Here is a 129417-nt window from a genome sequence, read left to right on the forward strand (position 1 = left end):
CTGGTAAAAGACTACTCAGTCTTTACTTGAAATGTTAACAGTGGCACTAATTTACATAGCTGCCACCCTAACCAAATTTCTCTCTCCAAGGTTGGGCAGAATGGCTCCTCAGTCTCATCGGCCATTCTACAGCGAAGGCCAGTGGAAGGAGCACTATCATATCAAATGATGAGCAGAGCTTCAGCGTCAGCATAACTACAGCTAGGTATTAACTTTTGCCATCATCAGCTTGTGCTAAAACTTGGGATTTGTTTAGATTGGTTTTACATATTACCAGATTTTTTTATCCCAATTATTTGAATATGCTTTCTTAGGAAAACGCATATAAAAATGCTTACCTGCATTTTTTGGAAGAATTTTGGTGGTTTTATTGATTTTTTTCCCCCAATGCATTTCATTTGTGTCAATCATGGATACGAATTTTCTCTATTAACAGGCCGCCCCGGTCACTCACCGCTCAGAATAGCAAGCGTCCGCTGTATACGTATTTGGTGACGTCATCATATGACACACTCATTAAAAATGTAGTTATTTAAATAGAATGTATGAATAAAGTTGCCAAGTATAATCCTGGACAGAAGGCTGTATGCTGTGGCTCTTTTTTCCTAGGGCATGCAATGAAACAAGCATACTCAGTGTTGCCAACATTTATTTTACGTTTCCGTTCACATTTGGGGTTTTTTTTAACAATAAGAAAATCAATTTTTGTGATTTCATTGGTGACTTCTGGAGAATCGAGACTCCTTCCAGAGCTGGAAATGTTCACCCCCTTACATCCAGACCACATATGATTGCCACATGTACAAAGCTGCTAATTTAACTATTTAAACAAACCTATCACTACTCTGTATCAGGTAAAAAAATAAAAAATAAAATTACAAACAACAATAAGGATGGTGCACTGCCACTCATGCAGTGTTAACACATAGGTTTGATATTTTAACCAGCCTCTACAAACTGTTTACATCCATGTTTAGTCAATAAAATTTACAGATCAAAATAGTTTAGATAACAATAAAGAAATACACGTAAAATCGCTTAAGATTCAGGTAGCTTCTCAGAGTAACAAATAAGATCTCTGCGAATTGTTGCCCTCTATATCAACACCTGTTCAACCCTGCTTGTACGCCCAAACCAAAATTGTGTTCTTTCATCGGTGCAGCTGCAATGAAAGACACAGGGGTATTCAATCATGTCCTTGATCAAAACAGAACATGGTTTAAAAAAAATTTAAAAACATCATCTCTAAGTGCAGTCGTCAGTCCTCAACTTTCAAGCAACCGTGAGGTGGCCCCCTTCATACAGCTAAGGTGCTCTTGAGCAAGGCTTTTAAATCCAGTATCTTCTCATGCCACTGGAAAGTTGGAGTCTGCTTCAGTGTGTGATTAATTCTGAATGTTGTGCTCATTACAGTTAAATGTGGTAGGTAAGGTGAAAGTACCAGCCTATCAATAAAATATATGTCTGAAAATAATAATATTCGCAAGATGAATCATTGACGGTATCCGCATTATTTAGACCCCTTAAATCTTTATATTTTATATTTATGTAGATACTTTCTGTCTTCCACTTGCTCCCTTTGATAATTTTGCTGCTGTAAATTGGGAATTTCTCCATTGTGAGACAAATAAAGGTTTTCTTATTCTTATTCTACTTAGCATGATTAAAATTGTGTTGTTTTATTTCAGAAAAATATGCCGTAGAACAAGAATCTGACATGCTGAGACAACACTCCAAGATGTAGTGTTGTTTAATAAATAAATACAGCCACAGAAACAGAATCTTGATCATTTGCAACCACAGAACAGGGAGAGCGAGAGAACAGAGATGTCTTGGAAAGCTACATTTGCATGTCTTGCACATAGCACTTTGACTGATAGGATTGCGTGACGAGGTCCAATTTAAACACTGCAGTCCTGGTGTAATCTCACTCTTCATATAAATCAGACCAATCTTGGCTCTGTCAGCAGTTTATGATTGTTGTGTCCAGTGATCTTTATGAATCCCAAGATAATGCTTCCTTCCAAATGGTTTGATGGCAGGTGAGCAGCAACCACGGCGTGCTGCTTATGCACATATTAAATCAGACCAGTGCTGAGAAGGAAAATATACACACAGTATGAACAAAACTATTGGGACTACACATGTAAGTGAAATACTGTAACTATGGGAGGTGGTCCCCCTTTTACAGCTACAGCAACTTTATAAAAAATTTGGAGTACATGTGTGGGAATTATTGTGCATTTACCCAGAGCGGAGGTCGGCAACCTGCGGCTCCGGGAGCCACATGTGGCTCTTTAGCGCCGCCCTAGTGGCTCCCTGGAGCTTTTCAAAAAAGTTTGAAAATGGAAAAAGATGGGAGAAGGAAATATATCTTAATATGGTTTCTGTAGGAGGACAAACATGACACAAACATTCTTAACGTTTTACAATGCTGTAAAAATTGTGTAGAATAAATATTAAATTTCAACATTTCTGTCAACGAAGATTTGCATCACAGCCTGCGACACGTTTCTATTAGCAGGGTGGGGTACCAGACAGGTGGCTGTTATTTTAAAAAAAAAATGGCGTTTCATGTTCATTTCACAGAGGGTACTGGCAGACAATGGGAATCTGGAGGGCAGAGAGTTACGTGAGCTACGATAGTTAACACTCTGCAAAAGTGTGCCCTATGCCTCGGCATACGTGTGTATGTGCGTGCGTGTGTGCGGTAACGGGTCGATCTCGGGAGGCTGGTTGATCGAAAAGTAGATCTTCGGTCAAAAAAGGTTGGGACACCCTGCACAGAGAAAAAAACATTTACCGGTAATCATGAAGGCTCTTTTGTGCATTTGTAGCCAACGTAGTCATTTTGATTGTAGGCTAATGTAGATACACACAGCATGTGTTTCCTTCATGATAAGGCTTTTAATTTTTTGCGGCTGCAGACATATTTGTTTTTTGGGTCCAATATGGCTCTTTCAACAATTTGGGTTGCCGACCCCTGACCCAGAGGAACATTTGTGATGTGTTAGGTCATTGATATTGGCCATGAGGGCCATCTAGGTCAGTGGGGTCAGGGCTTCAGTGTATTTTTTTCCCCACAAAACTGGTAGCACACAATTGGTAGAATGAAGGAGCACAGTCGTCCAAGACCTGACTGATTGATTTCTCCTCTCCAACGCCTTTTGGTTACAACCGTTAAACAGTGGAGCTTTCTGTACCGTCCACTTGCTGACTGACTGTCGCGTGATGTTGTGGCAGCACCTCCATCGCTGGATGGTTCCGCTAAGACTTCAATCACACAAAGTTGTGCTGCTCATCCCACAAAGGTCTGAAATAAAAAGGATTTACTTCTTCATTCTCGCCAGTGAACTGAATACCCCTGCCAAGGATTTTTCAATCAGAAATAGCGAGATCGACCAAAGACAAAGTGCAGAACATTTTGCTTTGTTTATTCATGTGTCAGTCAGGACACTCCTTCCTAAACATGGTTTTCTTCTATCAATGCTTTTGTTTCTGTTTCCAGCAGGTTATCTTCGAGACAGTCTGAGAGAGGGTCCGTTGCTAAGAAAACCACTGCAACACCTGGATGGAACCCAGGGTTGTAAAAGTGAAGAGAAGAGCCTGCGCTGAGCGCAAGAGACAGTGATCATTGGGAGGAGGCATTTGAAATGAGCGATGTCAGGATTGTTTTTATAGGATGCACGTTGCAGTTGATCCCCTCCAAGCTCTGGACCAGCTTAGCGAAAGACTTTAAAAGGGGAGTACCGGTAAATGGGGTGTAACACTCGAGCAGGAAGAGAGTGAGAGTTGCATAGCAGCGCAGTTATATAAGAGAGGGAGTGAGGGAAACGGACAAGATGAAGTGGCCGCGTCGAGAGGTCAGAGACAGCAACAACACACTGAGGGAGAAACAAGAGGAAGCAGTCAAGACTTCAGACATGGATGTTGTTTTATCAAGTTCACTTTGTCGCCTGCGTCTTTCTCCTATTCCAAAATACACGATGACATCACACTAAGCATGGGAAACTTCCCCAAAAGCCATACACACAGCCTCAACAATATCTCACCGATATCTTCTTTGCGCGCTGCCTTTCAAAGAAATTCATCTTCTGAGAATCAGCCGCCCGACCCGTAACACACGAGCACAAAGTGGATGGAAGAAACTTGCCGGGCTGGCTGACAACATACTGTAGAAGCCTTGTAACCACGATAAATATTTACCAAAAAGGCAAATGAATCAATTAAAAAAAATTGGTATTCCAGCTTAAGCATTTCTGGCTCCTTTTGGAGATGTTGACAATGTTGGCATACTGCAAGTCTGGAAACACAAGGAAGCCATTTTGTTAACCTCAATTTATGGAAATGAATGAAAATGAAAACTAAGCAAAGTCAAAACACATTTTTACAACCACCACCAACATGGTTTATTCGCATGGATGTATATTTCCAAAGACAAAGCTGGGGACATTAACACCTTCAGGCTTTCCTTGGTATTCTGCAAGCCACTTACACTGGCACCAGCTCTTGCATTTCACGGTCTACCTCTTTCCAAACTAAAGCATTTCTCCCAGCAAGCAACAAATAGATAAATCAAACAACAGATCAGAACAATATGGGAACATGATGAGGCAAGTGAAGGGAGGAGCTCACAGCCGAGAGACAAAATATGGACTCAATTATGAAGACCGATAAAACAAACTCATCCCGAGAGGAATCATTCTCAGCAAATTTTCAAGTTCCACTTTAATGTTCATTCAGGGGGTTGCACACCATCATAGGGGACCCGGCTTCTCAACACTCCAATGTTGCTGTTTTTCATCATCGTAAACAAGTATGTGTATGTGCCGACACGCTGCATTAACAGCAACTGCCCTCGGTGGACAATAATCCCGGTGTGGATTTCAGGGCGGGATGATTCCTTCTTCAGATGAACACACCACAATGACAGCAGCTGATTTTGAAGAATCGTGGTCAAGTTCGTGAGGAACATCTGCTTTGCAAGGGACAACATCAACAACAACAAAAAAAAAAATGGCTTGTTCACACCGGTGTGATTGACGTTGGGGATTTTTTTTGAAACAGGGTTTCTGACATCAATGTCTGTCAGTCTCTCTGCATGTGCCGCATAAGCGGTAAAAGTTTTGCTTGTCCAAAAAGCAGAAGCCTCTCTCAGGTAGCCACAGAAGAGACGATTTGGACGACCTCGCCGTTCTCTCCCTGGATGGTATCTTTCACTTCCATGTCTGCTTGCAGGGCAGGCGCGAGCTCAGCACCCTGGGACAGGCAAAAGATGGAAGGAAAGAAGATGTCTGAAATCTCATACATGATTTTGTACAAAATACTGTATTTTCATGGGGAATCGTAGTCGCCGTGTAGATGGGTGCTTTATGGATACAATCTGTCTTTATTTGGCTGTTTTTTTAACATCGGGGCTTTCCAACCTTTTTAGGCGCAATTTCATTTCAGGTTCCAAAATGACCATGGCCTTGCTCTACCCGGGCCTCACTTGGCCTGGTCTGGCCTCTGTTGTTTCTCCACTACAACAGCCACCAATTATTTTGGGGGGGGGGGGGGGGGGGGGGGCACAAATTTCATGGATCGGCCACTGGTTTTGTGGTGATTCAAAATATAAATCGCAATTGCATGATGTGGTCAGGTTGCAAATTATAGCATCAAATGCACCGCTCTCACACAAACAATAAATCTATTCCAGGGTTCAAGCGAGAGAGATACAGCTACCCACCACCAAGACACAAATCTTAACCATATTTATAATTTCATATGTACCTGTAGATGAAATAAGCAAAGCTTATGTGAGAAGTCCCGTCTTTAAATATATCTGCAGTTTTGTCTTGATTGGAGCCTGTCTGTTCCTTGACTAACATTGATTTAATAATATTGAATTGAATGGACCCAGCAAAGCGTGCACCGCTTGCTAAAAGTGTCACCACAACTTTGTTTACTGTATATTCTGTATTTTTATGACGCGGTGGCAGACTGTCTGTCTCTCGCTCGCTCAGAACCAGGAAGTGTGCATGCGCAGTGGAGTTCCTTGCTGCATCGCTTAAAGTAATGTCTACATCTGTCAGCCAATGACCATGACATCACGGCCCTCCTCAACCTGCATTCTAGAACCAGGTTGGAAGAGGTTTTGAGGAATGGTTCCAGTGTAACAGCACGGCCTCGAAAAAGTCTCATGTAAAAGCGACTGTTTCAAGCTGTTTCAGGGTAGAACCGGTGCAATGCAAAAGGGGCATCTGACTACAGTCCGGTGTGTAGCTCGTGTCTTGCCTAAAGTCAGCCGGGACAGGCTCTACCTCACCCATGACCCAAATGTGCACAGGTGGTATAGAAAAACAATTGATGAATGTTTAGATCTCCCTGTGCTTGTGTGTGTTTTTTTTTTTTTTTGGGCTACTTCCTCTGACATTTTTCAAAAACATGCCTGTAAAGTCAATGGGATCAGGTCCCACTGATCCAAGTGAGGACAAGAGGTAAAGACAAGTATGGTTGGGTGATTAGTTTAGTGAGCAGTTTTGATTTAATTTACGTGAATTTAAATGTAATTTATGATGACAGAACAATGTTCAAAAACGCCTTTATAAAACACAATGCACCCAAACAAAACTGGCAGACCACAGCGCTGTTTTTGTACATTGTGCACAGATTACATCGTACAGGCCGCACACTGCTATTGTTTTCCGCAGTTGGCGTGCCTGCAGCCAGTATTTCTTTACATAGCAACAAATCACAAACTCCAGGCCTGGCGTAGATATGACAGAATGTCATTTTTGAGGTGGATCACTTTGACAATGCCGATGACGCAATCAGCATTTCAATGCCCTCTGACTCTGGTGTATGCGTGAAAACCGCGATGACTGTCAGGAATGAGTCACTGCCAGGGGTTCCATCAAACACACCTGCAGGGTTTTCTCACTGTAGCCCAGCACACTCAACACAGCTGCATCACAGCATGTCACATATTTGAAACATTGCTTATTAAAGAGGCCAAGTAAAACTCACATGGATGATTTTCATTGAAAATCTCAGATTCTGGCCATGATGAAGTCTCACAGCAAGGGCCTCGCTCTCCATTTGGAAGGATAACAATCTCATGGTTATACTTTTCAAAGACTGTCATGACATGATTTAATAATTATGCGAATTTAGCCAGTGTGTTGGCACTCTGTGGTAGCTGGGATGGACTGAGCAGGGGGTAAGTTGAAGAACATTTTCTACAGCTTATCGCCACCTTGAGGAAATTGTACCGCATGTTGTGTACGAGAGGGAAATTATCCCAAGTACTGTAACGAAATGCTAACGCGGAGATAAATAAATCAAAACGTGAGAGTAATTTTGCAAGAACTTGTTTAAATGCTACCATGTGTTTGGAAACACATGACAGTCATTCTCTCAATTCCACACGGTTCAAAGCGATATACATACCATCGCTAACCTTTGGCTGAACTTTCAATGGTAAATCAACAGTGTTTACAGTTTTGGACACAAAAACCAAACTGTCATACCACACTTGGTACCACTCGGCTCCTTTTGTGGTTCATCGCATCGATGCATGTTTGAAGCTTCGTAAGCACTGTTGCAGTTATTATTCCCAGTTAAACTGCTAAAATGCTTTAGAAGTGTTATATTGCTCATGTCAAGGATTTATTGGTTGGTTAGATCTAAAGATGCGCTGACTATGAACGCACAGTTTTTAAAAACAAAACAAAACATTATGACATCCGAATAAAACCATTGAACAAAATCTAATCAAAAGACATCAAGTAGTGAACAAGTGGTTTCCTTGACGGCATCCATACCTAACTAGAATCAAGCCCAAATGAAAGCAGGCTGTTGAATGATCCGACAGCCTGATGGACTTGCAAAAGAACAACTAAAAATGACATCAATCATTTGAGAAAAACAGTCGGATTGCTTTCTGTGTTGGAGTTTTTGAAATACAGTGCATGTGGTGGCAATCATTGTGGGAACTATTTGCAATTTTGTGTCCGAAACCTGAGGGTCACTTGAAAACTGCACCAGCAAACTGTCTGTTTACTTCTTTCATATCCTGGTGGCAGTCATGCTTGAAGTACATCGCAGAACTGCACATCAACGTATGTATGACTATTTAAAATGCAAAAAAAATACCAGATGTGACACACAATGAAAAAATTGCTGCAATCCCTCTGTTAATGAAAGAACAACCCACGGTGGCCACAGAAATGAGTTTCTGAGAAAAGTAACATAAAATGTAATGAAAATTAATCAATTAATGAAAATCACAGAACTCCTATGTCACAATGAGTTAGATGTCATATTTTTCACAAATGTATACTGCTGGTCAGTCCATGCGTGCATTAAAAAAAAAAAAATTATTGACCAATATAAGTATTTCAAATGGTTTCCTCTCTTTAATGATGATGATGATGATGCACGAACATGCAATTTTGTGGGGACCTGAAAAGTGAGGACTGCAGAGGTGCACCAGCGTTTCGGATTGTTTTCAAAAACAAACTTATGAAACAGGCCTGGACAAAAACAATGGCCCCCTTATCTTAATATTTTGGTGCACAACCGATTGAAATGATTTTTGTGACTTTCAATGAGAGTTCTCCACCTCTCAGTTAGTATTTTGGCCCATTCTGCATGAGCAAACTGCTCCAATTGTGTCAGGTTTGAAGGGTGCCTTGTCCAGGTGACATGTTTCAGCTCTTCCACAGACGTTCAATTGGTTTTCGATCAGGGCTCATAGATGGCCACTTCAGATTCATCCAATGCTGTGCTCTTTACCATTACTAGGTGATTTTCGTTGTCTTTGGGGTCATTATCCTGTTGTCTGATATACCTTGAGGAACAATGTGACAGAATTTCCTTATAAAGAAAATGTCTGAAGGTTTGCAAAGGCCACTTCAACTTGAGTATTGCACACCAAGAATTTTGAAAATCGGACAAAAGGCCACAGGGATCCTGTAGTGAGCTTTTTATGCTGGAAACATGTGTCTGTTTTGGGGAACACTTTAGTGTTACATTACGTGGGAGACACGCTATCATATGAGGTCATCCCATGGCGCTGGCAGTCTCCTCTCCTCTCCTCTCAATATTGGCAAAATAATAACAAATGGAAACGGCCATAAGTCACATGGTCATTTTGGGCATTTTCACTACATTCTCTTAAAAATGTATAAAACATTTGGATGGAAACCCCATTATTACATCTCAAAAATCTGGTATTAAAAAAAAGCACCTTCAAATTAAGATATCCTTTATTTGTCCCGCAATGGGGAAATTAAAATTTTTATTTTTTTTTTAAGATTAAGATAGTGATGCAAAAACAGTATCACCTCCTTATTTATCAACTTGCGTATGCACCAATTACCCGTATGAATACCATACTATGAATTTTAGATTTTAGAAAAATCATGTAATACCATAATTTCCAAGTAAAAACCGTAATGTCACCTCACCTGTTTACTGGGTTTGGTCATGTAATTTGTACTTTGAAATCAAGATGGCGCCCGAGTAGGCAGCCGTCGGCAAGTGCTCTCATGAGCCTTGCTTTTTTTGTTGTTTTTGTGTTTGTTTTGTCACTTTGTGTTTGTTGTTACGTCGTGTGGACCTGATGTGGACTTTTTTAAGCATTTTTTTGGCTACGACATTCATCAAGGAGGAGTCTCTGTGCTTGCGCCCTCTCGGCAGCATGGGTATACCAGCACTGTTTTTGACTGGGAGGAATGTCAGCGCCATTTGACTGTCGTTGCTGGACAGTCCCGGGGCGCTTGTGTCTTGCGCCTGTAATGGGCAGCATTTCTCACAGCCCCGCTTTGTTCAGCGGAGAGATCGGTGCTGTTGAACGGTCTGTGGCTGGATGGATGTAAGGCTTGAGGAGCCGACGATGAGAAGAAAGGAGCGTTAGGGCGGAGCGCCGATGCGGATTTGGAACTGGGAGTCGCGGCTTGGAGTTTGAAGCGGATTACGTGGGACAGGAGAAGTGAACTCATCTCTTTTCGTCAATGGACGCTACAGCTTCATGTTTGCTTTCAAAACTTAGCTTGTAGCAGACGTGTGCACATTTTCAGCATGACGTCTCTGATCCACTGGTGAAAGGACACTTTGATCCTCTCCTCTTTCATCTAGAACTGCTTCAGACAACAAAGTGTATGCAGAAAAGTGGTGAAGATTGCACGACTGTCTGTGTCCTATGTGTTGTGTTGTGTTGTGTTATTTTTGTTATTTTGACTTCAAAATGGCGCCGCGAGAGTGGCTGCCTTTCCAGCAGCTCCTATATTTTGTTGTTCTACTTCTTCCTTTTATAACTTTGCTGCTGTGAATTGGGAATTTCTCCATTGCGAGACTAATAAAGGTTTTCTTATCTTATCTTATGTAATATTATTGTCAGGTGACAAGTAGTCTGTAAATTTCCCCATTGTGGGACTAATAAAGGATATCTTAATCTTAATTTTGCTACTCAATTCATATTCCACAAATACAATATTAAGCAGAATACCGTGTTTAGACTAGTGACGGTGCATAGGACATATCGTAGAGCACATTTTTAACTTGACTTCCTCTTTAAAAATAAATAAAAGAATCTTAAAATGAACTAAAATGTGCAAGGAGTCATTGAAGGGAGGCCATAATTGGAGTTATGTGCTCCTTCATACAAGCAGCAGCATTTTGGAGCAACTGGAGGCGCTTGAGGGAGGACTGACTGACTCCAAAATAAAGTGCACTTCAGTAATCCAGTCTAGATGTAATGCAGGCATGCATTTCTGTTTCTATGTGCTGTTCTGAAAGGAGAGGCTTTACATAAGCATACTGCCTAAGATTAAAAAAAAAAAGATGGATTTCACAACAGCACGAATTTACCAGTCCAATTTAAAATCACTGTCCAATGTAAAACCCAAATTCCAGGCTTGTGGTTTTAGAAAAGACGCCCGGGGGCCCAAATCAACAGAGTAAGATGTACTAGCAGTGGCGCAAAAAGCGGGTATGCACCATTTGCAGTGTACAGGCGCTGCGCCAGAAGGGGCACCAAAGTGATGGGAGGAAAATTATTTTGAGTAGGTATTTTATATAGTTAGCAGCTGTTTGTTCACACGTAATTATATGAAAAAAAGCAGAGGCCTGTCATCTCTTCTCTTCTCTCCTCTACTCACACCCCAACGCACACACACGTCGGGCACGTGCCGGAGCATGAGTGTTTCCATTTGAAATGTCTGATGACAGGGAGCTCAAGATGGAGAGGCAAAAAAGAAAGCTGCCAGCGGCAGAAAATCGCAAAAGAGGGAGAAGAAATGGTAAATTATGTCAGCACATCAACAGAAGACTTATAAATATTCAGGTTGGCTGAAAAGCTGCAAATAAAATGAGATGTTACTGCTGGCTTGCAACTGTGTACTGTACAGTATTTACAATCAAGCAGATCATGAGGAGAACATAATCTAGGTGGTGAATCATAAAATTGGATGAAATAGATAAATTACAAAGCAAGATTTTTTTTCACGGCATCAGCAGAAGTCCAGTACTGTATATTCTGGAGTCTGCAGGCAAATTGTGTCAAATATTGCATAAAGGGATGCATTTATGGATGTAAATACAAAAGGTTCACAACATGGTGCAAACCGCTGGTAACATTCAACCATGTCATGCAAAAAGCCCTAAACGGTCGAGAACCAGACAAAGGTGACAAAACAGGAACAGGATGAAACAAGCGTGGGAAAAGAAAGGACAACTTAAATAAGAATTAAAGCATATTTCAAACACCATGAGCCAAACATGGTGCAAGCAAGGCCTTGGTATGGTATGTTAAGGTACCATATGCAAGCAGCAAATTAAGCACTTTTGGCAAAAAAAATCAGACGGCATAACAGGTGACGCTGTTGAAATGTTGCAAGCCACAGGCACATACAGTTCAGTCATAAATAGATTGCAAAAAAAATCGGTGTAAGTACTTTTGGAGGTCAAAATGGTATACTAGGGCAGTGTTTTTCAAACTTTTTTGAGCCAAGGCACACTTCTTTCATTGGAAAAATCTCGCGGCACACCACTAGCTGAAAATGTGAAAAAAAAAACGCTTATTTGAAGAATTAATGTGTTACCGGGTATATTGTTACTATAACCATTTTTAGCATTGAAGAATGACATTATAACAGCTTGAATTGGAATCAAATGAACACAAAGAAAAAAGTATTTTCTCATCTTTCATATTTATTGTTTCACCGCCGTCCTGCATTCATGCGTCACAAATTCGCTTGTCTCTCGTCTAAACATAGGGCAATTGGCTAGCTGTTGCTGCTCCCTAGCGGTATGAGAGGGTCCTACACGATTACTTTCTGTGCGATAGACCACACAGGCATACGAATTGGATATTTTCCGGAGGCACACCTGACAATGTCTTGCGGCACACTGGTGTGCCGCGGCACAGGGGATGAAAAACACTGTACTGGGGCATATTTTTTTGCTATTTTCTCATCAGGGATGAGAGTGGCTAGTGATGAAAAAAATCTGAAAATCAGCCGGGGGTCTGGAGGATCAAGGGGCAACGTCCCGGATAGGGGCCCAGGGGGCAAAGCCCCTGGAGGCTAATGGGTTTTAGAGATTTTAAAGCCTTAAAACCATTAATCTTATCAACAAAATTTTACATTTTTTGTTGAAATACCACCCTCTAGTTCAGGGGTGGCCAACCCGCGGCTCGCAAGCCGCATGCGGCTCTTTGGCTGGTTCAATGCGGCTCCCAATTGTCGAAAACGCCTCGGCGACGGCGCTGCCATTAAAACAACATGCTTAAGACATAGAACGTACTACATTAGTCTATCGCCAATCCCGTTACTTGATTGACATAGAGGGCAATCAATCAGATGACTGAATCACCGCTCATGCGCAGACAACGGCGCTCAGTGCTAAGTGCTAAGCGAGTCAGCGAATTACCTCTGTTTTAAGGCGGGGGTGCCCAATACGTCGATCGCAATTGACCAAGAGCCAGCATACTGGTCCCAAGTCAACCCCGAGCGGTGGGAGGAGGAAATGGGAGATTTGTGTGTTTGTGTCTTTAGGTTTCATTTATGTTCGGGCGTCAGGCTGTTGCTCATCGTGGCATGTATGCATATGTGTGTGAGTGCATGGACGTTTGTGTGTGTCTGTGTGTGTATGAGCACATGTGCGTGTGTGTGGCTCTTTGCAGTAACACAGTTAAAAAATTGGCTCTTAGTCTCTGACTGGTTGGCCACCCCTGCTCTAGTTGCATATAAAATTGACACTTCATACTAAAGTAGAAGTTTATTTGGAGTACATACATTAGTTTATGGATTTTTGAGATTTCAAAGCCTTAAAACCATTAATTATTACAATTGATGGATAACTTGTTTTGGAATCAGAAGTCAAGAACAAGGACTGTTATTGTGGATTACATACTGTATGACAATTTGAAATTTTGGTTCGGATTTTAGTAAGCATCATGGAACTTGACATGCTTTCGCAGGCCACATAAAATAATATGGCGGGCCAGATCTGGCCCCCGGGCCTTGACTTCGACACCTGTGGACAATTTGAGGTAGGCCTCAGCCCCACTAAAATGGGTCAAGTCACTAACAATGGAGTCACCAACCGTTTTAAAAACAGAGCTATTTGTCAGGTGCTGATTATTGTGGAGGCCTCCCAGTTTGATAAGGATTTATATTTCTGGAAAATTGCTCAAATTATCTATACATCCATGTCTGTTACACACTAGATGATAAATGCCATTATTTGTGAAACCCATAAATTAAAACTCAGTCAATTCAGACTTCATTCTCATGCTGATTGATTGATTTCATAACTTGGTCACAGTCCAAATACTTCTTGACCTATCTGTGTTTTCTGAGAGAGTTGAATAAAAACTGAACATATATCTAGGCAGATTTTTTTTAACTGCTATTGTAGTTTATTCTGAAGTCTATAAAACAAAGTGGATTGGAGTTCACTCGAGTCCTGGCAATGTTACCCAGTGTCTGTGTTACCGCCAGTAACTGTTTAATATGGGTGCGAGAGCCTCAGAGTTTGTGTCATTTCTATTTACCTGTACCGTCGCTGTGTGATCTGTGACAGGGGCAAGTTGAACATACTGCACTTGAATGTCAGGGGGTAGAGCGGTGCCCTCGACCGCTGCTGCCGCCCCTTCAGCTGACGCCACCGCGATGAGCTGAGCTCCCCGAAGTACCTACAAAAGATGGGGAGGGAGGGCCGAGAAACACGAAGGATGTGTCATTTGGCTTCGACTTTGACAGAAAAGTGTAACTGATCTGAGGAAAACCTGACAATACCCCTCATCGAAACGTGCAAAGCAGCAGACTCACTTGTTATGATCGACAGTGCAGCGCGCACCAGTGGACGTAATAAGAGCCCAATGAAAGCAAATAGCCGAATGCCTCATTTATGTTCACTCTGAAGTGTTTATATCTTTTAAGTGATCGCAGGTGTCAGACTGGAAGTACTGGGTGTCACACAAACATACAAACTAAATTTGTGGCAACCGAAAGGATCACACAGTTCCACGGGAAAGAAAGATACTTTCACCTCAGCAGCTCCCGGGCATCTTAACCCCCGTTTGTTCTCACACTTGTGGAGACAATTCAGTTATGTTTAGTAATAACTAGAGCTGTCAAACGGTTAAAATATTTAATCTAATTAAAAATGCAACTGTCACAATTAAATTAAATTCACTAAAATTTAATCGTGATTACTCACGCTTTTTTTATCGTTTCTGAATTTCCTTTTATATTTTTTGTCCTATTTTTCCCCATTTTAATGCTCTAATTAACATGGAATCATGAATTGGTTTTCTATGTGCCAAATCCAAATATTTACTAACAATTTGGATTTTCAATTTTACATGAACATTTTTCACTTGGAGCAGTTATTCACACATAATCTCTCACACAATATTACTGTCCATTAACAACAGTGAAAATAATATTTTGTCACGCAACAGCTGCTTTAACAGCTCTTTTTATGGAATCAAAACAGAGCAATATAACATTATAAAGTGCACATCTAAGTAAGTAAACTAGTACTCAGCCTATAGTGGATTTAAGCCATGGTTGCATACTTCGTTTTTCTCAAGTTTGCTTTGAACACAGCAGTCAGACTATGTTGATTCTGTTGGTCCTTCCTGTGCGGAAGTCTCTCTACAGTTTTGTGTAGACATCATTTCGGATGACTACACTTGGTTCGATGACAACATTGGAGACGTTTTATTTTCGCGAGGTCGCTACCACTGCACCGCTGAACACCGTCACTGTCAGACGAACACAGAGAAGCTCCACCCGCTCTATTTATATGGATACAGAACATTGTAACCTTCCACACAAAATAGTTCCAAACAATCGGGTCAGTGGCATACATCGTATACCTGTATGATACAGGTAACTTTGGTCTTGCCAGTGGAGCAATCTGGCAACTTTTTAAAAGTAAACTTTCCATTCATAAACTCTTTAAGTATCCGTTTTCGGTGTCTCGCGCTGCCGTGGCTGGCAAAACAAATGTGCGTGGACCTATGCAGCGCACTTGTTGTTTTGTTTCTGGTTTACTTATAGAGCAACGTAACATCCGCTGTGACGTGTGCCACGTTAATCTCGCGAGAAAAAATTTTATCCCGTTAAAATTCATTTAAATTAATGCCAATAAAAATGCGCTAAACTGACAGCTCTAGTAATAACTGGTAGCTGGTGTTCCCTTTTGTTTGTAGTTTGAAAAGTTCGTAAAGCAAGATTCAAGCTGTGTGTGTTCAGGGGCCTAATTACAGAGCATGGGTGCGGTTAGGTTTCCTGTTGTTGCGATCTTTTGCATTTCAATAGTACTGTTGTGTCTATAAAATAAGGCCACGTATGCCCTTGGGCTTACATTGCCCATGTCCAGTGACCAAACCTAGAAAATGGGTGAGCGGTGACGTACTCATTGCGAGCCTGAGGGCACTTTGACTTTTAACGAATTTCAGAGGACATCAGAGAGCGGTTGATTGTCAAAATGGCTTCCCCAGAGACGGATGAAAATTGATGGATTAATCTACTTAATTCTTATTACACTAATGCAATATTAATCAAAATACCATATTTTGATGAGTGGGGGAACATTTAGCATCTTGAATGCCTTTTTATCCACTACTTTTAGTTTTTTAAGATTTGACAGAGCCAATATCAGAATCAGATTTATAAGCAAAGTATGCAAAACACACAAGCAATCTACTTTCCCAGTTACAACCTGTCCAGAGGAACATAAACAAAGAACTAACCAACAGAGGCAGCCAGAACGGGAAGCCTGGCGGTTCGCTGTTTAGCGACCCAAATGGGGGCGTGTATTTCTCAGATCAATGACAACATTAGTTCATATTTTTATTTATTCCATTGTTCAAAGTCTTGTGTTTAAAAAGAGAGAGCCCTCGCAGTGCGCAATTGTTGAGTGAAGTTACGGGAGGTCTTCTTCAAAGTAGCTTTCCAGCTGCACTTATTGCTGAGGCTGGCTGGGACTTCTCCAATCGGCATTACAAATGGCAGAAAACCCAAACTTCCACACAATCTCCCCGGTCGGCGGTTCGGGTTTAGTTAATCGTCCCGACAACCGCCAACTTGCTATGTCTTCAACAAGGTTGCAAGTTTCACCACAATTTCTGCTGTGTCATCACCACCACACACCAAATCCAGCCAGCCTGATGGAAGACATTAGTGTGGAAGTCTGCCTGACTAAGCCAGTCAAACAAGGGGCTTGACTCAGGTTGAAGCAGTCACACTGAATAAAAAAGAAAACTGTTCGACCTCAGTCAAATGAATCATGTTTGATTGCCAATAAATGAATACTGATCAAAGAAAACTGATTGAAAGGTTGATGTCTGAGAGGTTCTGGTTGGCTACATGGTCAGGACAGAGGACAACTGGTTGGCACATGCGCCTCACAGTGCCGAGGTGCAGGGTTTGATTCTGGTTCCAGCCTTCTGGTGTGGAGTTTGCATGTTCTCCACGTGCCTGCAAGGGTTTTTTCCGGGTTCTCCGGTTTCCTCCCACATTCCAAAAACATGCACAACAAGTGAATGTACCACTCTAAATTGTACGGCGGTGTGATTGTGAGCATGGATGGTTGTTCGTCTGTGTGTGCCCTGTGATTGTCGGGCAACCGGTTCGGGGTGTCCCCCGCCTACTGCTCAAAGACGGCTGGGATAGGACAGTGCGGATAAGCAGATTAGAAAATGGATGGAGTTGTTACATTGAGGCGGAGTGACATGCTTTATGATTCTATTCTAAGGTAAGCGAAGCTAAGCTTCTTGTAGCTTCAAAATATTCAAAGCAAGAGTCAGTATGTTCAACGTGTCATTTAAACAGCTCAGTTAGGCCATTTAATTCATCATGTGGGAACAATAAAATGCAGATTCAGTTGAGTCAGTACTTCTTCATCCACAAAGATATAAAGAAATGCTCACCTCTCTTCTGCCAAGTTCTCTGTTTTGAGTCTATGGTTGTGTGGTGTTAACAACATGACCTGAGTATTATATTTGATTTTATTCTAATTATTGTTTTATCTTAAAACAACACTATTACTTATTATTTATAATTTAATGTGTATTCAAGTTTCACTCTGCTGTAAACAATCAGGTCAGAGCACTCACGCAACTAAAACTGAACAAGAATTATTCTTTCTTAAGGGAAAATTATTGATACAGCTCTTAAAGTGGATGGATATCTTTAGGAGGTCAAGGTGGTCATAATTGGTTTGTGGCGGTTTATTTATATATTGCGTTCACAGTCATCCCAATCTGGCCATGCAGACCTATCATCAATACCGAACATCCATTTTTAATTGATGTACACCGAAATGTAATCAACATCGCGGATTGTGTTGCATGTTTTACACAAGGCAGAGAACAAGACAACACACAGTATAGGCCGCACATCTGAGCCAAAATTGTTTTGTGCCTAGCTTGAGGGCACCTCGACTAGATTCAACAAATAGACTGATAGTTTATTTATGTATGTATGTATTTCTTTTCCAGGGCCGATACGATAATGATTTTAGTAGTCAAGGAGGCTGATAACCAATATCTGGACCCGATATTCATTTTCAGTAAATGTACATTTTCGACAATAGACATCTTGGTCATAAAATTTTAACACAAAGTTCAGGGAGCTCCCAGGGTCATCAGCATGTTTTACAAGCTTAAATGGAAACTGAACCAAAATAAATAGCTCCCTATAAATGTCTACAGTCAAAGTTTTCCAAAATGTGAAAATAACTGAAATGTTCCACTTCAACAAAAGGGTCAATACAGTGAAACTCCTCTTCATGTCATGTTTGCAGCAAGAAATTTTTCACGACAGGGGACTTTTCACTGTAGCACATTTTATCTCAGACGTAAACACGAACACGCGCAAAAAACATGTAATTTTTTTTATTCCAATAGTGCATAAGCGTAGAAAGAAAAAAAGGGAAAGAAATTGTGAAATTTACACTCAGCATTTATTTTCACTTACTTCAATTTCTTGCATGTCTTTTATTTTGATTCCTCCATCTTTCATTTTTATTACCTTTATCCTGTCTTCAAGCATTAAAGCTTTTCTTAACTCCTTGGTATGCATAGGTCAGTTTTGTCGCCATTTTAGCAATGCAACGTTCTTGCTGCGTCTGAAACAAATACTTCCTGTACTACTGCGCATGTGTAAACCAGTGTGGTGGTTGCTGTTGCCGTTTCCGAACGAAGCAGTAGATGTCGCTGTGAATGCTGAGGTTGGATTAGACTTTTGCAGAAGGCTTGTTTTCGTTGTAGTGAATCTCGTTGCGAGGCAAGAGAAGAGAAAAAGATTCCGTATAATGGAACACGGGGACTTTTCGTTGAAGGGGTAGCAGAAAAGTGGAAATGGATAACATGCGTGAAAAAATGTTCACACTTGGGGGTATTTTCGCTCATTTAGGTTTCGTTGTAGAGGAGTTTCACTGTAGCATCTCATAAAGATAAGTGAAAATGTATGTAAATGATTCACTGAATTTAAGTTAAGTTTTAAATTGATCTCTTATCGGCTGACAGAAGCCAATATACAGTAAATATTCTCTAGTACGGACTCGTGTTTGCGCTGTCCAATTTGTCCTGATAACAGAAATTCCTCATTTGGGAAATGAGCATGGTACATGTCCTTTATGAACCTGCAAGTATGTTGACAAAATGCACGTGTAACAACACAATCAATAAAATACAAAAATATACTGTCCAAAAACTGTTTATATAACAAAAACTGCAATACAGGTGTATCCCAAAAAATCACAACAGTAAAATACGTACGTATTTTAATGTTTATTTTTTTCTGTCTTGGGAAAAAAATGTGTATTTTGGATTGTTTTGTTGGATGCATTCTTTGGTTTATGACAATGTTTGCCTGCGTGTCATACAGTTTTCTTGCTAGTTGCAAGTAACTGTCCCGTTGATCACCGATGTCTGGTAATTCTTGTGCATACTGAAGGATTTTTGTTGCCATTTGCATTGCTTCCTTGCTGGATGGTGGCTTGTCATCAGGAGTTGAATCGATGCCTTGTTTTTTAAAGTTTCGTAGATTTGCGTCTTTCCGACTCCAAGTGTCTGCTGGATCTTTTTAACTTTGTGTCCAGCCTCGCTCAAACGGATGCATTTCACTCGCTCCGCTCCAGTCGTTACAGTTCTTCTACGTTTCGATGCGATGATCTACACGACGTAAGTGAATAAAGTTAAAATCTTTCGCAATTACAGTAAAACGCATGCCAATAAAAAGTCGCTTACACGTCTTCGTTTCGAATCTGATGAATGAAAACGGCGAAGCGAACACGTTTCTTCGGTCATGTCGAGTGGGTGCTGCTTTTAAGCTAGTGCCGCGTTCTCCAGGACGTAAGTGAATAAAGTTAAAATCATTCACAATTACAGTAAAACGCACGGCAATAAAAACTCGTCGTCGTTTAGAATCTGATGATCGAAAAACGCGAAGTGAAAACTTGTTTCAGCGTTGTGTATTTTCCGTCGCATCGGGTGGGCGTTGCGTGTATTTAAGCTCCCGCGGCATTACACCTCCATCCGGGTTACGGGTAGTGGAATTTCCGCTTACGCAAGTTCCGGTAACACGTAATATCGTAGTCAAAATGTTAATGCATAGGTTTTTATTCCGGGTGAAGGATATTCCTTTCCATAGAATTCCGGGGATGGGAATATTTACTGTATACAGTATACTAAGATATTACGTGTTACCGGAACTTGCGTAAGCGGAAATTCCACTACCCGTAACCCGGATGGAAGTGTAATGCCGCGGCAGCTTAAATACATGCAACGCCCACCCGATGCGACGGAAAAGACACAATGCTGAAACAAGTTTTCGCTTCGCGTTTTTCGATCATCAGATTCTAAACGACGACGTGTAAGTGAGTTTTTATTGCCGTGCGTTTTACTGTAATTGTGAATGATTTTAACTTTATTCACTTACGTCCTGGAGAACGCGGCACTAGCTTAAAAGCAGCACCCACTCAACATGACCGAAGAAACGTGTTCGCTTCGCCGTTTTCATTCATCAGATTCGAAACGAAGACGTGTAAGCGACTTTTTATTGGCGTGCGTTTTACTGTAATTGCGAAAGATTTTAACTTTATTCACTTACGTCGTGTAGATCATCGCATCGAAACAGAAGAACTGTAACGACTGGAGCGGAGCGAGTGAAATGCGTCCGTTTGAGCGAGGCTGGACACAAAGTTAAAAAGATCCAGCAGACACTAGGAGTCGGAAAGACGCAAATCTACGAAACTTTAAAAAACAAGGCATCGATTCAACTCCTGATGACAAGCCACCATCCAGCAAGGAAGCAATGCAAATGGCAACAAAAATCCTTCAGTATGCACAAGAATTACCAGACATCGGTGATCAACGGGACAGTTGCTTGCAACTAGCAAGAAAACTGTATGACACGCAGGCAAACATTGTCATAAACCAAAGAATGCATCCAACAAAACAATCTAAAATACACATTTTTTTCCCAAGACAGAAAAAAATAAACATTAAAATACTGTATGTATTTTACTGTTGTGATTTTTTTGGGATACACCTGTATTGCAGTTTTTGTTATATAAACAGTTTTTGGACAGTATATTTTTGTATTTTATTGATTGTGTTGTTACACGTGCATTTTGTCAACATACTTGCAGGTTCATAAAGGACATGTACCATGCTCATTTCCAAAATGAGGAATTTCTGTTATCAGGACAAATTGGACAGCGCAAACACGAGTCCGTACTAGAGAATATTTACTGTATATAGATATTTTTAAACAGACTGACATATGTCAAATTGCTGAAAATTCATGCTATCACTACCGGATTGGCGAAGCCAGCTAGTTTCGGTTCCAAAGCCAAGCCTCTCGAGACTAAGCCTCCCCAACTGGTCCAACTGATGGACATATGTGGTCAAATACTGCAGCTCAGCGGACCTGAAAATTGGCGCCAGTTGTAAAACGCTTGTTTTACTCCGCTCCCTACTTCCATCTGAGAGTAGTTTGCATTCTCAGCTGTGAAGATGCACATAAAGGCTGAGAAAAGCGGATAGATTTGGAAGACGAGGATCTTTGCCGGAACTTCTCGGCATCGTATCCTGTCCCATGACTCACTATGTAAGAACACGGGTCACACTGGGTTCAATACATGATGGCTTGCAAACCAAATTCTAAAGTGAGGAAACACAAATATACAGTGGAACCTCAAACCAGACGACAGCTTACAGTCCTGCGTAAAAATGAAGGTGACTTCCTACAGCCCTGATTTGCAGACACTGTGCGCAGAGGTTCAGGAAAAGAAGTTGCATGAACCACGTCAAAGAAATATTCAGGCAGTTATTTTGCAAATATACTGTATATGTATATTTTTATTGTTCAGTGAAATTGTGCTCTTTTTTCCACTGTATTTTTAAATTCAGGTCAAGGCTCTGCTAAAGCCGACTTCCAAGTCATTCTAAAATAAATTCATGCAGTATACATTTATTGCTTTGGCATTTTATTGGCAGGTCTTTTTTTAACACTTGTGTGAGTTAAAGATGACAGAAAGCAAAACACCTTATCTGAAAAAGGTGGTGGTATCTTGCAGACAGACCAAACATGGGCATCTTTCCCCGTTCTCATTCCTCAAGGTGAAATCAGCCAATCAGAAAGTCCCTCAGATAGGAAGATTTGCATTTTGACCCGATTACTTGAAACACTGCTGGTACAGTTAAGGGTTTAATGCAGACCGTGAGAGCCATAAGGAAAATTTGGTTTAATTGTATATTCAGCTATTTGTTCACCATTGAATACCGGTAATTTGAATTGACCAGGTGTATATGTGTAATTTAATATTAATGTTACACTACCTAGTTACATTTGTCATTTTTTTAAAGCCTTAATTTGTGTTCAAGAGGAATTAAAGCGAATCTTTTTGTTGGATCAAGTGCATGGGCTTGGTGCTTTTGTTGTCGTTGTTGCTGAACGGAAAGGCCCGTCGACGAAAGGCACAAGTCGAGTACCTTCATGCCCTGCTGACAAAAGGACCGTAAATTGCCGCTACACCGGCCACGGTTTGACTCTGGAACAGATTATTTCAATTTCAATTATATTCTTTGGGGAAACATTTTGGGAAAATGAAAAGAAAAATGCAGGTTGACTCAGGTCCTGCAACAAATTGTGGTTGACCTTTTTCCTTCATACGGCTGTGTCAGATAATGAATATACCTTGATGCAGTAGACATGTTACAGATTATATTTATTCATATATCATTTGTGATTGAACTTCTTCACAGTGAACTATTTTACATCAATTCTAATGATTGGACGGAATCAACAACAGAGTGAGCTGGACAAAGAGGAGAGAAGAAGGTGGAAACTCTCAAACTTAATGGAACAATGAAACATGATTGCTTCGTCTTCATCCATTTCCAGATAAGAACTAAAATGTCTCACTTAAAACGCAGCCTAACGAAAGGAATTTGGCTCACGAGGCTCCATTTGTCAGATACAAGAGCTATCATCGGGGTCTTAAGTGTATTAGTTAGGGCTGACCTCAGATTTCACGAGGAGTCTCAAATAACCTGAGCTGGCTGGTGGGCCTCAATGCTGTCTACCACTGTCTACCACTTAACCGTATTGACGCAAAAGGCAACAAACTGTATCACGGGTAGTTTTAATTGTCTGGAGGATTTGCAAGATTCTGACCAAGCGAAAAAGTGAAGAAACAAAATGCTGTGTTTGTCATGCTCCCAGCAACGATGAATAAAACATATCATGGCAGTACAAGGAGAAACACAAAAAAAATGCATCACTCAAAAGGAAGAACGTGGAAAACTGTCAAGACTCATGAATCAAACACTTGAAGGCACTTCTCTCTTTAAAAAGAGAATGTGACCACTACAAAAATGACTGACCCTAACAGAAGACATGATGTTCAAAATGATCCATCTCGTCCGCCAAACTATGTAAATCCCATTCTACTGATGCATCAAAAAGGTGACTGGTAACTAGACTTCTACCAGGAACGACATGTATGATGCAGACTGGCATCCCCAAAGGGGCTCACTCAGTAAGAGCAATCTGTGCATCAGATGGTACCATGAGTCATCCGCTTGATGTCTGTGTGAGTGTTTGTGTTTCTGTTTAGTTTGCTGGAATGAGATTAGAAAGGAAACTCCCATTTCACAAGAGCAACCAAATCTATACACAAACGATACGATTCTGTGTTTAAAGAAAAGGGACACACTAATCTGGTTCTTTTCATCCCCAGAGAAATATCTCAAAGGCAAAACACGGAAATGAAAAAAAGAAACATTTGGACTTGAGAGTGACTGGAACTTCCTTTCAGCTTCACAGCTGTCAACATCTGTATCTGCCAACTCTGGACAGATGTCTCGGCAGTAACACTATCTCCAGTTAGATAGGTGGGGTGGGAAGGCTTTTGGACGTTGTTTTGGCTGCAACTCTGCTGTAAAGATGCCCAAACATAGTCGTGTTCTGGGTGCTCGTTTCGTGCCGACCTACAAAATGAACATGCTGGCCTGAAATGTCTCTCTGACTGAACTCATTGGCCTTTATGACAGACTGGCGGAAATAAAACATACCATAATTACAGCTCGATGAACTGTGCATTCTTTCAATTTTGCACAGAATGCTATAAATGTATGTCCTGGCCTGACTCTAACCTTGTAACCTGACCCACAGCTTCCCATCTCCTCCCATACAAGGTCTTCACACCTGCATCTAATTAAGGTCTCTCTACCATATTCCCACCATTAAACTAAGAATCGTATCAAGACACGGGTTACAGAGGCTTTGTGACAAACCCGGCATGACCCACATTCTGACCCTGATCCAGAACCAGAAAATCAAAAGGGGACCGATGACAAAAATAAAAGCTGTAATTAAGTCAAGCCCCTCAAACCAAAAGGATGGAAATTCCAGTTCATCTTATTCTCTCAATCCTCTTGTGCAAATTCAAACTTGGTCTGTCTAACTAATGAAGGCATCTTTATAGTTATGGTACACTTCTTGATTTAAGATGATGGCCCTTTTATGATTCGAACCACCCCATTTAATGGAGCCGAAGAATTTGACATTTTCTGGCTGTCTATTACTCTATTTCAACATCAAAGTATTAGACTGAAAAATAAATAAAATATCCATTTGCAACAAGCTCCACATCTTCACAGTTCAGTTATTGACATTTCCTTTTAAACACCTAAACACAAGGGGACCACATTTCTACTCGAGCTCAAACACCAGATGACCATTTCTTATTTGACATCACTTAGTTATTTGGTGAACTTCACGATGCTTTCTCCCTTCTTAGTTTGCTACGCAAGCTGTTGTTTGTCGGTTAGTCACACAAAAGTTTTACAGCTCCCCTTGTAGCGCTTCATTTTTTTTCCCACACATAATTCTAAGCCTGAACAGCAGGGCCACACTAAATCAAATTTTGGCTCCGGTTGTTGATGTGTTTTCTAATCTGGTCACAATTTGCAAGTATAAGCTAAGAAGACATCCTCAGTTTCAAAGCTCTGATACAGTTTAGGCGTGTCAAAAATATCCCCATTAAAGAAAAACAAAAGTTGGCATGACAAAAAACATAAAGACCACTACAGGCATGCACAGCAACTGCTTATCATTCTGGGTGTAACTTTTGTATAACCTTCGAATGATGGAATTAATGCACTTCTACTGCAAGGCAGTAAAAGACCTATTTGGATCCATCCACACGTCCTACATTTTCAAAGTTGACCATATTCAGTGTTTCACTGTGACTATCAAAAATTTCCACTTCAACATTTTCAAATGCAAGCATTTTTAGACTCCAAAATGAGGTTGCCAGCCAGGCAGGTCTGCACCCAGTTTGTGCTGATCTTGAGTCACATTGAAATAAGTCGGAAACATCTGGTCCCTCTTACTCACACGGCCTGTAACCCTGGGTCCTGCCCAAATAGACAGAAGAAAACAGCCAGAAGCGTACTGGCCAATTAATGATACACACACAAACAGCATTTCGGATTGCCGAGTTCTGTATCGCCACGCTGAGATGCCACGAGGACACAAAACAGACATTGAAACGGTATCCGGACTTTGGCCTCCCTGCTTATGTACATTCCCCTTACACTAAAATGCGTCATAGAGCGTGGTCTTTGTAGCTTTTGATCTCATTTTACTTTTGCTGCATGTATGAGTGACTGGAATCTCAACACACTATGAGTCGAACCGCAAAAGCACCCCTGAGCAGAGAAGGAAGAGACACTGAACAACAAGAAAAATTAGCATGAGCTTGCGGTTTCATTCAAGCACTAATTAAACTCCAAGTCTGGAGGGTCATTCAGTTTTGAAGCAAGTGTGATGAGGGGAAAGATGCCGGTGGCCAATAAAAATCAACTCACACCAATGTACAGGTACTGGTAGGGGGCTGCCAAGAACAAGTGCAGGGGCAAAGCTGTCTTTTTCTCCATTTAATCTCACACTGACCCAATCAGTGATTTTTGAGAGAATCTAGCAGATGCACAGCAACATCTGCCCTTAAGCATGGGCGTGCAACATATTGGCCTATTTATTTTTAATTATTTCTAGTACTTATCGTCCCACGTCACTTACACTCACACTGCTGAGCAATGTGTTGACAACAGACATGTCTCAAACTACGCTAAACTAAATTGAACACAAATTAGTTTCCATTTCCAGCTGTCACTCATCTCAACATGATGTGTATTCTACAAACGCCTTGCAGTACATTCCAACTAGCACTTCTGGGGTAACTATATTTTAACTTGTGATGGTAGATTTAAAAACACGTTACCTTGCAGCTGAGCACTGTGGTGGATTGAGGTCTTTAGCAGGGGACCATGATTCAAATCACAGTCATGAACACTAACACCCTAATGGGTATGATAGACTCTAATCGCAACCCTTTGTGTTAAAATGAGCAGGACGCATCAGGAAGCGCATCCTGTAAAAACTACGGCAAACATACAATCACGGTGGTGACACCTGACGAGACGTGCCCTGCATATGGAAAATCTCACAAACTGTGGTGTCAACTTTCCACCAAGAGAGGGTACGCATAAATTATTAGAAGGTTCTAAGTGGTTTGGATAGAATACAATGGATGTATGTGGCATTTCTGTGTGGATGGCGTAAAATGGAGGCGGCAATGCCTCGGTGCAAAAACAAATTTCCGTCGACCATTTTTGGTGGCCGACTTTCTTCACAGTCTTAGACTAGAACTATGTCAAACCTTTCATTGAGATTTATTTTGCGTCTCTTCACGGTAAGCTTAGTGATTGTCTTCATACCTTGCATTAGTTTGTGTTCTGTTTTACTTCCTGACATCACAGATTGGCAGAGGAAGAAGAATTCAAGAACATACGGAAACATGAAAATAAAATGGGTGAATGTGAAAACTTCCTTGGCCAATTCAGATGGCATAGACCTCTTTCAATTTCAGGTGTCATCTGGTACAGTGATGGGTTTTTTGTCTTCTGTTCAAAGCTCAACTGTCTCAGTATTTTATCGTGAATGGCACAAGGCATCTCCAACACCATTTCTCTTCTTGGCTTCCTTTCCACACATTTGCAACACTTTCCTCCTTCCTCTTTATTAGTCTCTCTTTTCTTTAACAAAAGCCCCCATTTGGTCTGCATCAATGCAATATAATAGCAAAGGAGACGGGTATTCAGGAAGCAGAGTAAAAGACGTTAGTAGAGTTTCATTGGTCTGCCGTCTGTTCCCATCTCTTCCACTGAGAGGGGGGATTTAAAATTTGAGCTAATTGGAATCAATTGAGCAGTTACAACGAAGGGTACATTGTCATTTGGGGTGTCCCCATACAACTTTTTCACTTCCGATATGATACCGATGTTGCTACCTAGAGTACTGTCCAATACCAATCTGATAAGATACCAGCAGGAATTACACATGCTTGTATTTTTTTAGTAGGAAATGTTCGAAGAGTCTTGATCAAGTGATACTATTCAAACAAAGAACAACAGAAGGTATGAGAATGTGAATTTGATGTATCTTCAATGAAGACACATCTAATTCGTAGATTCTACATAGAGAACACAAGATTAAATAAAGAATATGTCAGTCGCGAAGCAAGATACTGTTGCACTGCGTGTGCCCTGTTTATTTTCTTGGTAAATTCAGATCTGGCTGTTATGGTTATGTCACATCTATCGATGTCCTACCTACGTTCTGCGATGGAAATGTAGGCCTGATTCATGACTCAATGAATTAATGATTGTACAGTACACTCACGCAATGACTCAGCAACAGAACAAAACACAATGGAGGTTGGAGTGACCTCGAAAGAAAATAAGCAATTACCAAAAAGTCTTTCGTTTCTTTTCTCAGTAGGTGGATCATTTTGACCCATTATCTTTCCTGAAATGGTTTTGTTTATAGCGTACATAAATGGTCAATAAGGGAGGATTACTGTGAACAGAACCCCAAGCAAAATCTTTTATATACAGAAAACGTGAGATTGCCTGTTTGAATCCTAATGTAAATTTGTGATGGTGAAAGTCAAGCAATGTTATGAAATGGATCCAGATGCACAACTGTAACTTGTGACCCAAAGTGTCAGATGGTGGCAGGTGTCATTTAGGACATGTGTTTCATTCAGTAGGAACAGATGAACAAGGCACACTGACACACAGTAGGCTGGAGAAGAATACAGACCCAGGGAGAGAGGCAGTGGAAGTGAGCTCAATGTGATTAACTGTTTGGGATAGGTTACAGAAACATAGGACCCAAACACTTTTTTTTGTGTGTGTGTGTGAGATAACAAAAAAGTGACATAATACGGAGAATGTTTCGTGAAGACCCCCCTGTAAACAAGCAAAGGGGGCATTCATCCATCCAAGGTTTTTTATTAGATTCCAGTAGTCATACTTTCTCCAAAATATTTGACCGGGCATTTTGATGTTGATACACAGTCAAAATAAAATGTAAAATATGCATGGTATTTTTATTTTTAAAGTTTCTCTCTGACCATCAACATAGACAGTAATATAAGGATTGGGGTTTTTTGGGGGTTTGTGCTCGTCTGTGGATAGTAAGTAGCAACATGACAAGATTTCCTAAAAATTACTATATGTGAGAATGCAGTCCGTAAAGTCTGATTGGAATGGCCACTTTAACCTGAACGTACAAAGAATGTTGAAAATCAGACGATGGATTATGGACGAATTTAGTTTTTTGTTTGGCCCCCCAAAAAAAACAACAACAAAAAAAAATTCAGGGAACATTTTTGTTAGTGCTGTCAAGTGATTAATGAGGGTGATTAATTAATTAGGATCTGTAATTAATTAATTAATCTATATTTTAAGATCATCTAAAAATTACTGAGAAAACCCCTATTTTCATTTTAAATTCGTTACACTATTGAGGCAGATCAAAAGATAAAGAAAAAGTGGCATTATAAAGTATTTTATTGTTTTTTAGCAGACTTGGACAGATGCAGTCCTAGCCATTTCTTTCTTTCTGCTGTATTTGAGACAAGTCAAAGTCCTACCTGCAACCTTTAGTTTCGACCACGAGGGGGAATACTGTATCACTGTTTTGTTTGTTTTTGTAAATCTCCAAAGAATTACAAAATAAAAATAAAATAGAACATCAGGTCCTTAAAAAGTGCTTAGGTTAACATATCAAAAACAGTAAGAACAATTTTCTGAGCAATACAAGTACTCAACAATGAACTTGCTTCAGATAATAAACAATAAATAAAACAGACCCTTAAATCACAGTGCTGTAAGTGAGCACTTCAGAAATAACACTGTTCATCATGACAAACAAAAAGTGCAGAAATAAACATCAATCACTTCTAGTAGTCTACAGAGGACACATCAACTGTGCCTCGTATGTGAGGTGTTCTCGAGTTTAGTTTGCCAAAGAGCTTTGCTATGTATGGCTCGCTCGCAATATTGCTAACGCTTTCGGTGCTAACGTTAGCTGTGGCTGCACTCACGACTGGGTCCTTTGCATTGATGTGGGAGGCTAAATTTGAGCTGCTTCGGTGGTAAGCAAACTCCTTACAAATTAGGCACAACACTCTACCTTTCTCAATTGTGTCATCAGGGCGTTTTTGGAATGTAAATTTTCCATTCATTTTGCCGAGAACTCTCACACACTCCTCCATTTTCACCTCTCCACTCCTCAGCGCTGCTTACTAAGCCCGCCCAACTCCAATGGGAGCCTATCAGCTACGGCTAAACAAGAAAGGCAGAGACTAAAATGTAGATTAACGCGATAAAAAAAATAATGTGTTAAATGTGATATAATTAATTAATCACAATTAATGTGATAATTTGATACCCTTAGTTTTTGTTGTATCAGCAATAGAAAAACAGTTAAAAAAAGTCTTTAAATAAGAATAAAACAGTCTAACTTCATCAATTGTCAACATACAGTGATGTGAAAAGGTGTGTGGACCCTTCCTGATTTTTCTTTTTGCAGGTTTGTCACACTGTATATGTTTTCCCATATTATACTGTATATGCACGCACGCACGCACGCACACATTCACACACATATATATTATATATATATATATGAATGAAAAGCTCAATGTGTAACATGAAAGATGGGGGCGGAACCCCTTTCGATTTGTTTTGGAACAGCCTATCATTTTACAAAAACAATCTGCATGTCAGTTTCAAAAGGAAGCGAGAATAGCTTTTTATTGGACCGCGCTCACTCACGCACACAAGGGAATTAAATGCTTTTTGCACTTTCTAGTTCTCATATCCTCGAATCTGCATATATTATACCTGTACATGCAGAAGGTTCAAACAGTGCATCTAATTAATGCATGTTTCTCAAGGCAGTCATGACAGAAGCTAAACTTGATCAAGATGGACTCTAGAGCAAATGTGAATGGTACAGGACATGTGTCTCAGAGCACTTCACACTGGACAAACCACAGAGCTGCAGAGGAATGCGTGCAGTCTGGCTATAAGACCCATTCGAGGAAATCACCATAGTGTTTATGAATCATAGATGAAGAGCAACAATCATTGGCGAGACCCTCAACAGTTGAAAACCCACAAATAAAACCTTAACAAAAGCTCTCGAAACCAATGTATGCACAAATGAACTATATGGATGATTGAGATCTTCATCAACAGAAAAAGGAACTGAGCAGCTGAGAGAGCATATTTCCAGATGCAGATCCAGGAGGCGGCTTAAGATCCTAAAGCATGACATCATTTTAAATATTTTGACATATTATGTCTCGTGGAGGATGATTATTTGTTTTCATGGACAGAGTTTGGTGCCATTCCTTCTCTGCAAATTATGTCCATACAATAACATCAGCTGCTTAATTGCAAGAAAGCAAGTCTCGACTGTCTAAATCAGGGGTGCCCGTTACGTCGATCGCGATCGACCAGTAGATCAAGGACTGGCCCCAAGTCGATCCAAGGTGTGTAGAGGAAAAAACAAAAACAAAAAACATTTGTCTCTGTGCATGTTTGTAATATATTTTTTGTGTTAATGCACACTGCACCCTAATCATTCTATCAGTCTCACTTTCACAAAAAGTATTTTAAAAAGAAAAGAAAAGAAAGCAGGTAATCTTTAACCTAATGTGACGTGTGACTGCGTCACCGGAAGTTGTTTGCGCTCAGCAGTCTGCAGTTGCAGCGGGTGATCAGACTTCTGGCGCTATATCTTTTGTCATTATCATTATTGTCATTCAGAGTTCGTTTTGTACAATTCACAGAGGGGACGGGCAAAGAATGGGAATCTGGAGGGCCGAGAAAACATTTTAAAATGGTACGAGTTAGCTACGATCATTAACAGTCTGCCTAAGTGTGTCGCATGCCTTGGCGTCAGGCTATTGCTCATCAAGGCATGTGTGTGTAGGTGTGTGTGTGCGTACGCGCGCGCGTGGTAAAGGGTTGATCGCGGGAGGTTGGTTGATCGAAAAGTAGATCTTCGGTCAAAAAAGTTTGGGCTCCCTGGTCTAAATAAATATAGTCATATATGTCTTGCTTTTTACAGCCCTGGTCTTAAAGGTTTGTAATATGTCGGTGAGAGGTGGTATTACTGTAAAATCCTGATTCTCACATAAGCATCTATCAAACTTTTGCTTTGTAGTCAGAAAAAAGCTCACAACTGCTGAATAAAAAAAAAGACAACAGTCCATAGAGCAAAACACATTTCACGACCAGACAGCTAGTGAAAGAATGTCCTCCCTGTTTATCAGAGATGTGTTCCTCGAGCCGGTCCTTGGCCTCGAGGACCGGCTCGAGGACCGAGGGGCGGTCCTTGGTCCTCGGCCTTGGCCTCGGAGTCAAGTCCTTGGTCCTTGGCCTTGGCCTCGGGAGTCAAGTCCTTGGCCTTGGCCTCGGATTGCCGGTCCTCGGACACAATGAGGGATTAGAGTCACGAAGGAATCTGATAAATTCCACCCAAGGAAACCCATATTGATGGATTAACTCTGGCACTTTAAGAGGGGCGGGTCTGCCACTGACACGTAACAGGTAGCGCAACGTATAAAGAGCGGCATCACAGTTAGTTTCAATCACGGGTTGTTGCGTTCGCGATTGGCAGTTTAAATAGCGTGTAAAGCCTTTCTGTAACAGTGGTGTCTTTTATTTAGTTATTTTTGCACAGTCGTCACGTTTGTGCGGTCGCACTAGAATGTTTGTTTGAACCAAGTAATTTGCGTTACAGCTGGAGTCAATAATGTCGGCAGTTCACTTCCGGGTTTGGCCGTTGGGATTTGGAGTCCTTTTGCTCGATTCCAGTTATGTTTGCTGAATGCTTTCTCATGTTTGGAATAATGAATATTGATAATACATAGTTTAAAATCATGGTTGATTTGATATTATTATTATTATTGTGAAGCTGAAGGTATTAATTAATGTAGTATTAGTGGTAGTGGTAATAATAGTAGTACTCGGAGAATGGTTCAGCCATCTCGTTACCTCTGCGTCCCGCGTCCTAGACGCATAATTTTCCCACGGGACGCACAGTTCCAAACAATGTGCGTTTTTGGGACGCAAGGAAATTTCTCAGTCAAAACAAACAAACAAACAAACAAACAAAAAAACTACGGCAAGCCTGGGGATTTCACAGTAACCATCGTTACCGGTAGCGTGTCGTTTCCGTGGCGTCATTTTCACGGTACCGAAAAATAGTTTAATTATAAAAGTCACCGCACTTGAATTGACTGTGATCCACGCGATTTCACGGCGCCTGTATGCGTGTTTGTGATGTGGTGTGGTGTGTGAGTGTGTTTCTTCTAATTTACTTTCGTTTTGTTTTGTTTTCAGTGTTGGGGGGGGACACAACAGATGACGTTATGTGCGCATGCGGGTTGTTATTTTAGTCCGCAAACTGAGGAATCGCACGGATGAAAGTTTGAGATGGCGGCGAAAAAAACTCACCAAGGTCTACTAATTACGATATTTAAGAAATGGGAATGCTTGTCTGATTTTTCATATGAATCGTCCAAAGGGCGTATCACTAAACTCACCTGTGACGTATGCACAGAACGCGAGAGCGAAATACGACGCGAGGCACGATTACGAGGCAAATTGGTCATTAGATTTGTAGGCTAATCGCTGTGAAAAATATTATGAAACAGTCTTGGTTATTCTATAATTTACTGGTTGTAGCATGGTAACTTTATGAATAAAACATTCGTCACAAGGTGTAGTAATGCTCATGTTAACTGTTGGTAGAACTAATGATGACGTGTGTTAAATTCTTTCGTCAAATTGATCGTAGATTACACATGCATCGTCTTGGGAAGAGGATGTCAAGCCACATCAATACTTACCTGTATTAATGATTACCAGTCAATTAATCTTTGCAGTGTGAGATTGGAAAAAATACTCTGATGATGCCACATGAGTACACCAGTTTTTGATCCATTTATTTTTTGGAATAAACCTGGAGTACACAGCTGCTGATGTAATGTTCATTGTTAATGCATAGTTTTCAAACATTGACCCTTGAAACATTATACTTTTGAGTTTCGGAATTCTTGATTATCAAGATCAGTCAAAACAGAAAAATGGGTTCCCATGATGAACGTTTACGGAACCCAACATTTGTTATCGTGGTTCATTGGGTAATCCGACGGAACCGAAAAACGGTTACCATGAATTTCCGAAATCCTCAGGCCTGCTCTTGAATTATTTAAATTTTTGCAGCATTTGTTTATCATTGTACGTATATGTTGTTGTTTGTGTTATTATCATATGCAATTGAATAAGTAGACCCTTTCAGAATTCGAAATTTGGGACTCTCTCAATGCATAATGGGACTCATACTTTTCTGATCAGCGAGTCCCTGGGACTCGCTGCCGGTAAACTGTAAAATTATCACTGAGAGATTACTGCTTTTTCTGCAGTCAGTGATTGACTTCTATGCAAAGTCATTTCTCAACTTGTGTTCTGTGCCACGTCATGGCTGTTGAGTGTTGATTTACTTCATATTAAGAAACTACTGCACTAAAATATTAATTCATAAATATATACCATATGATTTTTTTACTCTTTGAATAAAAACACTTCATTCAAGCCTTAGGGAGTGCAAAGGGTTATGATAGAGGGGTGTTGCAAATCATGAGGATCTGCCAAGTGGTATGATAGCATTGTTTTATACATGTCCTCGGCTCGGCCTCAGTTTCAAAATCAGTCCTTGGCCTCGGCCTCGGAGTCAAGTCCTTGGCCTTGGCCTTGGCCTCGGGTTGCCGGTCCTTGGACACAACACTGCTGTTTATGGTTAGAAAAGGAACAAAAAATGGTGCAAACTGTAAAAGTTTGGGCCTTTTTGTTTACTTATAAGGGTACAGGAAAAAATAAAAATAACAGGTCTATCTGCAAAGGTGCATGTAAAAATGTCGGTGTGGTTCTCAAATCAGCCTCAAAGTTTGTTGTTTGGCACTCGTTTTTTTTCTCATCTCATGGGTGAACTTAAAGATCTGTAGCACATCTAAAATGCTATGTATGTGCTAATTTCATTTTGATGTGTCAGCCATGCAAGCAAAGAACAAAAGGAGCGACTTTGCTTTAGTGTTGCCAACTTAAATATATTGTTGCTATCTTCAGTGACTTTTCAAATCATTCTAGCAACTACAAAATATGTATATATCAATATTGTCAACGCCAAATGTGGTCCTCATGTTAGCAACAATATTATTTCCTGCACAGTGGGAGGATTGGGAACAAAGGAGCGTACCTTGGTAATGATTTGGAAATCCTAACAACAGCTAATGGTGGTTTGTGCTCATTATGTGAGCACACGATAAAAAGATAAAACCATATGGATACTGTAGATGTTTTTTGTGAATATTGATTCAATAGTGATTCAAGTTAATATGTGGAGATATGTCATGTCGATGCATAGGTCCTGGAAGGCCGCTGTCCTGCATGTTTTCCAAGTCTCCCTGTTGCAACACACCTGATTCAAATGAACAGGTTCAATATCAGGCTTCCGCAGAGCTTGCTGATGATCTGATCATTTGAATCAGGTGTGTTGCAAAAGGGAGACTTGGAAAACATGCAGGACAGCGGCCCTCCAGGACCGGAGTTTGACACCTGGGTGATGTAACAGATTTCTTTTTCACCAGTTTTTAATTTCAATTTTATCACAAGCTACAGTGTACCTGAGCTACAAATGGTAATGCACTCTACTGATTGATACAAAATAAGACATTGAATTCATATTTAACACAACTGAGTTAGTTTCCTCGTGTGGCCCTTTGGCAACCATTTTCCACATGGCACCTTCAAAAAATGTATTGCCCAGCTCTGACTTGTAAAATGAGACCATATGAGACCACTAACTGATTTAGCACAGTCCTCTTAGGGGAGTGGCCCGGTGCCCAATCTTTTTTGTCCCACAGACCACTTTCACATGATGACGTATTTTGACGGACCGTCGAAGCCGTGGTGCAACGAGAGGAGATGACCCTCCTTTGTTGGTGTCCCCGTATTCGGCCAGTGCTGCCACCCCTCGAGTCTAGCTGCGGTTCCCGTGAGAGCCCGCAGAGTCAAGTGATGCCAACTTCAAGTAAAAGCCTCAGAAGTAATGCTGTACATGGACATAATTATGAATATTTTATTCTGAAATTAACTCTAGGAAGCAATTATTGTGGCTCCAAACTTGACTTAGACTTTTGACTGTGGGCTGCCATGCCCAAAGTCACTGAGCTGCAATCACTGACACATGTGGCTGCAATATGTTTGAAATGCAAATGCACTCTGAGGCAATCGAATCTGGCGCACACATGACTATTTCCAGTATGCATATGCATATGTGCACATGCACCCCACTTTTAGGCACCCCTGCCTATGTGAATACTTTTGAAAAGAGCCCACTGTTATACACAAAACAGAAGAAATAGTAGTAGTAATTTAAATCTTTATACACACATACGCACTTTTATACATGCAAACACACTTTAAATGAACTGTCAACAGTTCTAATGGGGAAAAAAATACTGTTGTGTACTTTTCGGATGTACTTTGGTTCCCAGGATGCACTGGTGCATGTAATGCTGGCGTTTTTCCATCAGATCATGATTAATTATTATCATTTAAGTGTGTTTATGTTACCCCTCGTTCATTGAATGTATGGTTATCACATCAGGTCCAGGGTTGGCATTGTCGCGCCCCCCTTTTTAATAAAAAGCCGAAGAACCTCTGTACTGTGAGGCGGATGTGATAAACACAGCAGCAACCCCAACAATCTATCTCACTCTCTCGACACAACACAGAAGAGCAGTATAAAACTTATCCTCCGAGAACTTACAGTGTTTCATTACTCTGACCCGAATATAATTCAAGATTCTTACCTGCCCATCTTGGCCAACATGCACCTGATGGATCTGGAGGTTCCCCTGAAAGACAGAAATGACATGCCATGAAAAAAAAAAGACAGACCTCCTCCAAGGGAACACACCCTGAACAAGATGCCAAATATGCACAGCCCATTAAATTTGAAAGGGACAGAAAGGCCTGAACATGATTGAACTGCTAACAAGAAAAAATCTTTAAAAAAGGACTTGACTTGAGATTTGTAGCTTGTTTACATTTAAACATCTACATCAATTCACAATCCACTATGTCGGTCAGTAGCAGGACAGTACAACTGCTGTATGAATTCTCAGCATGCAGTTGCCATGAGTGTTAGCTCATAAACATTGATACAAATGTCTACATCAACTATTCTGTCAAGTCTGGTTACAACATGACTCCTGGAAAAGAAATTGCAATTGCAATGCCCACCATAAAAACTTTGAACAGCCACATCCACAATGACAAACAGAAGTGCACGAACTGGATCATACTGAATGTGTCATATTTAAAAAATGTCACAATTTTCTGTGGTTTTCAGTCGCAAATTGCATTTTATTTGCTTGCAGCATAGTCTGAGATGTCATACGGCCAGAGAACAGTGTAAACTCTCAAACAGCTCATTTCCTCTTCGGGCATGCTAAACCCAATGTCTTGATGGAAAGGGGTCTGTTCCTAATGAAAACATATTCTGTGTGAGTGGCAGTTGGGAGAAGTGGGATTCCGTTGCTAAGCTTTGAACTCTAAAAAAGAAACATAATCATGAAATAGGACAGAAAGCGGAGAAAAGAAAATCGGAGTTCAGCCACAAAGAGCAGGGAAGACTTTAAAGCTTTTCTGCCTTCAATACTCCCGGTTTCTCTCACTCAATCGTGCATTTCATCCTCTCAGTGCAAAACGCAGTGAGAAATGTGAAAACCACGTGGTTGAAGTGTCAATATCTGCTGCATAAATGTCAAGCTGTAATGAATGTGCAGAACATAGCATGCGGTATGCGATTACAAGCACGTATATTTACATTTACTGGCGTCTTAAAATAAATTCCTGCCCAACTACCTGACAAAGTCATCTAGAATGATGTGAATGCAGAAATTACTCAACTGTCACTGGTCTTTAAATTTTAATTTCAACTGGCAAGTCTGTGCTGTGAGCACATGCAGTGATGCCTGGTGAAGGACATGAGACATCTGGGATTTACATGGAGACAAAAGTCCTAAGTCCATGACTAAGTAGGCGGGTATATAAACATGAAGGCCTATAACAGGCCACATCTGTTTTTATTCAAATCACTAATGACTTTACTTTAATCGTCAGCTATTACTGAAGTGCTTTGCTCATGATGTTGGATTCTAGCAGAAGACACAATTGTAGTTGATGCAATATCATAAATCTTAATGGACTGGAATTTGTGTCAGTCAAACTGAGGGTATCTACTCTCAAAGTACAGAAGAGAATTGTAAACTCACTGAACAATAATACATTACGAGGAACACGTTTATAGTATGCATATAGTCATAGTAATCAGTTAATATAATTAAATATTGGATAAAAACGTGTCTGATGACTTCATTCTGTGCTGTTCTTTCTTGCAAGCACACAAAATCACAAAAACTTTTCATACGAATGATGGTGGTCAAGTGTTACTTTATCATCATCAGTCCTACATTTTTCATTATAGATGTATGTCTTTCCTTGCAAAATTACAACTTTATTTCATTGTACCCCCCCTCCCCCTGTGACCCTAACAGTGCTTTATTTTGTACATCCATTACTTAAATCTGAAGTTGTATTCTTTTTTGTAAACCAAATTAAGATACAGTTTCAAAGGTAATTTTTTTTAAAAATCCATATTTTCGGACTACACATAGCTTCAGGGTCATACCGGTCAAAAATGCACCAGAAAGAAGAAAAAATAAGTAATTGCAGAGAGTAAAATCAATTTTTGAGGGGAAATTTTAAAAACGAGACCAAGAACAGTCAAGCTCATTGCCCCCGAAATCACCGTTTCCTCATCGTGGGTGCGTCCAGAAATACATACCAAGCATGCATTGTTTCACTCCGACTGTTCAGAAACTCAAGAACATTGTTCAAATGTGCCATTTAGTTATTTAGAGTGCCCCAAAAAAGGAGTGCCGAAGCCCGCAGGACCAGCCAAACGATTTAAAAAAAAAAACTATGACTTTCAGTCCAAAAAATATGGTACAGTCATACCTCGGTTTTTGACCATAGTCCGTTCCAGAAGGCTGTTCTAAAACCGATTTGTTCGAAAACCGAAACCACGCTCTTTAAAAAAAAAAAATCTTTAGTGAACACGTCTGCTCACAATGGAACGCTATACGAGGAAGCGTCACTTCCTCGTCTACCCAAGGAAGTGTCACTTCCTCGTGTAAGGAAGGCGAGAGGAGTCAAGTGGCGCATTCATGTGCGCTCAGTTTGGTTGAGAACCGATTTTTGGTCGTAATCCGAGGCATAAAAAAAAAAATCTAAATTTTTGGTCGAAAACCGAGGTTTGACTATATTTCTTTGAGTAGTTTTTTGTTGTTGTTGTTATTTCTACTCTACTTGTACTGTACTTTTCAAGTTTGGTGTGTGATACTGTGGGAAAAAAAACACTAGAGAAAGGGGTTATTATCCTCTTACACCAAAAACCAATGCAAACTTGCCTCACTATCCTGGGTGATCTGCACCTCCTCTCCTTGAGGAACCTGGGCAATGTGCAGTTGGCCTTGTGGAATCTGAGAAAGACACATGGAGAACATTTTTCTTAAAATGTCAAAAATACTGTGCATCCTGCACAGCCATGACCCTAGTGAGGATAGGCCTTTCAGAAAATGGAATTATATATATACACACACACATACATACATTCCATACATATACCGTACTTTAACCCTTCCTTGAACAATGTGTAGTCACAATTTTTTAAAAATCCATTCCATAACGTTGAATTTCAATTTTTAAACGTGTGTATGTGATTGTGTGTAAATCTAGGGGAGTGCAATGTATTTATATACTGTACGTTTTTATATTTCACGATACACTTGGGGGTGGAGGCTCCTGCAAAATCTCGTTGTAACAAGTGTGCAATGACAAAGTATTCATTCATTTATATATACATATGCAGTATAGACACACATATACATATCTACATACACACACACATATATATATATATCATCATAACTGCAGGGTGTAAGACGCTGGCAGGGAAAGCCTACATGGAACGCCGTAACCAGGTGGCTGGCATAGTCTACCGAAACATCTGTGTGGAGTATGGACTGACTGGAAACCCCAAGGTCAAAATGGGAAAACACCTCCAAAGGTGGTGGAGAATGACAGAGCGAAGATCCTGTGGGACTTCCAGATCCCAACTGACAAGATGGTAATGGCGAACCAACCAGATATCGTGATCATAGATAAAGGGCAGAGGAAAGCCGTTGTAGTGGATGTAGCGGTCCCAAGTGATGGAAACATCAGAAAGAAGGAACACGAGAAACTCGAGAAATACCAAGGGCTCAGAGAGGAGCTGGAGAGCGCCTGGAAGGTAAAGGTGACAGTCGTGCCTGTGGTGGTCGGAGCACTCGGGGCAGTGACCCCCAAACTAGATGAGTGGTTGCAACAGATCCCGGGAACAACATCGGACATCTCAGTCCAGAAATGTGCAGTGCTGGGAACAGCAAGGATACTGCGCAGAAGAAGCTTCCTGGCCTCTGGTAGAGGACCCGAGCTGAATGAGGGACGGACACCACCCGAGGGGTGAGACGAGGATTTTATTTATATATATCCAGTATATACACACACACACATACATATACACACATATATATATATATATGTATATATATATTTATATATACTGTATATATACACATACACACACACACATAATTCGTTTTCACATACCTCCCTAATCACTCTTACCATCAATGTATTTGTGAAAGAGAATGAACAAAGAAGGGCAGAACAAAGTGTGGTGTTGCACTTTCTTGAAATCATAAATCCAAGATTTAGTTTAAAGGACATGTGAATGGCAAGCAACCACAAAAAAGTGTCTTGTCTTTCAGTAACGGCATTGTTGTGGTGTAAACCATCTTAGCAAAACATATGCAACTATAATTGGACAGCCAATGCAAATGATCAAATATCTTGTATGGATTCCTCAATGTTGCAGAGTCGAGGAAAAGTACAGATGGGAAAGTAAGGGCAGATGTAAGGGAGTGGGGGGGACTACATAAACACTGCATGCCGCATGTCTCGTCAAGGGTTTTTGGTGGATATTAGGGAGCTTGACAGGAATACCAAGTAGAAACATTGAATTTCCATATGTAACTTAATACAGTGCACAAAAGTTATCTGTCACTGAACAGAATCGAAATGAAAAACAATGTGAACTTCCAAACGTCCAACATTGTGAAACAAAGAAAGCTTTCATCAGTAACCAAAATGCAATGCACAAAATATTTTTTTTTCTTTGTGGACAAGGTTTGCCAATCAATGACTTCATTTGATGAGCGACTTTCTAACTTTGTGGAGCATTGGCCCCCCCCCCACGCCCCCCTGCATGTTAATCCCAGGGAAGTGAAGCCAGGGTTTTATTAAACCATAAAAATATGACAATATAATCAATGAACAACTGGTTTTCTTTTTTAATAGAATCAACAGATTTTATTTCTTAAATTCACATTGTGTACAGACTAGAAGCAAAGCAATTTTTTTTTTTTTTTACAAAAAGCTCTGCTGTAATGTAATTTTGAGAACATTTATTGTGCAGACCTCAGAAGTCAGGGTCAGAACCCAGGTCCGTATTGTTAAAAATAACAAATAATATTACTCAAAATTATAAATATTTCATACTATATTAACTTCATGCAGGGATCCTAGCGTAAAACACGCACTGATAACAGTGTTTTCAGAGAAAAAAGCAATACAGACTCACACCCTCACTCACTCACACCGAATAAGCACCACACATTACCTAGCACGCTGTGAAGTGCAACTAAGACTCGTAATTGTTTAGAGATGGTCCACTTCAGTTGCGTTCACTCGCAGTGCTCATAGTATGGCAGACCTTCGACCATGTTAGAACTAATACTTATGCAAGACTATGAACCATATTTAACATTTCCATAAAGATGACCAATTCAGAGAATGATCAAGGGAGGACAAATTACTGACACTCACCACTTGAACTTGTCCATCCTCTCCAATGTGATGGAACTGGACTTGCTGATTGGCCAGTGTGTAGTGCAGGGTCTGTTGGGTGGCTGCTTCTATGTGGGTGGCTTCTTCTGAGAGGCATCCCTCTGTTCCAAAGTAGAAACACTGAAATTACAATGCTGCTTATGTGCTTATGTGAATGGGTTAGAAATTAAGACGAGCTGAGTTCCCACTGCGCTCAGAAATGCGCAAAATGTAAATTGTTCAATAGCAAACTAGTAATGTGAACACAGAAAAAAAAAATTCTCAAATATTGCATATATGTTTTCCATTCATGCATGAGGTGGTTTGGGAAGATGACGGGGTCGGGAGGCCCAAGGGCCTCGGTCTCTGCTGCACCCCGTCTCTTCTATTGTTTTCCTTTCCCATCTAAGATATCAGGGCACTTAACAGCGAAACTGAATCTGAATCTGAATCTGAATCTGAAAACCACCCGCTCTGTCTCCCTCTGTTGGTCATTGTTGTGTTTATGTTCCTCTGGACGAATTGTAACTTCTAACTAACAAGTAAATTCCTTGTGTGTTTTACATACTTGGCCAGTAAATATGATTCTGATTCAGACCTTTGAGACATGTCGATGTCAAAGTATATTGCAAAAGTATAATAGAAACACATTTCCACTTTTCATGTGACCTCGCCTGGTCGCATTCAAAGGGTGAAACCCAGTATTCCAGCCTCTCCAGCAGCAACATGCTGTCCAGCAACGCCTCCGGCAGCCATCGCAACGAGTGCTGGTTCGACAGAGGACCGGCGGGAGACAGAGGGAATGGGGGTTTCCTGGGCGACTCCGCCAAGCCTTATTTAGACAATCTCAACGAGGGCAGATCCAACAACGCCGGCATCGCTGCAGACCCCTGACGCCCGCTTGTGGGCCGGTCCCCGCCAAGGCAGCACAACATGGCCAGTGCCCTATGAGCAGTCCACGCCAGTTGGCAGCTGTGCCAAGAGTGGGGGACACTGTCCGTGTGTAGGGAACAGCGAGTACTGTCCCGGGGCCCCAGGGGAAGCGGCATGGTCCAGGCAGGGAAGTTCTGTAGAGCGCATGGGTGCAACAGAGACTGAGGCCCTTGAGCTGATCCGGAGCCAGTGAGGGAAGTGCGCCCAGCCCGAACACGCTAAATTGAATCTGCCGCACAGGCTGTTCAGGCCCCACTCTTTTCGAAATTGTAGAAATATTGTTTTTATTTTGCAAAAAATTGTAATGGAAACCCCAGCTCGTGATTCAAGCAAACATTAAAGATTGCTCCTCATAATCCATTCTTGTATTCATGTATGGGGTATATTACTGTAGAAGTACTGTAAAAGCTTGATGTTTTTAGCCATTATCCAGTGCTGCGTCCAGAAATGGACTGGCAAAAATAAATGTTGACATTTTGTTGCCTCATTGTTTTTGCTTATCATACAATTGAAAATATGAATCGTTTGAGTTTTTGTAAAAAGCCTAGCCATCTCTTATTTATATTTTACCTGTATGCCAGACATTAAAATACACAAACAGGGATTCTTGAGCTAGTAATCAAAACGATAGACTTCAAAATATAAACACTTCACCAGAAACCTGACATTCCTGAATTGATAAGTCATATGACTCCAGAGGCACTTAAAGGAAAAAAAATAAAAATAACAATAACAATAAGAAGAAGAAGAAGAAGAAAAATAATTCACACCAATGAAATGCTATAAATGCTGAAAAGAAATAGTCTCAGAAAATGTTTAGTGGTTTAAAGATCATTTCTTGTAGTAATAAAATCAACCACTGAGTGTCTGAACCAAGAGTGAATAAGAGTGAATGAGGTTATCACTCCAAAAGACGAGGCGTGACCCATGTATTATAATTAGAGATTTAAAAAAATAAAATAAAAAATAAAAATAAATAAATGAATAAATAATTTTTAAAAAGGTACGCTGATGTGATAGAACATATTTTTCTGCATATTATTGAAATTAATAGTGGATTTTTAAAACGAATACACATTGACAAGTTTTTTAAAAATCTACACACAGACGCTTTATGTAAAAAATTTGTGAACACGTGTTTTGTTTTGTTTTATAATGATTATTTCCATTATACTTGGGTTCTGGTTTCAAAACTAGCTATCCATCAAATTTTTCTTTGTTGTGTATGTAATATGTGGAAGTCGTTAAACATTTATACGGTTTCACAAAATTCACAGTAATAATGGCTCTCCAAGGGTAACTGTAACTACAATGTGGCCCGCAACAAAAATGAGTCTGACACCACTGGTTTAGTGTGAAATTAAATATGTAAGCACAGCGTTACTTTTAACCACTATTAAAATCAAACGTATTAACTTGAATTTTTTTAGTTATCTGTTTTTTTTAACTTGCACGAGAGACCTTTATTTTTGAAAACCTTATGAAAATAAATTCACGAGTGTAAATGCGTATACACCGAGCTCCCACTGATGGGATAACCTGCTGTGTTTACAAAAGCAGAGCAATTTGGCAACCAAGTTCAGATTAGCAGCAGTTAAGATACAGTGTGTATTGACAATGTGCCTGTTGCGGACACGGTCGTGTGTCTTACTGCAGATGAAAACACACACTTGTTTTGTATAGAAAGTACAAATGCTAATATTAGCTGTTTATTTGCATTTGAGTTGACACACCATGTAGTTGTTAGATGTGTCACTGTTGGCAATAGAATTAATGAGTTAAAAACAGGTACCGGTACATGTATTGTGTCCTCGGCAATTATGCATATAGATGAGGTATGAAAAAATATTGGCCCTTAGAGACCATTTGCTACAATGACACAGCAAAAGTCAAAGGATTTTGTGCCAATTCATTTTGGTGTGAGGTGTCATTTAACAATGACATCTTTACGTCACCATCACTCACAAATTCCTGTTTTCATGCAGGACAAAACCAATGTGGTGTATACACATTACCTGAGCCTGAACCACGAGGCGTGCGTTTGGAGAAGCTCTTGACAGCCAAACTCTGACCACGCTGCTTGCGTCTCCAGGCAGTGCGACACTTTGAGTCGATGCTTTGCTTGATGCGATACCAGTCTGACTCTGAGATGCCAAATTTGTGGAATAAGTGACCTATGGAAAAGCAGAGGGGGGGGGGGGGGGGGGAGATATATAAATAAAAGGAAAATAAATCATTCTTGACAGTAGTGTTGCACCAAGTACCAGTCCCAGTTTCATCATCATCAAGGTGCTTCAACTCTTTGTCCAGCTACTCGATGGGGCCAGCATACAGCGCGTCAGCCGTGCACAGAAGGCGGAAGCCCATCTCTGACACGCATCAGGCACTATCTTAAAGCAATAGCGTGCTGATCACTTTGATCACTCATGCCATATACCAGGAAGATGCGTGCAAGTCAATACAGTATTTGTCTCATCGTCACTCGCGTTCCGCACAAGGTGCATTTCAAAGCAGTCAGAAATTGGAAAGTCATAAAAAGTCCACCAACGCATTAAATGTTAATAAGTACCAATATCTAAACTCGTAGAGCTTTCTATCAAGCTATACAAGCTGACAAGAATGATGGAGTGAAATCACGTTCCTATTTGACTTGACTACAATCAATGATCCATCTGGTCACATATGTTCCAGTACCCAATCAAATCGCTTGGCTTCCATCTGCCATTCCAGTGGTTGGGATGTCAAAAGTTAAATATTCAATGAGGTTTTATCCCTCCCGAAGGCTAAAATAAACAAGACATTTTTTGGCGCCCTAAGACTTTTGTACAGTTCTGGATATATATGTATAAAAAGGTTACAAGTTTTCTCTTCAATTGCTGTGTTTAAAAATATTCTACATATATTTGTAATTCATCCATCCATTTTCCGAACCGCTTGATCCTCACTAGGGTCGCGGGGGGTGCTGGAGCCTATCCCAGCCATCTCCGGGCAGTAGGCGGGGGACACCCTGAATCAGTTGCCAGCCAATCGCAGGGCACACAGAGACGAACAACCATCCACGCCCACACCCACACCTAGGGAAAATTTAGAGCGTCCAATCAGCCTGACATGCATGTTTTTGGAATGTGGGAGGAAACCGGAGCACCCGGAGAAAACCCACGCAGGCCCGGGGAGAACATGCAAACTCCACACAGGGAGGCCGGAGCTGGAATCGAACCCGGTACCTCTGCACTGTGAAGCCGACGTGCTAACCACTGGACTACCGGGCCGCCCTATATTTGTAATTTTTTCAGAAAAATTCTGATTAATAGCCTTGATGTAATTGTTAGAATTTTTTTTTAATGAAGTTATTTAGCTGTCAGCTATTATTTAATGTCTTTTTACTCATGTTTTAAGTTTTTGCTATACCGGTTTTGAAGTATTTTATGTAAGTATAGTATATCACGGTCAAAATGTTGGTATCATGACGTAACTTTACACAGATATTCACAAATATAACAATCAGAAGACCGCAGATGCCAACTTTGATACAGCATCACAAACAAAGTGCATTAGAATGGGCAAGCTTTTAAAGTTTCCTAAAAGTGTTCAATAATCCAAAGGAGCAATTTAATTAAAACGGAAGGAATTACTGATTTTGCCGACTACTTTACCTTCAAGTGTTACTGCAGTCCTATGAAACATCCTTCCCTCAGGACAACAAGTAAATATGAAACTGCCGCTGCTGGTGGCTGACCTAATGAGCTGTCCATGACAGGATTTACATCTCAAATCTACATAAATGCATACCCCAGTCAAACTGAAGGTTATCTGCATAAATGTCATGTGTGTGTGTATGTGGGGGGAGGGGCTTTCACATCCGGTGGCACCAGTTCAGACAGGAGGAGCAGGTGCTCTTTCATTCCTTCCCCTATTTTTTTTAAGGAAGGCCGAGTGAGTCACTCAATTGGCTCTGCTCTCGATCCTGCATACCATTGTACCCTCGCACTAATCTGATATGCACTCCATACACATGTGCAAAATACAGTATGGAGCTACAGGATTCCAACAGGAATAAAAGAGCTCAGTGACTTGAACGTGACTCTTTTCAGATCATTCTTCCAGACATGTGCTTGTCATTTAGAGTCTGGTATGTTATAAATGTGTTGCACATTAACGCTTGTGTGCAATGATGAGTGCATGTTGTTGTAACTCACCATGGGAATAGAGAGTGCAGCCTGTTTCTGTGTTCATTTCAATGCTGCTTTGTAATGGCGGGAGGGTGAAATTTGGGAAGTTCTCATAGACTTCATTTACTGATTCAAGGGGGTAAGGATCTAATAATCCTTGGCTGAGTGAAGATTTATGTGCATTACTTTGATATACAATAAGCTCTACACAAATCATGCACTGGTGGTGTATGGAAAAACACTGCACTGACTCATGGGTCAGAGTGAAGTCATTGAATAGTAGCACCAGGACATCTTCCAAAAATGCACAAAAATCAAGCAAGTGGCAAGACTCACAGCGAATGCCATAAATCATGAGCGGATCCAGCTGCTTCTTGCCATGTTTGCCCTGTCCAGAGAGGTTGGACATGGCCTGGACCTCCCGATGGAAAAGGTAGTCCAACAGCGTGAGAGCCATTTTTTCTGCCGTGCGGCAGTTGGACGATATATGGAGCATGTCGGCTGGCGAGACTGGACAACGAACACGCATCTCTGGGTTACTGTCATCACCTAACCATGTGCCCCCTGGGTAGTCTTCTGAAAAGCACAAATAAAAAAAATCAGAGCTCTCCACAAGCACCCCTGAGATCATTATTCATTGTGGAAAATGGTTATCAACCCACTTTAACATTAACATTGAAAAACTGCTTCGCTGATCCCACACTCCTACAAGCATGTGACATAAATTATGTAATCCAACAGCTCCCCCATATGGCGTAAAAAGAGAAGTGAAATTTCAGCCGCGTGCGTCTTGAAAAGTATGAAACTCACAGTAAAAACAAGCAAGCAATTACAGAATAAAAGAGCCAAGGCAAACTAAGAATGACATTTTCAAAAATGATACTTTTCTGTAATACAAAAGCAAATTACTAATAAAGAGAAATGAACATCTGTGATAGCCACTCTCTAAGATGATGCTGTGTCAAAAACACATCATTCATCCCCAGCTGATATAACGACATGGGCTCATGGTTACTTTGGCAAAATGTTGACTCTAACTCCAATAAGTAGTTACATCCACAAATGCCAGGTAAAACACAACTGAGCCCAGACATCCTGTCGACTACTTCCCAGCCTGTGAGACATCTGGTCATCTCACAGTGGAAACTTGTTTGGTCGTGAAACTAATTCATAACTCAGGCCTTTTTTTTGGAAGAAATGGAAGCAACGTAGTCCAAAATAAAAATGAAAAAGTTCATCTTGGCTGTTGCCAACCACCCCAAAGGCCAAGGACTGTGATTGAATGGAGCCTCCGTTGGTCAGTGGCAATGCCTTTGGCAAAGATAACTTATACCTCAATAAAATAAAACAATACAGAGTTGACATGGATTTTTATTCAATAAACCACCTGACCCTTTTCTGGTTTGGTATTATGATGCTCTTAATAAGACTTGACACGGACGGCATTACAAGTACACGCTGTAATGAAATGTAGCCCAGTGTGATATAGTTTGTCGGTTGTATCTTTTGCCAACCATCTGTCACTATTACCTGAGAGCAAAAACAGAACATAGTATAACAAAAGCTGCTCCAGTGTTGATTTGTGACGACTGAAACCAGCACATTTCTAAGATTAAGAGTATCACACAAAGTTTATTAATGACTGTGTGAAAATGATCATACTGCTTAATACTGTGCAGGATTTTACATGTATGTGTCCTTGGCGAAGCTGCGACATCTTACCCTCTGAGTTGAGTGTGATGAGTGTGACATTTTGGCCGTTTTGCGCATTGTTGGGATGGCCACCATTGGAAACCGTGTCACTCGCCTCAGAGCCACTCTCCACTTCCTCCTGACTCTCCTCAGGGCCTGGCACCTTCACCAAGATTGTGTTTTGGCGCCTCTTAGCCACCGTGCTACATATACACATTTTTCGTGAGGTAGGTCAGACACGTGGGAATACAAAATATAACTGTACAAAGCCCACTGTAACTATTCATCCATCCATGTTACTATACAATTTATCCACACTTGGGTAGGGCAACGTTTAGATTTAAATGATTCCGGTTCTTTGTTTCGATTCTGGAATTATTGATTTGAATTCTTCAAGGGAAGGCGGCCAGGTGGTCCAGTGGTTAGCGCGTCGACCTCACAGTGCAGAGGTGCCGACTTCAATTCCAGCTCGGGCCTCCCGGTGTGGAGTTTGCTTGTTCTCCCCTGGCCTGCGTGGGTTTTCTCCGGGTACTCAGGTTTCCTCCCACATTCCAAAAACATGCATGGCAGGCTGATCGAACACTCTAAATTGTCCCTAGGTGTGAGTGTGAGCGTGGATGGTTGTTCGACTCTGTGTGCCCCGTGATTGTCTGGCAACCGGTTCAGGGTGTCCCCTGTCTACTGCCCGAAGACGGCTGGGATAGGCTCGAGCACCCACCGGCGACCCTTGTGAGGATAAAGCGGATCGGAAAATGGATGGATGGATGAATTCTTCAAGGGGCAGGGTCAAAAAAGTGTGCATGGTTTAAATCAGGGGTGTCCCAAGTCTAAACCACGACCACCCGTTTTAAACGACTTTATAACAGACTAAAATAACATTTGACAGGGCCTGTATCATTTGTCTTCATCGTACTAGGGCATTTCCTTCAACGCTGTGAGGCAAGGCAATAGAAGAGAAAAAGTTTATTCTCATTTCCCACTTCCTTGTTCTCAACCAATCAGACATCACTCTATAGGGAGACTGGCCACCCCATAATCTTGAAAAATCATTGGTGTTTTGCTTTATCAGTTAAGTGTTTTTGTTTTTTTTCTTTTAACTATACAGTTAAGCTTCACATATCTTTACTTGCACTGATGGATTGGTTTAGTGTTAAATGAAAGCTGTGAAGGCAGCTCTTGCCTCTTTTCCTTACATGTACCTTGGAAAAAAAACTTTGGACAATCCTGGTTGAAATAGAGAAGCTGACTGGTGATTTTTGCATGAACTCATCTAAACGTGTCGACAAATTGCATTTCAATTAACGTTTTTTTTCCCCTTTAATACTGTTATTCTCACACATTATTTTTAAGCAATAATAATACTTCAGACCTCTGAAAATTTAATTTCCAAGTTCATAATTTTTCACTTTCACTAAAGAGCTTTATTTTTGAAAATCTGATGAAAATAATTTCACACTTGAGTGTAAATAAGTATTAATTAATGTTCCTGAGCTCCAACTGATAGGTAAACCTGCCGTTTGATACACAAAAGCACAACTATTTAACAACCCAATTCAAATTAGCAGCAGTTACTGTGCGTGTTCACAAGGTGGCTGTTGTGGGCCCAATTCTGTCCAATATAGCTGAGCAGAGCACTCACTCACTGCTTGCTTTGGAAAATACTGACACTAATCTTAGCTGTTTATTTGCATTTAAGATAACCCCCTGTTTGTTGTTAGATGTGCCAGTGGACATATTTTATTGTTTAACTCACCCGGTTATGACACTGAAATTCAGCATGCTATAGTCTGATGCTCAGAGGGAGCACCGAGCTCGTCAAACATGGCACTTTGTTAACCTCTACACGTCAATATCATCTTACTCTAAGTGTTGCACAGAGGCTACTCTTCATTCTGTTTCACAAAGTTAAGCCAGGCTTTCGGTAAGTGTCGTGGTGTCCATACCCGCGTTATTCTCGTGAAATTATGGTACTTCCAGCGTAGGACGACAAGCTACTCACTTGCTCAGCAGGTTTTCTAGCGAGGGATCTTCCTGCTTCATGGACTCACTGCTCACAATGACATTTGTTTGTGGAACAACACTATAAGCAAAGTGGAGAAACCAGAGTTAAGTTGATACATTGGAAATCTCCAACTAATATGAAGAGGTCCTAACTCAAATTATATAAGTGTGCGTTCCGCGAACCCATGATGCTTACCATCGCACTTTGTTCCAAGTCTGAGTGGCACCCTGGGGTGACCCAGCAACCATAGGAACTTGGATGGAATTCTTGGCACAAGGCACCATGCTGTCCAGCTTTTGTGCAAGAGCCTTACATGTGGTGTCCAGAGCCTGCAGCTTAGATTCAATGCCTTCCAATCTTTGGCTGACTGATGCAGTGAAGGAGACCATCAGGTTCTGAGAAGAAGGTTGTTCCAACACAAATGTAGCAGCGGTTCCCAAATGTAAAAAAATAAATAAAGTCGGCAGTAAAAAGAGGGTTTGGAACTGTGTCCTTTGTACAACAGCTTAAATACCTTAATATAGCCTATGTCCTGGTTGTTGCTGCTGTTCTCTTGACTGTTGCTGAATTTCCTCTTTTTCTTCTGAGGACTCGCCTCATTTTGGCCTTGATTGTCCAGCATGTTTTCTATGATGTTAAAGACACATTTGACTGACAAGCACAGGTCAAAGGAACGTCAACGTCTTTTCGCATCGCATTCAATAACTCTTACCTGTTTGGCCCGCTAAGTTAAAGTCCTCCACTGTTATTTGTACAATTTCTTCCAATTCCTCTTCGGACATAGCTCGGAGCTAAAGTAAGATGAAATAAGCTTTTTAACAGACAACTTGGACTACCCTTTGAAAATCACCCTTTACTATACTTAAATAACAGCATGACATTTAAGATAAAATGACTGATTCGATTTCAAAGTTCCATACTCTATGTGCATGGTGGCTAAATTTCAGAAATCAAGTTAGATATTAGATGTTAGATGAAAGTGTCCACGGAGGTGGATGACAATTAAAGGAAATAAACTGGATAAATGTTTCCAATATTGTTGCAGATAAGTCGACAATTCTGCAAGCATTTCATACTGCATGACAACCAATGTTGAGGTTTTCGTGCATCTAAATTAGGGTTATCTGACTGGTTGACAACCAGTTAAGGGCGTACCCCGCCTACTGCCTCAAGACAGCTGGGATAGTTTGCAGCCCGCCCACGACCCTCGTGAGGATAAGCGGATTAGAAAATGGATGGATGATTGATGCGGTGTCTCTGTGTGAAAGCAGATGCAGCTGCATCCCTAACCCGGTTTGCTGAATTCTGTATGTATTAACAATAAAAAAAATTTTTTTTTTGAGCATTTCTCTATTACGAGACAAATAAAGGTTTTCTTAGTCTTTCTTATTAAGGGCCCATGTGGATGAATGATTCCATTATGGCTCTCCTCCTGCAATTTTGCAAGATCTCTGTGTAAAAGAGGTGTCTGATTATCATATTCGGTGCTGTTGTCAACTGGCGGCTGCAATTATGCTCAAGTCATCAAAGGAACGTTCTTTTTTAGCAAATGTTATTTGCTGTGCTTCTGCAATGTGCAACAATCATTTTGATGCATCAAGCTTGTATTTGAAATATGCAATTTGGACCTTGGAATAAGGTTTGATACAAATGATCTCCATTGACCATCAAAAGTATCTCCTCCATTTCTTTTTCCAAACACAGAAAAATATACTTTTGAATAACTCACTAATTGTGAAGACCCATGCTTTTCATTAGACAGCATGAAATTAAGACACGGTGTCTTGAGCTACAAATTTAATTTGTTACATGACCACAGTCGTACACTCATAACCCAAAACACTGTAATCTCAAACCTTTTTTTAAATTTGTACGAATGGAAATTATATTAATCTGTACCGCCCTGTGCCCCCCCCCCATTTTTTTTAAATAAGGAAAATCACTCTGTATGCACATTTTCAGCATGACGTCTCTGATCCACTGGTGAAAGGACACTTTGATCCTCTCCTCTTTCATCTACAACTGCTTCAGACAACAAAGTGTATGCAGAAAAGTGGTGAAGATTGCGCGACTGTCTGTGTCCTATGTGTTGTGTTGTGTTATTTTTGTTATTTTGACTTCAAAATGGCGCCACGTGAGTGGCTGCCTTTCCAGCAGCTCCTATATTTTGTTGTTCTACTTCTTCCTTTCATTACTTTGCTGCTGTGAATCGGGAATTTCTCCATTGCGAGACGAATAAAGGTTTTCTTATCTTAGTATTGTGCTTTATTTTTTAAAAAAGTATAGCTCTGTAATAGTATGCTTTATTTTAAAAAATGTGTAATAACGCAACTAAATGGGGTCTAAACAACAGTTTCTGTAGCAGGATTTACCGTAATGCTGCAATTTAATTTATTGAGCTGCTCCGTCTCATGGGACCACTTTGGCCACCAGGAGACAGTATTATAGAATTATGCAGACAGGTGGCTTTTTCCAGGTACTCTGCCTTCTTGCTACATTCCAAAACCATGCATGTTAAGTTCATTGATGCCCTCAGGTGTAAATCACTTAATGGTGTGCGTCAACATGTAACCTGTAATTGAATGGTGACCAGTCCAGTGTTCTTTCACTTCAAATATCACAATCAGTTTGTAAAAGCTCCTGCTCACTCACCTTTGGACCAAATGAAAATGGCTTCAGAAAACCGAGGGATTGACAATTACAGTGCCAGAAAAAAATCTGCGCTTCCAAACATTTGGACTACAATATAGTGAATCGTTGAACATTTCGACATATTTTTATGTGATAGTGCACATGAACTATGGTCATGCGGACATCTTCCTACTGAGAGAATAAAGATCCACCTAAGAAATGCAGGGTAAAAAAAAATAATTAAAAATCATACTTTCATTGTCTTTTATGACTGTAGCAGCTCATTTATAAGAACTTAAGTGTTTGAAACAAAGCAGGTCACAGGGCTAGTCCCGCTGCCGACAAATTAAAGAAACTACTGTACTGTAGTTGTTGGCGATGCTGATGTCAAAGTGCCTTTAAGAGATGCAGTGACCTTCCTCCCACTAACTGAATGGCCTTTTTACTCAACATGACTCCCTGCATGTGTGTGTGATCTGCTTCTCTATGTGGTGTGCAACCAAAGACCATAGCTTGAGTGGAATTTCCCAGTAAGGAATCATAGGAAGTATGAGTTGCATGAGAAAACTTCCAGGAGTCCAAACTGGTGTCACAAAAGATGCATTACAAATCCAAAATACAAGTTTTCCCTTACAAAGTGACCTGCTTGGAACCGAATGCACTTTCCCATCCTTCTCTACCGCACCTTCACGCACTCATGGGAAGATTCTTGCAGGCTCATCTGCAGCTACATCATCAGGGCCATCATGATGTCATCCATTTCTTCGAACCAGGATCCTTTAATGACCCCTTTGAGCCTGGGGAAGAGGGAGGGAAATCACACGAACCAGGTCGCAGTGAGCCGGGAGGTTACGCCAGCATAGCGATGCTCATCTCTCCCAGGAAATCTACTGATACTTTGGGCAAGCCCATTGTACGGTGAAGCAGCTATCAATTCTCCTGGCACATCTCTCACGCACTCAAAGGATATGACGCAGCAACTCTTTGATGTGCTGGTTTATTGTCTGCCCCTCACTCACATTTTGAAGTTTGGGGTCTGCAATCCATCTTTTATTGACACCTCGTACAATAATTGTTTTAATATAAAGGCTAGACACACATGAACATTTACATCACTGTGGTAACATTCATCAACCCATGCAATGTTTGGACCGCTTATCCTCATCAGTGTTATGGGCGTGCCAGAGCCTACCCCAACTGACTTCGGGCAGTTGGCATAGGCTCCATAACACCCTAAACTGGTTGCCACCCAACCGCAGGGCACACATTGACTACCAACCAACAACACTCACAATCACACCTAAGACCAATTGAGGTTGCTCAATTTACCTACCATGTGTGTATTTTGGAATGTGGGAGGAAACAACTACCCGGGGAGAACGTGTAAATGTCACATAGGAAAGCTGGATTCAAACACACAAACTCCCCACTGTGTGGCAGATGTGTAAACAAGTCATCCACCGTGACACCCTGTAATATTTATACATCCATTATCTGATCCGCTTATCCTCACAAGGGTCGTGGACTGGAGTCTATCCCAGCTGTCTTTGGGCAGTCGGCAGGGTACAACCTGAACTGGTTGCCAGCCAATGGCAGGGCACACATAGACAAACAACAATTCGTACTCACAATCACACTTAGGGATAATTTAGTTCCATTAACTTGCCATGCGTTTTTGGAACGTGGGAGGGAACCAAAGTACCCGGAGAAAACTCATGCAGACACGGTGAGAACATGTATACTCCACACAGGAAGGAAATATAATGCACTACTGCAACATGACTAACGGGTTTAATTTGTTTGCACACAAAAGTACCTCGTGATATGCGCACGTGTTGATCGTGGAACATGGCAAATTCCACAAACACCCAAAGGATAAATGATGCATTTTCCGTTTATTTTATCTGAACTTCGTACCTTTATCTAGTGTTAAATCTGAATTTTGTATTCAGTTACTACGGACTCTGTCAATGCATCTTTTTTGACGCCCCTGACCCAACGATGACATGAGCATTTTTTAGCTTTCACTGCACGTCGCAGTCTTGAAATACCAACGATAATTTTGTTGTTTTCACATTTGAAGGATGCTATTCTGATGCAGTCTCTTTTGCTTTGATCAAAACCAAGCTTGTTTTTTTTAGAACGATGCATCACTTGTGAAAGAATTTCCGCATCTAGATATTTAAATACATGAGAATAGACTAAGTAAGAGCGAACTACGAAACGATTACTTTTTTATACGAAACCGCTAGCTAACATTAGCTGGCGCGAAGTCGTCTGCTAATGTCAAAGCAGATGCAAACTGTCCCAAAAGCTAACCTGGTGGTTAGCATGCTAGTTGGGCCTAAAGGCCAGGAAAACGTTGTACTATCGTCGTAACCCTTCGGGATGAAATGTCAGTGAAATGTTGTTTAAAACCCATTAATTCCCTCACCGCTGGCAAACAAGGTATTCACAGTCAAGGATCGGCTTATATTACCGTGTGAATGATGAATTCTCGTGTTATTTGTCGAGGTTCCGATAACGGCGTCGTTCCTCGCGAGAGATGAGCGAGTGAGGTAGCGCGCCTGCTCACTGGTGCCAAGCGGAAACACCGTGGTGCGTTCAAGGGCCCCGCATTCGCTTTACTGCCGACAGCATAGCAAAACACCTTCAGGTTTCACATATGTCTACGGAACAGGCAGTCACTTAAACGGTTCAAATGAGTCATGAAAAAATATCTGCACAAAAAATTTAAGCATAAAAGCGAAAATGCGAGGGAAAAAATCTACCTTATGCTTTATTTCATGAACACTATACAAACATAATATGTAAAACGGACTCATGTATGTTCAGTCCAAGTAGTGTATATTATACGCTAGCCTGTTGTTTTCCATCCATAATCAGTTTGGATTCGATGTGCTATTAATTTAATTTATATATTTTAACACTAGGTAGTCCATAAGCGATCGTTTTTTGATTGTGTAGCAAATGATATAAATATGTACATAATACATATATTTGTATTTTTATATTTGGATTTAGGAATGTACAGTATGTGTTGTGTTCATGTTCATCTCAGTCTTCCTGGTCAGCAGAATTTATGCTCCAGCTATTTTAACTTTTTGCATTTTGTGATCATTTTAGTACATAATTTTCCCCAAGAATAGATATTCACAGCAAAAAAATAGCTATTCACAACACCAGATTTCCAGTTTTATAATGAAGAAAGAATGTGTATTACATTGATTTATAATGTAAATCAATCATAAAATGGAGTAGTGGGATTTGTTTCAAAAACATGTAAATGAATGACACAATTAAAAAGACGCATCTAATATTTTCAACTGTGAATATAACAGATCTTCAAAGTTAACCCAATGGTTACACAAATAATTGCTCTGCTCAAACTTGTTTCAGGTCTGTCGGGTTGCAGCAGGCCTAGGACCTCCTTTTTTGCTGCAGGAAAAAAATAAAACAAGTTAAAAAAAATGCCCCACATGTTCATTACTTATTCCCCCACCTTGCATCCTGTTTCTTGACAGGAATAACCAGTTTGAACTCAGGTGGGAGCTCATCCTCTGTGTATTGTTTATCGGTGAAATATACCCTCCTAATACGACAATTAGCATGAATCTGAAAGAAAAACAGATCATGATAAAACAGACATGGAGTTTTTTAGATGACTTGCACAGGTTAAAGTTTACTCCTATCATGTGTTTCTTGCAAGCATACATTACAGTAAATTTCTCATTTTGACCCATCCCATTGAACACAGAGCTATTAACAGATTCAGGTGCCTTTCTCAGGGGCACATCAGCTGTGGGGAAAAAAGGAACTGTTCATGGACAGGGAGTCTAAGGTGAGGGAAACTGAAACCAGGGCAGAAATGTTTCACATTTTCTGCTTACGCACCTGCCACACACAACAAACACTTCGGTTGTAGCTTAAAATTGTTATTTACCATTAAAGTAGAGTTGCCTCACAATGTTAATCAAATTATTTTCATTTATAACAGACTTTGTTGAGTTCTGAGACTTCCCATACAGCATGCTGGACTGCAGGGCTCGGCAACTCATGGCCCGGAAGCCAATTACTATATCTGACCTGACAGTGTAGTGCTGTACCTGTAAAAAAATGAGCTCTTCGACTTAAAATGTAATACAGTGATCCCTCGCTCTAACGCGGTTCAAGTTCCGCGGCTTCGCTATTTCACGGATTTTTTTTTGTGCATTTTTTTTAATGCTTTTAAACTGTGAATTGCATTCTGCATCCTGATTGGCTAAGGCACTGACCGACGTGAACAGTCCAACATTGTACTGACTATTAAAAATATCATTTTACAGTACAGTATTTCCAAAAACTATTATAGTTATTTGTTGAAAACGTTTGGGGGTTTTTTGTGCTTGGGCCTGAAAATAGGTTTTGGTCTTTGGTTTCATTGTATACATAGTTCAGTATTGTATAATAACTGTAAAAAATAAAGCTCACGACTTCACGGATTTCACCTATCACTGGATCTTTTTGGAACATAACCACTGCGATAAACGAGGGATTACTGTACATAATAATGTGTGTCTGTATTATAGACAGGTACTCGATTGACCGTGTCACCCATGTGACCACGTGCGGCACTTTAATGAGGAAGTAATGCACAGGAAATATTTCTGGTAGTGCTGTTACGTAATTGTCTGATTTAAAAAAAGAAAGGCCAAATTTAAATTGCAGGACATTTTGATTATGGACACCTCAAACACACAATTGTGGCCCCACATCCCTCCCGGGGCTATCCCTGTCCAAGTATGCCTTTGCAATGAATCGGCAGGAGGGATCCCTCATGCTTGCATTGGTGTCCAGGAATTATTGTCGATGGACTTCGCATGACTTCCACCTCGCCCTCACCTCAGATCAGACGAGACAACTCACTGAATTTAAGCATATTAGTGCATAAAAACGCACTTAACAAGGTTAGTTGTTTATTTTATTTGTTATTTGGATGTTTCAATGCATGCGTTGCCTTATAGGAAGAGTGTTGTTGTGTTTCTGACTTGATTTGAAATTTTGGACTAACATTTTGCATACTGTATACATTTTGCATAATTTTGGAATCACTAGGCAGTATCCATCACATTGCTCAGTGTGCAGCAGCCTTCTGATGAATATTAGATTTGAATTTATGAAAAATCCAGGGAATTCCACGAGGTTCACATACTTTTTCTTGTAACTGTAATTGCCCACACTTGTTCGCAAAGAAGCAGCAACGTCAACCAAGTGTGTGAGAGCGTGATAAGAATAGAGACCCCAGAAGTCATGTAAACAAGCTCACACTCTAAGGAGTAAAACCTGGTATCAGCATTTGTGATGTATTTACTTTTTATGTTTTGTGATGAACTTATTTTTATACGTTAGGCAATCAAGAATGTAAAAACAAAACAAAAAAAAGGACCTTTTGGGGGGGGGGCTGAAATGCAAAAATCACCTTTGCATTTCAGCCCTCTTTCTTTATTTAAGTTGCAGTGTTTTTTCATTTTAATATTGCCACCGGTTAACTGGTTTATACACTTGTATAACAGTTAAAATATTAGCAAGATGGCAACAGTTGGATGCTACTTGGACTGTGTCTTGGATCCTTTCGATTTCTATTAGTTTCGGTGGGTTCTTGAGCAATTTTGTGACCATTTTCCTCTGCTGTCCGTACACACACACATACCTGCACACGCTGCGTCTCTACATAACTGGTTCCATAAGCCCTCCTGGTGATGTCTGCCAAGTTGAACTGAAACTGGTTCCAGCGGTCATCAACACTAATTGGCATAGTGCACATAAATGAATTCACTTGCGTCTTGCTGTGGTGATTACTTGCCCGAAATCGCCGGCGTAAATTCTGATCATCTAACACCTGAAAGTGGAAGGGGAGTAGACCAAGAGTATGGCTCACCATGAATGGCAATAGTTACTGTGTATAATCAACACGTGTTAAGTGCATGTTTCAGTGCCTGGACTTCAAAGCTGAAATATTTCCTGGTTTTCTTGACGATCATCACAAGAAAAGGCATTTTGATGCCAAGAGTCTGCCTGGGGTCAGCGGGACATGTGATGTAGTTGGTACTGTAGAAGCACAGGGAGATGATGACACAAAGATGACAATTGTTTAGCAGTGATGCAGTGCTTCTAAACATTTTGAATTAAAACATCACACTCACCTGACGTTTGAACCCTCCACCTCCAACACGAGCGAGTTGATGTCATTGTCTGTAACTCGTTTGATATGACCATTCTTCACCTGTGAAACACAAAATGCAGTACAGTAGTATGTTTTTGTGCACGAGCGAGGCTGCGCTCATGCTCAACTATCGAGAGGAATGACAATATCCACTTTATTTAGGAAAATATGTTCATAACTTTTCATTGTCGTAAAGGTACAGATGTCTTGCTTTTGGAAAGTAATGATAGTCGGATACAGTATTTTGTGTACCTGCATTACATATTACACAAATACAAGGATAAATGATTTCATGATCCTCAACTAAATTATGAAGAGGGTTAATTTTACTGACTGCACATATTTGGTATACAGTATTACAAATGTTTCTAACACAGTCGCAGTCAAGATCAAACTTGCCACTTTGAACTCATTGTGTAATGCAGTATTACTATGGCATGTAAATTTCCCCAGTGTGGGACAAATAAAGGATATCTTATCTTATCTTATCATAACTATACTGTCAATTTTACGACTTTTTTAGTTTAGATTCACATTTATGTTAAACCCGCTGCCGGTTTGTGTTTGTTGGTTGAATCTTATAAATACAAGTGTATGTGAATACTCCATCAATTTTGAAAATAACGTTTTTATTAATATTAAATATTGTCATGTTATATGATAAATTCAACAGTGAGTGCTCCAAAATTGAATAACACGAGAGTCATAAAACGTGTTGCAAGGAGTTTAAAAAATGCAACCTGGAGGACAGAACCTGGAGGACAGAGGCACAGCCCAGGGAGACGACCAACCGGTTCACTCGCGAGTGACCTACCTTTATATCCCATATCTGAAGAGGTTTGCTGCCGATGCTATATAATATAGACAGAAATCCACCTTGAAACGTACTTCTAAACATGTTGTGCGTGTTCGGTACAATTTACCGACCCGATTGGGGCCGACATCCAGAAGCACGCTTCTTGTGTTGTGTATGCTCGAAGCTCCGCATGCTTTGCAAAAGCACTCAATCAAAGGCAGTCAAACACACGTAAACAAAACAAGCACACCTCATATCTTTCAGTCACACGCTGCGCGTCTTGATGGCATATTCGTCATTATATTTCCTCAGTTAATCCATTTATCTTCGTACATTTTAATAACTGACGACAGGCAACATTTTTTTAAAATATTTTTACTTCCAAAGCTTTGCTTTTAATGGACGACCACATATAATACATCCAGCAACAACGAGATGACAGCCTTGTTGATTTTTCATCCATTTTCTGAATTAATAAAAGCAAATGTCAAACTGTTAAGATGCAGGGACTTCCTGTCCAAGACGGCGAAACGACGTGCCTAAATAGCGGCCATGTTGGAGAGGTCAACGTTCTCTCAAATGCAATTCATGGACATTGAAATTATTCAATCGTAACGTGCTTACTTCTGAACAATTGTAATGGGGTTCACTTTTTTGCCAACTCCTTAGCGTGAACTATGATTACATAACGTTGAGTGGGAGCTCATTTTTGTCATCCATCTGACGAAAAATTGTAGGACTTTACAGTGTTTGATCTTGACCATCCTTGCACTGGGCAAGATCCGGTTTCTAATGTGATAATTAAAACAAAATATCTGTGATTTGCAAATCAACTGAAGATTTTTTTTATTTGCTGCGAAGGCAAAGAAAAATAAGTGGTAGGCTCCCACTAATTGCTGTACAACTAGATTCTGTCAGCGTCTGGTAGGTGCGGGACAGAAGTGGACTCAAAAAACAGACTCAGATAATAGTACACAATAAAATTGTAGTTACAGAAAAAAGTGGCGCGAAGCCGACAAAGTACAAATAAAGACACTGGTAAACACATTAGGATAAAACGAGAGAAACAAAAGGCGCTAGGTTTGCAAAAGGCAAGGAAAATATAAATGAAAGCAACTCGTCTCAAAATGACAAGAGAACCAATTCAAAACAATTAAAAACCAAGAATAACTCACCAAAACCAAAATAATAAATACTACAAAACAGACAGCAAAAAAACAGGAACGAAAATTGCACATGCACAATGGCTTGCACAACGGCAATTATCCGACAATCCATTGGCGGCAGGGGAGTCCTAAAATAGTGGCTTGATTGCGATGCAAGACAGGTGAGCAAGCATTTCCACCGCTCGGCTAGAACAGAAAACAAAGATTTTATTTTTCAGTCCATATAGCTTTTAGTGAAAGAGATCCGTGGTGCAATAAACATCGGGGACCGCTGGTTTAGACGCTGCTGGTTTAGAAGCCGTCAGGCATTAATTCGCTAAATTTTTATGCTGTCAAATCCATGTGTTCCTACAGCTTTGCTAAAGTTTTAAACGAAGCAATATCAATATTTTCTCATCCGCTTTATCCTCACAACGGTCACGAGGCGTGCTGGAGCCTATCCCAGCCGTCTGCGGACAGTAAGCGGGGGAACACCCTGAACCGGTTGTCAGCCAATCGCAGGGCACACAGAGACGAACAACCATCCACGCTCATACTCACACCTGGAAGCACAATACAGTGGTTGAAAATACAGTACATTCACCATGAGTGGGTGAAAACAGCTCGTGGGTGTTTAGGTTGGACATCTGCATCAAATACCATTTCATAAATTAAGCAGCCTACCTTTCGATATGCATGGTACTGTTAAATATGGTGCTCCAAAACAAAAAATTAAGCTCTAATTAATTATGTACAGTATGCTATTTTGTTATGGGCCATCAACCTAAAGTAGACCACAAGCATCATATATGATGGAAATGGACATACTTTGAAGGATGAAAGTACAGTACTTCATGTTGAGTGAGGAAGTTGAGGCCAGGAAGGAATAATGTAGTCAGTTGAATAGGGGGCGGGTATATCTCAATACCCCGGACGACTGAGCTGGTTGTACTCTCCTTTTAGCCAGATATAACAGCACCACAAGTCAAAGTGCAAACAGAGAGCAGAGGGCAGCTGATTTTGGCACACCTCTTCACAACGCCTCAAGCCCAGCGTCAACATTCACATAACCAGCTGCACCATGAAGTTCCATGGAGAGGAAACGCTTTCCTTTCTTTTGGCTGTCTTATATTTCTGTGTTGCAGCAGAACCTGACGGTGAGTGCCATTCAAGATAGTCATTCAATGATGTGAGATTTCATTGTCTTTGCCTTTCAGTACATAACTTTGACATCATCAAACATAATCGACTGCAGCTCGTCTTCCTGTGTCCCAAGGCAATTTTCCGACCTAGCAGCAACTACCGGTAGTTAAGATGATTGTTTTTTTTCCTTCTCATGCAGAAACACTAATAGAGAGATTATCTGATTTATAGTTTTTTTTCCTTTAGTATCTACAGTATGTGTGATGAAAGATGTGATCACCACATCATAATATACAGGATTAACATAGACTAAACCACTCTTTCCATGTCAGTGTTTTTGAATCACAGTCATGAAGTCATTGCATCACTAAAGGGTGCAAACCAGGGCTCTGAGTCACCTGTGTTCCACTAACCTGACTTGCGCAACATGCAGTTATGGGACTTTCCATGACTCTCCACATAAATCTTATATTGATTGAATAAAGTTAAAAACTGACTGGACTTCAGATTCACGTTTTTATATCTCAACATGAAACAATGAACAGTATTAAAAAGATGGTACCGGCAAATAATGTGTTGTCATCATTAAAATATCTTGGTTGGTTTCCGTTCTAGTAATCACTAAATTACTACTTTTAGACTAGTATTCCTGTTCACATCTACATTGTGGCTGGGTGTCAGAATATATGGCAACTTGTAGCATGACCTGTAGGCAAAGTTGGTGTTTTGTGTCACTTGATATGCCCGTTACCACCAGTCACCATATTAAATGCGATGATGTAATATATTAATGATTGAAGCCTTGAGTTCGCTTCAAGTTTGTGTTGGCTGTTTATGATCAACGTAAATCATATTTAATTTGGTAATGATTCTACCTTTGCACTATGACCTTGACAGCGTCTCTCGTCCACACGGAGCTTGGCAGCCTGAAAGGGGAGTATGTGAGTGTAAAAGGGAAGGAGACGGGCGTCTATGCCTACCTAGGTGTCCCATTTGCCAAGTCACCTGTTGGTCCTGGTCTGAGACTGGCTCCACCCCAGAAAGTGGAGGGATGGCAAGGAGTGAGAGATGCCAGCAGGCAGCCACCAATGTAAACACATCTGTGCTCCAGTTGTGTGACACGGCACATGTCATTGCTAAAACAATGTGTTTCTTCAGGTGCATTCAACACCGACAGTTCCTTTTAGATCTGCTGGAGATGATTGATGGCATAGCAGAAGAACTCCCGGATATTTCAGAGGACTGTCTTTACCTCAATATATATACTCCTGCAAACAGAGCTCATGATGGAAAGCTCCCAGTAAGAAACATTTACTGCTTCATTGAACTGATACTCTTGACTGTAATTCACTGCCAGTTCTACCTCAATAGTTGTTCAATTTCTTACTTGTACGCAACATTCAGTTTGAATGATTACATTATGGTCGGTTTGGCAGTCCATAACTTGACCTCGGCCTGTTCAAAATGTGTTTTGATCAAATGTTTGTCTGACCAGGTCATGGCATGGATCCATGGTGGAGGCTTTACTTTGGGATCGGTTTCAGTCTATGATGGATCCGCCCTGGCTGCTTACCAGGATGTGGTTGTGGTGCTCATTCAATATCGCTTGGGAGTTTTGGGCTTCCTCTCGTAAATATCACTCACATTCTGTAAAGTAGAAAATACATGCAATGAATCCATCTGTCTTCTTAACCGCTCATCCTGGTCAGGAACGTAGGGAGGAGCTTATCCCAACTTACTTCAACTAAGAGGCAGTGTGCACGCTTGACTGACCGCTCAGGTTGCCAGGTCGCCAAATATCCATTCATACAGTGGCCACATTCACACCTATGTGTTCAAGTTATGCATGGTTGAGAACCCAAGTGCAGGGAAGCAGGGAGGAAAGGCACAAGTGCAGTCCAAAAATAATTGAATTTCAAAAGAACAAAGACCCCACCTACTGCCCGAAGACGGCTGGGATAGGCTTCAGCACCCCCCGCGACCCTTGTGTGGATAAAGCGGATCGTAAAATGGATGAATGAATGAAAGAACAAAGAGAAAAGCAAAGTGCAGGGAGGAATAAAAAAACTAAATAAAAAAAGTCCAAAAACAAGATTCATAGCAACAAACAAGCACCATGAAAAGACCCAACATGAAATGACAAGTAGACGTGACAACTGACAGTGATCAAGGCCATGTCCACACGTAAATTGAGGCGGGATTGTTTGCACAACAAAAAAAAAAAAAATCTCAGAAGCACAGAATTGTTCAAGAAATGTGTGAAAAAAATATAATGAATATTTTTGAAAGTAATCGTCTGATTAATCAGTAATCACAAATTTTTCTGCCAAGAATCTGAATCGGCCTCAAAAAATCCATATCGGTTGAGCCATGAAAAGGACACATGCCAGGGATGTAGTTTTCATTCAAAAATAATCATTTCTCCACAAGAGAGTGTTTTAGATGGCTCCTCTTCACACTCACTATTTGATTTTCAAATATGCGTCATTCACATGGTACTGATGAAGCTGGACGACATGTGTATTTGCAAGCCACTTCCCACAACCCTTATTTGACGGTACAATATCGACCAATGATCCACTTTGGAACGTTGCTTTACACTGGTCAGTGGTCACCATTACTAACTGACACACGCACACACACACACACAAAGCACATTCACGTTCAATAGCTTGGTGGTAATTACACAAGTTCAGTTGTGCTTTGTTTCCAGCCAATCGCATACATCATAAATATATTTGTACGAATAATTTTGACAAATCTCTTGCCATATCTGTCAGCTGAGGTGCCATGGATGCAAGCTCAATTGAAGTGTGGAAAAAACTGCGCAAAATTGGCGTGGTGACAGAGCACTTCTCGAACTGGGACACTACAGTCTACAGTCTACACACTTGGACCCTCAATGGGAATGCAAAATTGCATGTCAATGGACTGTGGGAGGAACCCACAGAGTACCCAAAGAAAATATATGCAAGCGCAGGAGGACCATGAACACTCCACAAACAAAGGGGTTAATTACTCATATACAATTTGTCAAAGATAAAGATGGCGGGTCCAGATTAGAATGCCTACAAACCAGAGTCTGGACTTTGAAAACGGGTGTTGTTTGCTATAAACACATCCAAGAGATATGAAGAAGACAAGGGGGCAATAAATAAATAAAAGTTGTGCAGTATTAGAAAAAGCATGCAAGTATGACAACTGGCTTTGGATGAAGTTACAGTGAACCGTTAACAGTCAAACATGTTCTGAAATGCAAATTTTACAGTTGCAAATAATGGAATCTTTTCCAATTTATGACAACATAAAACCTTTGTTCATGCTACAGGTAAGTTTTTTTTTTTGCGTTACATAAAAACGTTACAAAGCTCAATTGTATTGCAATCCCCCACCCCCACCATATGTTATCCCTTTTCTAAATTCTTCTTTTCTTAAAACCTTGTTGAGGTTGTTGCTTCTTTAGCTTTGCAACAAGCTAAAGAAAAAGCAAAAGCTAGCCCTTTGCTGCTCACAGCACGAAGTTGTTGCAAGATTTCCTGACCTCGCATAAAATGTGTCATTCTGTTTAAATTAAAAAGAAAGTTGTGTGGACTTTGCAGTATTGTTTCTCACCCCAAATATTGTCTGACCTTAGAAGTATTTGACGTGTATGTGAGCAACAGTCATAACCTGTGATCATGTATGTCTGATATAGCACAGGCGACGAGCATTTGTCTGGTAACTATGGCCTGCTGGACCAGGTTGAAGCACTCCGCTGGATCCAAAAGCACATTCACAACTTTGGGGGAGACCCAGCCTCAGTCACCGTATTCGGAGAGTCTGCTGGTGGAGTGAGCGTCTCCATGTTGGTAAGAATCACTCCGCTGATGCCTCATCTTTCTGAAATTTTTTATTCATGTTGACAGTGAATTTGATGCGCTGACTTTGGGTTAATAAACAGCTTCTGTCACCATTAACTGATGGCCTGATCCATCGAGCCATTGCTGAAAGTGGCACTGCCGCCATGGATGCATTGGTGTCAAATGATCCACTACCAGTAGCACAGGTTGAATCAAATTTTAAAATCGAAAATAGTTTTGGTTTTAATAGAACCGTTGTAACTGATGAATTCTTGTTATGCCTCTTCAGGGCGTTGCTAATACATCTGGATGTAGCATTGAAAGCACACAGGCGATTGCTGCCTGCATGAGAAACCTGGATATTGACGCTTTTGTGACTTTTGCACAGGTACCTTATGCAAAACTGATTTAGACTCTGAAGCTATCATGCAAAAGACAAATTGGCATCAACATTCATGAGTGTGCCCTACTTTTGTAACTGTTGTCCCTGATCAAAACTGTCTTTTCTCAGGATCCTACACTCAGAATTACTATGCACACAGATGGACATTTCCTGACAAAACCAGTATATGAGCTCTTCAAGCAGCATGAAATTCAGAATGTCCCATTCATGACTGGTGTTAATGATGATGAAGGGGGCTGGTTACTTCCTACCGTAAGTGTGACTAAAGTCTTTCTGCAGTCTCTCAACTCCACTCGTGAAAATCCCATTCTCTTCCCTTTTTTCCCCCTAGTTCATCGCTCCTCCAAACTGGACTGAAGGAATAGACCGGGAGCAGGCTGCAAACATAATGTTGACCTTCAACCCCACTGTAAGACTCCTGATGCTCCTATTGTAATATCACCGTTCCATTTTTTTTCCTAAAGTGTCATTTGTTTACTTCAGCCCAAAGACTCCATTGTCACAGATTTGATGGTGGAGGAATATATCGGAGATGATAAAGATCATGAGAAAACTAGAGATGGTTTTACTGAGTTCTTTGGGGATATATTGTTCACCATTCCTGCCATTAAGACTGCAAATGCTCACAGAGGTACAGTGAGTAAACAAACATTTGCCATCAATTATTTGTCGATGCCTACATACTGTCGACTCTTCCGTCCTTAGATGCAGGTGCCCGCGTGTACTTGTATGAGTACCAACATCCGCCTCAGTTCTTGAGGGCAAAAAGGCCAAGCTTTGTTCGATGTGACCATGGAGACGAAATCGTGACAGTTTTGGGGCTTTGCTTTACCACAAAGCACATTCGACTAAACGGTGAGACCTTCTTTGACATCTTAAGTCAAGTCAAGTCAAGTCTTAAGAAATATGGAATGTTAACTTGGGAGTGCAAAGTGTTTCACTTAGGCTCTTTGTTTTAGCCACATGCCTCGAGGAGGAAGAGCAACTTAGTCGAACGATGATGGCCTACTGGGGCAACTTTGCTCGGACAGGGTAATTGCCCAAAAGTCCTCCTCGTTTATTGCAGATACGATCACAGTGAAACAACTACTAAGGCAAACTCGTCTGCACTGTACGCATTCATGTAGGTCGCCCAATGGTGATGGCCTTGCTCATTGGCCGACATATGGAAAAGAAGAAAAGTACCTGGCAATAAGTGCAAAGGAGCAAGTCATTTCCCAGCACCTGAAGAAGGATCGCTTCGTCTTTTGGACTCAGATCCTCCCCGAGAAGGTTCGACTACATCAGGAGAAGATGGAGCACTTGGAGCACAGCACTGAACTTTAAGTGACTTGCATTTTTTTAAAACCTTTTTTTTTAACCTGCTCCCATCATTTTGCGCTGTTCTTTAAGTTTCATGCGGGGATTCGTCGGTTACATACAGAAGTTGATGAACTGATTTTGAATTTCTTTAAACAAGCATGATGCGTTCTGAGAACCGTGTACTAGTGGTCAGCTTCTCAAAAATATAACATTTTAATTAAATCAATTAAACAGTGTGTGGCATGTTTTATTGTTTATTTATTACATTTCTTTATGTAAATACAAAATGTACTTCGACAAGTGACTGGAGAAACCCAACGTGTACGATTAACTGATGCTAATGCTATAGCGTTAATTACTACGGGTGCAGTTTAATCCAACATAATCATGGCGCTTGTGATAAAAATGTACCTGTAGTAGCACATCGACTGCAAATGTCTTGGCAATAAACACAAAAGTAAAACACAGTATCCCTAATTAAAGGAAAAACGACTCATTTCAATTCGTACAACTTTAGCGTTAGTAATTACATCAAATAAGCCCTGCCGGGTGAGTACAAAGCAATGCTCAGGTAAGCAAATTAAATAGCCAGAAACAAATAACTTGCAGATAGGAAAATTTATTGAACCGTTTATTGTGGTTCAGATGAACAAGACAAAAGCTCTTTTTTGTTTGTTTGGGGTTTTTTTTGGCAAATGTTAGTATAGCTGCAGTCTACTACAAACACGCTGCCCATTGTGTCCTTCCTTTACATATGAATTACTATACGGCCCAGAAAAGTGCACTTGTAGTAGAAAAGCTACTGGGCAACTCCATCAAGCCATAATAAGACATACAGTACATACATATAATATACACATCGGTGATATAGAATGAGAGGATGTTGGAGGTCTGGAATATCCGGCGAAACAGTGTCATGAAATACAACAGAAAAAGTGCGAACCTTGTGGATGGGTAAAACATTTCAACAGCAATGGTACACATACCAGATGTTGTAATGTTGTATCTAATTAAAAAAAAAAAAAAAAAACGTACCAATAATACATTGAATGACTCCAGTGGTATGTATAGCTTATATTATACTTTTTCTTATACTTTTCATCTGACATTATCAAGTAAGGTGTAGTGAAATAATGTGTAAGAGCCAAAGCATATCACAGAAAATATTATCACTCGAGCTCAAAGCAAAAAACAAAAAAAAACAAACAAACATCGGAGCTACAGTTTGATAAGAGAGCAATTCCTTTGCCAAATGTTGCAAAGATGCCCCGCGGTTGTGAGGACCACTTTATTCATTGGGCTAGCTGGAAAACTGGCTTACTGTAACTAACTTTGACAACAAAGACACAAGGAGTGTCCTGTAATTGACAATTTGATGACAAAAAATACCTGAGAAGGTGTCTATTCAAGATCATGTAATTTATAAATCAAAGTGAAAGGCATACAGCACTTCTTCCTAAAAATAATTTGCTCCAAAGCCAAATGCACATCAAATGGAACATGCCGTTGAACCGAACAAAAACAGTGAATGGCAATACCATTCACTGCCCATTATGTTAGGATCACACCATTACCTTCTCAAGGATGACGAAGTACAGACATGGTTTCAGAATCAGAGGCACATAAAGTTCGATCCACCATAAGCGGTATCCAATATCCTATCTTGGTTTCACCTGGAAGAAATAAATAAATAAAAACACAGCTGTGACCCGTTTTTTTTTTCTGCACTGGAACAACTTCATTATGACTCAAGACGGGTCAAAGTAATAAATCTGCCCTTTTAGACAGTAAAACCAAATGTTTGAGAAACAGAGAGGTGGGAAAAGGTCATGTCACAATCTAACATGTGTACTGCTGTGGGGATGTGGGCGAGGTATCATGTACTCTTATATTATTATTTATTTGTATGGTTATTCCTATGATACATCATATTGCCAGGAAGGGAATTGAAGCTTGGGGCCTCATGATGTCCAAGACTGCATATTGCGCAGCATGGCTTCGAATCGCTCCAAGTTCGGAGCATGTGCATGCGCCAGGTGGTCCGTCAAACGAATGTAGAGACTGAACGACTTCAACTCCAGCCAGATGAAGCCAAAACGATCCTGATCGAACAGCACAAATAGCCCTGGGGTGCGCTCTGGACTTGTGAAGCCATGCCCAGCGATCAGACCTGTCCCATAGAAGCTGCGATGGACACACATAAATTCTTCAGTCAATATATGGATGTTTTTGTTTGTTTGTTTTTTTAAACAAAATGTAAATCACACTTAACCGAACAGTCTTCTTAACCACTTATCATTGAGCAGGAGCCTATCCAAGCTGTTTGTGAGCAAGAGGTGCGATACATGCTGGACTTGTGGACAGCCAATTACAAAGCGCATACAGTAAAGACCTGCAATTCTCGACTGGTGTGTCCTAGTGGAGTGTTTCCCAACATTTATTGGGGGAAAGCACCAGACAAACAAAAATACTGAAATAATGATGAACTTAATTAAACAAAAGGCTGATGTACTCGCACAAAGCTCTGACTGTTTCGGTTGTATGACTGGCAACACGTGGATCGATACGTTAAGTGTACCTTCTTTGAGGAAAAAGAACTGCTGAAAGGAGCTCTCAAACATGTCTCACTTACCTCGCCGAGACAATGAGATTTGTGTGATACCAAACTGAGACCAATGTATATTGTAAACATGATTCGATTAATCGACAACTAATCAATGACCAAATTCATCAGCAACTCTTTCGAAAATCAACTAATCGTTTATCGCCATTGTTTATCTGACACCTGTCCAAATCCTGAACTCTGAAAGCAGACTTGTAGTCTTTTGTGTTCAGTCAAAATAAGACATTTACAAACGTCTGCTTTTACTTTCGAAAACGATGAGCTAACCAGTAACTGAATCAGCTCCAATAAGATTGCTAAGTCCAATATCAACCCCTCTGGTGTAATATCGCTTAATTGTTTGTTTCATTGTTGTTTTCTCCTAAACAACACCAAAACAACAACAATAATTGGTAAGTTAACAGTAATTCAGAAAAAAATGGCTTTGTAATACTTTCTTGCAAAATAAAATTTTCTCTGATTATTCGACGGAATAATCGATAGAATAAATTCTAAAAATATGCGATAGTGACGGCCCTACTATCCAAAAGTCAGTCTCCTTTTGCGCTTGACAAGAGACCTGAAGAAGTTCTCATAGATTTCTCTGTTTCTAGAGTTTCCGTCTGTGATCTCAGGCAGAGAAATTTCCATCTGAGCTCTATATGCTCTCATCTGACATTCAGTTCATGCTTCTCAAACGAAGCTCAGACAGAGCAAATGATGAGTGAACTTTTCCTCTGGGTTCTGCCATCTAATGGAAGAGCATGTTTATGTTCTGCCTGTCACCATGCTTCACTCCAACCGTGATGTTCCGCCCGTTGCGATGAGCTACAGCCATGGCCCAAGTACAAAAATGTGTTTTCAGGTAATAACTCCTGTACACAACTGTAAAAGTTATTACCATACAATATGTATTTCAGATGTTCTTACCATTTTCTGCAAGTGCGTGGGTACACTTCATTGCGAGCCATGACTCCTAAGGGCAGGACGAACGGTTGGCTCTCAGAAGGACAAGTGTCTGCACTTGGACCTGGCTGGCAGCCATTGGAACCAACGCCATGGTCGGCCTCCGCCACGTTTGCATCGCCAGGAGCACCTTCTGCAGGGGCTCTCACTGTGGCAGGGGTACCTTCCCTCACCTGTCTCTGTACTTGTTCATGTACACCCAATACGAGACGTGACAGCTCCTCTATATTGCGCTGATGTTCCAAGTCTGGAAGGACGAGCGGCTGACTCAGGTCGATATCCAATGTCAGTTGCCCAGCAGGAACATTGGGGTCTCCCTGCACATATAATACAGCACGTTTCTTCTTGACATCTCAGCTGGTAAAAATAGCATGGTATAAACACTGATCACGCCGCATTATTGTGTTTGGAAGTCCGATTTTTGACTGAAGGCAGAAATCCCCAGAAACAAACAAGAACGGAAAGAGACTGCATTAAAGGCCTGGAAAATAATTTCAAATGTAGAGAGGCATTTCCAGTTAAGGGATATGCCAACAAATATTCAATGATTTTCACTTTGTTCATTCATTCATATTCTGAACCGCTTTATCCTCACTAGGGTCGCGGGGGGGTGGGGGGGGGGGCTTGAGCCTATCCCAGCGGTCTTCGGGTAGTAGGCGGGGGACACCCTGAATAAGTTGCCAGCCAATCGCAGGGCACACAGAGACGAACAACCATCCACGCCCACACTCACTGCTAGGGACAATTTGGAGTGTTCAATCAGCCTGCCATGCATGTTTTTGGAGTGTGGGAGGAAACCGGAGTACCCGGAGAAAACCCACACAGGCCCAGGGAGAACATGCAAACTCCACACAGGGAGGCCGGAGCTGAAATACCTCTGCACTGAGAAGTCGATGTGCTAACCACTGGACTACCGGCCCACTCGATTTTCACTTTAAGTTCATTTAATAAAGTGTGTCCAAAATCTTTTGCACTTTTGTACAGGTATATATAATTTATATATACAGTATATATATATTATCACTGATATTTGGATCACCTAAGAGCCTTCGTTGCGAACTCGATGAGGATGTGGAAAACCACACTTGAAGCCAATGGCAAGCCACTTACCCAAGTGTCCATCAAATGTGGGTATACCAAGGTGATGCACTCTCCCCACTGCTGTTCTGCATAGGACTGAACCCCCTAAGCCAAGTAATCACCAAGACAGGATATGGATACCGCCTCAGAAATGGAGCTACGATCAGTCACCTCCTCTACATGGATGACATAAAGCTGTATGCTAAGAGCGAAAGGGACATAGACTCCCTGATCCACACAACCAGGATCTACAGCAGCGACATCGGGATGTCATTCGGGCTTGAGAAATGTAGTCGGATGGTGACTAAGAGAGGAAAGGTAGTCCGCACTGAAGGGGTCTCACTCCCTGAAGGAACAATAGCAGACATTGAGGACAGCTACAAGTACCTTGGTATACCACAAGCCAATGGCAACCTCGAACTGGCAACAAGGAAAGCGGCTACGGCCAAATACCTCCAGGGAGTGAGGCAAGTCCTAAGAAGCCAGCTCAATGGCAAGAATAAGACCAGGGCAATAAACAGCTATGCCCTGCCAGTGATCAGATACCCTGCAGGAATAATGAGGTGGCCAAAGGAAGAGATTCAGACCACGGACGTTAAGACCCGAAAGCTCCTCACCATGCACGGAGGGTTCCATCCCAAATCCAGCACCCTGAGACTGTACGCAAGCCGAAAGGAAGGAGGCCGGGGACTAGTGAGTGTGAGAGCCACTGTCCAGGATGAAACATCCAAGCCCCATGAATACATCAAGGAGAAGGCTCCAACGGATGACGTACTCAGAGAATGCCTCAGACAATGGGGAACAGAAGATGAGGCGCTGGAAGAGGGACCATCATGGGAGGACAAGCCCCTACACGGGATGTACCACCGGACCATAACTGAAGTGGCCGATCTCAAGAAGTCCTATCAGTGGCTAGAGAGGGCTGGCCTGAAGGACAGCACAGAGGCACTCATCCTGGCTGCACAGGAGCAGGCCCTGAGCACCAGAGCCATTGAGGCCCAGATATACCACACCAGACAAGACCCAAGGTGTAGGTTGTGCAAAGAGGCACCTGAGACGATCCAACACATAACTGCAGGGTGTAAGATGCTGGCAGGGAAAGCCTACATGGAACGCCATAACCAGGTGGCTGGCATAGTCTACCGAAACATCTGTGCGGAGTATGGACTGGAAACCCCAAGGTCAAAATGGGAAACACCTCCGAAGGTGGTGGAGAATGACAGAGCGAAGATCCTGTGGGACTTCCAGATCCAGACTGACAAGATGGTAATGGCGAACCAACCAGATATCGTGATCATAGATAAAGGGCAGAGGAAAGCCGTTGTAGTGGATGTAGCGGTCCCAAGTGATGGAAACATCAGAAAGAAGGAACACGAGAAACTCGAGAAATACCAAGGGCTCAGAGAGGAGCTGGAGAGAGCCTGGAAGGTAAAGGTGACAGTCGTGCCTGTGGTGGTCGGAGCACTCGGGGCAGTGACCCCCAAACTATATGAGTGGTTGCAACAGATCCTGGGAACAACATCGGACATCTCAGTCCAGAAATGTGCAGTGCTGGGAACAGCAAGGATACCGCGCAGAACCCTCAAGCTTCCTGGCCTCTGGTAGAGGACCCGAGCTGAATGAGGGACGGACACCACCCGAGGGGTGAGACGAGGATTTATTTATTTTTTTAATGATTTTAACTGACTTACTAGGTTTGTCAACCTTTCTAATGTAGTCGGACAAAAAAATCTGCGTTCCAAGTCCTTTTGCTCAAGCCATAACCACTTGAACTTGTTCCGAACACTCGCGTTTATTGCACGTATGTCAGCTTGCCTGTCTACCTGTTTGAACATTGTGCTGGGGCCGTACCTGGCCGATCATCACTCTAATTGCCCCACGGGGATAAATAAAGTTTTCTGTAGTCCAGTGGTTAGCACGTCGGCTTCACAGTGCAGAGGTACCGGGTTCGATTCCAGCTCTGGCCTCCCTGTGTGGAGTTTGCATGTTCTCCCCGGGCCTGCGTGGGTTTTCTCCGGGTGCTCCGGTTTCCTCCCACATTCCAAAAACATGCATGTCAGGCTGATTGGACGCTCTAAATTGTCCCTAGGTGTGAGTGTGGGCGTGGATGGTTGTTCGTCTCTGTGTGCCCTGCGATTGGCTGGCAACTGATTCAGGGTGTCCCCCGCCTACTGCCCGGAGATGGCTGGGATAGGCTCCAGCACCCCCCGCGACCCTAGTGAGGATCAAGCGGTTCGGAAAATGGATGGATGGATGGATTTTAGGCAATTTTTCCTCAATTTTCCGGAAGAATTTTCATGCAAATTTGAAAATCCGGAATTCCGGGAAAATCCGGAGGACTTTCATCACTGTAGATGTAAATACCATGAAATAAAAGCTGGACTTCTCAACTTTTGTCTCATTCAGTATTCACCAAATGTCTTCAGCATACAACAAAGGAACTGACCATGCTGTTCCAATACATTTGGAGGAGACCGAAAATTATTATTTTTTGCTTATTTTAAATACACGCGTGTGAACTCTTAAAGCTCTGTTCACACCTGTACTTCGGTACGCCGGACTGCACCAAAGACATATAGTCTGCACAATTGATTTATAGAATTCACATTGGCATTTGTATCATCAGACCAAAGTTGCCCCACAAAAAGAATGCATAATATCACAATCTGATTAAATCGCCTTTGTTATGTATTATGCAGACAAAACAAAACAAGTGACACAGTGAACCCATACTAACTGTGTCATGCAAGATGCAACATGTGTTACGTTCTGCTTAGGTCTACCTAAAATGGACTTTATTCTTTTTCTTTTTTTATTACTAGTGCACTCAGCAATGCATGAACTGTGAAATACACGTTTGTATCTATATGTGCCCTGCAATTGATCGACAACCAGCACAGGGTTCACTGGGGTTGTGCGATTATATATTCGAGATTAGCGATTGCGATAAATTCCAGCCCATTTACAATGATCAGCTGTGAGGTTATTTCCTCAATCAGGCGCAGCACAAATGTGTGTGACAACTGCAAACCACAGTCTGCATAGTGCATACTAATTGACTCAGGTTTATTTTGCCTCAAGTTAAATTGATCCCTTTTTTTTTGCTTTTTAAAAATGTTACTCAGAGCTAAGTTTGAGGAGAACTTGCAAAGTAGGAAATTCAATGCTCAGGATAACCACTGTGTTTGGGTGCGCACAAGAGTTAAGTGGCCAAGAGAGCATTTATTAATGATTGACAACAGAGATGTCTGGCGGTGGGAAGTCAAAGGGTCATAAACCCAATCAGTCAGGGAATAAAGGCAAATAGCCTCAGACAGTTGAGTGATGGGTGAAATACTCTATTAGAGCTGTGACTTACAGTGAGTTTGGTGGCCCTTGCCGAAGTCCTGTGAAAACTGAGCATGACAATCTCCAAACCGTGACTGCCATAGGTGCCTTTAAAGAGGCCTGGCTGAATCAAGTCAGAGGGCATTGCGGGAGGCAAGTAGATCCGCCGGTATGTCAGGCAGTTGCTGACAAGGGAAAACAACAGAGATTGTTGACAGTCTATTAAATGATTCACTTCTTCTTAAACTTTCATCAGGTCAGAATGTCTAACCCTAAATTTAGAACAACACATGCATACTATAGGCAGGATTTTGTAAGTAGTGTATAGCGCTGACCTGTAATGTATGGTTGGCATATACAATGACCAACCACCACATTAAGATCACTTTTACAACATAACAACTTCCATCACACGACAAGCTTCATCAAATATTCTGCCTTTGCAAAGGTAATAATGTTCAGTTTGGATCAATACTGTGAGACAAGTATTCATTCAACAACATGTGTTATACTGGGTGTACTTTGCAGTGGTGTAGAACTGTGCCGCAATCATGTTTGTTTTTTTATCACCTAATCTAGAATTTTGAATGACCGTAAAGTACAATGCGTGTCCTGAGAGCAATTTGAGAATTTCAAGTCCAAAAATCATCAGTCAGAAAGTATTTGATGTCAAAACCTGTGCATGCAAATGGTGCATACTCATATTGGCTGGTGTAAATGAACTTCATCAGGATGAGCTCCTGCATATGCTCATGGAAGATTTCTTCTAGCGTCCGGCCCCATTCTTCCTCCAGCCATGTCCTGAACTCCTACACAAACACATAAAGATCAACTGAATGCCAAAGTAAGAGTTTTGAGTTGAAGCAACTAAAAATTTAGCAAAAAATAATAATAAAAAATTCACAAATCAGAGAAAGTACTGTAACTTTGCCCTACTTCCTGTCTGCCCCCTGGCATTCGGTGATGATCCGTCTGGTTGCATTTGGTTGAGAATTCATCCTTCCTGACGGTCTACAAATAACAACATAACACAAACACGAACTACTTTTCACACATACACTCACATTTAGGAATTTAATACATTCCAGTGGCATAGTTTCGCTCAGAGAGGTGTGTGTGACTCCTCACCTGGATGTCTCCTTTGTGGGGACCCTTGTGTCCATACATGCACTCCACAGTAGCCTTTTTGGTCTCCCACATGTGGATACGAAAGAGAGGCCGTCTTCTCATGGGATCCTCTACACGAGGGTCATGTGGTGGCAAATACATCCAGCCGATGATGAACAGCCCATCAACCTTGGAATAATGTAGTTGTCAAACATTTACGGCTGAATTTTGCATTTCAGAAAGTTTTCCATTTCATATTCATGCTTACCACTACGTTTAATAATCCCCCATAAGGGCCGATGTCAGGCTGCCATAATCCCAAAATGTGTCTGTACGGATGAAGCACTGCAACGCAAGAACACAAAGCTCCCGATAGTGCTGTGCACACGCTTGACGCAAGGCCACACACCACACACTTTTTTTTTTGTATCTCTATTAGCACAGAGTTCAATTTGTTGGAAACCTCAAAGGAATATGTGAGCGGATTGAGTTTCCCTCTACCAGCTGGCTAAATAAAACACTATGCATCGACTGTACGTCTCTATTTCTGGCCACTAAAAGCATTTGCAATCCACACAGAAAGCAAAACACTGCCAACAGAATTACACCAAGAGTAGCATCCCCCCACAAACACACAAAGGCCCTCGTGCTGTGGCCATTAATTCAGGGCCCGTGTACATACGGTGCGTGTACACGTCTTTATAGTCCATATACTCGTAGTCCGGAAGGAGCTTCATAAAGCGCCCAGACTTCACTCGTGGGTTAACACCTGGACAGGCACAACACTGGCATGTTGAGGAGCCACAGATCCAGGTGCGCTCTGACCGACGAGGCACTCAAGTGAATGCAAAGACAAAATCCCCCAAAAATGCAGTGGAAAAGACTATGCTCCAGTAATCACAAATTTAAAAGACAAATGTTGTGGCTTTCACCAGGAATGATTTCTACTCATTCAACAAAATATACCCGGCATAGGATACGACTTATAAGGACCTATTCGACAGAGAATTAAAATGATTACGTGAGACTGTATGTTACATTCCATAAGAGCCACATTAATATAATACTAGTATGACAGTATTACATTCAGAGTTGACATTTCGGTGTTAAATAAGATCACTCACGTTTCACATACAGGTCTCGGCTCGAAACTCCGCCCACTTCCATCTTTCTCAGATCCTCCTTCATGTGGAACTCTGCAGAAAAAAAATAAGGTTCGAAAGATACAACCAGAAAGGATGGGCATGCCCATTACTCACATTGGGAGATCTTAGACGCATTTTGACAGTTATATTAAAAGCAACAGCTTAATCAAGTGTGATGGCAGGGCGAAATTTCATGGCAGCAAATCAACTCAACCTTATTTATAGACCACTTTAAAACAACCACTATCAGAAGATGTGACCCATATAGAAGATAGTTGACACACTGTTACAATGTATTCAATCTTCAGACTGGACAATCTGGTACAGTGAGGACAAGAGATCTCACAATTTTTTGGCCTCCATTCCCCTGAATTTGGAATCCTGACATTACTAGGAAATGTTACGCTATTCTAGGTCACCGATTTTGTGGAAGGTCAGTTTGGAGAAGCCCTCTTGTGTGCAAGCTGCACAAAGAAAGGTCTATAAAGACATACTTGGATGAGTGTTGTTTACTATCAAACACCTTTGGGTTAAACTGGAACACAGCTGATGGGTCATCAGGTCAACTCGATTTCAAATTTCTCTGAATAGCGCAATCTGTTCTTGTAGCAATTCCATGTTCGTGTCGTTTTCACCTTTTACACGTGTAATAATACTTTTGGTCATTTAGTGTATTTTGCTGCTGCAAGAGGAGCTTCACTGCATCTTAACTAGATCTTAATCTTAGATCCCAGAGTGTCTGAGATCAAGACATTCCTTTTCTAATTCTGAATCACGAGACAGTTACTCAGTGAGTGGTTGCAATTTTGATGGTATCGTGTGCAAACTAATTCTCAGTAACCCAGTTGGCAGCTGGCACTTGCTGGGCAGCGGTGTCTCTAGGGGCTATGGCCTCGTCTTTGAAATGTAACGTTTAATGCCATTTGCACCTAGAAAAGTACTAGGACCGACCTATTGAAAACACTGTCGCAATTACACAACCCAGAGTTAATTTAACAACAGAGGTTATTTTTCAGTCGGCGAGTGTACAAGTAACTTGCAACATGTTGACAGTGTAAACTGTTCTGCTATTTGACCTTTCGTCAGGAAATACTTAATGAGTTTCCATGCTTGTAAATCGTCCATTCGCCCCAAAATTATTATTAGTTACAAATACTACATATCTTTGTTCTTCTATCCATGACAGATGGGCAATAAAATTCTGTTCTATGTGATGGCCAAAGCTCCAATTTTATACGACAAAAGAACTGCTTTTTTGTTCAGCTAAACATGGGGCACATTGCACACTGAGGATTTGGGAGGACATTTTAAATGCAATCCATTGTTCCAGTACGCATCCAGGATGCCAATTTTGGGGATGCTTTTTTTGGAGGTATGCCGTGAAATTTGGCTCATGCAAAATATGTGCCTTCCCTAAATAACTGCTTGGGAATCACCTGTGTACACGTTCAAAGGTCCCTTGTAACAAGAAAAACATATATACATGTATATAAAACTTGGTGAAAGTCTGGCGAACATTTGCGACCTAGAATGAAACCTGACGAGAGGGCAACATTCGCTGCTGTAGTTTTGATATATCGACAGCTGCCTTCGAAAACGCGTGCAATTGTTCGCCGGTCAGTGGCTGGGGGGCATGGAAAAAAACAAAGATCCCTTCCACAGACCAGCTGTTTGCTGCGAGATTGCTGAGCTGAGGGCCTGTAAACAAAGTCAGCCGGTCCGCCTTTGCTTTGCTACGCGTTGCTTTGACAGCGGCGTGTGAGTGCTTCTCGTTTCCGATCAATAGGCAGGCCTCACGCGGCCAACATATAGTTACGTCGCAGCGGCTCATCTAATTAACAGCACGGAGGAATGTCACGCCGTGTGACGTCTACGCGACGTAGCAAATAGAGGTTAGCAGCAGGCCGTTTAAAAGATAGCGACGACAGCTGTCTATGTACCTTCCATGCACCGCCTTCTCCAGATGGTTTCTGTGTTGAGGATTTGTCTAAATGTCTTGCAGACGAGGGCGACGTTGGGTAGCGCGGTTCCGGGAAGCAAAGAGAAGATCTCCACTAAAAGCTCTGGCGGTAGTTCCGACAAAGCCTGCGGGTGCGGGTGTCCCGTGCCGCCCACAACACCGCGGTGCACCCGGCTCGGCCCTGCGGTGTTGACGCCGCTTTCCGGGCCCCCGCAGCAGGCGTCGCCTCGCCTCTGGCCCACGATCCGCTCTTCTTCCTCCTCGTCCATGTCCGAATCGCTCGCCTGCACCTGCTGATTCTGCCGCGGTCGCCTCCGGCACCTCCGCGACTGACCCACTCCGCAGAGCCTGGCACAAACAGCCATCCGTGGTCAGCAGACGGGCGACATTACATCACTCCCACACGTGTTTCCGCTGCAGTGTGCTTAATCTCGTCCTCTAGTGTGACGTGAACGAGGGCCTCGACTCGAGCGAGTGAAGCAAGGGAAAGGAAGGAGTCACCTGTCACATCAGCCAAGGATTTGCCCAGTGCTGCTTTTGTGGTTTTAAAAAATAATCGCTGGCGTTTTTATAACGATGTGCCATATAAAAATAATATGCAATTATGAATTCTTGCTTTGAGTGATCTACAGAATTTAATGGATTATATGTACAGTACTTCACGTTTGCCTGTTGCTAGGCAGAGTTCATTGGACTTAACCCAGAGGCGGTCCTGGCTAGATTTGCTAAACGTCCGAACTACTGTATACTCCTGTGCAGGGGTGTCAAACTCATTTTCGTCACGAGCCACTTCAAAGTTAAGTCTTCCCTCGGATGGGCCGTTAAGACTGTGAAAACAAATAAATGTCTAATCGTCTCATTGTATCATTACGTCGTTACAACAAATTGGTGGTTTACTAGTTTTGAACTCACTCAAATCAACGACACAGTCGTTTGTTCAAGTAAGTGTAAACAGGGTAACAAAATTACCGCCAGATCTCAATGTTATTTATTACTCTGACAAGTTGACATTTCGATACAGATTTTAGCAAAGATCATGGAAGTTGACATACATGATTTGCTTTCACGGGCCATATAAAATAATGTGGCAGGCCGGATCTTGCCCCCGGGCCTTGAGTTTGACGTCTGCTCTTGTGCAAGCATCTCCAGTCCTCCACCCATGCCGGCCCCACAAAGTATGGACTTACCCACAGAATTCCACCACCGACACAACAATATATTATATTATTTGTATTCTTTTATTACATAGAACCCTGAATCAAAAACCTCAACCATCAAACTCATTCGCAGGGAAAGCAAAGTCAGCAGGTACCTCCTTCAGTTCTCTACAAACCAGCTATGTCCATGTATACAAAAGTATTTTTTTAAATGCAAACACACACACACACACAAATACAGTACACGCACACCCAATTGAGAAGTCCTGCAAGACCTGGCTGAGTGAAACAGTGACTGGTGATTCCCAATAACGATGGATTTGAATGTGATTAATTCTGAACAGCCTCCGCCCCATGTTAGCAGAGTTTGCCCAATTGTGCAACCACATTACATCAGTTGTTTATTTTACTTCCTGATTACCTCCAATCTCAAAAATATTTTTTAAACAGATTATATGTGGCTAAATCTTTGAAATGTTTTATCTTGTTCACATTTTTAGATCACAAAAACCTAGCATTAAACGAGGGTGTTTTGACTTTTCATGTCAACTGGCTCGAGTTCTATTGTCTTCTATGTCAATCGAATCAGCTCAGGCCCTCCAGAATCAGGGCAATTACAAGTGTGGGGTATTTTCCCCCTATTTTGCCCTTCAATTTTTTGGGGGACAGATTCAACCATTCCAATTTCAACAGTTTTGCGAATTCCTTTCCAAAACTTTCAAAATTAACATATTATGTAGATTTATTTTAATTACAAGTGAACACAAAGATTTCTGTGTGCTACGTCATTTGCTAATATATTTAAAACACATTTTTTGGGAGAAAAAAAGTCGAGCCAGCCAGGAGTCGAACCTAGAATCTTCTGATCCGTAGTCAGACGCGTTATCCATTGCGCCACTGGCCCGTTAAGTGCGATGGCAAACGCGTATGTATATATCATATAGAGCAACGTATTCGGTCGGGATTGATTTCATATTATTGATGATTCATATTGATTACTTCAGTATTTCATCGTCACTTACAAGGTTGGCAGGTTGCTAAATGACGTTTTGAAACAAACATGGCACAGGCAAAAAAAAAATCCAACAAAAGCCTCACCACTATGACGCCACACAATGACGTCATTAGCTTTACATTCGTTTTACCCACATGGTAATTGTATGATTGAAATTTGTTCAAACATCATATTGAAAAAGATTTTTTAAAAAGATTTAAAAAAACATGGCAACCCCCCGCCCCCCCAAAAAGAACCGGAAGTGCTCGTTGCTGGCGGGAAATATGCTGCTGCAAAGATCCTGTGGTGGGGGGACTGTTGTTGACGTTTTTCTGTTGCTGTGTGTGTCTGCCTGATCTTTTCACTTTTCTTCAACCATGAAGGCTGAAATGGAAAGAATTATTTCCTTATCAGATGGTGACAGTTCTGGAGAGCTTCAAAAATACTTGTCCTCCCTCTCTGAAAGCAAGGTAACCAGCATTGACGTGGTAACGCATAACAAGTTGCACCCTTCGTTCTAATGCTCACCTGGTTAGTCGGAAATGTAAACGACTCACTTCTTTGTTTTGAAGCTGACTACGTTAATTACCAGTAGTGCACTCAAGGGGAAAACGATTGGCAAAATTATTAAAGCCGTCTTCAAAGGTAAGAGCATTGTTTTTGTTTGCGAATTCTTGTTCAATATGTAATTACTCTTTACCACGTTCTTGCCATGAACCTGTTTCTGGAACCTAGTGTGACCTAATTTACATATTTTCACATGTTGCCATTTAAATGAGAATCGCTCTCGGATAAAAAATATGTTGACTCCTTTTTATTTTAGGCTCGCCACCGGGATCTAGTGAAGGTTCAAAACGCAGACTGTTGCTTTACCAACACTGCATCCCTCTCTGTGAGTCTGGTGACCTCCAAAGTGAAGTGGCAGCTGATATTATTGGACTGCTCATGTTAGAGGTACAAAACACAATGCACCTATTGCTCACTACCCTGTCCCCCTCCCCGCAGGCAGGGGCCTTACAGTATTTGAAATGTGGAAGATGCTCTGTTGAAGGACAGCAAGAAGTGAAGGTTTTAATTTCTTAGCAGTTATTCATTCATTCATTCACAAGGATCGCGGGGGGTGCTGGAGCCTATCCCAGCTGTCTTCGGACAGTAGGCGGGGGACACCCCGAAACGGTTTCCAACCAATCGCAGGGCACACAGAGAGGAACAACCATCCGCGCTCACACTCACACCTAGGGACAATTGAGAGTGTTCAATCAGCGGAAACCGGAGCACCGGGAGAAAAATCCACGCAGGCCCCGGGGAGAACATGTAAACTCCACACAGGGAGGCCGGAGCTGGGATTGAACCCGGTACCTCTGCACTGTGAGGTCGACGTGCTAACCACTGGCCCACCGGGCCGCTTCTTAGCAATTAATTGGACAAAAACCAAAAACAAAACAGCAGCGAACAGGATGATTGAAAGCATTACCGACTGTGTAAACTCTTTTTTTTCTGTCAATGTTTTTTTTTCTTCTTTTGCATCAGACACTCACTCTTGTACATGTTTTTTCTATTTCTTATTTTGTTTGTGTTGTGTAAATGCAGACACACACTTTGGTTGGACCCTCGCTTGCAAAACTAGCAGATCTATTCATTGAAGAAATCAAGGCAGGAAAAATAGGCAATGGCAAATCTTTGGAGCTATTTCCGACTGTACTTACGGCTATAACAGCTTGTGAAACATTCTCATACAGCAAAGGTTAGTACAAATAGTGGATGAAAATTGTAATAAACTACACAAACTTTTTCCCACTCAAAAATATGTTTTCTGTCATTTCTTTTTTTACCCACAGGTGAGCTCAGTGGTGAGCAATACAAGAAACAGCTGATCAACAGCCTTTGCGCTAGCAGGTGATCTAATACAATAGCTCATGCTCCCAGCCATGAAAAAAAAAAAAGAATTCATTATCATTTTATTATTCCGATCAACTCTGTGCATCAACACGTGAAGCAACAATGGCCATTTGATTCAATCACCTAAAACTAGTAAAGACTGAATAGTCATTTCCAAAGAGGAATAAACTCACAACATGTTTGCATTTATCCTGCAGATGGGACTCACAATGTGTTATCCACCTGGCCACGATGTTCAGGTAACCTATTTGGTGTTTTTGTCCAAGCGATATTTGGCAACATTTTCAAAGTGGTGCTCTGACCCTTTCGAGTTTGTCTGCTTCGCTTTAGGGATGTGCCTCTGTCACTGGATGAGTTGCGGTTCGTGGTGGAGAAAGTGCTGCGCATGTTCAGCAAGCTCGACCTGCAGGAAATTCCGCCACTTGTTTATCAGTTGCTCTTGTTATCTGCAAAGGTAGAAGGGTGAGAGACAGGCATGTATTGTAAACAAGTCCTCCATACAGTCTAAATGGCCGCGCTACACCTTTTAGGGTTGCAAGAAACAGGTGCTCGATGGAATCGTTCATTATTTTAAGCAGCAAGACCTTCACCAGCAAGAGGAGCGGAAACATGGAGAGTGGGTGATTTAAACATTGCAAGTTGCACTGTCCACGTGAAACCATTATTGTCTGTCCTCACACTTCCTCTGTTCTCTCTGTTAGGAACTCAGATTTAGAAGTTCAGTCCATTCCGCAGGACCAGCTAAGGCACGTGGAGGGCACTGTTATCCTCCACATTGTTTTTGCTGTGAGGCTCAACCATGAACTTGGGAGAGAATTCCTGAAAAGCATCAAAGTACCTAATGTCACAACAGTCATTTCAGAAAATGGTTACACAATCTAATTCATGCATTTCCTGGATGCCATAAATCATTCCCTTCCAACAGGCTTCATATGGGGACCTTTGCCCTTTCAGCGTTGCCCTATTGCTCTCTGTTGCACAGATCCAGCGCTGCGAGGAACAGGTCGGGAGTGGCCGAGATGCTCCTCCTTTAGCTTCATCTGTCTCCTGGCTGCTTATTCATGACTGGCCCCCACTGTTCTTTGTATTCGATAGGTGTTTGAACTTTTCAAGGGGGCAATTCTCAAGAGCTTGAAAGATGTGCAGCTGCTGCAGGGGTCCAAGTTCCTGCAGGACCTCCTGCCTCGTGGTCACTGTAGCATCGCTGAGATGATTTTGGACACGGTGAAAAGCAGGTGTGAGCACTTACATGTCATGAGTTCATTATATTTGTACATGCAACAATCAACATTACTCTCTACGAAACGGCTTGCTGTTCAGAAAATGTTTGTAGAGCTGAATTATGTAATAATCTGTTCATGGGTCTTCCTTTTTATAAACTGTACAGGCAATGTCATCATTCATGTCTTTGATGGTGGGCTAGAAATCTGGTGATGGATGGGCAAAGAAAGCATTCCAGTCTTTTTGTTAACTTAGGCACATTGTACAAGCGGCCCAGAAATAGATATGTTTGTAATATTGAACAACCTCCCACGTGTTTGTGTGAATTTTTAGACTGTTTCCAAATTGTATGACGTTTGAACTTAAATGCCACTGAATGTCCTCGTGGTTTGTGGCACTCGTTGTGTTTTTTCTGGCCATACTGTGGCCACTCAGAGCTTGATCGTGTGTTTTTGTGTATTCTAACTTGGTCGTGAGCAATCACACTTCTGCTATGTTCACATGGAGTATAAAAATAGTTTCTTGTGGAAAAAAATGCCTGGACCCTTTTGTGCAGTGTCTTTGGATGGGATCATGTGACCCAGGGCCTGGTGCAGCTGGGTTTCTTTCTAATGGATACATTTGGACCGAAACCCAGACCATTTGGAAAGACCATAGAAGGTTCTGCTGCTGTGGCCCGGACTCCTTCTCAGCTGGCATGTAAGCTTGGAGGTCAGGTGCTCCTCCAGGGCTTCAAGGTAACATTGAGTTGTTTTGTAATACACTATCTGCACTTGTTGACTCTACTCTACTGTCTTACTGCAATGTGTTTTTGTTCTGTAAGATGCATGAGGCAATAAGAGGCGAGATACTGGAGCAAGTTCTGAATCGACTGGTCACAAAGACTGCCTCACCTGTCAATCATTTTTTAGGTAATACAATGTACAATCACTTTCGATATCATTATGTCGGCTTACACACCGTCCGATCCAATATGGTACCAAAATGTAATCAAAAGTCAACATCGCTATCTTTTGTAAAAGCAGTTTAAAAAAAATACAGCTCTTGTGTTGAATCTCAGTAAATTGTGTAAGTGCTCATAACATTGTGGCTGCTAAGTGTACCTTATACAGGGGAAGTCACATGAAAAGGGCTCACGTAACGCCTGTCACAGCTCACCTGTTCTCTGGGTTGAGCCCTGAGCAACAACTGTGATGTCATCTTCGGTCAACAGCAAGCGGCAAAACGGCCACCCCTTGAGATGGATTAAAAACTGTTTTGATTTTGCTGCTTAATTCCTTACTCTCAAACGCAATATTAATCGGAGTACCATGTTTAGAGGAACATTCATATTAGAATAGTAAAGAGAATGTTAGACTTGACTTCCCTTTTAAATGAAAATGTGCTGTATAGTGCCAAGTAATATATTTTGATGACACTGTAACTCGAGTTTCTGTGTCCTCAGACCTCTTCTCAGACATTGTAACCTCCGCTCCAATGATGTTGCTGGAATCATCCTCCAAGGTTACAGAGACATTTGACCACCTGTCATACCTTCCCCTGCCCACTGTGCAGGGATTGCTAAAAGCTGTCCAGGTACTGAAAACACAGAGCAGGCGCTCACATACGCACATCATGAGAAACATGCGGAAATTGTTTTCACTGTTTGACTTCCAGCCTCTGCTGAAAGTCAGCATGTCTATGAAAGATGCCTTGATTCTGGTTCTCCGCAAGGCCATGTTTTCAAGGTATACGGATTGTTCCACATTCCCCAATGTGTTTTGTTGCTAATTTGAGCCGAGGTCAGCATATTTGTGCATTGTGGAATTTATGCCATATTGTGGTGGCTTCATATCTGAATGAGCATCTTGATATCCTCATTTAAAGATCTGTTCTGATTCTTTGTCAGCCAACTGGATGGACGAAAGTCAGCTGTAACTGGCTTCTTGTTGCTGCTGAAGAACTTCAAAGTGCTGGGCAGCCTGGCCTCCAGCCAGTGCAGCCAGACAATCTCCTCCAGCCAGGTAGGTAGTTACTTAATAGAGTATGGAACACAGCAGGGGCTTCATTCAGGTTCATACTAGTGCCTGAAATTGTTGGAAGCGCTTGAATTATGTTGCTAAGTTTTCAAGGGCTGGGAAGATGGCCGAATTCTGCAGTAACACATATTATTAGGAGAAAAGAAAAATGCATATCGACTTTAAAGTATGTGAAGATTGGATTGTATTCTTATAAAAGAGAGGCGGAATACAGTCAAGTCCCACATTTGGTGTATGACTTGTGACAGATGCTCAACTGTCTTCCTGTAAACCCAACCAGATCCATGTGGATGTTCATTCCCGTTATAACGCTGCCGCCAACGAGGCCTTCTGTCTGGAAATCTTGAGCAGCCTGCGTCGTTGCCTTGGCCAGCAGGCTGATGTGCGTCTCATGCTCTATGAGGTTTGTGCTGTTTTTCTAAGCCTCGTGTTCAATTCATGTTATTTTCTAGTCATTTTGCTAGGGCTATGCAGAGATGCAGATTTGATCATCTGAGCATGGTGATATTGCATTGTCGGGATGTAATGATTCACTCAAGCCCGGATTCGATTTTCCATTTTCCGTTCTAATTTCAGCTTCATCCGACAAAATTATTGTTTTAGCAGTGTTTTGTTAGTGCCAGAACTAAATACAAAAATTATTAGATGTATTGTTATATCCCTATTGCATTGACATAAGTGCAAATCAAATTACCCGTGACTCGTTCTAGCGAGGGTGGCCTGCTGACCGAGTGGTTAGCGCGTTGACCTCACAGTGCAGAGGCCGTGGGTTCGATCCCGGCTCTGGCCTTCCTGTGTGGAGTGTGCATGTTTTCCCCGTGCCTGTGTGGGGTTTTCTCCAGGTACTCTGGTTTCCTCCCACATTTCAAAAACATGCATGGCAGGCTGATTGAACATTCTAAATCAGGGGTGTCGAACTAATTTTTGTCGCGGGCCACTTTTGAGTTACGTCTTCCCTCGGAGGGCCGTTATCACAGTGAAACCACAAAAATGTTTAATCGCCTTATTACTTGTAAGGGTCACAAAAGTATTGCATAATCTCAATGAAATGTTTTACACATGATAATTTGACATTTTCAGTATTTTTTTTAGCAAGGATCATGCAAGTTGACACACATGATTTCTTTCGGGGGGCCACATAAAATGATGTGGCGGGCCGGATCTGGCCGCGGGCCTTGAGTTTGACACCAGTGCTCTAAATTGTCCCGTGGAGTGAGTGTGAGCACGGATGATTGTTTGTCTATGTGTGCCCTGCGATTGGATGGCAACCAGTTCAGGGTGTCCCCCGCCGACTGCCTGAAGACAGCTGGGATAGGCACCAGCACTCCCCGCGACCTTTGTGAGGATAAAGTGGATCAGAAAATGGATGGATGGATAGTTCTAGTGACCGTTGATGGGACAAGCTGAAAGTCACAACAACATATTACATTGCAATCTAGTTTAAGAAGATTCATGTGATCTCCCTTTTTTATGTGTCGTGTTGATGGATGTGTTATTCAGGGCTTCTATGATGTTCTTCGTCGGAACTCCCAACTTGCAAGCTCCATCATGCAGACACTTTTCTCACAGGTATGAATGTCTCCTACTATTTGTCCACAATGACCTTCTTGTCATGTTACATGCATTGTAGTTTGTAGCATTTGTGGTTTGTTTCCTAGTTGCGGAGGTACTACGAACCCGAACAAGATCTCTTGCCCCCAGTGAAACTGCAGCCCTGCATCACAGCTAGTGGAGAACAGATCCACCTTCAGGAGCCTCTAGTACTGTTGATTTTTACTGACACTGATTTGCTGTTTTTGATTTGCTTTAGGTCATAACTTCACACTGACCTATGTTCTTCTGGATAATGGACAACTCGTCAAAGTCTTGTTGAAATCTTACTCCGGAGTGGACCACGTCATTTCTGACATGTATCCGCTATGTGTTGTAAACACTTTTCTATCTCAGGCCCACCTGGTATCCTGCACTGTACACTGCCTTTTGTGGCTTACAAATATGCGGCGATCAGCCAAAATCAGTGATTACGACGATGATGATAACGAAGACGAGGATGAGGATGAGGGATATCAATCCGAACTGCACGTTATTCTAGAGAGCATCACAAAACGCATGATCAAAAGTGAAATGGAGGACTTTGAACTGGTACGCACACTGCACACGTACTGATAAATTCCAATAAATCAACTGCGGCGCTTTCAGATTTTAAGCTATAAATGAACATTTTGATCAGAAACCAAAGTGACGATCTCAAACCAGAGTCGGTTGAATGTACTTGACACAAGCCCATTCTTCCCAGTTATTGGCAACGGTCATTGTGTTTCATCAGGACAAGTCGGCAGAATTCTCCACTGTATCCAGTGTTGGTGTGAAGAATAACATCTACGCTGTGCTCGTGATAGGACTCTACGAGGTCCTCTTGGAGTACAATTTTGTCAAAGGCAATTACAGGTACAAAGTATTTGTCACTTCCTGTATTGTGTGTGATGGGGAATTTCATATTTAGAAACTTTGCATGACACTTTCAGTAAAAGTGCCTTTGAGGAGTTAGTGGAACTGTTCAACCGCTACAACAAGCTGTGTGAGATCCTGAGGGAGAAATCCGGAAAAGGTCGGCAGGCCTCAAACAAAATTCCTCGGAGTTTACTCTCAATGGGCTTCATATCAACTCTCGTCACTGCGCTCCTTCGGTAAGTATGCTCAGTATGTACTCTCGAGAATGTTTTCCTCGCTCATGGTCAAGAGCGGGGGTCACCAACCTTTTTGAAAGTGAGAGCTAATTCTTGGGTCCTGATTAAAAAATAACTACAGCGAGGAAGTTGAAACATAGTGTCCTTTGCAAGGTGATCAAGATACAATATTGTGGTTTCCAGAGACAGCTCTCAGAGCAGAGAGGAGGCGCTCACCGTGTTGCGCTCCAGTGGAGAAATTGTACGTTACGCGCTCTGCGTGGCTGTGCAGAAGATCCAGCAGCTGGAAGATACTGGAGTTACAGATGGCCCAGATGGCCAAAGTTCAGACTCGACTTTCCGCTTCCTGTGTGAAATGACAAGGTCGGAATCGTTTAGCTGCGGGGTTATAATAGCTTTGGATTTGGCGTCATTGTTTGTATTTATTTCATTTAGACAGTTACGCAGTCGTTTGAAATAGTTTGTTAGTGTTAATTTTTTGTTTTCAAAAATGCTTCATAGTTTAGTTTTTTTATTAGATTTAGTATGAGATTAGTTTTTTTCCCCCAATTTTAGTTTATGTATTATTATTGTAAATTTTCATTAAATCTTGATTCAGCGAACATGTGTTTTGACATTTGTGCTCCCATCTGTGACGTAACGGGCATTTTACAGTGTGCTGATGTGGCGGTATACCAACGTCCCCAGTGCAACGGAGGATGCTGGGAAGAAAGAAAAGCGGTCCAGTCTGTCACAATTGAGCCTGGAAGGCCTTCTTGGGGTATTCACGGCATGCCAGCAGCGCTATCCTGACAAGATGACCAAGCTTCTCTCATCCATTGGTTTGACTTGCCGAAATAAAACCCACTCACGTTGAATAAAGTGTAGACGGTAATTCCATTGTGTTCTATCTTCTAGATAACTCGGACGACATTGCTGAGCCAGAAGATTGTGAACAGATGAAATACTGTTACATCCGTCAATTTCAGGTCCTTGTTTGTACTCTGCATGCTTGCCTTAGTTTTCTTGGCGCACTTGAGCTTCTCCCCAGCATTCCAAAAACAGTTGATTGAAGAGTCAAATTGTCCATAGCTGTGAATGCGAGCCTGAATGTTTGGCTTTACACCTACTGCCCGAAGACGCAGTATAGATGATGAACGGCTAGATGTATTGTTCGGTCATCACCGCTCATTATGCGTTGTACTTGCTCTTTCTCAACAGAGAGCGCTGTTTGCCCAGTTGAGTCGAGGAGAGGAGGAATTTAACAGCAAAGAAGCTCAATTATTGGTCAACATTTTGAGCGTGCTTTCACTCCAGCTAAATCCCTCCTCTCAGCAAGTACGTATGCAATCATGAAATGATCGTATCACAAATACATACTAGTTCTGCTGACATCCGCATCAAATAAACAGTTTGCTCAGATGATCACATGGACGGTGAAAATCTGCAAGGAGACCAGCTTTGGTCAGTGAATGCCAGCGAGCATCATTGGTTGGTTTTGATTGGTTGACCAAAACATGTCCTTGTGTTTAGAGGACTCTGCTTTGTCCAAGGGGCTTCTCTCACTTCTCTTCAGCCTGCATGTTCTTTTTAAGAGCCCTGCCAGCTTGTTGCTGGAACTCTGTCAGGACATCCATAGCCACCTCGGCGATATTGATCAGGTACGTTATCAAATGATGTGAGATGCTGTTACCGAGCTGAAATGCTGGAGAGAAATTGTTCTAAAGCGTGGCCGATGTAGCGGCAATGAGAACATTGCCACATCATCACTATTTACGAGATTCTCCAGATTATCCATGACTCCAAATGAGTACAAGAGGGATAGAAAACGGATGGATACACAGCATCATTACCAGCTTTGTTTTATCTTGTTGTTTTTCTTACCAGGATGTGGAGGTCGAAAAGCAGTCGCACTTTGCTATTGTCAACATGAAAACAGCAATGACAGCAGCAGTAAGTGGTTTCCTTTTTTTTTCCCCCCCCCTCCCCCGCCCCCAAGGTATAAAGTCACTTTTATCACAATAGTCATTATGTTTGTAATCTCTAACTCCAGCTGCAGGTCCTGTCTCAAGTGGACAAGGTGCTAGATGAAGTGGACTGGTTAATTGGCACAAAGAAAAGCCAGATGGCCGTTGACAAATCATGCCCTGGTAGGGAAACTTTTACACTGATGCTCACTGGCATGAAGTTTCGGGTTTAAGGTGGACGTGTTCTTCTGTTGCCAACAATGATTGGGGCTCTGTTATGTTTCTGACAAGTAGAAGAGGCCACGCAGTCTGCAGACCAGCAGGACCCTGCAGAGAAAGCAGTGACATTACAGCTTGGAACACTTCTGACTGCACTCAACGAGTTGGTCCAGACCGCGTTGCAGCCCGGAACTTGCACCATCACATTGCTCAAAGTTCTGAGTCGCACTTACGCCATCCTCACCACGCTCGTTAAATATGTGTGTATCTGTTCTACTTATTGTTAGGGTTGCAAATTTCCTGGAAATTTGCCAAAGTTAGAAACTTTCCATGGGAATTAATGGGAATGAAGCAGGAAGCTCCTAAATTGAAGGCTCGCTCCAAATAGAGAGCTAAACAAATACAATTCATGCAAATATGGTGGTACCTTGACTTAGGTATGAGCTGTCGTTTAGTCGATTTTATTTTTCTGAATAACCTTTTCTTTTTTGAGGCCATTTGTGTTGTGAGTAAAAATCTGAGGAACAGGCAAGCTTCAGATAGGGTGCCGTTAATGTGAAGAAAAAAAAATAATGAATGCTGCAAATAAGGAACTGTAATGCTCCCTCATGTGGACAAGGACAGCTATGTATTTTGTATTGTCCGTTTATGACCAAATGTTTCAGCCTGAATATGATACGTTTCTATTTATTTACCTGCAATTCTCAGTTAATTCCCATTTTAAAAAACAAGGTTTCAATTTGGATACTTCCACAATTCCCCATCTTAATTTGAAATTTACATTTTTTTTTATATATAGTTCAGTACTATATATGTACCTTACCCAGTTTGATATAAATGTATTCTTTTCACATTTTTAGTACATTCAAGTTTGTGCCAGTCAGAGTGGTAAATTGCCTTCCCGCTTTGAGAAGCTGGTGAGTCTTGGCAACAATCTTGGGAGATTTGCACTACAGATGATGTGATGCTCAAATTTAATTCATTTTATTTTTTGCCACAATGCAGGTCAAACTCTCTGGCTCCCATCTGACTCCACAATGCTATTTCTTCATCACATATGTTCAGGTGCAAACGGGTTCAAGTTTTCAAAACCAGATTTGAAATGACAGACCGTAAATGTTCCCATTGTTCCTCTGCAGGGGGGAGAGCCGAGTGTTGGAGGTGCAGACAAGAAGAAAAAGAAGAACGAGGTGAACACTGCTGCCACTGTAAGGACCTTCCTTATATTTATTTGCTTTTAGGAATGGGCTAAATCATTCACTTACGCTAGTCAAGTGAGCTCAACCTTATCCAAGTTGACTTAAGTGCACCCTCAACTCCGAATCATGAGATGAATGTCTTTCAGTGTCCTATTAAGGACAATAATGATGCCCCATTGCCCTTAGGAATGCAGTTGTGCCTGACATTTGGCCTGAGTGGATAATAGTTACTCAACTTCCCACAGCTGATCGACGTCAGCCTGGTCCTCTCCAAACTGCAAAGTAATTTAGACAGAATCAACAATACAATTTTCTATTCTGCTTATCTCCAGGGGCCCACCCAACCCCCAGTTGAAAAATTAGTTATTTAAAAAAAAAAGGCCATTCCTGACTAGTCATTAGCATGTGTCATTGGCAAAAAATGTGACAGCACCTCACCTCCCACCCCCAATCGGCGTGGTGTTCTTCATGATGAAGCCAAGCATTTGGTACGGTGCGCCCACCCATCCCATCAAGATATCATGGTGCATTTGATCATGTTTTAATTTTTAAAAAGGGAGTATAAACTGTACAGTGTACACTTCAAAAGAAAGATTTAAGTGAATACACCCGTCTTGCTTTCTGGGTAGGCAAAACTTCTGCGTCAGACAAAGGCCATTCCCGACTTGATCTTCAGCATTGAACAGTATGAGAAATACGTCATCACACTCTCAAAGAAGTCAAAGGTACATGTGAATGTCTGTTGTTTGAAATGCCTTGGGGGGGAAAAAAGTGTAAACTACTCATTTCAATGGCATCTGCTTCATCCAGGTCAATCTGATGCAATACATGAAACTGAGCACCTCGAGAGATTTCCGTATCAATGCTGCTTCTCTAGACGCGGCCCTGCAGGAGCAGGACGACACTGTGGAGGTAAGCGTCATCTGCACTCGAGGAGGATCAATCTGTCCAGGTCTGATTTCAGCATTTGCATTTGTTTCTGTGCCTTAGGTTGAGTCACAAGCTGTGGAAGAGACTCAAGAACCCAAACTGAAGAAAAAACGGAAACATTGAGCTGCTCACGTTGGTTACACGCATCTCCTGCTTGCATGTTGTTGAGCTTCCAGGCAGTTCTCCATTTTGGGTTCACATGTTACGAGTGTCCTTGGCCTGGTCCATAAGATTTTGTCTTCCTTTACTGATGGAGCCTTTGGTGATGTCCATTATTTGGTAGATGTCCAAGGCTTCACCTGAAAGCACATCTTGTGTATCTGTTTTCACCTCTTGTTTAATTTAATTATGAAGAAACACTATATTTAGCATGTCTTGAATTTCTGAACGAATTTGTATAGGTTTTCCTATGGCTGACATTAAAACTGTACCATACTGCATCATGGGTGTTACGTGATCAATTTGTACTTCTGTAACTTCTATTAAGTTCATGATTGATATAACTGTGAGCTTTGTTCATGACTTATTCATTGTACTGTACTGACGAAAGTACTGTATGAAAAAGTCAACCTTCACAAAGATAATAGTCATCCATTTTCATTGGCAGTCGGTGAATTATTATTCATTTTATAATTATATTGCTAATTTCATTTTCTCAATATGTATGTATGACCTCGCCCAGCAACATGACCGCACTCTGCTAGAATGGCTGACAGTTTGCAGCACTCAATGCTGAAAATCATTGTCAGCAGGTGTATTTGGTTTTAGGCTCACCAGGAGGAAGGCCGTATTTTCGTTCCACACCCATGGGGTTGGAGGGGGTGACGCAGTCCATTGTGACCTCTTTCCTCAGACACGTGTCGATGTCAACCGCACTGAAGAAAGCGACGGACTGTGGAAGGTCCCGCATGCCTAATGCATGTGCAAACATACTCCTGCGGGAGACAAAAGCAGCACACAGAACACCGAAGTCCATGTCCAATTTAGTTTCCACAAAGGTCTACCCCATCTGTGAACAGACCTGGCAAGAAGGTTGGTGATCTGCAATGCGAGCGCTGCTCGGTATCGGTCTTCGGTGCGGACGAGGTAGCGCACCTCGTCGTGGATGCTGATGCAGAAGCGGCCGTCGATGTCGTGCTCCTCGAAGAGCCACCTCATCGCCACGAGCATCAGATGAAGGTAATCAACTGCCGAGCTCTGGACCACCCAGTTCACCCTGCTGGTGATGAACTGACACAAGGAAAACCCGGCATAAATGTGACATCTCACATGTGAACTTCACTCACCACTTCACTTGGGCCACATGATGGGGCCTTTTTTATAAACGATGAGCTTTAGAATGTGTAGTTGTACCTAATGTTGCAAAATACAAACCATATTCACATCGTTGAACCAATAAAGTACCTCTTAACATTAACTCAGTGAAGACAGAGTTTACCCAGAATTCACCATCTAAAGAAATTTTAATATTACGTAAGAAAACCCCCCCGAAATGATCTTTAATGTAGAAAACGGGTCTAGTATCAATTGTCATTCAGAAAATAGTTTTCCGATGGATTTAACAGTGTTGGGAAGTAACCAAGTACAAATACTTGATTGTACTTGTGGAGATTTTTCAGGCATCTGTTGAGTATTTTAATTTTTTTGGACAACTTAATTGTTACTCGCGAGTCAAGTCAAGTCAAGTCAACAGTATTTATTGAGCACTTTCAAACAGCCATCGCTGCATACAAAGTGCTGTACATGGAGCAATTTAACATGCACAATAAACAGTAAGACAAATCGGTAATAAAGGCGGTAGAAAGCACCAAACAGTAAAACCAAGAACAAATCTAAGTCATGCTGAGTCGAATGCCAAAGAATACAAGTGAGTTTTGAGGAGGGTTTTGAAGATGGGCAGCGAGGAGGCTTGCCGAATGTTCAGCGGGAGGTCATTCCAGAGAGAGGGACCAGCAACAGAAAAGGCTCGAACCCCTCTGAGCCTCAGTTTAGTTCTTGGTACTTCTAATAAGGTCTGGTCCGCAGACCTGAGGCGCCGGGCACGTGTGTAGGGGCGGATGAGCTCAGAGAGGTAAGGTGGCGCGAGATTAGAAAACAAATAAGAGGATCTTGAAAATAACTCTAAAATGAATGGGGAGCCAGTGAAGGGATGCCAGAGTAGGAGTTATGTGCTCCCTCTTACGAGTACCAGTCAAGAGGCGAGCAGCGGCATTCTGGACCAGCTGAAGGCGCTTAATGGAGGACTGGCTGACTCCAAAGTAAAGGGCATTGCAGTAATCGAGCCGGGATGTGACAAAGGCATGAATTACTGTCTCAAAGTGTTCATGTGAGAGGAGAGGTTTTATTTTGGCCAGCTGTCTAAGGTGAAAGAAGCTGGATTTGACAACGGCACCAATTTGCCGATCGAGTTTGAAATCACCGTCCAGTTTAATGCCCAAGTTTGAGACTGTTGACTTAAGAGAAGGAGACAGAGGTTCAAAACATATCTGTAATTTCTACTGCTTATTTTGCCAAAATAGGAGTTACTTTTTTCCACCATCGCAGATGACACAATGTTAAACACAAATCAAAACAAATAACAACAAAAGGCTAATACAACTGATTCTGAGAAGCAAGAGATTCCCCATGTGTGGCCATATTAATAAGAATAAGACAATGTTTTTGTCTCACAATGTCAAAAATTTGTCTCACAATGGAGAAATTCCCAATTTACAGCAGTGAAATTATGAAAGGAAGAAAGTAGAAGAACGAAATGTATAGGATCTGCTGTAAAGGCAGCCACTCTCGCGGCGCCATCTCAAGATAAGAGAACCCTTTTGATTTTGTCGGCTACAAGAATGATTTGAGGTGAACCATGAATGCCTCGTATGGCCCTAAATCCACCAGCACCTGGGATTCAACATGTTTTTCAGGTATAACTTAATTTAGCATGTTGCTGTAAAAAAAAAAAAAAAAAAAATCCAAAACAGAAACCTCTTTCTCTTTAGGTCATGTTATCGGAATGGGTATTGTGTACAATCCATTGGTAAAAAAAAAACAACAAAAAAAAACAAATGTTAAATCAGAACTTCTACTTGTATCAGTCTTAATTAGCTGACGACTACTGCTTCTAGATATAGTAAGTAAAGAATGTGAGTAACGAGACAATTTGATGAATCTATGAATTTCACTTTTTGAAATGAACTACAATTAATTAGATCAATAGCACAATCTTGAAAAGCAGTGATTAAATAATGAAATATTTTACCCCTTTATAATAAAAAAAAAATTGACTCACTGTCCTCGAGTGTAAGTTTGTTTGGTGTCGGTGAGTTCCTTAGCTCACCTCATCCTTGACTGCCTTGGGCTCCAGAGCTCTGCTAATCCTGCAGCCCAGTACAGGTGTCGCCGGCTGGGCTGAATGCGCAATGCTCTCCAGTTTGTTGAACATGTCCGACTCTGTCCCCCCAAACCATATTCGTTTGCCAACTAAATCCCATTTTCTCCGACGGGAACTGAATTAATCAAGTGAGAAGATGGAAGACAGGAAATAACAATCGGTGAAGACTGAGATGTACAAAATGGTGGTTGCAGGTGTTGAATTTCTCACCTCTGTGAGGCCAGTCGACTGATCTTCCGCAACTCCTGGAGGGATACGCTTCCATCTTCCTCCCTTTCCACCTCAATTCCCAGCTCAGTGACCAGCCACTCACCTTCGTCTGATAGTTCATATCTGACCTCCCACCCCAGAACAAAAAAAAAAACCCAACAAACTGTTGAGTCACATCGTGCGGTTACAAAGTTTTCAAGTTACGAGCTGTCGCTGTATTTGTCTGCTGTGAGTTGCAAGGACAATTTTGACCTTTTGGTGACCAGCAAACAGTCTGCTATAAGCTTGGGTCAGTCACCTTCACAATATCCAACCACCATCAGTTCACAACTGGCAGTGAGTGTCTTGCGTTTTGTGCTCCCATTTTTTTTTTGGGTTTTGTTTTTTTTGCGCAGGTATTTTTACCAAGCAAGGGTACGAAGAAAGTCAGTGCTGAGAAGAACAACTGGATGATGCCCATTTAAGTTGAAAAACATTAGAGAGGGGTGTGTGTACTGTGTGGTCAACTTGGAGAAGCAGGACAAGAGTAGTTCTTACATACCACGGTTGAAAGAGTTCATGTGGTCTAAAAAGCCAGCCAAGGACAGTAAAACAATTTCCCATACAGTACGTGGACCTCTGTCCATGAGAAGATGCAGAAAATAAACTCATTCCATCCCTCTCGAACTGAGCCACACCCAATATATCGGGATGCGTGCTGATTGAATCGTGTTTGTTTTTTTTGTTTTTTTTGGATGGACGCACAGCCCCAGTTAAACATCGTACAATGCTAATTGAAAACATCACTAAAAATTGGGGTGGAGTAAATGCATGAACCGTAATTTCAACAAGCAAATTTGATTTTAGCGATGAGTGCTTTGTGTTATGAGCGTGGATGTGGATCGCCTTGAATCTCTTAAGTCAAGGTTTACAATGAATGAGAGTACCTGCGTAACCCCTTTGTGCAAGCATACATCTGCCTGGCCTTACTGGCAGCGTCTGTCTGGCTAAGGCGATGGTTGAACTGCATCAGCAGCCTTTCTGCAAAGGGCTGTCCTGCGCCGTAGATGCGGCCATAGTTGAACACCTTGGCGTGCTCCCTGCTGATGCCCACGGCGTCGGCTGTACGGCTGTGCAGGTCAGTGGCCTGGCTCTTCTTCCCTTGAAGGGTCATCCAGCCAAACGCCGTACAACCTGAACCGCACAGAAAGGTATTTTGCCTGACTGGCTTGGAGGTGTTCCATAACATGTTTTTTTGTTGTTCCAGGTTGATAGACTGTAGTTTTACTCATCAATTACAAAAAATGAATTCAGCCTTCACGGCTCCTGAATATTAAGTTGAATTTACAGTACTTAGTAGTTTTTGGAAAGTCAATGGATTTGAGCACTGGAAGATTACAATAGACAATACTCAATATAAATCAGTTATACACGGTTTTAAGGCAACAGGTTTGCACACCCACACACACATATACAATATTCATATACAGTGTATATTCTTTTTGGGGGGGGGGGGGCTTAATAAATTAAATTGGCATTTAAAAACTGCCTTTTGTATTTCCTTGGGTTGTCTGAGTGATATTAAAATTGGTTTGATGATTTGAAACCTTTCTGTGATATGCAAAAAAAAAAACCCTGAAATCAGGAGGGGGTGGGGGTGGGGGGGGCAAATACCTTTTCACAGCAGTATAGAAAAATGAACAAATGGATGCCAAATCTCACCATGCATGCCAGCAAAGTGGGCCTCTCCGAGCACAGCTGCAATCCACAACTCTTGAGAGTCCACGTCGGCCCCAACCAGGTGGTAACCTGGTGGTGCCTGCACCATCGCTTTCAGCTCACTGCCCACTCTGTCCCGCTAAGGACACAAAACATATTGGCTGTGTTCGGAATCCTCATTCCCGACTCCCAAATCACTTCATAAGGATTTTTATATTGTACAGTGGACGATACTGTTCACTCATGAGTCAAACCAAAAAAAGTTTTTGGAACACTACTCAGGCATGCCTTGAATAAATACTTCCTGCTGTTGCATAATTATGACCTACTGAATCAAGGTCAACATGACATTATTAAAAGATTAGCATAATTTTATAAAATATAAACAAAAAAAGCACCAATCCATGTTGTGCTACAGTATGTTGCTCTACTTATGCTAAAGATATATTTTCCTGACACCACTCATGAATTGGTTTCAAATTCAGTTCTACCCCAGAACAACCCCCCCCCCCCACACACACAAATCTGTATTAGTGCAACAATACATTGCTTTTTTTTTTTTAGTGACCATGGTTCGTTCACTACTTTTAAAAGTGTAGTGTGGGATACAATGAGGGCACTACATTTTGTTGTCAGGGATAACCGACATTCATTCCCCCATTTGAACAGCATTCCAAAATTGCATATTCAATACATGAGTATTGATAGCGGATAGGGAGTGATTCCAAACACAGCTTTTAGCTTATACATGACAGTACATCATCATGAGATTTAGTGTGAGTGGCTTACACGTGCATTACTGGCAGTCAGCCATGTTGGCTCCACAGCCCTTCGTGTGACAGTTCCAGCCGTGACCACCTGAGGTAATATAGCACCATACTGGCCCTCTTCATCGAACTCCTTGTGCCTTTGGAAAACACACACATCGTTGTATGAAATGCTGAGTTTTCCTTCACCCTTTGTGGTCAATACGGATAATATGCATCGGTGGCAGACTAACCTGCTCACAAAACGAGGAAGCTCTCCTTTCCGCAGCCATATCACCATCTGGGAGCTATGATAAGACCATCAACTCGGTTTTCAATGATGTTTTTCCAAGTTAAATTCAAGCACTTTCAAGAGTAGTTTTCATGGGGGTTGTTTTGTAGTGCTGAAGCTCAGTGTTTTAGTACCGGGTACTTGTCGCACAACTCGTAAAGGAGTAGAATGGCATAATTCATGATCCATGAATCGGCCAATGTATTTCCAAGGACTGTAATGGGAATTCGACATCTAACAGTGCTAAAATGTATATTATAACAAACTGTTTGTGCCATTATGAATGTTGACCATGTTATTTGCAGACAAGCAAAGTTGCTTGCTCATGCGCCAGACTTCATTCTGTTCTCTGAAGTAGCAGCTGTCCAAAGTGCTGATTGTGCTGCATGATCTGCACTTCAGCGCCTCCCAAGAAGAGTGTAAAAAAGGGAACGCTTGACTGTTCGGGAGAGAAGACTCCATGATAGATTTATGAATGGTGCTCTCCATATTTTTTGTGGCGGATATAAATTTCATCATTTTTTTGATAAAGACTTTCATTGTCTTGGTTTCCCTGGACAAGACAGGGCGTCCTCCATTGTGCCTTTCTGTGACTCTTCCATTCTTTCTGTATCTCTGTGGCAACCTGCTCTGTTACACCCTAAGATCAGTATCCATTTCCCTCTAAGAACATCCTGCCTGAGGCCTTATAATGGCGAGGAACTGTTGCTCAATAGTCAGGTGCCATCTTGGCCTCATGATGTCAAAACGTGACCAGCATGGTGAAGAGGGCTAAATACCAATTTGGATTGTACCACAACATGTGGTGAACGATTCACCTGTCGTGAATGTTACCGTCCTTGTTTGCACAGGAAGTTGTGCAAAAAGGAAGGTCAAGTTAAGATCACCAGTAAAGGTTAGCGCGCATTTTAGGTTCATCATGAAATTTTATACAAAAGTTATATAATGCTCATGTTGTGTCATTAGTACTTATTAATACAGTATTGTAAAACGTGTAGTCTAAAGTAAAACCAAATTGTGTACAGTATTTGTCTGTTAGCGGGCAGGCTACTTCCTGGCTCATGAATGTTGAATACAAGGGCGGTACCATTACAATTCTGGGAATGGACCTTGCTGTTGAACTTTAATCCCTATATGTGGATCTTCATTCAGATCTTTGCCAAAATGTAACGGATTATTACGTGGCCCACGTGGCACCTTTCGATTTATTTAATAATTTATTCTGTGTAATTCTGCTAACCGTATTTGTCTTACCATGTATGGTTTAGTCATATGACAGTTTAACTAATTTCTTTGCTTTTAAATCAAATACTGAGTGTATGGGGAAAAACGCGGTAATACAATGTTAAATACTAGATACCTTATGCGTTTATGAGCGTTCCTCCAGAAGGACATCATTTTGTTAATCTCTAAGGCACGCGTGGCATTGGTTTCACCTCTTCCCGCTCTGAGAGTACCATCCTCCATCTTAGGTAGGAAGTCTTTTGAAAAAGGACTGCCAACGTTGTTTTGATTCCCGTCCTGAAACAGACAAAGACTCGAGTGTAATGCCAGTCGCTTACTGATGAAGCACTGACACCTTACCTTATGTGGTAATTTGAAAAACCAACACCCAGGAATGTCTATATCGCTGTAGGGGCCGATTCCTTGGTGATAGTGGCAATGACTCTCCTCTGGGACAGGGTGGGATTTGCGGGTAGGTTGCGGCTTCTTTACAAACTGGAAGAAAAACAAACGGACGAAAAGCATTGATGTCGAGAGCTGGTATGTAAAAACAGTAACTTTCCTGTTGACATGAGAATAAAGGTAATAAAGAAGAATTTGGATACCCCATGTGTTACTGCTTTGACTCCATGTTCCTCTGTTAGTCTCTCCAGTGTTCCAAACTCCTCCACCTGGTGGGGGGGGGGGAAAAACCTCAGTGCATCTTCTTTTCTTTACTAGGACTTTTTTGTAGCATCTGGTTGATGGAAAATTGATTTTTAAAAATGGAATTGATTATAGAAGCAGCACGGTGAACTACGTCGGCCCTGCATCCAAATCATGGCTCAGTGGGCAATTTGCTTGTGTGGGTGTTCACCGGGTACTTTGGCTTCCTCCCGCATTCCAAATACATACAGGTATACATGCATGTTAGGTTAACTGAAGACTCTAAATTGACCATAGGTGTAAACGTGAGTGTGACTTCTTGTTTTGTCCGTTAGTGCCCCTTGAATGGCTGGTGACCAGTCCAAGAAATACCCCAGCTCAAGAGTCAGCTGGGATAAATTCCAGCTCACCCTCGACTAATGAGAATGACAGAAAATCGATGGATGGATGGATAGTTAATTCAAGAGCGTGCAGCATAGTGTACTTGCTTGCCCACTATTGTGGAGTCGTATCATATACGGCATAGGTACCTTTGCCCAAACAGCGCTGTCTGTCCACATAAGGTCCTCTGATGGTGCGCAGTCCACATACTCAGGCGCCCCCTTGCAGTTCTCATCACAATACTCTCTGTAAACACGCTCAATTTCTCTGTAGAAGACAAAAAGCTCAAATACATCCTATGCAGGCTGGATTTCATTCTTAGAAAAGTGGTTCTCAAACTTTTAGGGTGCAGATGAGAATGTTTTCCAAGTGTCCATGACGTGTTTAACAGTTTCAACCAAAGTATTCATGGCGTGTTTGACAGTAAGGAACCAAATCCAATCGAATTAAATTAACAGTATCCATCATCACTAGCTGGCGTGCCCTGCTTTTACAAACAACTTGGCGCAAATGGATAGGAGCAATTTTACAAATGCTCTCGGTGCACCTTAGCAATTTGTTCACTACATTTTGGGACTTTTCAGACCACTCAAGTGACCATTAAAAAAAAAAACACTTGCAACTTTAAACCCCGATAAGAAAGATACAATACGAGCAGAATCATTTTCACATTGTTTTCCAGACGACAAACAGTTGGACTCAACATCGCCAAAGCCATGGTTACCTTTTACACATTGCAAAAGTAGTATTTTATCCATGACATTGACATTTTTCTTTTGTCCCAATGTACTTCCAAACTACATATTTGGCTGAGGTCCTTTTGCCATATTTGTGCAACTCAAGGAGAAAGTAGTGTGAGAGAGCGAAAAATGCTATGCAGAGAAGTCACATTGATGTGCTATGTTACAGTATCAGATATCAGCGCTTCTAACTGGCCTAAACTGAAGTAGGACACAGTAATTGGCTTGGCTTGTTTATTTTATTGGTAGGCTGGTCCCCATATGTAATAATAATAATACTTTTAATTTTGAACGCGCTTTCCATCGTACTCAAAGACACTTCACAAGAGTTTAAAACACGGGATAAAATGTACACTTTAAAGCCAAGCATACATGATTGAAAACAAACACATTTAGAAGAAGAAAAACAAAGCAGAAATGGGTAAGAGATTAAAAGGTGTTAAAAGCTATGCACTTATGAAAACAGTACCACCGAATTTTATGCAAATTATTCTGCCTCAGGTTGAGAACCACTAAACTTGAGTGTGGTCCACGACATACTTGTGAGGGCAAAGTGCTGGCCCGATGTTTCCCTCCGGGGAGTCCAGGTTATCTCTGCGTCCCGGAACCAGATACCCCCAGCCATGCTTCTCTGTGTAATGCAGGGGAAATCCATCCCACGTCAGACCCATCAGTTTAGGGGTCACCCTCATCTGAAGACTAATGAGATTCGCTCCCGGCGACCAGCTGTCTGCAAACATCTTTTCACACAACTTGCGATACCACCTGACGATGCAGGACACATGGAGCAATTGAGAAACAGTGGAAAGTGAAAGTGAAAGTCAAGTTCTGGCGGTTTGAGATCAGACCCAGGATGTCCAGGCAGGTGTTGCTTTCTCTTGGGAAGTCGATTCACCGTTTCCTTCAATTTATCCACAGCTAGCCTGCTGGGAAGAGGGCCCGCTACAGTGTCGTCTTCAGCTGGTGGACCTGTGTCTTGTAGCACAAAGTAAATCATAATCAAGGCTTTTCGGAATGAAGACCGTTATAATGTGATACCATCCATCCAGTCTGCAAGAGGAGTCGCGGTTTGGGATTCAACCGCTTTTGGGGACGGGTTCTTTTTGCTGGCTGGCAGTTTTTTCAGCTTGAATTCCTGCACGTCCCATTCAAGGTCCCAAATCCAAGGATCACCTCGGAATCTAGGAAACATACAGACAATACATGATATGGACAATGGTATGGTGACAATAAGTCATTATATTAAGGTAGGGGGCTCATCTTTTTTGCACAGCAAATACCTGATACTTTTTTTTTTTATTATGAGATTTAAGTATTTGTAACATCAGGGGTCATTGATGTTGGATGAGAGGGGCTGGCTGACAGTCTTGGTTCTTGTTGAGCCCTCCATTTTTAAAAGGGGTTAAGTTTGGGGTTCGTGCATTTAAGCCTTTATGGTTCTGACTTTATGCGCTGCAAAAAAATGCGGAAGCAACGTATCGTCCAAAACATATGTTTAACTTGAAGGGGGAACTTAAGGGTCAGGGGCCAACCGTAACTATTGAATGAGCTGATTAAGTGGTCGAGTGCATCTAAGACGTATGACAACCTGAAGTTTTTTTTTTAATATGATGACTGCACAGACATTTTTAGATCTTTCCAGATATGTTCAACCCGTTTCAAGTCTGCTGTCTTGCTGGGCCACTGACGGATATTCAAAGTTGCCCTGAAGCCACTCCTTCATATCTCGGCGTGTGTACATTGCTGCAATCATCTTTCCCTCAATCCTGACTGGTTTTCCAGTTCCTATTGCTGAAAAAACAACCCCATAGCGTGGTGCTGCTACCATCAAGCATCAATGTAGGAATAATATAATAATGCTTGGTTTCCTCCAAACCTGATGTCTGACGTTAACCCCAGACACTAATGTCTTCAGCACACAACAAAAACAAAGCTGGTCAAATATTTTTGGGGGGAATGTAAAGTATGTGCTAATTACGCAGGTCCTCCAATGTGCAGATGCATCACAAGAAATTCAAAATTACTGCATCACAGAAAATGTAATTGAAGTAGATCTATTAAAAAAGCAACTTCGCATTCTGAATGAAAGATTCACTACACACAAAGTGAAACACTTCCTGATTGTATGTTTGTCATAATAACACTGATTATAGCTTAAGTAATCAAAAAATGTCAGTACTACATATGAAGTTGTGAAAGGTATTGGCCAAAGATGTATAGAATGAGTTCATTTTTTTTAACTGAGCTACTGAAATAACTGTTCTACGTTATACCAATTTCTTGAGATGCACCTGAATAACTTTTCGCAAGTACTTCATGTAAAATACCATAAATTGCAACAATCTTAGGAGAACAAAGAGCCACGTTAAATCATACGCCTGGTGTCGAAAATTCAGCTTCATTTCATTTCCCTCTTGAGGAATAATATGTGTTTTTTGACAAAATGAGGTTAGAGTCTCACCTCTCACTCTCCAGAAGTTGGCATGCATCATCAGCTAGAATCATGAGAGATTTTTTCATCTCTCTCTGGAGCTCTTCATAAATATCCTGGGAATCCTCCAGGTATCGCCCCCAGTTCTGATTGACAGGAAGGTAGCTCACACCCATCTCCAGCATTCCGGCAAATGTCACTGGATGAGGACATCTTTGGAAGGACAAATTAGCTGTTAAAATCCACTAATAATTACAATTTAAGACAAATATGTCTTCCAACCTCTCCATGAAGAGGGGCAGTTGTTCAACAAATATTTGATGGGTGGCCTGAACATCTGAGGCGCAGTAGCGCATTAACTCCTGTGGGAGACAGCAAAGACAAAGTAACCGTACACTGACGCATTGATAGCTTGTTAGATTGATGGATGGATAAACAGTGGACAGAAAGTCGGACAGACCTGGAAGTGCTTCCTGACATCCATCATGGAGCCATTGATAAAGGTCTCCCTGATCTCTTTTTGTAATGGCGGCCCACCCACATATAGAGCATGGACATCGGCTAAGTTGTTGATGCTGCTAATATTCACCCAGTCCCAAAATCCAATCTATGCACACAAACATTCCACTGTGAACCTTTTCATGAGGTTATGCCAAAAACAACAACACCACCCAAAGCCAGTGTCGAATACACAAACCTTGGGACCGTCTCTTTTCTGTCCCACTTTCTTCATGCGCTGGCTGACCTCCTGGAGGCCCACCTTCTTGCCCTGCTTATTGGCCATCCATAGTGTGCGCTGGAAGCCAGTAAGGCCCGAGATAGCCATATGAAGACTCATCGTGTCCAGGAAGCGCACCTTAGATGCCTTGAGAAACGGATATGGATATGAATTGAATGTGCAAAAACACAAGCCTGCTACTTGCACACCCACCTTCATTAAGTATTGCTCCTTAATGCGAGATCGGTCAAAACTGACATTGTGGCCCACAATGAGGCGTTCCTTCCACTGACCGCCTGGTGGACGGACAGAATTCATTGGTGTCTCCAGAGGGATTAGGTCAGCGAGGATGAGCTGGTCTGACCAGGAGTAGCGCTCTTCAATCAGACGTTTGCTGCACCAAGAGTACCTTGTAATGGACACATAAAAACTTGTGACATGCACTTGCAAGAACATACAAAACCCACGCACAGTGGTACCCTGTTACAAGTACCCCAACTTACCCCAAGGTCTTTCAAGTTACGAGCCACTTGATATTTTTTTGTTTGTTTGTTTAGTGCTGTGAGCGAGTTTTAGATACGCTGCAATTTGAGTGAAGTGGGTAAAAAAAAGCCTGATGCACTTCTGGCCATTGATTGAACCGGACAGTGAAATAAACAAATGCAAAATGAAAAAGCTTTCATGGAGCCGACGTCACTCCCTAGTAGAATGACATAAATGGTTACTCCAGTGATGGGACTTTCAGTTTAATTACACATAAGAATTTGGTCACAGAACAAATTACATTTTTAAGACACACTGCCACTATGTTATTTTGATACCATTGTTGTGTCTACTTAATGACAAATAATTTCTAAGCAATGAACAAATCCATCCACTTTGTGTAGCCCATGTCTTCATTCAGGTGATGGGTGAGCTGAAGCATTGTCAACAGGTGACTTTGGGTGAGAGGCAGGGTACAACTTGGACTGGTCATCTGTAATCGCGTAGCACAGCCAAGTACATAAATATTTGGACAGTGACACAATTTTCAGCATTCTAACTCTGTACAACACCACAATGGATTTGAAACGAAACAATCAGGATTTGCTTCAATGTCCAAATATTTAGGGACCTGGCTGTATAGACAACCACTCACACTCACATTCCACACTTAGCATCTTCATAGCCTAACTTTTTTGGAATTTAAGGGAGCCAAAGTACATGAAGAAAACACAAAAGCATAGAGTGACTAGAATGTGCACACTTCACACAGGAAGGTCAGAGCTCAGATTCAAACCCTGAACCACAGACCTGCTAACCACTAGAACACCATGCTCCTAAATGGATGAAGCCAGTCAAACATAGTCATTCAAGTTCTTACACCGTGGCAACACCCCCCCCCCCTTCTTTTTCTTTTTTTTTTTAAATATCCTTACCAGTGTGTTGGAGACAAAGCAACAGCCAATGTTGGACAGTGGCCCTCTGCCATGCACACCTCTACATCAAACACAAGCGCTGTTTCATCTGGGAAGTCAACCCTGTGGCTCTCCCCGCTGGACCCATAACGCGTCCAGCCAACCTGCCATGTCCACTCCTGGGGTAAGGGAGGAAGCTCTGCTTGCTGCAGCGCGGCCGCAGCTTCCAGGTAGGGAAGACTTTGCTTCTGAGCCAAAACACGGAAGTGCTCGTCAATATTGTCCCCGTACATTTTGGGAAGCTTCAGCTCCACTTCTTGTAACAGTGCCGTCTCTTTCCCCCACAGCTGATGCTTCTGCAAGTGCCTTACACTGCGTTCCACATCTTCTTCTCTGTACTCGGGCACCAGCCCTCGAAAGATCTGCTCATGGAGATTTCTTGACAGCATCTGGATGTTAAGGGGGTTCAGACGGGTCTCTCCAGTGTCCTCGCCCTGAACTGGGTGAGGCTTTGTGGAGCAGAAGGAGCGTGGCCATATCCCTATTTTGGAGATGAGAGACCTGGGCGTGGGACAGCGGAACACTTTGAGCATCTGGACGGCTCACTACATCCTATGAGAAAAAAAAAACATTCACAACCTATTTGACTTAATCACATCGGCTTGTAGCAACTGTTGGACAAAAAAATGGCCCTTAAATATTACCCGGGTGTTGCCTTAATTTATTTTACATGACAATTTCAAGAACACTGCAAGCACGATGCAGTTAAGACAGTCATTAGTAAATGTAAAAAAAAAAAAAAACTCCAATAAAAGGTACGTACGAACGTCCTTCTACCAACTTACCCCGGTCAAATCATGATGGGATGATGAGTTACCAACTGCAATACTCGGCTCGTGTTTGCCTCGATTGTGAGCTAACAAGGCAACAGCTGCTTACTTCAAGTCCAGCTATGATTCATGACAGGACAGCGACCGAGGGCAACATAAACGCACCCAAGTTAGATTCAAAAAACAAATGTGACGAAATATTCCCGCATAAGGCTAGCACTGCTTCGGTGTGTTATTCGAGTAGTTCACCATGCTTTTAAAACGTTTGCGACATCTTGTGGTCTGGATAACCGCGTTTACTTCCGTCCACTCATTTAAACTGAATAACTGTGAAAAAGATTCCATTGACTTGCGCTCCGTGTAAATTACGTATGCCTGGTGCTAATACAATAAAAGGTTTGCCTGCTGCACCAATAAACTATTTATATTTATTTAAAAGTCTTTGACCGGTCGCTGACGGCCGTGTGGCCTAATGGATAAGGCATCTGACTTCGGATCAGGGGATTGCAGGTTCGAGTCCTGCCACGGTCGAATGTTTTGTTGATAGCGTCTCACGTGTTTCTCGCATTATATTACGAATATACAACGCCAGGTGCAAAAGTAAACGCTGGTCTAACAATACATCGTCGTGTGTTTTGCTTTTTCTAAACAATGGGTGCTACATAAACAAGGAACTTGGTTTATGAGATGCACAGGAATCTAAAAAAATAAAATGGAAAGCACCCAATCGAGGGTGGCTTGTGGTCAAGTGGTTAGTGCATCAGCCTCACAGTGCAGAGGGGCAGGGTTCGATTACAGCTCGGTCTTCCTGTGTGGAGCTTGCGTGTTCTCCCCATCCCTGCATGGGTTTTCTCCGGGTACTAAGGTTTCCTCCCACTTTCCAAAAACCTGTGTGGCAGTTTAATGGAACACTCTAAATTGTCCCTTGTTGTGAGTGTGAGTGCTGATGGTTGTTTGTGTATGTCTAACCTGCGAGTGGCTGGCAACTAGTTCAGGGTGTGCAACAGAGTCCTGAGTTTTGATTTTGACATCTGCACAATCACTGTTCTCAAAATGATATTACAGTAGATCTTAAGATTTTTTTTAAATCAATTTAGCCTTTCTTAAACAAACAACCAAATTCTAAGTTTAGACTTAAATTCCAAATGAGTGATTTACAGAACATTCCAATTTCATTGGAACTGGAGCTCATGTACGACACAGATCATGTTAAAGATTTCTCACAATAATTAGCAGGTATTTTTTTAACAAGGCAGGAAACATAAATATCAGTTTGTCACACTTTTTTGGCAAGTGTTTAGATTTTCAAATGATGACTCCTACAACAGTCTTGGAAATCACAATGTCTCATCATTGGTGAGTTATTTGTAGAACAGGGCCACGGGGTTCGCATGTGGTTCGCACCTGGTGGGCACCATATTCGCGACCCATGATACAGGAGATAATCCATAATCACTACACAACTACCCGATCAAACTACATATGGAGAACTCACTATCGAGCCCATTAAAAAGTGCAGATGTGTTATACTCTTTTTTTGCCGATGTTTTGTTCAGAGGACCATTATGACTGTGAACCCAAATAAATGTATGATCGCCTCATATTGCATATACTCAACAAATCTATGACTAACTAGTTTTAAAATCAGAGTCCGGTAAATACTATGTTCTCAAATGTGATTATTTGGATTTTAAAAGGGGGATTGGAAACAAAATAAAGTTAGCAATATCCATTCACCCATTTTCAACACCTCTTATCTTGAACAGGGTCGCGGGAGTTCTGGAGCATATCCCAGTTGACTTCATGCAAAAGGGAGACTAATCTCTGCAACAGACTCCAATCAAAATGTGCAAACGTCTCAAAGTTTACACGTAGAAATTCAATGAGATTAAACGTAAAATAACAGCAATGAGTAAAGAAGCGATAATATATTCATGTGATCTCTCAAGGTTTTTTCTTCTTGAATTGAAGAAAAAAAACAGTATTATTTTGCAATCAGGCCTCAAATAACATGAATGTGGGGTAAAAAATAAAAATAAAAATCTGGACAAAAACGACTTCTTTTCGAAGAGCATCCTCCCACCACTTTAAACACTCTTCGGAGCCCCTGGATTCTGTGATTGGTCAGAGAGGGCGAGCTGTTAGTGACGTCATCCCGGAGTGGCTTGAGTGACAGCGAGCAGGCTGGAGGAGAGGGAGAAGGTGGATGAACGAGGATGGAAGAGGACGCTTTACCTGGGCCTCATGCTCGAAAAACACCCTTGTGGGAAATTCAAGTCGACTGTTGGTCAGGGACTTTCCAGTCCGGGCTTACAATTAGGTAAGCGAATGTTTTTAAAGGAGACGATTATGCCTACATCATGTTTTACCTGCTTAACACCATGTGTCTTACTGATGTGGGGCATTGAGGGAACGCATGATGTACGCTCTCACTTTCCGGAAAAAAAACATAAAACGTAGCCATTAATAATTAAATATAATAGTGTTCTATCAATAATACTGCACGCTTATAATATTGTAATAATATACATATTTTGGCCTGAAACATTGCCTTGTGTGCCTAACCCAATATTTGTCGAAGTAGGCCAATGACATAAGTCTAATTAAAAGTGAAGATATTGGGCTATTAAAAAATGTCATGGAGTCAAAACGAAGTAATTGGGGCGAGTTAGAAAAGACGGTCACGGTGATCTGACGTCTCGCGCCTTCGCCCCCTTTTTGCTTTCCTTTTTTCTTTCTTTCTTGAGTGCGTTCTAACCTTGATGAGCACAACGTGAGTTTGAACACGTCCAAGTGTGAAGCAGAGGTTGTCGACGTTCGAAAAATACTTCACACGCAATTTCCTCAACATCAAAGATGTCCCGTAATACTTGTAGAAATGCACATTTTATCCCACGTCTCTAACGTAAGAAAATATATCAACCACCGTTTGAATTACAATTTCTTCCATGACATTTTTATTTTATTAATTAGCGTGAAATAGGCCATCAGGCGTTTCGGCCCAGCCTTTTTTTTTTTTTGCCTTTAACAAGTGTGCATGTTTTACAGATACTTTATATACCTACTGTATTATTATTTTGGGGGATTAGAGTACGATTAATAGTGACCTGATTATGATAACAATATTTTGTATTTTGTGGGCTCTTTATAATGTAACATGTATTTCACAAAATATTTGAAAAATATGTCCTCGTTTCCTTAGCTGTGTGTTTTGTGATTATTTTGTAAAATGCTGTAAATCCATTTGTACTCATTTCGGGGGGGAAAACTGACACATTTTTGCCTCCTCTAGATGATAAGTGGTAACCTGTGTGGTTAAAGCAATCAGATGTTTTGGGAGTCTGTTTCTGTCTTTGGTTATCTAGCTGTATGAGTGTTAAATTCCTGTCATAAAGCTAGATAACCGAATGTAGGAATGACTCTCGTAATTAACGTTGAGGGAGAAAGCAAGAAAGAGCGAAGACTGGCCTTTACCTCAAAGGTAAGGATTGTTCTACATTAAGTGCTTGTTCATTTAATTTTGCAGTTGAAAAATAATGCTATATATGTCATGCACAAATATCTTCGATCAACAAGCAGATCATATGTAAACTACTAATTTTGCTTCCATATTCAAACACACTCATATACCACACACACTTAACAACGCACACAACCTAAATGAGAATGACAAATAGTAGCAGTAAAAAGAAGCCAAGGACACAGTGTAACATGTGCATAATAAACATGACAGTTTGCATTGCTATCATATCATTGTGTAATGTCGAAAAGTAGTGCTGTAAACTGCCATGAGAAAGATTGTCAAGTAGAGAAATATCTATAGACCAGGATTGAAAAATGTCATGATCGATCTTATCTAATAATATGACTGTAATTAAAATGTAAATATGACACAATGAATGACCACACCGTAATAATTCAAATCATATTACGTGTGCAGACATATAGATTGGAATGTGTAAAATCTTTGGGTATAATTGGATTTCACGCAAGTTTGTTTTGAGGATGCACATCACCAAGCCACTAATCAAATCAGCGATACGAAGAGCTGGTTTTAAACAGGTTTGAATCCAGAGTTGTGCATTGGGCTCGCCTGGCGTCATTGTTGTAGAAGTAAAGACACACACACATTGGGCACGTTGTTTAGTGCAGACTTAATAAATATTCATAGGAAATGACTAAACAGCAAATGAACTAGATTGGTGTGTAAGCTTGTCATAAAGTGCCAACGTGAATCTTTTCATTTAATTTAAATGTAAAACATCTCTAGCGCGCTTTGTTGACAGAAGAAAGAAAGGGGGAAACGAGTGCTTTGTGCTGGCATTAATGTTTCCAGGACTACTAATAATGAAATGGAGTGGTGTAGGACCCTCTGCAGAACAGGGTTTAAAAAAACACTTGGCATTTGTGTTTAAAAGCTGTAACGAATCTTTAGAGTCTTTGAGATAGATTGGAGCGGGCCTCAATGAGAGGGGCCGCCCCATCCTGTAGACAGGAGCTGAACTTTTCAACTTGCTCCTTGAGTGTGATGCAGTCCATATCCACGTGAGCCTCTAAAGCCTGAAGAGCACCGGTGTGAGATGAGCTTGCATTCAGCGCGTTAACTACCTATTGCAGTGGAGCTCGCTGTCTAATTGCTTGGTTTCACTTGCGGGATATCAGCGATGCGAAAGGGGCTGTGGTCCGAGCCTCTTCCTGTTCATGGTGTCTTTATTTATGGGATGCTCCAAGGCACCATTGTGTCATCCTTTGTACCTCTAGCCCACGAATGATTCTTCACCGCCATTCTCGTTTTGGAGATGAGCAGCTGAATTATAAACCCAGGTTCACAGCGACGTTTAATCACCTGTATGAGAATCAAGCATCCAAACGTGCATCGCTTCTCTTTGTGTAGCTTTCATCACAACCAACAATTCAATGCGGGCTTGTTGTCTAAACCCTGATTGATGTTTTCGTTACAGAGTTTCAATTAGCGCCGTTCTTCTTGAAAAGACGGTGGAGGCATTGTTCAGCGAAAAAGAGGACGAGGTCGTCGCGCTTCCTCCGCCCTCTCTTCTTTTTGCCCAGAAGCCATGGGATGCCATCTGCACTGCCAGTGACAGACACTGCGCCTATGCCAGGAGGCAGACAAAGACCTTGGCCGATCTCGGATCCTGGCTGCGGGCGGAGGAGCCATCTTGGGCGATCTTGCAGTGATATTTAAAATGGCTGGGCTGACGTACAAGGTGGGTTGCATTATCCTTTTTAGGTAGGGTAACGTTGGCTTTTGGTGGGAGCAGTGGGAGGACGAATGGTGAGTGTGTATGCGTGCGTGTGCGTGAGTGCACGGACTGATGTCAACGTGGATGAAGAAAAGATGAGTTCCTTATTTCTTCCCCAATCGAACACGCACACACGTACACTCTCACACTCACATGGCCTTCCCCCTTTTTCATCTGTTCTCTTCCTGCTAATTAGCAGTTAGTGGGGGGTGGGGGGGAGTGATAGGAAGGGGGCTGGGTAGCAAACAAAATTAATGAGCTGGCACTGGTTGAAGGAAAGCTGCCACCCTCTCTTGTCACGCTGCTCCTTTGCACACAGCATGATGGACGCCACCTGGCACATACACGTTACAAAGTGTATATATCTATATCTATCTATCTATCTATCTATCTATATATATATATATACACACACACACACGCATACCGCACACACGCTTGTGTTTTTACAGTCCTAGTTTATAGGTGAAATAAATAGACTCCTAAATTTTATGTTGTCTAAATTTTTTTTAAATAAATTGATTCATTGATGTCGTTCAATTTCAAGCCGTTTAGTTTCATTACTTTGATTGAATGATCATTTTCTATGATAAAGTATTGCTAAAGATAATGAAACAGCCATACAACCTCTCCCAAAAGTCTCCCCAAATCAAACAGGAAACATCTGATGCCACCAAATATGAACACTTGACACACTCTAGGTGTCACGTAAAAAAGTTTATATACAGTATACAGTATATATATATATACAGTATATATACAATATAAAGCTTTATTTGTCTCACAATGGAGAAATTCCCATCGTAAACGTTAAAAGATTTAAAAAAATAATGGAAATCAGCAGAAATGAAGATGCCAATCTCATCATCATATACACACACGCACACACACACACACACACACACACACAAGTTGTCATATTTCAACACATCTGTGTAAAATATTCAATTGTTACCAAGGGAATGTTGCTCAGTATTGGTGACACTCAGAAAGGGTTTCATCCATTCAACAATATGTTTATTACTGCTCAACCCGTATTGTTTTGTGTTTTTTGTTATTGTAATGTGTCCTTGGGTGTCTTGAAAGGCGCTTATAAATAAAATCTATTATTATTATTATTATTATTACTGTGGCTACAGGTTGTAGTGGAGTACAACGATACAGCACTACAATGAGAGCTACTTCTCGTGGTCTGTTGACCTCATTTTGGAACATAAGAGTCAAGATTTTCGACAACAGCTCCAGCTGTGCTGTAGGGATGTTCTACACCTGCATTCAAATACACATTATTAATAAAGGATATCTTATCTTATCTTATCTTAAATGAAGTGTCATAATTGAGCATTATTAGTTTGTCCTGGTTGAATTTTTGATTCAGTTCTTATATGTTGTGACTATCGGTTAACTGCTCTGGCGTCTCTGCAGTCAGGAGCAGCAAGCGGGAAGACGTGAACGTGCGTCCACTGCCAACGTGCGCAGCTGCCGTGCACGTGTGTTAATGAACAGCGTTGTGCGTTTTCACATTATCATTCAAGTCTGCTCGCTCTCGCTCACTGCCCTCTCAATAGCTGGTTAGCGCCCCCGTACCCCCCTCACACACATACACACACACACTCTGCTGACACCCCGCCACACCTGCCCCCCTCCAAAAAAGCTTGCTTTCCCACAATTGTGAGAGCTGGTGCCGCAGCGGGCCCGGCCTGGGGGGCAGGGTGGGAAAGGCCCTCCAGACTAGACATGAGCAGATGCCTGAGACATTAGATTGTCGTGCGGAGCACCGAGGTCGGGTGAGGCGCTGAGTTTTAATGTGTTTGCAAGTGTATGCGTGTTTGATATGTGTGCGTTGGGGAGTGGGGGCGGCGCGGGCCCTGGAGTGCCACCTGACTGTTCATTAGTCTATTCAGCCCCCTCTGCATGTCTGAAAGGCATGGTGATGCGATGCTGTTTTTCTCTGCCAATTGAGCGGGATTCAACATGCATTCGTGCAAAGTACACCACATGCACGCAGTCACCGACCTACACCTTGTCACTCTCTCCTTGGCCTTTATCAGAGGTGGAATGCAATTAGAAATCAGCCGCACATTCATAGTCTCAATCTGATTGTATGTTGCCTGCAAACCTTTGGACTCGGAATGGCACAAGCCTATCCGTGCCTGTGAACCAGCCTGCATGACAGGCCCAATGACGTACAGTATCTCGCTGATAATCTCTCACAATGAACCACACGGATGTAGATTTTGTAAGGTGCACACATATCTGTTCAAATAAATAACATTGTTGCATTCATATATGGTGAAAATATATTCTTCACTTGATTACATACTGTAGGTCCAGATAAGAGGGAAGACCTGATACAAAGGTCAATTGTGAATCAATCGTGTCACTAGTTGTAAAAAACACATTTACGTGTCACCTCATCTGAATGTGAACACCCTTAATCTAGGCAGCTCCAAACTGCACACATTCATCGACGCCCTGCTTCGTGAACCACACATACTGAAGAAAAAAATGGTCGCGTACAATTGGGTTAACTAACAAACAGACGAGAATGACACGCAACCGATCAAGATAGGGTTCAAATGAGTGTCGGTAAGCATGACATTCAGTTGGGAGGTCTGTTGCACAGGCACGGTATGACCACATCTCCTCAAAGAAGAGTTAACATATACTGTAGCTATTTTTCTCTTTGCCTTTGCGGCCGGCAGATCACGTGAAGTTAGTCATGTTATAATTTAGGTACCTGGTGATTGAACACAAACATCTGTTTAATCTGAAAACAAAAAGTGTTTGCAATCAAGACTATCCATTTGGCCAGGGAAGAGGATTTAGGACATCGGTGTGTAGAGTTCTCTGCACCATGTGCATTCAAATATTGACAGTCTCCGTTCTCGAGTGCATTAAATGAATTCACATGCAGTTTGTGGTAGAACTAATTTAATGTGTGTGTGTGTGTGTGTGTGTGTGTGTGTGTGTGTGTGTGTGTGTGTGTGTGTGTGTGTGTCTCTCTCTCTCTCTCTCTCTCTCTCTCTCTATATATATAGGACTACACAGTATATCTAAAAAAAAATTCATCGGCGCCATCATTTTCCTTGTAGAATATGTTCCATAGAACTGTATGCTTTTATCTGACTTTGACCAATAATATACAACCTTAATGTGCATCACCATCCAATAAGATAAGATAAGATAAGATAAGATAACTTTTATTTGTCCCACACTGGGGAATTTGCAGTCTACAGCAGCAAAATTGGGAGTAGGGGGCGAATCAAGTGTTTCATTGCACAAAATAAATGTTTCAGAAAAGAACTGTATACAGTTCAATATGAGTGCAATATAAAATAAAGCATTAGCAATATATTTGTCGAATAAATATAATAAATAATAATCATAATAATACGAGCACAAAATAACTTCTGCATACAAAAAAGTTATTACTGTACACTTAATGAGCTAAGAATACGGTAAGACTGCTTATTTTTCCGCATGAAAACAAAATCATTCAGTACATATTAAATATCTAAATATCGACATTGCGATATTCAACACCCATTTCGTATGTTGCATATTGCAATATCGTGTGTTTGTGTGATGCCAGAGGGTTAGACATACAGAATGTCTTTCTCGTCATGTTCCACAAGAGCAATGACATTTAAAGCACTACAAAAACAGTCATGTTTTTCTAACTAATGAATATGAATAAATGGGGGACAGAATATTATTGCATGTGTTGCCTCTTGACATGAGGATAAGCACATTAGTTTGACGATAGATCGGAGTCATTTGTTTGCCCATGTAAAAAAACAAAAACAAAAAAAAAACACTCTTTTTATGACCCTTGAAGGTCCTCCCGAGGCTCTAGCAAATCTTTGGATCTGCCACTACCATATGAATGTTTAACACGCTGTAATATTTAATGCTCAGCTCACGGGCACAACCTGAGAGTGTGGGATGATTTGCCATGTGGGTCAAGCGAGGCTCACACGGGCTCCTTTAATGAAACGTGGATTAATCTGGCGCAAAGCTCAATGTTAAGTATCTTAAAGAAGGATGGCGAGACATTCGCTGGGATTATGAGGAATCCCTGAGTGCAGGTCCTACAGGGGAGGAGAATTAGGTGACTGTGCCTTTAATACTTGTGTGTAATCATTCCTTCCAGCGTGACAAGTATTGGCTACGCTCTTGCTCAGAGGTGATCATTTATCAGTTTGACTCAACAGTTCTCCGGTGCTATAAGTTCAAGTTCATGGGTGCGGCCGCCGAGTGCGAGAGGAGACGGCGGTGGTCCCTGTATGCCTGTTGGGGGTTACATAGCCTTTGACCTCTGCTGCCGTTGCTATGGGGAAGAGGCTGGCGGGCGCAGTAATGTACGAATGAAAAGGTGGAACTGTCACTGCTCTGCAGCTCACACACACACACACACACACACACACACACACACACACACACACACACACACACACACACACACTAAACTTCCATTCACATTCTCTCTCGATGTCAGCTGCAAGAAAGCAGTTTATGTTGGTTATAATTCATCCAAGCTGCAAGCCCATTCATGTGAGCAGCCTTTATGCATAGTGTGAGCTTGCAAGGCACTAAATACACCACTTGTCAGATGGTGCGCCTTCGTATTTCAAACAAGAATACTCCTAAGATCATCATTTCAAGTCAGAAGGAGTGATGGACATTTTACTTGTGAGACAATACTGAAATAGTTTAGAGTACAGTTTGGTCTAAAAGTATTTGGGCAAAGAGTCTTTTGTTATTTCCCCTCCAAATGATTTTGAAATGAATACAATCCTAGATGTGATTGAACTGGACACTTGTATGACATGAGCCCAGATTGCCATTTCACGCAAAAGGTCTCCATTTTCAAGGATATGGACCGAGTGACATGTTTATTACTGCCCTGCGTGTGACGCGCCGGTGTCACTGTCATTCCATCCAAGTATTATAAATGACAGCTATATACAATAATGTCACTTTTCCCTAAACGGAGGCAATCTGTAGAAAAGGGTTTTGTGGTAAATAACATTTTGTGAAACTCCTTGAAAGAAAGCTTGACATCTTTCATGGCGATGTATGTTTTTTTGGGGGGGTTTTTTGTAAGGATTTTATTACTTCTGAGAAAGCGGCAAGCCGGCTCATTGGAATAAGTGCACGTCTCCATGTCCCCTTCGTAAATATGTGAAAGTGTGGCCTCATTTAAGGTTGTATTCATTCAGGGGAGGGGGTGCTCACGAATAAAGGAGTGTGTATTTGCATATGCTGTATGCTGTCTGCAGAAAATAAAAGGAGCGGGCAAAAAAAAAAGATATCAGAGGTGGACAAAGAACAAGGACAAATCATTCATTGGAGGCTTGGTGGGAGAAAAGGCTCGTGTGAATTGGGGAGTGGGTGAAAATTGACAGAGAAAGAGTTGGCCCTGGTTCCCCGTGGGGATAAAAGCCTTAAAACCCTTCCATGATAAAGTCAGAAAATAAGAGAGAAAAACAACATGTAGATACAGAGGCTAAAAAAAAAACTGCTGATGTTTCTTATTTACCTTCATGCACCCTTTTCAAGAACGTAGTTATGCAATTATTTAAACATATCGATGCACTTGTATTGACAATTTTTTTTGTTTCATAAAAAATGTTTACATTTTGTGCAGGATTGAAAAGGCTCCTTTTCTTTCTTTATGTCCCTAGGTTGAAGATGACAAGCAGTGGAATAACTCCAGCCTGCACATATTTGGGACCAAAGTCATCACACCATTTTTTTTTCAAGGATAACACCAACTCAAACCACGATGTTTTTTTCAATTAAAACGTTACTGCACTTATGTAAAATGTGTTCATCTTAAATTCTGCAAATAACCCCCCCACCCGCAAAACCTGTGTACAATTTGTTTTCAATGTGATTTGTTTCAAGAACATTGTAAAATAAATAAAACTCTGCTTTTAATCCCCCCCCCCGCCCCCCCTCTTCCGTCCCAAATGATGAATACTTCTGTATATTGACATAAACAACAAAATGAAATAAACGCACAACGGTCTAAATCGTGTTTAGGGAAAAGGGCATGCACGCGCAGTGCTTTCATGTTGATAGCAATGTATATCATAAAATGATTTCGTTCATCGAAAGACGCTGGCCTGAGGAAATGCGCTGTACAAGCTTTGCGTGCGCTTTTTCTTGTGGCGCTTTTTTTTGGGGGGGGGGGGGGAGCCCATTAAGTGCATCAGACCCTGCACAATTGGCTGGAGCTGCACCTGTGATTAAAATGGGTTCAACATCTTGTTCGTTTATGAATTTTTTTTGAAGCAGGGTGGTTTTAGGTTGAGCAGAAAAGGAGGAAGGTTCGATCGAATGACATGGCGTGACGCCTTGTTTCCACCCAAACAAACAGCATGTGAAGAGACCCGCACACAAACGCGCGGGTACGCGCAGACGGGTCAACGCGGGATTAGACTGCATCTGTTTCTTTAAAGGAATGAAAAACGAATGCGATGCAGGCATTAACAGGAGCCCGTTCACGTAATTTGAAGGCCCATACGAATGTGCAGAAACGAATCTGGGCTCAGGGCTCGTCAGGGCTCAGTGGATTATTCAGATAGATCCACGGCGCGTGTAACGTCATGTTGATGTATTAAAATAAAAATGCCTTGCACGATTAAAATGTCAACAGCTTTCATATTTGACGTTTGTGGAAAAATTGAAAACGTTCTTAAATTTTGACATTTTACATGCAATACAAAACAAAATATACAAAATGTAAAGGTATCGTGGAAAGTAGCACAGCATCATCTACGACAATACAAGCTAATATAATTTAATATACCGGTAACGGAATACAGTGTAATGTAATGCATGTGCCTAGCAGCCTTGCCCCTCCACGACTATAGTGAGGAGAGCAGTAGAGGGACTTCATCACATAAAACAATATCAGCCGGTACGAAACTAAATTCAAGCGAAAACAAGTAACAAAAGATTGTTTGACAAATTTCGATTTCCTTGCACAAATATACACAAATAAACGTGGACATTAGTTCAATGAATCGTAAAATGAGATGGCAAATGTGAAAAAATACTCCCCCCCCCAATCGAAAAGCTTTTTTAAGTGATTCCGTGAGGGTGGGGAGTTGTGCATGTTTTCGATGTGTCTCAATAATTGTAGCAACTCCTTTCTGGTTGAATGCAAAGCAATTAGTGAATCCAGCCTCTGGAATGTTTAAATAAACACATTAATAAAACTGCTCCACTGGTGTGATTTTATTCATTAAAAACTTCTTGTGTGCTTTCAAACCTGTGTGCTCCACTAATAAATGCTGCCATTAATCAAGACTCCCAATCGTCTGTATTGACCACACAGGCCAAAAACATTTCGCTATTTGTTTTGGCGAAGTACTTACAGGACATCAGGGGTCCGAGGTCATGACCAGGATGGTCCCCCAGAGCACAATAAACAGACCAGAGAGATGCTGAGGTCAGGAGCCAGTGTCAAAGGGCAAGGGCTGCTAATTAAGAGGCCATTTCCAGCCATTCCCCGGTGACCGCTGCACTGAGATGCACTGACCACTTAAGTACACAGAACAACCAGCAGCAAATTCAGAAAACTAGATGAATAATTGGCAACGAAACTGCAAAAGAGGAAAACGAGGAGTGCATTTAACACTATGGAAGTTGTACCGAATAGTTTGGAATATGGTCCAAAAGCAAGCGATTTTCTGCAGATGAGATCTTAGATGTTTCGAAGCAGCAAGACTTGAATGAATTCTGTCGACAAAGTCTCCACGTTTTGGAGGGAAAGTCGCTTGGAGCTGTTTGTGCCTGCAGTGAAAGAGTTTGGAAGTGAACCTTTAGCATAAGAATGGAAACGGGGTCTGTGAACTTCTCTGAAGCCGACCTCCCTCCCACCCTGTGACTAGTGGGCCATTCTTTGGAGCCTTGGCCTTGGCCTAAACTCCCAATCGAGCTGATTTAACGTATCCTACAAGGCTTTCCTCATGCATGCACCCCTTCCACACGTTTCGTGCCTTGCCCTATGAATGGACCCAGGCCTCGAAATAACAGGGCGGCCTTTTCTCCCATTGGGTCATTACGCAATTGGGTTTCCTCTAATATATACCGGAATAACCTCAATTTTTGGATTAGTTAAAGTATCTCCATCCAAACATTGAAATTTTATTTATTACTTTGTTTACTAATTATCAAAAATTACTTGCTTGTAAAGGCAATTAATGCTCAGTTCTCTCTTAGTTTAAATCTTGAATGTAGAAGCTAAATGGCACCATTGTGTGTGTGTGTGTGTGTGTGTGTATTTATTTTTTTACACACATCTCTCTCTCTCTCTCTTAACTGGTGACCAGTTATACCTATAGAATATAGTAATACATCAGAATTACATTGATCAACTTATTCAATGTATTAATGAAATGTAGTATTTATTATGAATATGAGAAAATTCATTAAAAAATCTGCAATAGTGAGTATGTATATACAAACTGAGAGCTGTATAGATAGATAAGTACAGTACACATAAGGATAAAAGCATTGATGATATGTGGATTTTTCCTTTATTTTTGTATTGAAAAAGGATCAACTCATATGTTGCTACATAACAAGGGGTAGGACTAGATAAGTTTCTTACTTCTTCCTACTCCTTTGAACGTAGAATTGTGATGATGACTGTTTTTTTTCTATTCCTTTTTACAATTTTTGCTTGCCTTCACTTTTGTCAATTTGTTGTTGTGTTGTGTTTTATATGTTCAATAAATAAACAAACAAACAAACCAGCCAATCGCAGTGCACACAGAGACAAACAACCATCCGTGCTCACACTCACTCCTCGGGACAATTTAGAGTGATCCATTAACCTAGGAGAAAGTTCTTAATTTGACGAGTTGTCATGAATCATACTTTTCACTGCACGTGACCGACCTGATCGCCACTGAACTTGTTTAGACTGAATCACCAAACCCCCGGGTTTCGATTGAACCCGGGTTAAGAACTACTGATTTCGAGTTCAATCAAGCTCCCATGCATGTATTTGGACTGTGAGAGAAAACCCACGTAGGCACAGGGAGAGTGCAAACCACACACAGGAAGGCCGGGGCCGGATTTGAACCCATGACCTCTGCACTGTGATGCAGATGTTCTATTAGAGAGAGAGAGAGGATGGGGGGGGGGGGGTGACAGAAAGAAAGAGCAAGCAGGATATAGGCTTCATTGCATGTGGAAAAAAAGAAAAAAAGTGTCCATGTAGTAAAGGGTTTCGTGATAGATCTTAAGAATTTCAAAGGGTGTTTGATGCTGCTGGAAAGAGAGAAACACCATGAAAGATATTGTGCTTAAGGCACCAACATGGATCTGTCCAAGCAATTTGCAAGCTGATATTGGTTTATCAGCACAGCACAACAATGAAGTTCCCAAATTGTTGCCACACGCTAATAACTCTGCTGTGATTGGCTGGCATTCACATTCAAAGTTAAGGGTTAACATTTTCACTGCAAGCTGATTCCCTGAAAATATATAACATTCTTTGCTATCCATGGATAAACGGGAACGCTGAGACAAAATTAGGCCAAAAAAAAAAGTGAAAAGAAACTGTTGTTATATTTCCCCTCTATCATTTTGAGCCGTGCGAGCACCACAGGAATTCCAAGGCACATTCCAACAGGCTGGTTTGAGGTGATTTATCATTCAGCATTTATACGAACACAGGGGACTCGAACCGTGTCTGATGTGTGACTACTGTGTTAGCCTTTGACCCCAGACTGTCTGGAGGGCCACGATGACAGAGAGTCAAGGTCAAGGGGAAGGGGGTTGGGGAGACGGGGATGGGAATGGGTGGCATCTGATGAGTGGAAGGGTTCCCTGTCTGGGAGTGCAGAACCCAGACAGTCTCAAGCATCTATGCCAGGCCAGACGGGCTCCGTCGTGAACCCTTTTGCATCCGAAGCGCCACACTTTGTCTGCTGCCCGCCCCTGGAGGGGGAGCTGGTGTCTGCGCAGAGCACAAAGACTCCCTAATCTGCCTCCATGCAAATCCACACAACAACATTGATTGAACATTTGGATCACACTCAGTTGCGTTTGTCTCTCGTTCATCACCAGTCATACGTTTAATTTTGATTCTCATCAACATTATTTTAGAGGATAATTATGAGAACCCTTTTCGAACAAACATTTTCTTGGCGATAGACTTTTCGATTGATGTTTGTTGCAATCTATTAACCGATGTACGTTTTTGTTGAGAGTTTATGCGTTGAGCCCCCTCGAAAAGTATTGGAGTGGCAAGGTTCCATGTTTTTGTTGTTTACTGAAGACGTTTGGGTCCTTGATCAAAAGATGAATACAGTATGAGAAAAAAGTTCAGAAGGAACTGTGCCATATGACATGTCAAGGTTATGGCAAAGTACAATTAAATATTTATTTTGATCAGTTTTGGCTAAAGAGGAGGAACAAAGGCTCTTCATCTTACAAAAGCCGGTGAACCGTATGCAAAAATGTTCACTCATTTGCTCATCTAATGAGATCCAATGCTGAAGTCGAACTGACCGATGGTTTGATGAGGTTTTCAATGAGTCCATCGGGCAAGTTTTCATCAGACAGGATAAAATAAGATAAGATCAGAAAACCTTTATGAATACAACAGTGAAATTTCACACTAAATATAAACTGATAAGAACACATGCAACAGTAGATCACACAGCAGTGTACAATTTGTCGGACGGAGAAGTATTATAATTTTTTTTTGTCAACGCATAAAAGCAAATCTGTTCAGAAAAATGTTACGATACAATAATTCTCATTCGATACACACACACACACACACACACACACACACACACACACACACACACACATACTGTATATATATATATATGTATGGATCCATCCATCCATCTATTTTCAACATCACCTCTCCTGAAGAGGGTCGCTGGAGCCTATCCCAGCTGACTTCGGGCGAAAATAGCGGACTATACACTAAACTGGTCGCTAATCAGTCGCAGGGCACATACTGTATTGAGACAAACAACCATTCACGCCCACATCCACACCATCACTGAGTGGGAACCGATCCCTCACTGCTTGCATACAAGTCAGGTGAGTGTACCATTACACACGCACACACACACACACACACACACACACACACACACACACACACACACACACACACACACACACACATATATATATAAGGCATTTATTTACACCATCATATATACCGTCTGCTCTGACTGCATAACTCAGCAAAGTAAGCACACACACCCAGTCAGAGATATAATGTCACCTCCCTCAGACCTCCCGGGTGATCTGCAGTGGAGCGTGTAGCCACCTGTCAATCACTCCTTCTTGCCCGCCTTAAGAGAGACATTTGGTCTGGGACAACAGCAGCCCGTCCCTCCCCATACATTCTGGCTCCCCTAGCAACCATGGCTGGATGACTGAGAGGCTTTGTCCCCTCACAACAGGAGCACGCCATTGAACCCAGACGCGCGTAGCAACTAGAATTAGAGGTTGCCAAAAAGGGGTCTTTTCTGTGAAACTGGGGGGGGGGGGGCGAAAGCTCTGTTCTGGTCCATACGTCTGGGATTCATATCACAAGTCTGAAAGGAACACCCTCCTCTTTTTAAATGCTGGTGTAACAGAGCGTAAGAAGGGGCTCGCAGGGATCGAATAGGATCATGCTTAATCTGCTGTTCCTCACCACTGTGGTCTGATCGGGACACTTAAACAGCCTCTGTTGACAATTAGTGGAGTGGGGAGATACCTGGGGCACACACAGGTGGGAGTTGCATTGATTTTTGTGTATGGTGTGAAACATAAGGCCTACAAAACATCTGTGGAAAAAATAGAAAGGGTTTATCGTATCAGAGGTCCTCAACACAACTAATGCTGCGGCCACTTGAGATAGCGTCTGGGTGTCTCTGGTCTGCATCGAGTCTTCCATAAAAGTGAAGTTCAAGTATTGAAAAAAAAAAGTGAACTAACCTTTAATAATAATAGAACATGAACGGTTCTGTTTGAGACTTCTGTTTGAACAAGTTTATGAACACATTTATGGACTTGCGGCTTTCATTAAGGCCTTTTACTGCTGGCTTTGTTGGAGTTACAGCATGGATCCCTGAATGCATGAACAACTGCTACTCAACTCTGTAAAAGACAGAAGGAAATACCAAGATGTTTCATGATAAAATTGAGACACCCCCGAGGTTGTGCAGTTCAGAATTTGACCCATATTTTCAGAAAAAAAAATATACAGTGTGTCTAAAGGTGCACCATACCTTGGCTGTTTTGAAAAGCAACCAAAACGAATGTTGAAGCACTAATACTGCACACAGTGTCACAGATCTTCAAGTTAATTCATTCATTTTCCGATCCGCTTTATTCTCACAAGGGTCACGGGGGATGCTGGAGCCTATCCCAGCTGTCTTCGGGCAGTAGGCAGGGACACCCCGAACCGGTTGCCAGCCAATAGCAGACAAACAACCATTCGCACTCACGCTAAAACTGAGGGACAATTTCGAGTGTTCAATCAGCCTGCCACGCATGTTTTTGGAATGTGGGAGGAACCCGGAGCACCCGGAGAAAACCCTTCCACCCGGAAGCCCGAAGTCCCGGGATCGAACCCACGAGCTCTGCACTGTGAGGTCGACGCGCTAACCACTGGACCACCGGGCTGCTTCATGAAGTTGAAGTAGTTTGTTTGGTGTGACAGCAGGCTGTCTTTTGAACACGTATGTGACGACATCCATCCCATCCATCCATTTTCCCATCCGCTTATCTTCACAGGGGACGCAGGGGGTGCTGGAGGCTATCCCAGCCATCTTCTGGCAGTAGGCGCGGTACACCCTGAATTGGTTGCCAGCCAATCTGTGACGACATGGTGCAGCCATTTTCACACAGACTTTTCATGCTGAATTCACTGAGGTGTCATGGCACACTCCCCTGACTCTGCTCATGCCCTGGAATTGGCTGCCGACAAGCCCAGGGTGTCCCTACTCTTGTCTGATGAGTTTTTGGGGCATTATGAACCATCGCTTAGTCAATTCTATGCTTTGTGTAGCGAGCCATAATGTGAATTTCAAGTGAGCTTCATTTCTGCATACATACTTCAGAGGAGGTAGGATCTAGGGCTGGGTATTCATACCTGTCAACTTTTCGGAGCGCCAACCTGTATAAACTACCAAAAAAATCCTTATAACATACCAAAGCATTTTATATGTCAAAATAACCGCAGAAAAAAACCCACGAAATTTTCAATGATACTTATTGTAGATCTCAATAACACAAAGTCTGGTTAATGTATAATCATCATTCTACTTCGTGGCATTATTGCGTTCAGAGTTGTATTCCTGCGTTACTTTTTTCACCAACTCCAAATGCTGACCCATCGGCTCGAAGTTACAGCATCCATTCATATTTATTTTGGAAATGAAAGCATTCGAGTAGACTAGCACCATTCTGGGCAAAAGCAAACGGAACTACCTGTTGGGGGGGGGGGCGGAAATTTTCAGAATCCGTATGATATGTGCGATACGGCCATATACGTAAGATTCACCACACAATCCGTATGAACTATGGCTAAACCGTATGAGTTGACAGGTATGGGTATTGCCACAACCTCACGATACAATACGTGCCACTATACAGTCGTCACGTATCGCGATACACATGTATCTCGATATTTTACATTACTTTTCATCAGTGGTCACCAGCATTTTTGAAACTGAGAGCTACTTCTTATGTATTGATTAACATGAACAGCTATCCAGTTTAATACACATTTCACATTGGTGACGCCTGTTTTACATACATTTTTATTTGTATACTCAAATGATATTTTTATTACGCTGGATGACAAAAATGTTTTCTTTTTACGGTTATATAAATAGATACTATAAAAAAGAAGGAAAGGAATATGTGGGGAAATTTTGAGCACAGTCATTGATGCAGTTGCTGAGCGGGACGAACAGTCAAAAACACAAATGTAACACGAAAACACTTGGAGAAGATGCTCACACTGAACTAACCACGTGTCAATAGTAAACTGCAGTTGCAGTCAGAGGTCACGCCCTTTTGCTGTGAATGCATATCAGCGGGCACCCTCCCATACACGACCCCCCACGATGAATTTCTGCCTTTGTGTACATTTTATAGCCATGTGTAAAGGATTGCAACCTAATCTAAAATCTGCAAACACTATCACTGGCACGCAGTGTAAACACACCTTTACTGGCAAATTCTTTATTATTTATGAGCGTCTCTGTGGCCCCTTGTTTGCAAGCATGTTTTGTGCACTACCCATTCTGGAGTCCTTCTTCTGTACTCCTTTCCCACCCTCTCCTTAATGCCCCCCACCTGTCAATCAAATATCACGATAGAGCCGTTTGAGTCCAAAAAAACGCTCAACTTGGGTCTCACGAGGCCCCGAGGCCTGGTGCACCTGCACTTTTAAGAAGGCCAGCTATCATGTAAACAACACCTTGAATTAGTTCTGCATTTGTCCTTTAAGTAGATGGAGAATATACATGAGTCAAGTAGGAGCGGGAACTGAGGTCCAATGAGAAGAGGCCAGTGTGTGTGTGTGTGTGTGTGTGTGTGTGTGTGTGTGTGTGTGTGTGTTGGGGGTGTGTGGCTAGTATCAATGCAGCAATGTGGGAACCCTTTCTCTCGGCAGGGCTGCATCTCCTTTAATTGGAACACTTGTGGCATCATTACCTCCTTTACTCAAACATGTTCCTGTTTTTGTTAATACTGGATGTGGATACAAACTCCTTGCTGCCTCTTATCTGTGGAAAAAGAAGTGACAGAATGCTCATTTTTAGTAGAGTGGTCATCATTGGTCAGAACAATGTCATGAAACACTGACTTTGACCTTTACCTTTTCTTGCCCTTTGAACTGAAGTCACAGTGTAAAGGCAAGTGCACGTTGGGTCGCTCAAGTGTGCCCTGGGGTCAGTATACATGGAACCTTTCTTGAGAAGTCTGTGTCACTCCTGGGGAAAGGACTCGCTGGAGATATTTTAACTCGAGTGAGCATCCTTTTCATTAGCATATTGTTTTAAAGGCAGTATCTGGCAGACACACTTCATCCACTCATTGAAAATTCAATTACGATTTCAATCAGCAAGAGAAATGAGCTGCATGGAAAAATAAAAAGCATTTACAAACACATTCAAGCACAGTCTTCACTGATGCTGTCGAAGAAACTTAATCCTTTCACTTAAAGAAAGAAAAAGCTGTCGGTGCAACTCACTACAGTA

At 41.6% G+C, this 129417-nt stretch overlaps 6 protein-coding genes, 1 long non-coding RNA gene and 2 other non-coding genes across 20 annotated transcripts; 4 read left to right on the forward strand and 5 right to left on the reverse strand.

The window, feature by feature from the left end:
* Positions 1-4380: 4380 nt before the first annotated feature.
* banp (BTG3 associated nuclear protein) lies at positions 4381-55517 on the reverse strand. Of its 5 annotated transcripts, none has more exons than XM_086109181.1 (14): positions 55404-55515; positions 53610-53721; positions 51006-51084; positions 50808-50920; positions 50489-50688; positions 50291-50371; positions 48322-48494; positions 46936-47175; positions 44446-44604; positions 41498-41619; positions 38980-39051; positions 36316-36360; positions 14042-14182; positions 4381-5259 (listed from the first exon to the last, which is right to left on the reverse strand). In XM_086109181.1, exons 2-14 carry the CDS (start codon positions 53643-53645, stop codon positions 5155-5157), a joined length of 1566 nt encoding a protein of 521 aa, XP_085965307.1. In that variant the 5' UTR covers positions 53646-53721; positions 55404-55515; the 3' UTR covers positions 4381-5154. The 5 variants fall into 5 exon arrangements, with proteins under 5 accessions (XP_085965307.1, XP_085965310.1, XP_085965308.1 ...); XM_086109184.1 differs by having other exon boundaries at positions 53610-53713; positions 55404-55490; XM_086109182.1 differs by having other exon boundaries at positions 53559-53721; positions 55404-55445.
* Positions 55518-55973: 456 nt separating this feature from the next.
* On the reverse strand, positions 55974-60039 carry LOC147205829 (cilia- and flagella-associated protein 20-like). Its single transcript, XM_086109248.1, has 6 exons — positions 59941-60039; positions 59107-59186; positions 58900-59011; positions 58614-58802; positions 56427-56539; positions 55974-56362 (listed from the first exon to the last, which is right to left on the reverse strand). The coding sequence occupies exons 1-6, from the start codon at positions 60022-60024 to the stop codon at positions 56320-56322; spliced, it is 621 nt and encodes a 206-aa protein (XP_085965374.1). The 5' UTR covers positions 60025-60039; the 3' UTR covers positions 55974-56319.
* Positions 60040-62034: 1995 nt separating this feature from the next.
* ces2b (carboxylesterase 2b) lies at positions 62035-67990 on the forward strand. 2 transcript variants are annotated; one of them, XM_086108714.1, is made up of 13 exons: positions 62035-62224; positions 63108-63300; positions 63369-63510; positions 63706-63839; positions 65905-66058; positions 66151-66255; positions 66339-66437; positions 66561-66704; positions 66784-66861; positions 66936-67083; positions 67158-67307; positions 67412-67484; positions 67580-67990. In XM_086108714.1, exons 1-13 carry the CDS (start codon positions 62149-62151, stop codon positions 67776-67778), a joined length of 1695 nt encoding a protein of 564 aa, XP_085964840.1. In that variant the 5' UTR covers positions 62035-62148; the 3' UTR covers positions 67779-67990. The 2 variants fall into 2 exon arrangements, with proteins under 2 accessions (XP_085964840.1, XP_085964841.1); XM_086108715.1 differs by lacking the exon at positions 62035-62224 and adding an exon at positions 62226-62372.
* A 363-nt stretch (positions 67991-68353) lies between these two features.
* Positions 68354-80306, reverse strand: fbxo31 (F-box protein 31). 2 transcript variants are annotated; one of them, XM_086108717.1, is made up of 10 exons: positions 79922-80306; positions 77961-78032; positions 77519-77605; positions 77105-77181; positions 76858-77025; positions 76666-76740; positions 76429-76538; positions 75761-75914; positions 71287-71639; positions 68354-69938 (listed from the first exon to the last, which is right to left on the reverse strand). In XM_086108717.1, the coding sequence occupies exons 1-10, from the start codon at positions 80304-80306 to the stop codon at positions 69716-69718; spliced, it is 1704 nt and encodes a 567-aa protein (XP_085964843.1). In that variant the 3' UTR covers positions 68354-69715. The 2 variants fall into 2 exon arrangements, with proteins under 2 accessions (XP_085964843.1, XP_085964842.1); XM_086108716.1 differs by lacking the exon at positions 77519-77605.
* A 1623-nt stretch (positions 80307-81929) lies between these two features.
* Positions 81930-82002, reverse strand: trnar-acg (transfer RNA arginine (anticodon ACG)). The gene has a single exon. It is a non-coding gene; the product is annotated as a tRNA-Arg (tRNA).
* Positions 82003-82384: 382 nt separating this feature from the next.
* On the forward strand, positions 82385-94651 carry fanci (FA complementation group I). Of its 2 annotated transcripts, XM_086108950.1 has the most exons (37): positions 82385-82562; positions 82665-82737; positions 82916-83046; positions 83683-83836; positions 83931-83988; positions 84189-84230; positions 84322-84445; positions 84522-84607; positions 84693-84825; positions 84917-84994; positions 85087-85226; positions 85769-85949; positions 86036-86123; positions 86657-86787; positions 86869-86939; positions 87101-87215; positions 87511-87633; positions 88731-88799; positions 88889-88990; positions 89178-89372; positions 89557-89678; positions 89756-89917; positions 90101-90280; positions 90572-90738; positions 90815-90885; positions 91118-91234; positions 91309-91360; positions 91430-91557; positions 91784-91849; positions 91950-92046; positions 92158-92342; positions 92943-92999; positions 93088-93147; positions 93222-93290; positions 93911-94006; positions 94092-94193; positions 94272-94651. In XM_086108950.1, exons 1-37 carry the CDS (start codon positions 82470-82472, stop codon positions 94332-94334), a joined length of 3981 nt encoding a protein of 1326 aa, XP_085965076.1. In that variant the 5' UTR covers positions 82385-82469; the 3' UTR covers positions 94335-94651. The 2 variants fall into 2 exon arrangements, with proteins under 2 accessions (XP_085965076.1, XP_085965075.1); XM_086108949.1 differs by having other exon boundaries at positions 94092-94651.
* On the reverse strand, positions 93807-109114 carry polg (polymerase (DNA directed), gamma). Of its 5 annotated transcripts, none has more exons than XM_086108953.1 (23): positions 108918-109114; positions 108094-108633; positions 106889-107084; positions 106655-106822; positions 106418-106564; positions 106240-106319; positions 105988-106170; positions 104565-104707; positions 104375-104501; positions 104067-104291; positions 102936-103053; positions 102366-102431; positions 102121-102255; positions 101897-102057; positions 100499-100552; positions 100288-100405; positions 99502-99637; positions 98727-98973; positions 97801-97923; positions 97537-97705; positions 95233-95441; positions 94986-95146; positions 93807-94522 (listed from the first exon to the last, which is right to left on the reverse strand). In XM_086108953.1, the coding sequence occupies exons 2-23, from the start codon at positions 108519-108521 to the stop codon at positions 94407-94409; spliced, it is 3510 nt and encodes a 1169-aa protein (XP_085965079.1). In that variant the 5' UTR covers positions 108522-108633; positions 108918-109114; the 3' UTR covers positions 93807-94406. The 5 variants fall into 5 exon arrangements, with proteins under 5 accessions (XP_085965079.1, XP_085965081.1, XP_085965078.1 ...); XM_086108955.1 differs by having other exon boundaries at positions 93807-94510; positions 104375-104495; positions 108094-108684; XM_086108952.1 differs by having other exon boundaries at positions 104375-104495; positions 108094-108684.
* Positions 109115-109360: 246 nt separating this feature from the next.
* trnar-ucg (transfer RNA arginine (anticodon UCG)) lies at positions 109361-109433 on the forward strand. The gene has a single exon. It is a non-coding gene; the product is annotated as a tRNA-Arg (tRNA).
* A 2785-nt stretch (positions 109434-112218) lies between these two features.
* On the forward strand, positions 112219-121398 carry LOC147205836 (uncharacterized). Its single transcript, XR_015100808.1, has 3 exons — positions 112219-112383; positions 113864-114127; positions 119854-121398. It is a non-coding gene; the product is annotated as an uncharacterized LOC147205836 (long non-coding RNA).
* The last annotated feature ends 8019 nt before the right edge of the window (positions 121399-129417 follow it).

This window comes from Hippocampus guttulatus, chromosome 4 (assembly GCF_054856545.1).
Source record: "Hippocampus guttulatus isolate MCC_2025c chromosome 4, RoL_Hgut_1.0, whole genome shotgun sequence".
NCBI classification, from domain to species: Eukaryota; Metazoa; Chordata; class Actinopteri; order Syngnathiformes; family Syngnathidae; genus Hippocampus; species Hippocampus guttulatus.

What these genes read in the sequence shown, in the direction of transcription:
- banp (XM_086109181.1), bottom strand. Translation starts at nt 53,645, where the DNA reads ATGAGCCTGCAAGAATCTTCCCATGAGTGCGTGAAG. An exon ending in GCCTCGTGGTTCAGGCTCAG is followed by an intron (nt 41,620 to 44,445) that starts GTAATGTGTATA and finishes ACTTTGGAACAG; the next exon opens with AGGGATGCCTCTCAGAAGAA. An exon ending in ATCACACAGCGACGGTACAG is followed by an intron (nt 5,260 to 14,041) that starts GTAAATAGAAAT and finishes TGCCTGTCCCAG; the next exon opens with GGTGCTGAGCTCGCGCCTGC.
- LOC147205829 (XM_086109248.1), bottom strand. Translation starts at nt 60,024, where the DNA reads ATGTTTAGAAGTACGTTTCAAGGTGGATTTCTGTCTATATTATATAGC. An exon ending in ATTTCAGCTTTGAAGTCCAG is followed by an intron (nt 58,803 to 58,899) that starts GCACTGAAACAT and finishes TTCCACTTTCAG; the next exon opens with GTGTTAGATGATCAGAATTT. An exon ending in GTCAAGAAACAGGATGCAAG is followed by an intron (nt 56,363 to 56,426) that starts GTGGGGGAATAA and finishes TTTTTCCTGCAG; the next exon opens with CAAAAAAGGAGGTCCTAGGC.
- ces2b (XM_086108714.1), top strand. Translation starts at nt 62,149, where the DNA reads ATGAAGTTCCATGGAGAGGAAACGCTTTCCTTTCTTTTGGCTGTCTTA. An exon ending in TGTTGACCTTCAACCCCACT is followed by an intron (nt 66,862 to 66,935) that starts GTAAGACTCCTG and finishes TGTTTACTTCAG; the next exon opens with CCCAAAGACTCCATTGTCAC. An exon ending in AAAGCACATTCGACTAAACG is followed by an intron (nt 67,308 to 67,411) that starts GTGAGACCTTCT and finishes TCTTTGTTTTAG; the next exon opens with CCACATGCCTCGAGGAGGAA.
- fbxo31 (XM_086108717.1), bottom strand. Translation starts at nt 80,306, where the DNA reads ATGGCTGTTTGTGCCAGGCTCTGCGGAGTGGGTCAGTCGCGGAGGTGC. An exon ending in CCGAGACCTGTATGTGAAAC is followed by an intron (nt 77,606 to 77,960) that starts GTGAGTGATCTT and finishes GTGCCTGTCCAG; the next exon opens with GTGTTAACCCACGAGTGAAG. An exon ending in TAAAGACGTGTACACGCACC is followed by an intron (nt 77,182 to 77,518) that starts GTATGTACACGG and finishes CTTGCGTTGCAG; the next exon opens with TGCTTCATCCGTACAGACAC.
- fanci (XM_086108949.1), top strand. Translation starts at nt 82,470, where the DNA reads ATGAAGGCTGAAATGGAAAGAATTATTTCCTTATCAGATGGTGACAGT. An exon ending in AGACAATCTCCTCCAGCCAG is followed by an intron (nt 87,216 to 87,510) that starts GTAGGTAGTTAC and finishes AAACCCAACCAG; the next exon opens with ATCCATGTGGATGTTCATTC. An exon ending in TCACCACGCTCGTTAAATAT is followed by an intron (nt 92,343 to 92,942) that starts GTGTGTATCTGT and finishes TCACATTTTTAG; the next exon opens with TACATTCAAGTTTGTGCCAG.
- polg (XM_086108951.1), bottom strand. Translation starts at nt 108,665, where the DNA reads ATGCTCAAAGTGTTCCGCTGTCCCACGCCCAGGTCTCTCATCTCCAAA. An exon ending in CACCTGCCTGGACATCCTGG is followed by an intron (nt 104,292 to 104,374) that starts GTCTGATCTCAA and finishes CTGCATCGTCAG; the next exon opens with GTGGTATCGCAAGTTGTGTG. An exon ending in AGTCGACTGGCCTCACAGAG is followed by an intron (nt 97,706 to 97,800) that starts GTGAGAAATTCA and finishes TGATTAATTCAG; the next exon opens with TTCCCGTCGGAGAAAATGGG.